Source organism: Ranitomeya variabilis, chromosome 2, assembly GCF_051348905.1.
Source record: "Ranitomeya variabilis isolate aRanVar5 chromosome 2, aRanVar5.hap1, whole genome shotgun sequence".
In the NCBI taxonomy this organism is placed as follows: Eukaryota; Metazoa; Chordata; class Amphibia; order Anura; family Dendrobatidae; genus Ranitomeya; species Ranitomeya variabilis.
The window spans coordinates 249557772-249701950 of record NC_135233.1 but is presented as its reverse complement, the minus strand read 5'-3'; the positions used below and the strand labels follow the sequence as shown (position 1 = coordinate 249701950).

At 45.8% G+C, this 144179-nt stretch overlaps 3 protein-coding genes across 6 annotated transcripts; 1 reads left to right on the top strand and 2 right to left on the bottom strand.

The window, feature by feature from the left end:
• Positions 1-40338: 40338 nt before the first annotated feature.
• Positions 40339-55140, bottom strand: LOC143809309 (uncharacterized). 3 transcript variants are annotated; one of them, XM_077292405.1, is made up of 10 exons: positions 55003-55140; positions 44530-44806; positions 44260-44433; positions 43358-43515; positions 42245-42443; positions 42077-42173; positions 41818-41989; positions 41242-41391; positions 40902-41020; positions 40339-40740 (listed from the first exon to the last, which is right to left on the bottom strand). In XM_077292405.1, exons 2-10 carry the CDS (start codon positions 44784-44786, stop codon positions 40684-40686), a joined length of 1383 nt encoding a protein of 460 aa, XP_077148520.1. In that variant the 5' UTR covers positions 44787-44806; positions 55003-55140; the 3' UTR covers positions 40339-40683. The 3 variants fall into 3 exon arrangements, with proteins under 3 accessions (XP_077148520.1, XP_077148519.1, XP_077148518.1); XM_077292404.1 differs by lacking the exon at positions 55003-55140 and adding an exon at positions 46953-47086; XM_077292403.1 differs by lacking the exon at positions 55003-55140 and adding an exon at positions 46362-46500.
• Positions 55141-58010: 2870 nt separating this feature from the next.
• Positions 58011-124980, bottom strand: ITIH6 (inter-alpha-trypsin inhibitor heavy chain family member 6). Of its 2 annotated transcripts, XM_077284543.1 has the most exons (14): positions 124691-124980; positions 116922-116957; positions 97186-97340; positions 90128-90238; positions 88939-89186; positions 88688-88857; positions 88485-88601; positions 85311-85482; positions 75758-77644; positions 73818-73892; positions 72864-72908; positions 72652-72765; positions 62848-63228; positions 58011-59900 (listed from the first exon to the last, which is right to left on the bottom strand). In XM_077284543.1, exons 1-14 carry the CDS (start codon positions 124832-124834, stop codon positions 59659-59661), a joined length of 3897 nt encoding a protein of 1298 aa, XP_077140658.1. In that variant the 5' UTR covers positions 124835-124980; the 3' UTR covers positions 58011-59658. The 2 variants fall into 2 exon arrangements, with proteins under 2 accessions (XP_077140658.1, XP_077140659.1); XM_077284544.1 differs by lacking the exon at positions 116922-116957.
• On the top strand, positions 108555-116578 carry LOC143808931 (uncharacterized). The gene is made up of 3 exons (XM_077292108.1): positions 108555-108682; positions 108799-109846; positions 116474-116578. The coding sequence occupies exons 1-3, from the start codon at positions 108555-108557 to the stop codon at positions 116576-116578; spliced, it is 1281 nt and encodes a 426-aa protein (XP_077148223.1).
• Positions 124981-144179: the final 19199 nt, after the last annotated feature.

Genomic DNA, 144179 nt, shown 5'->3' with positions numbered 1-144179 from the left:
CTCCGAAGGAGTCGATGAAGCGATTGAAATCGGAGGTGCATCATCATGAACCCCCTGACATCCCCAGCTTAGCACAGACATTGTTTTCCAGTCCAGGACAGGATTATGAGTTTGTAACCATGGCAGACCAAGCACTAGTACATCATGTAAATTATACAGTACAAGGAAGCGAATCACCTCCTGATGAACGGGAGTCATGCGCATGGTCACTTGTGTCCAATACTGCGGTTTATTCATAGCCAATGGTGTAGAATCAATTCCCTTCAGAGGAATAGGAACTTCCAGAGGCTCTAGACTAAAACCGCAGCGTTTAGCAAATGACCAATCCATAAGACTCAGGGCAGCGCCTGAATCCATATAGGCATCGACGGAAATGGAAGACAGTGAAAAAATCAGAGTCACAGACAAAATGAACTTAGACTGCAGAGTATCAATGGCAAAAGATTTATCAACCCTTTTTGTGCGTTTAGAGCATGCTGATATAACATGAGCTGAATCACCACAATAAAAACACAAACCATTTTTCCGCCTATAATTTTGCCGTTCACTTCTGGACTGAATTCTATCACATTGCATAGTCTCAGGTGCCTGTTCAGAAGACACCGCCAACTGGTGCACGGGTTTGCGCTCCCGTAAACGCCGATCAATCTGAATGGTCATAGCCATCGACTCATTCAGACCTGTAGGCGCAGGGAACCCCACCATAATATCCTTAATGGCCTCAGAAAGACCATTTCTGAAGTTTGCAGCCAGGGCGCACTCATTCCACTGAGTAAGCACCGACCATTTCCGAAATTTCTGACAATATATTTCCGCTTCATCATGCCCCTGAGAGAGGGCCAATAAAGCCTTTTCAGCCTGAATCTCTAGGTTAGGTTCCTCATAGAGCAATCCCAATGCCAGAAAAAACGCATCCACACTGAGCAACGCAGGATCCCCTGGTGCCAATGCAAATGCCCAATTCTGAGGGTCGCCCCGTAGGAACGATATAACAATCCTGACCTGTTGAGCAGGGTCTCCAGAGAGCGAGATTTCAAAGAGAGAAACAATTTACAATTGTTCCTGAAATTCAGGAAGGTAGATCTATCTCCAGAAAAAAACTCTGGAATAGGAATTCTAGGTTCAGACATGGGAGTGTGAACAACGAAATCCTGTATGTTTTGAACCTTTGCCGCGAGATTACTCAGGCTGGAAGCCAAACTCTGGACATCCATGATAAACAGCTAAGATCAGAGCCATTCAAGGGTTAAGAGGAGGTAAGAAGCAGCTAGACAGCAATTAAGGGCTAGGCAGCAAAACTCTGAAGGGAAAAAAAAAAAAATTTTCCTTGAACACTTCTTTTCCTCCTGCTTCAGCCCAAACAATTAACACTTTGTGGGCCGGCTATACTGTCATGAATCCCCAATGGCTAGGGATAGCACAGGACAAGCAAAGTATAACAAAATATCGGACGAGCTCTAGGGTGATGGAACCTGGGCTGACCGCTGCCCTACGCCTGACAAACGCAACTAGAGATAGCCAGGGAGCGTGCCTACGTTGGTTCTAGACGCCACGCACCAGCCTAAGAGCTAACTAGTACTGCAGAGAAAACAAGACCTCACTTGCCTCCAGAGGAATTAACCCCAAAGGTATAGTTGCCCCCCACATGTATTGACGGTGAAATGAGAGGAAGGCACACACATAGAGATGATGTATATAGCTTTAGCAAATAGAGGCCCGCTAAAAACTAGAAAGCAGAATGATACAAAAGGGGACTGAGCGGTCAGCAAAAAACCCTAATCAAAAAAACCATCCTGAGATTACAAGAACCCATGTGCCAACTCATGGCACATGGGGAGAACCTCAGTCCACTAGAGCAACCAGCTAGCATAGAGACATTCTAAGCAAGCTGGACCAAAAACCAAACAACTGAAAATCAGCACTTAGCTTATCCTGAAAGATCTGGGAGCAGGTAGGCAGGAACCAAACAGAGCACATCTGAACACATTGATAGCCGGCAAGGGAAATGACAGAAAGGCCAGGTAAAATAGGAAACACCCAGCCTCTGATGGACAGGTGGAAACCAAAGGCCGCAACCCACCAAAGTCACCCAGTACCAGCAGTAACCACCAGAGGGAGCCCACCAACAGAATCCACAACAGTGGACCCCGGGTTGCAAATGCACCAATATTATCTCCATATTTACTCGGTGCGTTCCACCAGCCCTAACACTTAGTGTCATGCTCGCGCCCAGACTGGTTGGCGCGGGCGTGCGGGGGAGTGGCCCCACTGGACCACAGACCAAACCTCCCTGGAAGGGGCGTAACTAAGTAGCTTCCTAGGTGTTCGCTGGAGCCTCTGATGGTGAGGTCAGACTTCTGCAATAGGAAGCTACCAGGTACCACTCCAGGGTGGAGTCTGGTTGTGGCTGCTGATCCCACCGGGGAACGGAACATAGACAAGCAAGCGGGCACGGCTGGCCCACAGGCAGGCAGACGGGTACAACAGGAACACTGTCAGGCAGGCGGGCACGGCTGGCTCTCAGGTAGGCAGGCGGGCATGGCTGGCTCTCTGGCACGACTGGTGGACAAGACTGGTACACTGGAAGAACCGGTAGGGACCGGTCTGCAGGCAGGTATGTAGAACGGGTAAGAACCTGTTCAGACACGAGGACCTAGGAATAAGTAGATAAAGACCGCAAGAGCGGATGCAGAGCGAAAGCACAGGAGCTAGAGCCAAGAACAGAAATGCAGGAGGCGGAGCCAAGAACAGAAATGCAGGAGGCGGAGCCAAGAACAGAAATGCAGGAGGCGGAGCCAATAACAGAAATGCAGGAGGCGGAGCCAAGAGCAGAAATGCAGGAGGTGGAGCCAAGAGCTGGAGGTGGAGCCAAGAGCTGGAGGCGGAGCCAAGAGCTGGAGAAGTAGAACCGCAAAGAGTGGAGCCAGGTAGAACCGCAAGGAGCGGAGCCAGGTAGAACCGCAAGGAGCGGAGCCAGGTAGAACCGCAAGGAGCGGAGCCAGGTAGAACCGCAAGGAGCGGAGCCAGGTAGAACCGCAAGGAGCGGAGCCAGGTAGAACCGCAAGGAGCGGAGCCAGGTAGAACCGCAAGGAGCGGAGCCAGGTAGAACCGCAAGGAGCGGAGAGGAGCTGCGGGAGGGGTCTCTGCAGCAAAGCTGAGCAGAGCCACAAAGAATGTGGAGAGAAGCTGCAGCAAGGGATAACTGCAACAGCAGAAGATAAGCTGAGTAGAAAGGAGCAGAAACGCAGAAGTGAGGAGCAGAGGTAAAGAAACAAAGGTTCAGAGCAGGCAGAGCTGCAAGAGTGCGGAGTGAAAGCAGACTGAGAATACAAGGAAAGACAACAGGGAAGGAAGCCAAAGACTAGGAGACAGAGATAAGACTAAGTACAGACAAGGCAATGGAACAAGACACAAGGACAAAGACACTGGGACCAGGATATACTGCCTCCTGGTGGGCAGACAACAAGACCAAGGAAATAACACAGAGAATCCTCCGGAGAGGGAGTAACTCAGAGAAAGGCCAGGCAAACTCAGAAGCAAGACACTAACTGAGCTAACACATTGCACAGGCCCAGACCACTGGGTGGAGCTGAACTAAATACTGGAGGTCTCCTGGCAATTGGTCAGGAACAGATTGGACAGATGCACCTGATTCCTATAAGAACCAGAGAGTTCAGGCGCCGCCCCTCTATACACAGAACTATGAAGCATGCAGAGAGCAGAGACACAGAACACGGAGCTGGCAAGAAACAGAAACCACATCATGGCCTGGAGCAGTGGGTAAGATAGTGTGAGAAATGCGAGGCCATGCCGTGATGCCAGCAGAGTTGTTACAGTACCCCCCCCTTTACAGCCCCTCTTCTTCAAGCCAGCCAGAATAACTTGTAGAAGAAGGATGGGAGCACACATAGTCCAGGCCAACATGACATCTTCAGGGTAGAAGGCGGCAGGAGGGTCACCAGGTATCTCAGAAAACAAAGTCTTTTGGTACTCAACAGGGTTAGCTTCCACAATGAGCAGGACCACCTCCTCCAGGTACATAGGTAACAGGGACTTGAATGCTGCCGTCTTAATATCTTCACCAGCCAGACACTTGGAAACTGGAAACCGTCTCATAGGATTCAAATTTTGCCCAACAGGTAGTAGAGAAGCTCCCGGATACTGAACACAGGAAAAGTCACTAGAGATGAGTGTGGAGAGCATCAGCTCCACCGGGCCAGAGAAAAATTGAGGTGAACAAACTTCTGTCTTGAAATCTTCACCAGCCGGCCACAAGGACGCAGAAGGTACAAACATAGGAACCATCTTCTGCCCGTTATCCAGAAGAAATCGTCCAAGCGGCGGGGATGTTCCTAGGAACGGAACACAGGCAAAGTCGCTGGAGACGTGTGGAGAGATAGTCACCGCTTCCCCATCTTCGGTGACATTAGCACATCTTGACTCGACGACTAAGTGTTTACTGGTATAGTCGCTGGAGATGTGTGGAGACATAGTCACCGTTTCCCCATCTTCGGTGACGTCAGCACAGCTTGACTCGACGACTAGCAGACCAGCAGAAGAAGATGTCACTGCTGAGTGTCTTTGACGCATGGGAACCAGACACTTCTCAAGACTGGGTAAGTTCAAACGAAGCACCTTACTGCAACTCTTGACCAAAGCAGGTGGTAGAGTCTTTGGCTTAGAATGACCCATGGGCATAACAGACAGCATACGGAAAACAAACTTCTTCGTGTATAAGGCTCCAACTTGGAGCTGTAGTTGTCCTTGCAGGACTAGACTGCTCTTTAGCAGGGTTCGACCATTATCAGGCAACGCCCACACTGGGTTCTGGAGCTGAAGAACGGAGACCATACACCGACTCCGTATGACAGGCGGCTTAGACACACCAAAGCTCCCAGAAGGCAGAGAAACAGTCATTAACTTAGATGGAGAGGAAGTACTCTCGCCAGGGGCAGCCTCTCCAACTGGCCCGAGGTTTTGGAGCTTAAGATCCCCTGGACAGAGGCCATCCAGGTGTTCCTCACAACAGCAGCGACATTGTATGCCCTTCTTATGGCTGATTTCAGGCTGCTGCTTTGCCAGCCCACTCTCATCAACCTTCTTAGGCTTCACACAGGTTGCTGCTTTAACGGGTAGAGGAACAGGAGGGTCACAGACGGTCATGGCTTGACGTGGGGGTTTCTTCACGGGTTTCACCCGTCTGGAGCGCCTCTCGGATCTAGATGGGGAAGACTTAACAGGAGCAGCAGGACAAGGCTTGTCAAAGACTTTACGGAAGGCCACCAGGAAGGCCCCTAGGTTCATGACGATAGGATCCCCTGCTTCCCAGAGGGGAGTTATCCATATTAGAGCATCTTCGGCCAGGTAGGACATGATGTAACCCACCTTGACCCAGTCAGAGGGGAAACAAGCTGCATTCTGCAGGATGTAGCGTAAGCACTGCTTCAGGAACCCCTGACATTCTTCAGGATTCCCATAGAACCTAGGTGGGTCAGCTGGGTAGTGCTCCTCCTCATAGGCCTGAAGTTGCTTGAAGAGAGCATTAGAGACTATAATTGGGTCAGAGGTCTCTTCAATCTGAACCACCCTTGGTGGAACAAATTTATCAGGTTGCTCATACGGGCAGAGAGAAAGTTCATCATGCTCTGCGAGCGGTAGGACATGGGATACAGCGGAGGCCATGGTCTGTGCAAACTGTCATGCTCGCGCCCAGACTGGTTGGCGCGGGCGTGCGGGGGAGTGGCCCCACTGGACCACAGACCAAACCTCCCTGGAAGGGGCGTAACTAAGTAGCTTCCTAGGTGTTCGCTGGAGCCTCTGATGGTGAGGTCAGACTTCTGCAATAGGAAGCTACCCGGTACCACTCCAGGGTGGAGTCTGGTTGTGGCTGCTGATCCCACCGGGGAACGGAACATAGACAAGCAAGCGGGCACGGCTGGCACATAGGCAGGCAGACGGGTACAACAGGAACACTGTCAGGCAGGCGGGCACGGCTGGCTCTCAGGTAGGCAGGCGGGCACGGCTGGCTCTCTGGCACGACTGGTGGACAAGACTGGTACACTGGAAGAACCGGTAGGGACCGGTCTGCAGGCAGGTATGTAGAACGGGTAAGAACCTGTTCAGACACGAGGACCTAGGAATAAGTAGATAAAGACCGCAAGAGCGGATGCAGAGCGAAAGCACAGGAACTAGAGCCAAGAACAGAAATGCAGGAGGCGGAGCCAAGAACAGAAATGCAGGAGGCGGAGCCAAGAGCTGGAGGCGGAGCCAAGTGCAACACCGCAGGAGGCGGAGCCAAGAGCTGGAGGCGGAGCCAAGTGCAGGAGAAGTAGAACCGCAAAGAGCGGAGCCAGGTAGAACCGCAAGGAGCGGAGCCAGGTAGAACCGCAAGGAGCGGAGCCAGGTAGAACCGCAAGGAGCGGAGCCAGGTAGAACCGCAAGGAGCGGAGCCAGGTAGAACCGCCAGGAGCGGAGCCAGGTAGAACCGCAAGGAGCGGAGCCAGGTAGAACCGCAAGGAGCGGAGCCAGGTAGAACCGCAAGGAGCGGAGAGGAGCTGCGGGAGGGGTCTCTGCAGCAAAGCTGAGCAGAGCCACAAAGAATGTGGAGAGAAGCTGCAGCAAGGGATAACTGCAACAGCAGAAGATAAGCTGAGTAGAAAGGAGCAGAAACGCAGAAGTGAGGAGCAGAGGTAAAGAAACAAAGGTTCAGAGCAGGCAGCGCTGCAAGAGTGCGGAGTGAAAGCAGACTGAGAATACAAGGAAAGACAACAGGGAAGGAAGCCAAAGACTAGGAGACAGAGATAAGACTAAGTACAGACAAGGCAATGGAACAAGACACAAGGACAAAGACACAGGGACCAGGATATTCTGCCTCCTGGAGGGCGGACAACAAGACCAAGGAAATAACACAGAGAATCCTCCAGAGAGGGAGTAACTCAGAGAAAGGCCAGGCAAACTCAGCAGCTAGACACTAACTGAGCTAACACATTGCACAGGCCCAGACCACTGGGTGGAGCTGAACTAAATACTGGAGATCTCCTGACAATTGGTCAGGAACAGATTGGACAGATGCACCTGATTCCTATAAGAACCAGAGAGTTCAGGCGCCGCCCCTCTATACACAGAACTATGAAGCATGCAGAGAGCAGAGACACAGAACATGGAGCTGGCAAGAAACAGAAACCACATCATGGCCTGGAGCAGTGGGTAAGATAGTGTGAGAAATGCGAGGCCATGCCGTGATGCCAGCAGAGTTGTTACACTTAGTATATGGGCATCCCATGTATAGGTGAAGCGCTCCTTTGTAATGTGAAAAAAAAAATTATGAGACCCTCCTCCACGCTTCTACCAAGGGGGATTGTGATGCATGCAAATTACAGCCAGGCCTTGCATTCACTTCATGGACAAAATTTATGGTCCTGTGGTCGGCGCTCATAGCAATGCAGCAATTCTACTACATAGGAGTGATCTGAGCTTCGCTCCTATGTAGCAGAGCCGATCAGGCTATGCCAGCTTCTAGCTTCCCGTGGAGGCTATTGAAGCATAGCAAAAGTAAAAAAAAATGTTTTAAAAAATATGAAAAAAAAAATGTAAAAGTTTAAATCACCCCCCTTTCGCGCCATTCAAAATAAAACAATAAAAAAAATCAAAAACACACATATTTGGTATTGCCACGTTGAAAATCGCCCAATCAATTAACAAAAAGGATTAACCTGATTGCTAAACGGCACAGAGAGAAAAAATTTGAAACGCCAGAATTATGTTTTTTTGGTCGCTGCGACTGTGAAGAAACCAGATTGTATCTTAATTTCCCAGACAACCATGTTTTGCAGAAACAAAAGAACTGGCTTTTTTATCTGTATATTGGCTTGTGCATTTAAGTGTTTATGTCTGGTGGTTCAAGAAGACAGACTTGCAAACTGATACCATTTAACATACAGTGTAAAGGTACCGTCACATTAAGCGACGCTGCAGCGATATCGACAACGATGCCGATTGATGCAGCGTCGCTGTGTGGTCGCTGGAGAGCGCTGATGTGACGAATTCGTCCTCTGCGGCTGTTTCTGCCTTTCAGGAGCTTAAACGCTGATTTACTTCTGCCCCTGTGTTGCGTCAGCCGGATGTTTCTCTTCCTTTTCAGGTTGAGGTTGACGCTTCTGAGATTGGGGCAGGGGCCGTTTTGTCTCAGAGAAATTCTGATGGTTCCTTGATGAAACCGTGTGCCTTCTTTTCTCGAAAGTTTTCGCCTGCGGAGCGCAATTATGATATCGGCAATCGTGAGTTGTTGGCTATGAAGTGGGCATTTGAGGAGTGGCGACATTGGCTTGAGGGGGCCAAGCACCGTATTGTGGTCTTGACCGATCATAAGAATCTGATTTATCTCGAGTCTGCCAAACGGCTGAATCCTAGACAGGCCCGATGGTCCCTGTTTTTCTCCCGTTTTGATTTTGTGGTCTCGTATCTTCCGGGTTCTAAGAATGTTAAGGCGGATGCCCTCTCTAGGAGCTTTTTGCCTGATTCTCCTGGGGTCCTTGAACCGGTCGGTATTCTGAAGGAAGGGGTGATTCTTTCTGCCATCTCCCCTGATTTACGACGGGTCCTTCAGAAATTTCAGGCTGATAAACCTGACCGCTGTCCAGTGGGGAAATTGTTTGTTCCTGACAGATGGACTAGTAAAGTGATTTCGGAGGTTAGTCAAAGAAAGCTATATGTAATATTTGCGCTAAGGACACCTATATGGAGCCATAAATAGTTAAAATGCTAGGACATGTCATAAGCAAGGTTCTTCGTTAAAGACTAGGATTAACAAGATGTGTTTACCTTAATATCAAGGAAAAGGAAAACTGTATCCAGTGCTGGCATGCGGAAAGGTCCTTCACTCATGCACTTAAAGGTTGGTATCTGAAGCCTTCTCTGAATCTCTGTTCCAAAAATATCCAATATGTTGCAGGATTAGTTGGTCCTGTGTGCTATTCGTAGCTCCTTAGCTCCGCAGCTCTGTAGCTGGTCACGTGTACACATCACGTGACTGTGACGTCACACAAGGTCTTGCACCTTGTCGGCTTTAGCTATACACACGCGGCCGCCACTGCCTGTTCACGGCAGTCACCAAGCTCTGGGGGAGTACGCTAGTCACCGGCCGGGACAGCGTCTCCTATACCACCATTTGCGCTGCAACATATTGGATATTTTTGGAACAGATTCAGAGAAGGCTTCAGATACCAACCTTTAAGTGCATGAGTGAAGGACCTTTCCGCATGCCAGCACTGGATACAGTTTTCCTTTTCCTTGATATTAAGGTAAACACATCTTGTTAATCCTAGTCTTTAACGAAGAACCTTGCTTATGACATGTCCTAGCATTTTAACTATTTATGGCTCCATATAGGTGTCCTTAGCGCAAATATTACATATAGCTTTCTTTGACTAACCACTTCTGGGACGATTGGGAGTGATCTCGTCCATATATTTGCTGCTTATTCACCTGGAGCAAATAAGCAGCGCCGTATGGTTCATTTTTAGACTGATTTTGGAGGTTCATTGTTCTGTGTTAGCCGGTCATCCTGGGATCTTTGGTACCAGAGATTTGGTTGGTAGGTCCTTTTGGTGGCCTTCTTTGTCACGGGATGTGCGTTCTTTTGTGCAGTCCTGTGGGACTTGTGCGCGGGCCAAGCCTTGCTGTTCCCTCGCTAGTGGGTTGCTTTTGCCTTTGCCTTTGGATTTTATTTCGGATCTTCCGGTTTCCCAGAGGATATCAGTTATCTGGTTGGTTTGTGACCGGTTTTCTAAGATGGTTCATTTGGTACCTTTGCCTAAGTTGCCTTCCTCTTCTGATTTGTTTCCGTTGTTTTTTCAGCATGTGGTTCGTTTGCACGGCATTCCGGAGAACATTGTGTCCGATAGAGGTTCCCAGTTTGTTTCTAGGTTTTGGCGGGCCTTTTGTGCTAGGCTGGAGATTGATTTGTCTTTTTCTTCCGCATTTCATCCTCAGACAAATGGCCAAACCGAGCGAACTAATCAGACTTTGGAAACTTATTTGTTATTTGTTACTTATTGATTATTTATTATCAATCCAGTGTCTTTTCGTTTGGCCCTTCCAGCCTCTTTTTCCATCCATGTTTTTCATAGATCTTTGTTGCGGAAATATGTGGTGCCCGTTGTTCCCTCTGTTGATCCTCCTGCCCCGGTGTTGATTGATGGGGAGTTGGAGTATGTGGTTGAGAAGTTTTTGGATTCTCATTTTTCGAGGCGGAGGCTTCAGTATCTTGTCAAATGGAAGGGTTATGGCCAGGAGGATAATTCTTGGGTTGTTGCCTCCGATGTTCATGCTGATGATTTGGTTCGTGCCTTTCATTTGGCTCATCCGGATCGGCCTGGGGGCTCTGGTGAGGGTTCGGTGACCCCTCCTCAAGGGGGGGGTACTGTTGTTAATTCTGCTCTTGGGCTCCCTCCGGTGGTTGTAAGTGGTAGCGCTGCTGTCTCTGAATCGCAGCATTTATCAGGTGTGTTCACTTCTTGCAATTCTGACTAGGCTATTTAGTCTTGCTTCACCCTTTAGTCAGTGCCAGTTGTCCATTGTTCCTGGAGGATTCACATCCCTGCCTGGTCTCTTCTGCTTTGCAGTTCATTTCAACAAAAGATAAGTTCTGGCCTTGATTTTGCTGTCCACATGCTGTGGTCTTATTGTTCAGTTCTTTTCTATGTTTTGTCTTGTCCAGCTTGGTCTGTATAAGGATTTTTTTAGCCAAGCTGGTATCTCTGGAGATGCAGATATACCCTCCATATCTTTAGTTAGCTGTGGAGATTTTGTATTTTCTGTGGTGGATATTTTCTAGTGTTTTAATACTGACCGCATAGTACTCTGTCCTATCCTTTCTATTTAGCTAGAAGTGGCCTACTTTGCTAAATTCTCATTTCAGTCTGTGTATGTATAGGGGGCTGCCTATCCTTTGGGGATTTTCTCTGAGGCAAGATAGAAAAGGGAAAACTATCTCTAGGGATAATTAGTCCTCCGGCTGTGTCGAGATGTCTAGGGAGCGCTAGGTACATTCAACGGCTACTTCTAGTTGCGGTGTTAGGTTCAGGGTCTGCGGTCAGTACAGGTACCACCTTCTCCAGAGTACATCTCATGCTGCTCTTAGGCCACCAGATCATAACAACTGTGTGAGCGCCGGCAGTACAGAGCACAGCGGTGACATCACCGCTGTGCTTTGCTTTCCGGCCGGCACTGACACACTCAGTGCAGGAAGCTCTGAGCAGCAGCGCGGACGCCGGGGGACGTGACAGACATCAGAGGGTGAGTATGTACTGTTTTTTTTTTACTTTTACAATGGTAACCAGGGTACATATCGGGTTACTAAGCGCGGCCCTGCGCTTAGTAACCCGATATTTACCCTGGTTACCATTGTAAAACATCGCTGGCATCGTTGCTTTTGCTGTCAAACACAACGATACACGCTGATCTGACGACCAAATAAAGTTCTGAACTTTCAGCAACGACCAGCGATATCACAGCAGGATCCTGATCGCTGCTGCGTGTCAAACACAACGATATCACTATCCAGGACGCTGCAACGTCACGGATCGCTATCGTTATCGTTGTAAAGTCGCTTAATGTGAAGGTACCTTAAGTCTGTAATAGTGACTTGTACATAGTGTGTGTTTATCTTTGTTTATTGATGTGTGCTGATATGCTAATTGTGCATTGAATTCCAGAACTAGCTTGGTGACTTCTAAAGCAGAGAAGGAAAGACTGTGCAAATAGGTTGAATGGTCAAGTAGTACTACGTAATCTCATCTCCATTGTTTGCCATATCTTGATGTTGAACCAAAGGACACTGGGTAATTCTAAAAATAGCTTACATGCCTTGAGTATAAATAGACTCAGAGATCACATCCTGGGAGTCTGAAGTAAGGGTACCGTCACATTTAGCGACGCTGCAGCGATCCAGACAACGATCCCGATCGCTGCAGCGTCGCTGTTTGGTCGCTGGAGAGCTGTCACACAGACAGCTCTCCAGCGACCAACGATGCCGAGGTCCCCGGGTAACCAGGGTAAACATCGGGTTACTAAGCGCAGGGCCGCGCTTAGTAACCCGATGTTTACCCTGGTTACCAGCGTAAAAGTAAAAAAAAACACTACATACTTACCTTCCGCTGTCTGTCCCCCGGCGTCCTGTTTCTCTGCACTGTGTAAGCACAGCGGCCAGAAAGCAGAGCGGTGACGTCACCGCTGTGCCCTGCTTTCCGGCTGGCACTTACACAGTGCAGAGAAGCACAGCACCGGGGGACAGACAGCGGAATGTAAGTATGTAGTGTTTTTTTTATTAACTTTTACGCTGGTAACCAAGGTAAATATCGGGTTACTAAGCGCGGCCCTGAGCTTAGTAACCCGATGTTTACCCTGGTTACCAGTGAAGACATCGCTGGATCGGTGTCACACACACCGATCCAGCGATGTCTGCGGGAGATCCAGCGACGAAATAAGGTGCTGGCCTCCTAGCTCCGACCAACGACATCACAGCAGGATCCAGATCGCTGCTGCATGTCAAACACAACGATATCGCTATCCAGGACGCTGCAACGTCACGGATCGCTAGCGATATCGTTGTTCAGTGTGAAGGTACCTTAAGACAGAGCTACCAGCGAGACATTCTGAAAACCACCCAACAGACAAGAGAAAGGACTGCAGCCAATTCATCATGGCACCATCATGAGGGACACTGATCTAGGATTCTATAGGATACAACCTAGGGGTTTTCGGCTCCGGTTGGAAGGACACAGATCTGATCCTGTGACCATCTCTGCACCATGGATATGTTTGGAGAAAGCCAGGGTTGGGACCCGCTGGTCGCATGGTTCCATGGAGATGGTCAGATAAGCCAGGTGGTGACTCTCGTGTCAACTGGCTTTGGACCTTGTATGGACTCTATGGACAGTTCTTGGTCATCTCCCTATGCTTGTCGTTACGCCTTCTCTGTGCATTCATCCACAGATGGAGTAGCAACCCTGGAAGCTCTGACATCATGTCAAGTGGTTTTGGACCTTGTATGGACTCTATGGACAGTTCTTGGTCATCTCCCTATGCTTGTCGTTACCCCTTCTCTGTGCGTTCATCCACAGATGGAGTAGCGACCCTGGGAGCTCTGACATCATGTCATACTGGAAATACATGGAGACGCAGTGATATTTTATATGCGCCCATGTGACCCTGGGAGCTCTGACATCATGTCATACTGGAAATATGTGGAGACGCAGTGATATTTTATATGTGCCCATGTAACCAAACAATTCCAGTCATGGTGGGATTGTTCTGTTTGCTATTGTGTGTTGTGGTTCAATAAAGTATTGCCACACTGTTTTACCTTAACCCTGTGTTGTCTGTGTAGTGTATTGCCCACGGGGAGATAGTGCGGGCGTTCAGTGGTATGAGCCGTGGTCCATGCAGTCTTGCTAAAGACAGCCGGGCCAGCGGACGAGAGCACCCACTGACCCCGCTTCTCCGTAACAGCGACATTGCATTAAAATGCAATAACGGGTGATCAAAAGAACGTATCTGCCCTAAAATGGTATCAATAAAAACGTCAGTTTGGAGCGCAAAAAATAAGCCCTCACTCAACCTGAGATCAAGAAAAATGGAGACGCTACGGGTATCAGAAAATTGTGCAATTTTTTTTTTTTTTACGACTTGGATAATAAATAACCTAGACATGTTTGGTGTCTATGAGCTTTAGCATCTAGTGAACCTAGCAAAAAAGCCAAACAAAAAACCAATGTGGGATTGCACTTTTTTTGCAATTTCACCGCACTTGGAATTTTTTTCCCGTTTCCTAGTACATGACATGCTAAAACCTATGATGTCGTTCAAAAGTACAACTTGTCCCGCAAAAAATAAGCCCTCACATGGCCATATTGACAGAAAAGCAAAAAAAGTTATGGCTCTGGGAAGGAGGGGAGTGAAAAACGAAAACGAAAATACCTCGGGTTATGAAGGGGTTAACATTTCCCAGGAAAATCCATTTTTGTTTTTCGTTTTTGTATGTTTTTTGGTGTGCCGGTTAAAATGGCGTGAAACTCTGACAACATTGTTTACAGCTGTGACCTAGGAGTCAGAAATGCTTTCAGTGACATTTGCCATGATGTTCCCATGTCATTTGAGCAGGGTTTCCATCATTTTCAGACCTTAAAAAGGACCCCCAGGGGGGGAATCACGGTAAAAATGTTTGGTTCTCCAACAGACTTACATTGGGCTTGTTGTTGTGTCCGAGTACCTGAGTATTACAAAATTGTTCGACCCGAGCAACCGAGCATTTTAGTGCTCGCTCATCACTACTCTCCAGATCTCCGTGTAACCAATAGACGACCAAGTGTTGGGCAAAGCTGAAAATTAGACTCAGAGAACATTACCTTACTCCAGTCCTATATGGTCCAATCCTTATGGTCTTTGACAAACTTCAGCCTGGCTTTCATTTTCTTCTCATTGATGAAAGGCTTCTTTCTAGCTTTACATGACTCGAGTCCTGCCTCTAGGAGCCTGTTATGAACTGTTCTTGACATGCACTTCACCCCAGCTGCTATTTGCCATTCCTTTTGTAGGTCACTTGATGTCATCCTGCGGTTGCTTAGTGACATTCGAATAAGATGACGGTCATCCCGGTCAGTGGAGAGTCGTTTCCGCCCTCTGCCGGTCTGTAGCTTCGTTGTCCCCAATGTCTGCCGTTTGACCTTGTTGTAATGGACTGCTGTTGTGAAATTGGATTTTGGGCTCCCCCGGTGGCCACTGGTAGAATTGAACTTGTGTGCATCATCCCCTCTGTTCACCTGTTCCCATCAGGATGTGGGAGTCGCTATTTAACCTTGCTCCTCTGTCACTTCCATGCTGGTCAACATTGTAATCAGAAGCCTTTCTGTGCATGTTCCTGCTACCAGACAACTTCCAGCTAAGTCGGACTTTTGTCCTTGTTTGTTTTTTGCATTTTGTTCCAGTTCACAGCTGCAGTTTCGTTTCTGTGTCTGGAAAGCTCTTGTGATCTGAAATTGCCACTCTGATGTTATGAGTTAATACTAGAGTCTTAAAGTAATTTCAGGATGGTGTATTGATAGGGTTTTCAGCTGACTATGAAAGTACCCTTTCTGTCTTCCTGCTATCTAGTAAGCGGACCTCGATTTTGCTAAACCTATTTTCATACTACGTTTGTCATTTTCATCTTAAATCACCGCCAATATATGTGGGGGCCTCTGTCTGCCTTTCGGGGAAATTTCTCTAGAGGTGAGCCAGGACTATATTTTCCTCTGCCAGGATTAGTTAGTCCTCCGGCCGGCGCTGGGCGTCTAGGGATAAAACGCAGGCTACGCTACCCGGCTACTGTTAGTTGTGCGGCAGGTTTAGTTCATGGTCAGTTTAAGTTTCCATCCTTCCAAGAGCTAGTTCCTATGTATGCTGGGCTATGTTCTCTTGCCATTGAGAACCATAACAGTTTGACCGGCCAACAAAGGGTTAAATTAATTGGCAGAGAAAGGAGAGAAAAAAGAAGTCTGCTGAAAAATTTTTTTTTTTTTTTTCCTTCAGTTCTGAGTGTGCTTTCAATTGAATCACTTGCAAGTCTGCCTATATTGCAGCCTTCCTCTCTCTCTCTCCTTCTAATCCTGGAATGGCTCTCTGTTCACCTGTTTAAAATGGATATTCAGAGTTTAGCTGCAGGTTTGAATAATCTCACCACGAAAGTTCAAAATTTACAAGATTTTGTTGTTCATGTTCCTATATCTGAACCTAGAATTCCTTTGCCTGAATTTTTCTCGGGGAATAGATCTTGCTTTCAAAATTTCAAAAATAATTGCAAGTTGTTTTTGTCCCTGAAATCTCGCTCTGCTGGAGATCCTGCTCAGCAGGTCAGGATTGTGATTTCCTTGCTCCGGGGCGACCCTCAAGATTGGGCTTTTGCATTGGCTCCAGGGGATCCTGCGTTGCTCAATGTGGATGCGTTTTTTCTGGCCTTGGGGTTGCTTTATGAGGAACCTCATTTAGAGCTTCAGGCGGAAAAAGCCTTGATGTCCCTATCTCAGGGGCAAGATGAAGTTGAAATATACTGCCAAAAATTCCGTAAATGGTCTGTGCTTACTCAGTGGAATGAGTGCGCCCTGGCGGCGAATTTCAGAGAGGGTCTCTCTGATGCCGTTAAGGATGTTATGGTGGGGTTCCCTGTGCCTGCGGGTCTGAATGAGTCCATGACAATGGCTATCCAGATCGATAGACGTCTGCGGGAGCGCAAACCTGTGCACCATTTGGCGGTGTCTACTGAGAAGACGCCAGAGAATATGCAATGTGATAGAATTCTGTCCAGAAGCGAACGGCAGAATTTTAGACGAAAAAATGGGTTGTGCTTTTATTGTGGTGATTCAACTCATGTTATATCAGCATGCTCTAAGCGTACTAAGAAGCTTGATAAGTCAGTTTCAATTGGCACTTTTCAGTCTAAGTTTATTCTATCTGTGACCCTGATTTGTTCTTTATCATCTATTACCGCGGATGCCTATGTCGACTCTGGCGCCGCTTTGAGTCTTATGGATTGGTCCTTTGCCAAACGCTGTGGGTATGATTTAGAGCCTCTTGAAACTCCTATACCTCTGAAGGGGATTGACTCCACCCCATTGGCTAGTAATAAACCACAATACTGGACACAAATAACTATGCGAATTAATCCGGATCATCAGGAGATTATTCGCTTTCTTGTGCTGTATAATCTACATGATGTGTTGGTGCTTGGATTGCCATGGCTGCAATCTCATAACCCAGTCCTCGACTGGAACGCTATGTCTGTGTTAAGCTGGGGATGTAAGGGGATGCATGGGGACGTACCTTTGGTTTCCATTTCGTCATCTATTCCCTCTGAGATTCCTGAATTCTTGTCTGACTATCGTGACGTTTTTGAAGAACCTAAGTTTGGTTCATTACCTCCGCACCGGGAGTGCGATTGTGCCATAGATTTGATTCCGGGTAGTAAATACCCTAAGGGTCGTTTATTTAATCTGTCTGTGCCTGAACATGCTGCTATGCGAGAATATATAAAGGAGTCCTTGGAAAAGGGACATATTCGTCCTTCGTCATCTCCCTTAGGAGCCGGTTTTTTCTTTGTGTCTAAGAAAGATGGCTCTTTGAGGCCGTGTATTGATTATCGGCTTTTGAATAAAATCACGGTTAAATATCAATATCCGTTGCCACTGCTGACTGATTTGTTTGCTCGCATAAAGGGGGCCAAGTGGTTCTCTAAGATAGATCTCCGTGGGGCGTATAATTTGGTGCGAATTAAGCAGGGGGATGAGTGGAAAACCGCATTTAATACGCCCGAGGGCCACTTTGAGTATTTGGTGATGCCTTTTGGCCTTTCAAATGCCCCTTCAGTCTTTCAGTCCTTTATGCATGACATTTTCCGTGATTATTTGGATAAATTTATGATCGTGTATCTGGATGATATTCTGATTTTTTCGGATGACTGGGACTCTCATGTCCAGCAGGTCAGGAGGGTTTTTCAGGTTTTGCGGTCTAATTCCTTGTGTGTGAAGGGTTCTAAGTGCGTTTTTGGGGTTCAAAAGATTTCCTTCTTGGGATACATTTTTTCCCCCTCTTCCATCGAGATGGATCCTGTCAAGGTTCGGGCTATTTGTGATTGGACGCAACCCTCTTCTCTTAAGAGTCTTCAGAAATTTTTGGGCTTTGCTAACTTTTATCGTCGATTTATTGCTGGTTTTTCTGATGTTGTTAAACCATTGACTGATTTGACTAAGAAGGGTGCTGATGTTGCTGATTGGTCCCCTGCTGCTGTGGAGGCCTTTCGGGAGCTTAAGCGCCGCTTTTCTTCCGCCCCTGTGTTGCGTCAGCCTGATGTTGCTCTTCCTTTTCAGGTTGAGGTCGACGCTTCTGAAATCGGAGCTGGGGCGGTTTTGTCGCAAAGAAGTTCCGACTGCTCCGTGATGAAACCTTGTGCTTTTTTTTCTCGTAAATTTTCGCCCGCCGAGCGGAATTATGATATTGGGAATCGGGAGCTTTTGGCCATGAAGTGGGCTTTTGAGGAGTGGCGTCATTGGCTTGAGGGGGCTAGACATCAGGTGGTGGTATTGACCGACCACAAAAATTTAATTTATCTTGAGTCCGCCAGACGCCTGAATCCTAGACAGGCGCGCTGGTCGTTGTTTTTCTCTCGGTTTAATTTTGTGGTGTCATACCTACCGGGTTCTAAGAATGTTAAGGCGGATGCCCTTTCTAGGAGTTTTGAGCCTGACTCCCCTGGTAATTCTGAACCTACAGGTATCCTTAAGGATGGAGTGATATTGTCTGCCGTTTCTCCAGACCTGCGGCGGGCCTTGCAGGATTTTCAGGCGGATAGACCTGATCGTTGCCCACCTGGTAGACTGTTTGTTCCTGATGATTGGACCAGTAAAGTCATTTCTGAGGTTCATTCTTCTGCGTTGGCAGGTCATCCTGGAATCTTTGGTACCAGGGATTTGGTGGCAAGGTCCTTCTGGTGGCCTTCCCTGTCACGAGATGTACGAGGCTTTGTGCAGTCTTGTGACGTTTGGGCTCGGGCCAAGCCTTGTTGTTCTCGGGCTAGTGGATTGTTGTTGCCCTTGCCTATCCCGAAGAGGCCTTGGACGCACATCTCGATGGATTTTATTTCGGATCTTCCTGTTTCTCAGAAGATGTCTGTCATCTGGGTGGTGTGTGACCGTTTCTCTAAGATGGTCCATTTGGTTCCCCTGCCTAAGTTGCCTTCTTCTTCCGAGTTGGTTCCTCTGTTTTTTCAAAATGTGGTTCGTTTGCATGGTATTCCGGAGAATATCGTTTCTGACAGAGGAACCCAATTCGTGTCTAGATTTTGGCGGGCATTCTGTGCTAGGATGGGCATAGATTTGTCTTTCTCGTCTGCTTTCCATCCTCAGACTAATGGCCAGACCGAGCGGACGAATCAGACTTTGGAGACATATTTGAGGTGTTTTGTGTCTGCAGATCAGGATGATTGGGTTGCTTTTTTGCCTTTAGCGGAGTTTGCCCTCAATAATCGGGCCAGCTCTGCCACCTTGGTGTCTCCTTTTTTCTGTAATTCGGGGTTTCATCCTCGATTTTCCTCCGGTCAGGTGGAATCTTCGGATTGTCCTGGAGTGGATGCTGTGGTGGAGAGGTTGCATCAGATTTGGGGGCAGGTGGTGGACAATTTGAAGTTGTCCCAGGAGAAGACTCAGCTTTTTGCCAACCGCCGGCGTCGGGTTGGTCCTCGGCTTTGTGTCGGGGACTTGGTGTGGTTGTCTTCTCGTTTTGTCCCTATGAGGGTTTCTTCTCCTAAGTTTAAGCCTCGGTTCATCGGCCCGTACAAGATATTGGAGATTCTTAACCCTGTGTCCTTCCGTTTGGACCTCCCTGCATCTTTTTCTATTCATAATGTTTTTCATCGGTCATTGTTGCGCAGGTATGAGGTACCGGTTGTGCCTTCCGTTGAGCCTCCTGCTCCGGTGTTGGTTGAGGGCGAGTTGGAGTACGTTGTGGAAAAAATCTTGGACTCCCGTGTTTCCAGACGGAAACTCCAGTATCTGGTCAAATGGAAGGGATACGGTCAGGAAGATAATTCTTGGGTGACTGCCTCTGATGTTCATGCCTCCGATCTGGTCCGTGCCTTTCATAGGGCTCATCCTGATCGCCCTGGTGGTTCTGGTGAGGGTTCGGTGCCCCCTCCTTGAGGGGGGGGTACTGTTGTGAAATTGGATTTTGGGCTCCCCCGGTGGCCACTGGTGGAATTGAACTTGTGTGCATCATCCCCTCTGTTCACCTGTTCCCATCAGGATGTGGGAGTCGCTATTTAACCTTGCTCCTCTGTCACTTCCATGCCGGTCAACATTGTAATCAGAAGCCTTTCTGTGCATGTTCCTGCTACCAGACAACTTCCAGCTAAGTCGGACTTTTGTCCTTGTTTGTTTTTTGCATTTTGTTCCAGTTCACAGCTGCAGTTTCGTTTCTGTGTCTGGAAAGCTCTTGTGATCTGAAATTGCCACTCTGATGTTATGAGTTAATACTAGAGTCTTAAAGTAATTTCAGGATGGTGTATTGATAGGGTTTTCAGCTGACTATGAAAGTACCCTTTCTGTCTTCCTGCTATCTAGTAAGCGGACCTCGATTTTGCTAAACCTATTTTCATACTACGTTTGTCATTTTCATCTTAAATCACCGCCAATATATGTGGGGGCCTCTGTCTGCCTTTCGGGGAAATTTCTCTAGAGGTGAGCCAGGACTATATTTTCCTCTGCCAGGATTAGTTAGTCCTCCGGCCGGCGCTGGGCGTCTAGGGATAAAACGCAGGCTACGCTACCCGGCTACTGTTAGTTGTGCGGCAGGTTTAGTTCATGGTCAGTTTAAGTTTCCATCCTTCCAAGAGCTAGTTCCTATGTATGCTGGGCTATGTTCTCTTGCCATTGAGAACCATAACAGACTGCCGTCTTATAAATTTTAAGGATCTAAGCAACATGATGCTCACTGTGTCCCTCTGCTAGTAAAGCGAGAATTGAGCCCTTCTCTTACGCACTCAAGACTTTTGTTTTCAATTCCTTTGGCATGGTTAAAGGTTATTTTTTAATTCCTATTACTTTTGGGCTATTACTAGCACTTGTTTTGCTATCCAGCTTGTCCTATTGCAAGAGGATTGTGAACACCACACCAGTGTTTTTTTGTACTTCTCTTCGTTAATAAGATTTGTACGGGTGATCACCTAATCAGAAGAACATTAAGTAGAATGAGGTGTACTCTGGTTGGAATTCAATTGACACTGGAATGGAAGTCAAGACATGTAGAGAAGCTGATTTTTATAAAACTGTGCAGTGGCCTCTTAATTCTTGCCAGAGATGGAATATACACACATATGTTGGATTTATTTTTTTATTTTTTTCACCATTTAACCCCTTTACCCCCAAGGGTTGTTTGCACGTTAATAACCGGGCCAATTTTTACAATTCTGACCACTATCCCTTTATGAGGTTATAACTCTGGAACACTTCAACGGATCCCGGTGATTCTGACATTGTTTTCTCGTGACATATTGTACTTCAAGATAGTGGTAAAATTTCTTTGATTCTACCTGCGTTTGTGAAAAAATCGGAAATTTGGCAAAAATGTTGAAAATTTCGCAATTTTCCAACTTTGAATTTTTATGCAATTAAATTACAGAGATATAAGGGTTAAAAGTTGACCAGCAATTTCTCATTTTTACAACGCCATTTTTTTTTTTAAGGGACCTCATCTCATTTGAAGTCATTTTTAGGGGTCTATATGATAGAAAATAACCAAGTGTGACACCATTCTAAAAACCGCACCCCTCAAGGTGCTCAAAACCACATTCAGGTGTTTCACAGGAATTTTTGGAATGATTAAATAAAAATTAACATTTAACTTTTTTTCACAAAAAATTTACTTCAGCTCCAATTTGTTTTATTTTACCAAGGGTAACAGGAGAATATGGACCCCAAAAGTTGTTGTACAATTTGTCCTGAGTATGCCCATACTCCATATGCGGTGGTAAATCACTGTTTGGGCGCATGGCAGAGCTCAGAAGCGAAGGAGCGCCATTTGACTTTTCAATGGAAAATTGACTGGAATTGAGATGGGACTCCATGTTGCGTTTGGAGAGCCCCTGATGTGCCTAAACATTGAAACCCACCACAAGGGACACCATTTTGGAAAGAAGACCCCCTAAGGAACTTATCTAGATGTGTTGTGAGAGCTTTGAACCCCCAAGTGTTTCACTACAGTCTATAACACAGAGCCGTGAAAATAAAAAATCCTTTTTTTTTTTCCACAAAAATTTTTTAGCCCCCAGTTTTGTATTTTTCCAAGGGTAACGGTTGAAATTGAACCCCAAAAGTTGTTGTCCAATTTGTCCTAAGTACACCGATACCCAATATGTGGGGGGGAACCATCGTTTGGGGGCATGGAAGAACTCGGAAGGGAAGGAGCGCCATTTGGAATGCAGACTTAGATGGATTGGTCTGCAGGAGTCACGTTGCATTTGCAGAGCCCCTCATGTAACTAAACAGTAGATACCCCCCACCAAGTGACCCCATATTGAAAACTAGACCCCCCAAGGAACTTATGTAGATGTGTTGTGAGAACTTTGAACCCCCAAGTGTTTCACTACAGTTTATAACGCAGAGCCGTGAAAATAAAAAATCCTTTTTTTCCACAAAAATTTTTTTTTAGCCCCCAGTTTTGTATTTTCCCAAGGGTAACAGGAGAAAGACGGGGGGCGTTTATACCGTTCCGCGTTAGGTAAAATGGATAAGCCGGATTACTCACCGGTAATGCTCTTTTAGTGAGTCCACGACAGCACCCCACTGGAGAGAGGGATCCGCCCCGCAGGAACAGGAAACCTATTGAGAAATAAAAGGGGGCGGTCCGCCTCTCCTCCTCAGTTTTGATTTCAGAGTACCCGGAGGACCGCCAGTATTAGGCAAATATCATTTATTTCATTTTTCAAACTTATTTGCTTATGATTAAAAGAATTTTACTCAATAGTATGTACTATATTAATCTAGGGAGGGATGTAAGAGGGTGCTGTTGTGGACTCACTAAAAGAGCATTACCGGTGAGTAATCCGGCTTTTTACTCTTCGCCACGACAGCACCCCACTGGAGATCTTTCAGAGACCATCACCTAGGGAGGGGACCACCGTGCTGAGGACAGTCCTGCCAAAGTCTAGGTCAGAAGTTGACGATAGGTCTAGCCTATAGTGGTTATAGAATGTAGAAGGATTTGACCAAGTTGCCGCCTTACATATAGTTTCAATTGGGACGTCTCCCCTCTCTGCCCAGGAGGATGCCATCGCTCTGGTACAGTGTGCTGTTATGCCTTCCGGAGGGTTTTCTTTCCTCGCGGAATAGGCCAGTCTGATAGACTCTCTGATCCACCGGGATAAGGTGCTTTTTGTTACTCCATGACCCTTCTTGTGACCCTGGAAGGAAATAAACAGAGCCCTACACTGTCGCCAGTTGCTGGTCCTTTCAATGTATTTTAACACTACTCTTTTAACGTCTAGAGTGTGATATTTCTGTTCTTCAGGAGTGGAGGGATTACTGAAGAAAGTGGGCAAGATTATTTCTTGTGACCTATGGAATTTCTTTGCTACTTTGGGAAGGTAGGAAGGGTCTGGTTTAAGAATTAATTTATCCTGAAAGGTTAACAAAAAAGGTGGATCTATAGAGAGTGCTTGGATGTCACTGATTCTCCTAGCTGAAGTCAGTGCTACTAAGAGGGCCGTTTTTAGTGATAGACATTTAATGGGTATCGAGTCTATTGGTTCGAATGGAGAGTCTGTTAGGGCTTGTAAAACTAAATTTAAATCCCAGGGTGGAATCCTAGGTATGTTAACTGGATTTATTCTTTCGCAGGCTGTGATAAATCTGCAAACCCATCTATCTCCCGCAATGTTATGGCCATAGAGGGCTCCTAGTGCTGAAACATGAACTTTTAAGGTGTTTACAGTTAAACCTAGTTCTCTCCCTTTTTGAAGAAATTCCAGGATAGATTGTATCGGAATTTCTGATGTGTTAGTAGATGTATGGAATTGTAAGAATTTCTTCCATATTCTCGTATAAATTTTTGTGGTGGAAGTGCAGCGCCCCAGAGTCCTGGTCGTTGCAGTACTGATGCTCCGCTGCTAAGGGGGGCTATGGTACGTCTGATGGCACTGAAGGAGTTCACCTGACCAGGTATCACAGACACCAATACACTTCACAGTCTGGCCTCCAGGGGGAGCTAAGGGCGCTATGTATTAGGTCACTCCTCACAATCTGGTAAAACTGGGGGTTAGAGAGGAAGTTAGTCAGAAGCTGACTGGGAATCAAACAGGCAACATCCTGTGGCAGAGGGTGTTGCGGGGAGAGACTCAGGGGGGCCACTGTCAGGGGTGGGATCCTGACAGAGGCCTAGCGAACAGAGAGAACGTTACGGGACCGCGCCTGCACGAGATAGCGGCGGTGCCCTAAGAAAGGACAAGAAGCGAGGTTTATTGTGCTGAGTGAGAAACGAGATCAACGCAACAAGGAGAAACACCAGTAGGAGTCGTGCTGCAAGACGAGGCAACATCCTACTGAGGCGCGCAGCCGGTGGCCGGAACGCCGAGGAAGTATAGAGCTCCAGGCCTAACTTCAAACCTACGGCAGGACAGTCAGTTATAGGCGGGCTGTCTCACTCAAATCACCTAAGAAGACATAGGGGGCAACAACAGGAGAGGGGCGACACTAGGGTCCAGGAAGAGCTCCGAGCCTACCCGTCATACGGGTGCGTCCTAGCCATATCATCTGGGGGACGAAGAAGAACATCATAAACGAGTTGTGAGGGAACTTCAGAAACAGACACAACAGTTGTGGGGACTATCCCGTAAGCACAGCAGGGGAGGACCACAACACACAAGCGCTAGAAGGTAGGCACAGATTTCCACCTGCAAAGGGAACTCTGGAGGTGCCATCGGACCGGCCGGACTTGCGCAGCCTGGTTAACCGTATTCCGGGATGAGGATCCTGAAGCCTTCAGTAAAGAGGTAAAGAGACTGCAACCTGGTGTCCTCGTTATTTACTGCGGCCTGCACCACATCATAACATCGTCACCATACCTCCACCTTCATTGTACGCCCCTCAGCAGGGTCACGGACCGGGTCTAGCCACCGTGACAACCCCAGAACAGAGACTCAGAGGCCCGGTACCGGGTACCCCTCGGCCCTGCGGCAGTGGGGGCGCTACAACTTGTTGTCACGAACAGGATCTACTTAAGCCTGAAGGATCAGGTCATGTGTGCCTTGGAACTGTGATTTATTATACTTGGACTGTGACTTATTGCAAAGACTGTGTATTGCCACTTGCCCCCAAAAGTTCCCGCCAAAACCGCCGCCATTACAGCGCTAAGGAGAGCGCAGGAGAAGAAGAAGGGCGTGGAAGTGGGCGTAAACAAGCTGAAGAGCGCGAAAGACAATGGCCGCCCAGTCTAAGTATTTCTGTCCCTTGAGGACGTGTCCGTCAGCAGCCGAGATCCGCCTCCTAATCCTTAATGGGGGCGGAGACAACGAAAGCGAAACCGCCCACGAAGGAGAGAGCGGGAAAAGGACGAGGAAGAAGAAGTGAGCGACATGGAGGACGCCATGGCGAGCCACCCGGAGCCGGAGCGTGGGGTAGGAGCAGAAGACTCCCCCAGCTACCCGGAGGGGCACCGCAACCAGGCCTCCACCGCTGATATTGACTTCCTGCAGGCCGGAGTGGATGAGCTCGGTGACCAACTCCGGCGGACGCAGCTGAGCGCTGAGGCCGGGTGGAAGAAGACCTTCATCGGGAGCCTCATCAGACGTCTGTTGGCAGCCTCGTCTGGTCCGGAGCAAGAAAGAAGTTCCAGCGCTCCGAAGCCAGAAAGCAAGGCCCTGCCGGAAAGCGAGGTGCTGCAAACGGAGATGACAACGCCGCAGCACAAGGCCCTGCAACTAGCGTTCCAGACCCCAGCGGAGACGGAGCAGATCGGCACCGGAGGGACCGCATCTGAAGCAGGTATGAAGAACGACCCTGCCTCGCCAGCAGAGGACTTGCTGATAGGCCCCGTCGCGGTACCCCCTCTCCCCGGGACCTATAGATTCCGGCGCCTTACACCCTGGGATCGGGCCACGGGTATGGAGCACTTCTTAAAGGCCCCGATCTCGCCAATCACCTTGCCGAGCGAGGTCTATGTGGAGCTACGGCCGCCAGAGTGAGAGTAAACCTCGATGCCATGGATATGTATATAGTTCATTTAATTGTTTGTCTTCTTGCTTGTTCCTGCTGCTACAACCCGACTTGGGTTAACTCTTAAAGGGATCCCTTAGTTTCCCCGGGATCCCTATTTTTGCCTTTTGCTTTTGTTTCTCGTTCATCATTGTTGAAAAGAACTGCTGGATCATAAACACTGCATGATTACAAAATCATTGTAAATAGTTTGCACCTTCTTAAAGGTGCCCTCTACTGGTTTTACAAAAGAAAAGGACTCTTTGCGAAGAAACTGTTCCTGGAAACAGCATCGGAGTCCTTACTGCATACGGACTTGCAGCTTGAGAAGTTGCACTACCTCATAGAGACTTGGTCCCTTCTTAAAGGGGACGTTCATCTATAGCACTTAGAGAATGCTGATACTTTAACAGAAGAAGTAATAATGCTGACATGTAGCAGTTATATGTAGTTAGCTAGTTAATTGTAAGGAATGTTTAATAATGTGTTAGAGAATGAGGACAGGAAGTGAACCCGTACGGGGTTAGTCGGTGAGTCCTCCTAGGAGCCATACAGAGATGGCTCGGTGATCCTGAATTGAGAGATGGATGATACGTTCTATACTCTGTATAGTAGTAGAAAGGCAGTAGGCCCGGGCGGAAAGGGGCGGTCCTGCAACAGAACGAGAGGCAGTAGGCCTGGGGCAGATATACAGGCGGTCCTGCAGATGTAAAGATGGAAAATGAAGAAAAGTTGATTAGCCTTATAGTGTTTTATAAGAAGGTCTTTAGTGGATTCAGTGTGTACGTCCTTAAAGGCAACGTTAAATTATTGTTCAAAAATTTGCACTTAGTAGAATACCCGGTTGGGTAGGAAAAGTTATTTATAGTACGTTATTTAAAGTATTTAACCATGTTTGTGTAGCGCCCCCACTGCCGCAGGGCCGAGGGGTACCTGGTACCAGGCCTCTGAGTCTCTGCTCTGGGATTGTCACGGTGGCTAGACCCGGTCCGTGACCCTGCTGAGGGGCGTACAATGAAGGTGTTGGTGGGGGTGATGTTATGGTGCGGTGCAGGTCGCAGTAAATAACGAGGACACCAGGTTGCAGTCTCTTTATCTCTTTACTGAAGGCTTCAGGATCCTCAGTGCGGAATACGGTTAACCGGGCTGCGCAAGTCCGGCCGGTCCGATGGCACCTCCAGAGTTCCCTTTGCAGGTGGAAATCTGTGCCTACCTTCTAGCGCTTGTGTGTTGTGGTCCTCCCCTGCTGTGCTTACGGGATAGTCCCCACAACTGTTGTGTCTGTTTCTGAAGTTCCCTCACAACTCGATTCTGATGTTCTTCTTCGTCCCCCAGAAGCTAGGGATAGGACGCACCCGTATGACGGGTAGGCTCGGAGCTCTTCCGGGACTCTAGTGTCGCCCCTCTCCAGTTGTTGCCCCCTATGTCTTCTTAGGTGAATTGAGTGAGACAGCCCGCCTATAACTGACTGTCCTGCCGTAGGTTTGAAGTATTGCTTGGAGCCTACTACTTCCTCGGCGTTCCGGCCACCGGCTGCGCGCCTCAGTAGGATGTTGCCTCGTCTTACAGCACGACTCCTACTGGTGATTCTCCTTGTTGCGTTGATCTCGTTTCTCACTCAGCACAATAAACCTCGCTTCTTATCCTTTCTTGGGGTACCGCCGCTATCAAGTGCAGGCGCGGTCCCGTAACGTTCTCTCTGTTCGCTAGGCCTCTGTCAGGATCCCACCCCTGACAGTGACCCCCCTGAGTCTCTCCCCGCAACACCCTCTGCCACAGGATGTTGCCTGTTCGATTCCTAGTCAGCTTCTGACTAACTTCCTCTCTAACCCCCAGTTTTACCAGATTGTGAGGAGTGGCCTAATACATAGCACCCTTAGCTCCCCCTGGAGGCCAGACTGTGAAGTGTATTGGTGACTGTGATACCTGGTCAGAAGAACTCCTTCAGTGCCATCAGACGTACCATAGCTCCCCATAGCGGCGGAGCGTCAGTACTGCAGCAACCAGGACTCTGGGGCGCTGCACTCCCCCCCGGTTAAACTCAGTACTCCTGGACTGGGAAGAAAACAACAATACATGTCAGCAAAAAGACATACAATTTTTGAAATGCAAAAACAAGTAAATTTTGAACAGAGCTTCCCTTTATGGGAGGTGAGAACACTTGAACGTTACAAACATAGTTAAATATTTTAAGTAACAGGCTATAAATAACTTCTCTTACCCAACCGGGTATTCTACTTAGTGCAATTTCTGAACAATAATTTAACATTGCCTTTAAGGACGTACACACTGAATCCACTAAAGACCTTCTTATAAAACACTATAAGGCTAATCAACTTTTTCTTCATTTTCCATTTGTACATCTGCAGGACCGCCTGTCTACTTGCCCAGGCCTACCGCCTCTCGTTCTATTACTGCCCGGGCCTACTGCCTTTCTACTACTATACACAGTATAGAACTTATCATCCATCTCTCATTTTAGGACCGCGGAGCCATCTCTGTATGGCTTCTAGGAGGACTCAGTGACTAACCCCGTACGGGTTTACTTCCTGTCCTCATTCTCTCATCACATTATCAAACATTTCTCACAATCAGTCAAGTAACTACTCATAACTTTTCCGGGAAAGCATTATTACTATTTCTTCTCTTTAAGGCATCATTATACTTTAAGTACTATAGGTGAACATTCCCTTTAAGAGGGGACCAAGTCTCTATGAGGTAGTGCAACTTCTCAAGCTGCAAGTCCGTATGCAGCAAGGACTCCTGTACTGTTTCCAGGAACAGTTTCTTCGCAAAGAGTCCTTTTCTAAAGGACCTTTTTTACATAAAGTAAAACCAGTAGAGAACACCTTTAAGAAGGTGTAAACTATTTACAATAAGTTTGGTATCATGCAGCGTTCATGATCCAGGAGTTCTTTTCAACATGAATAGACAAAAACAAAAGACAAAAATAGGGATCCCGGGTAAACTAAGGGATCCCTTTAAGAGTTAACCCTAATCGGGTTGCAGCAGCAATAAAGCAGGAAGACAAACAGTTAAATAACTATATACAGTTTCAGGTTTCCGAGGTTTACTCCTGCTCTGGCGGCCGTAGCTCCGCATAGACCTCGCCCGGCAGGGTGATCGGCGAGATCAGGGCCTTTAAGAAGTGCTCCATACCCGGGGCCTGATCCCCGGGTGTAAGGCGCTGGAGTCTATAGGTCCCAGGGAGAGGGGTGCCACAACGGGGCCTATCAGCAGGTCCTCTGCTGGCGAGGCAGGGTCGTTCTTCATACCTGCTTCAGATGCGGTCCCTCCGGTGCCGATCTGCTCCGTCTCCGCTGGGATCTGGAACGCTGGTTGCAGGGCCTTGCGCTGCGGCGTTGTCATCTCCGTTTGCAGCATCTCGCTTTTTGGCAGGGCATTGCTTTCTGACTTTGGAGCACTGGAACTTCTTTCTTGCTCCGGACCAGATGAGGCTGCCGACAGATGTCTGGTGAGGCTCCCGATGATGGTCTTCTTCCACCCGGCCTCAGTGCTCAGCTGCATCTGCAGGAGTTGGTGGATCAGCTCGTCCGCTCTGGTCTGCAGGAGGTCAGCGTCAACTGTGGAGGTCTGGCTGCGGTGCTTCTCCGGGTAGCTGGGGGAGTCCTCGGCTCCGACCCTACGCTCCGGCTCCGGGCGGCTGGCCATGGCGTCCTCCACGTGGTTCGCTTCTTCTTCCTCGTCCTTTTCCCGCTCTCTCCTTCGTGGGCGGTTTCGCTTTCTTTGCCTCCGCCCTCCATTAAGGATTATGAGGCGGATCTCGGCTGCTGACGGACACGTCCTCAAGGGACAGAAATACTTAGACTGGGCGGCCATTGTCTTTCGCGCTCTTCAGCTTGTTTACGCCCACTTCCACGCCCCTCTTCTTCTCCTGCGCTCTCCATAGCGCTGTAATGGCGGCTGTTCTTGGCGGGAACTTTTGGCGGCAAGTGGCAATGCACAGTCTTTGCAATAAGTCACAGTCCAAGTATAATAAATCACAGTTCCAAGGCACACATGACCTGATTCTTCAGGCTTAAGTAGATCCTGTTCGTGACGCCAAGTTGTAGCGCCCCCACTGCCGCAGGGCCGAGGGGTACCCGGTACCGGGCCTCTGAGTCTCTGCTCTGGGATTGTCACGGTGGCTAGACCCGGTCCGTGACCCTGCTGAGGGGCGTACAATGAAGGTGTTGGTGGGGGTGATGTTATGGTGCGGTGCAGGTCGCAGTAAATAACGAGGACACCAGGTTGCAGTCTCTTTACCTCTTTACTGAAGGCTTCAGGATCCTCAGTCCGAAATACGGTTAACCGGGCTGCGCAAGTCCGGCCGGTCCGATGGCACCTCCAGAGTTCCCTTTGCAGGTGGAAATCTGTGCCTACCTTCTAGCGCTTGTGTGTTGTGGTCCTCCCCTGCTGTGCTTACGGGATAGTCCCCACAACTGTTGTGTCTGTTTCTGAAGTTCCCTCACAACTCGATTCTGATGTTCTTCTTCGTCCCCCAGATGCTATGGATAGGACGCACCCGTATGATGGGTAGGCTCGGAGCTCTTCCGGGACTCTAGTGTCGCCCCTCTCCAGTTGTTGCCCCCTATGTCTTCTTAGGTGAATTGAGTGAGACAGCCCGCCTATAACTGACTGTCCTGCCGTAGGTTTGAAGTATTGCTTGGAGCCTAGTACTTCCTCGGCGTTCCGGCCACCGGCTGCGCGCCTCAGTAGGATGTTGCCTCGTCTTACAGCACGACTCCTACTGGTGTTTCTCCTTGTTGTGTTGATCTCGTTTCTCACTCAGCACAATAAACCTCGCTTCTTATCCTTTCTTGGGGTACCGCCGCGATCAAGTGCAGGCGCGGTCCCGTAACGTTCTCTCTGTTCGCTAGGCCTCTGTCAGGATCCCACCCCTGACAGTGACCCCCCTGAGTCTCTCCCCGCAACACCCTCTGCCACAGGATGTTGCCTGTTCGATTCCCAGTCAGCTTCTGACTAACTTCCTCTCTAACCCCCAGTTTTACCAGATTGTGAGGAGTGGCCTAATACATAGCACCCTTAGCTCCCCCTGGAGGCCAGACTGTGAAGTGTATTGGTAACTGTGATACCTGGTCAGAAGAACTCCTTCAGTGCCATCAGACGTACCATAGCTCCCCATAGCGGCGGAGCGTCAGTACTGCAGCAACCAGGACTCTGGGGCGCTGCATTTGCAACGTTCAAGTGTCCTCACCTCCCATAAAGGGAAGCTCTGTTCAAATTTGCTTATTGTTATTGCATTTCTAAATTGTATGTCTTTTTGCTGACATGTATTGTTGTTTTCTTCCCAGTCCAGGAGTACTGGATTTAACCGGGGGGGAGTGCAGCGCCCCAGAGTCCTGGTCGTTGCAGTACTGATGCTCCGCCGCTAAGGGGGGCTATGGTACGTCTGATGGCACTGAAGGAGTTCACCTGACCAGGTATCACAGACACCAATACACTTCACAGTCTGGCCTCCAGGGGGAGCTAAGGGTGCTATGTATTAGGCCACTCCTCACAATCTGGTAAAACTGGGGGTTAGAGAGGAAGTTAGTCAGAAGCTGACTGGGAATCAAACAGGCAACATCCTGTGGCAGAGGGTGTTGCGGGGAGAGACTCAGGGGGGCCACTGTCAGGGGTGGGATCCTGACAGAGGCCTAGCGAACAGAGAGAACGTTACGGGACCGCGCCTGCACGAGATAGCGGCGGTGCCCTAAGAAAGGACAAGAAGCGAGGTTTATTGTGCTGAGTGAGAAACGAGATCAACGCAACAAGGAGAAACACCAGTAGGAGTCGTGCTGCAAGACGAGGCAACATCCTACTGAGGCGCGCAGCCGGTGGCCGGAACGCCGAGGAAGTATAGCGCTCCAGGCCTAACTTCAAACCTACGGCAGGACAGTCAGTTATAGGCGGGCTGTCTCACTCAAATCACCTAAGAAGACATAGGGGGCAACAACAGGAGAGGGGCGACACTAGGGTCCAGGAAGAGCTCCGAGCCTACACGTCATACGGGTGCGTCCTAGCCATATCATCTGGGGGATGAAGAAGAACATCATAAACGAGTTGTGAGGGAACTTCAGAAACAGACACAACAGTTGTGGGGACTATCCCGTAAGCACAGCAGGGGAGGACCACAACACACAAGCGCTAGAAGGTAGGCACAGATTTCCACCTGCAAAGGGAACTCTGGAGGTGCCATCGAACCGGCCGGACTTGCGCAGCCTGGTTAACCGTATTCCGGGCTGAGGATCCTGAAGCCTTCAGTAAAGAGGTAAAGAGACTGCAACCTGGTGTCCTCCTTATTTACTGCGGCCTGCACCACATTATAACATCGTCACCATACCTCCACCTTCATTGTACGCCCCTCAGCAGGGTCACGGACCGGGTCTAGCCACCGTGACAACCCCAGAACAGAGACTCAGAGGCCCGGTACCGGGTACCCCTCCGCCCTGCGGCAGTGGGGGCGCTACAGAAGGTTTTCTGCTCTGGAGAAGTGTGTAAATCAAACCCCCCGAGAATCCTCTCGATCTTAGCATTTGCCTCTCAAATTCCAGGCCGTCAGGTGGAGATTGTCCACCTGAGGGTGGAAAAACGGACCCTGGAAGAGAAGGTTGGGTTTTGAAGGGAGGACCCAAGGATCTAAGACCGACATGGTCTGTAGCCACGAGAACCATGGTCTCTTGGGCCAGAATGGAGCTATCAGTATCACTTTTGCTCCTTCTTCTCTGATTTTGCATATGACTTGGGGTAGTAATATGATCGGAGGAAAAGCGTACGCCAGACTGAACTGCCAAGGGGCTTGGAGAGCGTCCAGAATGTCCGGATGATCCGTTGGAGATAAGGAGGCAAATCTCCGGACTTTTTTGTTTGTTCTTGTGGCGAAGAGATCTATTTGAGGACGGCCCCATAGGGATATTATGTCCAGAAAGATCTGCTGGTTTAGGCACCACTCTCCTTGTCTCAAGGTGTGTCGACTTAAAAAGTCTGCCTGCTGATTGTTTTCTCCTCTTATGTGCAGTGCAGTAAGGGATGTTAGGTGACTTTCTGCTAGATTTAAGATTTCTGTAGCAGAAGACATCAGAGTCTCTGATCGCGTACCTCCTTGCCTGTTTAGATACGCCACTGTGGTGGTGTTGTCGGAGAGGATTCTGACGTCTTTCCCCCGAAGCTGTGGGAGGAAATGGTATAAGGCGTATTTTACTGCATTTAGTTCTTTAACGTTAGAGGAGTTGTAGCTTTCCTCCATGTTCCATGACCCTTGGCAATAATCATTCCCCATATGAGCGCCCCATCCATGAGGACTGGCGTCAGTGGTTATGGTATGAGATGGCGTTATTACCCATGGAACACCACTCATCAAATGGTTTGAGTCTAGCCACCACGCTAAGGAAGATAAAACCTCCTGAGAGGTTATTTTTGCATTTAGGTGACCAAATAACCGTCTATCCTCTTGTAAAATTTGATGTTGTAGTGTTCGAGTATGGTATTGAGCCCATCTTACTGCAGGTATACAAGAGATAAGAGACCCTAGCAACGACATAGCTTGTCTTAGGGATATACGTGGATTATTTATCGCGGCTAGGACTTTGTGTCTGATCAGTAGTATCTTTACCTGAGGCAGAAGACACTTTTGAGATATGGAGTCTAAATGGAACCCCAAGAACGCCTGATGGGAAAGCGGAGTGAGTCTGGATTTGTCGGTATTGATTATCCAGCCCAGGTCCTGTAGAGAGGAAATTGCGTGAGCTAAACGATCAGTACATTGAGTAACTGAATTTCCTATTACCAAAAAGTCATCCAGATAGGGCACAATCAAAGTCTCCTTCTGGCGAAGGTAGGCCATCACCTCTAGCATTATCTTGGTGAAGATCCTCGGCGCTGTTGAGAGGCCGAAGGGCAAGGCCGCATACTGGAAATGACGAATCTCATTGTTGATTATTACCGCCACCCTGAGGAATTTTTGGTATCTGTTATGAATAGAGAGATGATAGTAAGCATCTTTTAGATCAATGCCCCCCATCATACAGTTTGGGAAGAGGAGTTTTATGGTGGACCTAATGGATTCCATCTTAAATGTATAGTTTTCAATAAATGAATTGAGTTTTTTAAGGTTTATGATTGTCCTGAAAGAACCGTCGGGCTTGGACTTAGGAATAAGGGAGAGTAGAATCCCCTACCCTCCTGTCCCACCGGAACGTGGACTAAGACCCGTTTTGATAATAGGGTTTGAATTTCAAGCTCTAGCGCCTGTTGTTGTATAGGCGAGCTGAGGGATGTTATAATATAAGACTCGTGGGGAACACGAGAGAATTTTAGTTTAATTCCATCTCGGATGATATTTAAAACCCACGAGCTGGATGTTATTTTTTCCCATTGAGTGGTGAACAGTCTGCCCCCAACTGGTATATTCTCAGTACTTGTTGTCTTTTGGGGGGTTGGGTCTTCTAAACATGGTACCTCTCTGTTTGTCGTCTTTAGCAGTCCATGTTGTAGACCTATACGTTTGCCTCCTTTTGCCAAACGGTCTCCTTTTAAAGGCTCTCCTGTAAAAGGGAATAGAGGAATCAGGAAAAGCTTTCTTCCTGTCCTTTGCTTTTTTGAGTATCTCGCAGGGCCGGACTGGGACTAAAATTCAGCCCTGGCATTTGAAGTCACACAGGCCCACTTGTCACATGGTGACTGTATAATATCTTTGTACACTTGTAGGCTACAAGAAGTGAGGGGAGTGTAACACGACTATATAACATATAATTACAGCTGTATCCAGCATTACAGCTCAGCCCCCATAGACTGTAATACAGCACAGCCCCCATAGAATGTAATACAGCACAGCCCCCATAGAATGTAATACAGCACAGCCCCCATAGAATGTAATGCAGCACAGCCCCCATAGAATGTAATGCAGCCAGCCCCATAGAATTGAATGCAGCACAGCCCCATAGAATGTAATACAGCACTGCCCCATAGAATATAATGCAGCACAGCCCCATAGAATATAATGCAGCACAGCCACCATACAATGTAATGCAGCCAGCCCCATGGAATGGAATGCAGCCAGCCCCCATGGAATGGAATGCAGCCAGCCCCCATGGAATGGAATGCAGCCAGCCCCCATGGAATGGAATGCAGCCAGCCCCCATAGAATGTAATGCAGGCAGGCAGCCCCCACAGAATGTAATGCAGGCAGGCAGCCCCCATAGAATGTAATGCAGGCAGGCAGCCCCCACAGAATGTAATGCAGGCAGGCAGCCCCCACAGAATGTAATGCAGGCAGGCAGCCCCCACAGAATGTAATGCAGGCAGGCAGCCCCCATAGAATGTAATGCAGGCAGGCAGCCCCCACAGAATGTAATGCAGGCAGGCAGCCCCCACAGAATGTAATGCATGCAGGCAGGCAGGCACCCCCCCCCCCCAGCTCCACAATCCAGTCATCAATCATTGATAAAAAACAAACAAACACACTACTCACCTCTCTCCTCGTGCCCCGCGCTGCTCCGGTCTCAGCAGATGCAGTCTGCCCGCCCGGTCACACTGCAGGTGCGCGATGATATGACGTCATCGCGCACCCGCAGTGTCAGCGGCAGGCAGAGCGGGGAATGATGGGAGAGGGGGCGTCAGCGGACGCTCTCTCCTCCATCATTGCATTCAACTGTACCGGTGTCTATGACGCCGGTATAGTTGAATGCGGGGCCGGGAGTGTGCCGCGACAGCGTGGGGAGTGTGCCGACAGCGGCACACTCAAGCGGCCCACTACTGCCATCGGCCCTTCTGGCATTTGCCAGAACTGCCCGATGGCCAGTCCGGCCCTGGTATCTCGTCTAAGGTTTTACCAAAGAGGTACTCACCCTCACATGTGATTGCGCATATTTTAGATTTAGATTGCGCGTCCCCTTTCCAGCTTTTCATCCATAGCGCTCATTTTGCGTTATTCACGAGGCCTGCAGATCTTGCTGCCAAACGGAGTGAGTCGGCGGAAGCGTCTGCCATAAAGGCCGCTGCTCCTCGTATTAAGGGGATGGCCGCCCGTAGCTTTTCTCTTGAACTTTTATTTTCAATTTGCTGGTCTAACTGATCAATCCAGATGATCATTGACCGGGCAGCGCAAGTGCTGGCTACTGCAGGTTTAAATATTCCTGTAGCCGCTTCCCAAGAACGTTTAAGGGATGATTCAGCCTTACGATCCAAAGGATCGACCAGTAGTCCTGCATCCTCCACAGGTAGAGTGGATTGCTTAGAGGTAGAGGCTACAGCTGCGTCGACCTTAGGGACTTTGGTCCACGTGAGAAGCTCCTCGTCACTAAACGGATATTTTCATTTTGACGCTGAGGGTAGAAAGCTTCTCTGATCCTGCTTCTCCCACTCTCTTTTAATTAATGCTTTCCCTGCTGGTATAACTGGAAAACATCTCCTCTTTCTCTCTGCCAAACCCGCGAACATTATGTCCTGCGTGGTTTGCGCACCCTTAGTTTCCTCACACCCCATGGTATTTCGAATTGACTTTACCAAGTTGTCCACACTGTCTAAGGGAAAACATGAGCGTCCCTCGATCTCTGATGAGGATGATGATGATGAACATGATGATAGGGAGGCGTCTGACAGTACAGGCTGGTCACTATCAGAGTCTGATACAGGTGTCGGTGTTTTGGACTTAGTACTACGTGGTTTGTCCTGGGCCATATTTTTTAGTTCCTCCCTAATAATGGCCCGTAAGTCCGTAATGGACACTGCTGCTCCCTGTGTTGTTTCCTTAAAACAGTCCTTGCAAAGTTTTTTGGGGTATGAGTCTGGAAGGGGCTGGCTACACAAGACACATTCCTTATGCTTCATTTTTTGTCGCTTTTTGCCCTAAGCGTAATAAGTAGAGAGGGAAAGAGAAAAGAGAGAAGTAGGGAGACAGCGTCAGCTTAATAGGCAGAGTTCACAACTCACCCAGTGAAGCAAATAATACCGAATCAGAAGGCCGAGATCCTGTTCTGGAACCGTCGCTTTTACGAGCGGTCTCCGAGGATCCTCTGGCGTTATCTTTGGCGGGGGGTACTGGATCTCCAGCTGTGGGGTCCATGGCACCTGGGGATGACATCTCTGCATCGCCGTATTACCGTTTATGTGCGGTTTAAATAGCGCGCCCATTTTTTTAACAGTGCGCATGCGCAGATCGGCGCTGGCTCCCCCGCCCTAGATCCGGCCTAGGCGCCCCGGAAGTCCACCATCTATTTCCGGGGTAGCGTGTATTGCGGCGGTCGGCGCATGTGCGGTCCGGGATTTCCGCATCGGACCGCAATAGGAGTGCAGCTGCTCTCTTACCTCCAGCCGTACCGCCACCGCAGATGATGCCAGGCGGCCTTCCCCGGACCCGGCCGTCTGCGTGCTCCTTCAGACGAGGAGGGAGCCGTCTAACGGAACTCCCCCGACACTGCTTCTGAGCCGCAGCCCCTGCCGTTCTCATGGATACCGCACAGGCGGCATGCTAGCCCAGGTATGCCGTGTAGTCCTGTCGTTCCTGTACGTTCCCGCAGGAACAGGAAACCTAAACTGAGGAGGAGAGGCGGACCGCCCCCTTTTATTTCTCAATAGGTTTCCTGTTCCTGCGGGGCGGATCCCTCTCTCCAGTGGGGTGCTGTCGTGGCGAAGAGTAAAAAAGCAGTTTTATTCTTTGGGTCAGTACGATTACAGCGATACCTCATTTATATCTTTTTTTATGTTTTGGCGCTTTTATACGATAAAAACTTTTATAGAAAAAATAATTATTTTTGCATCGTTTTATTCTGAGTACTATAACTTTTTTATTTTTTCGATGATGCTGCTGTATGGCGGCTCATTTTTTGCAGGATGTTTTCAGCGGTACCATGGTTATTTATATCCGTCTTTCTGATCGCGTGTTATTCCATTTTTTGTTCGGCGCTATGCTAATAAAGTGTTTTTTGGCTTTTTTTTTTGCGGTGTTCACTGAAGGGCTTAACTAGTGGGACAGTTTTATAGGTCGGGTCGTTACGGACACAGCAATACTGAATATGTGTACTTTTATTCTTTTTTTTTTTTATTTAGATAAAGGAATGTATTTATTGGAACAATATTTTTTTATTTTTATTATTTATTTAGGGTTTTTTTGTTTTGTTTTTTTTTTAATTTTTTACTTTGCCCCAGGGGGGGGGGACATCACAGTAAAGTAACAGATCGCAAGTTTTGAATGCATTTGAAACATATTTTGTGTATTATAGGAGTTTAAAGAAGGCAATGGGGGCTGACATCTTGCTTTCACAGTAGCAGCATGACACTTTCAGTGTCATCGTACGGCACCCCATGGTCATAGGAGATAACAGATGGATGAACACCAACCCTATCTATTGTCATAGAACTGTCACTTCTGTGAACTGGGCACACCTCTGTGGGCTGCACAATTCACAGTAGTGGGAGTGTTCTGCTGCCATATTCATGGAGCCCTCGGATCTGCTAACATAAGCAGAACTGCTTCCACCAGAACAGATCCTAGATTGATGGCTGACAGGAGTAAAATGCAGGAGAAAAGCAGAATAACAGGGTCATCAAGGAGGAACAGTGTACATTAGCATTATCAGAGCAGGCGCTGTCAGATGCTCAGCAGGAGTTCAATTCAATTCAAATGAGCTTTATTGGCAGGACTAAGTACATGTTAGCACGTTAGCATTGCCAAAGCATATGGTAAAAATACAGGGGTGGGGGAGGGAGGCATATAGAGGTCCAGGATATATCAGACTCCTTTTAGAGGATAGGGGATGTTTCCAGGGTGGGGTATAGGAGTCCATGACATACCAGGCTCTTTAGTCGGGGGATAGGGATATGTCCAGTGTTGGGGTACAGGAGTCCATGACATATCAGGCTCCTCTTAGTCTGTGGCAGGCACTGACATATTCCGCTACTACAGCCACTGCACTTTCCTCTTCCCCCAGTATTATCAGCAGTTTCTCTTCCTCCTCCATGGAGGTGAAGTCTGGGAGGAGATCAGACAGTCTCTTGAAATGAGTGTCCCTTAAGGTACCGTCACACTGAACAACTTTCCAACAAGAACGACAGCGATCCGTGACGTTGCAGCGTCCTGGATAGCGATCTCGTTGTGTTTGACACGCAGCAGCGATCAGGATCCTGCTGTGACATCGCTGGTCGGAGCTCGAAGTCCAGAACTTTATTTCATCGCTGGATCACCCGCTGTCATCGCTGATGTTTCACTTGTAACCAGGGTAAACATCGGGTTACTAAGCGCAGGGCCGCGCTTAGTAACCCGATGTTTACCCTGGTTACCATTGTAAATGTAAAAAAAAAAAAAAAAAAAAAAAAACACTACATACTCACCATCTGATGTCTGTCACGTCCCTCGCCGTCAGCTTCCCGCACTGACTGTGAGCGCCGGCCGTAAAGTAAAAGCAGAGCACAGCGGTGACGTCACCGCTGTGCTCTGCTTTACGGCCGGCGCTCACAGTCAGTGCGGGAAGCTGACGGCGAAGGTTGTGACAGACACCGGAATGTAAGTATGTACTGGTTTTTTTTTTTTACATTTACAGTGGTAACCAGGGTAAACATCGGGTTACTAAGCGCTTAGTAACCCGATGTTTACCCTGGTTACCCGGGGACTTCGGCATCGTTGGTTGCTGGAGAGCTGTCTGTGTGACAGCACTCCAGCGACCACACAACGACTTACCAACGATCACGGCCAGGTCCTATCGCTGGTCGTGATCGTTGGTAAATCGTTTAGTTTAACGGTACCTTTACTGCGGAGTATTTGGGGCACCTCAGCAGAAGTGGGCCTCATCCTCCACGGCCTCATGGGGGCACTGCTGGCAGAGTCTGTTGTGATTTATCCCTTCCTAATATAAGATAAGGAGCTGCAGTTTTGCAGGGAATGGCCAGACATTGTGGAGAGGGGGTGAGAGATACAAGTAATCTGGATGGGAGAGACAGCAACTGCTGGTGATAGCAGATCACAGGGCAGTCACCACAAAAATGGCGCTGCCCTGTGATGCTACTCTTTATTCTGCCCCAGGGATGCTAGACCACCCAAAAGGAGAGGAAAATGGTGATGCCAGCAGTTACTGCCCCAATTTTCCAGCTAACAGTAAAGTTGGTAAGTCTTAGGCCTCTTTCACACTTGCGTCGTTTGCCATCCATCGCAATCCGCTGTTTTGGAAAAAAAAAAAAAAATGGATCCTGCAAATGTGCTCGCAGGATGCGTTTTTTTTCCCATAGACTTGTATTAGCGACGGATCGCCAAATGTCACGTCCGTCGTGCAACGGATCCGTCGTGTTTTGGCAGACCGTTGGCACGAAAAAACGTTCAAGTGAACTTTTTTTGTCCGTCGCGTCCGCCATTTGACCGCTCATGCGCGTCCAAAACTCCGCCCCCTCCTCCCCGGACTTCAGAATGGGCAGCGGATGCGTTGAAAAACTGTATCCACTGCCCACGTTGTGCACAAATTTCACAACGTGCGTGGGCCTGACGCATAGCGACGGACCCGTACCGACGCAAGTGTGACAGTAGCCTTACTATAGCTGCTCGAGGTCTAAAATGGAAGATGCTCCCCCTAGTGAGATATAGATAGATAGATATATTTTATTTTATTTATTTTTTTAAAGAAAATATATAATATTTTTCAAAAAGAAATGTTTGCAAACATTGCATTAATGCATTTTAATTACCATTTTAAGCTTAATTTCACAAAAAAAAAAAAAAAAAACACTACAAGAAAACTGGCACCTTCCCTTTTAACATTTAAAAGCAAAATTGAGTAAGGTGAGAATCTAGAAGACATTTATTTAATATAAAAGTTAAAATCATCATCTTTAGACGACAGTCTCATTCACCGGGTGCAGAATACATTGAAAAGACTTTAGGGCAAGAATCAGACAGGTAATACTGCACAAGAGCGGTGGTCCTCCTCTTTTATGATGTCATTGAATGGTTGATTGAAGCCCCGCTGCGCAGATTATAACGTGGAATCTAAGGAAAAGGAACCACAGTAAGAACTCACATGGGGCCACAGACCACATAAGAGTAAGCGCCACCTAGTGGTGGCTGCCAGCAGAGCACACATTCAACTCATTTGCAAGCCTCCCGTCTGAACCCAACCAATCAGACATACTTTCCATGGAAGCCCTTACTGGTGGCTGGGTGACGGGGATATGGTAGACAACTGGCTCCGTGGATCTAGAGCTCCTCCTCCGACTGCAAGTGCGTGATCGAGAGCACGATCGCCTTTTTGGCGTACTTGTAATTTGTGCTGTGGAAGAGAGAACAGTTTATCCTAGGTGTACCAGAACAATGTGCAAAACCAGTACATTTAATACATACTGTTTATAGTCTAAGGTTACACATAGGTCTGCATAGGAGCTGTATACTCAATACGGTCAAACACACTTCTAAACAAACTTTGTAAAAAGTGGATATACCCTTTCAATTTTCATTCATTGGGGCAGGAAAATATTAAGAGTTACTCCTCACCGAGTTGCTCGCTGCACATAGACTCCCTCATGCTGTCGCTCACTGGAATATCCTGAATGAATGATGGATCAGGAATCCCAGAATCTCCAAATATCAAATCTTCCTTCAGAAAAACTCTCTCTGAACATTGCGGCTTGTTGAGCAGTTTTTCTACAGGAGGAAGGATAATTAGTAGGATTAACTGCAAAGGTAAAGGAATTTTCTAATTTTCACAACTAGAATTTAAGCCGCAGATTTGTAGGTTTCAAAAAATTGGGCAAATGTTTCTGGCATCCAGCTGAAGTTCCATATGGGAGGAGCACAGAATTCTGTCCCAGCCAATCAGCATTACAGGAAGTCTTCTGAACAATGCTTATTGGCTACAAGCAGCTGAGGCTCTTCCTCTAGAATTTGCCCCTCCCAATGTCCATTTCAGTCAGATGCTAGGGAAGGAATACAAGGTCTGCAGAGAAGGCTTTTCACTAAATAAAGAATATTGAGTATGCCCTGGAGATTTGAGATATTTGCCCAGTTAGTACATAAGCTAATATGTCATGCAATTTTTGATCAGTGGGGGTTGAGGTAACAACACACTACCTGCTTCCCGTATAATGCTCTGTAGCTCGGCTTTAGTCTCGTGAAGTCCATGCAGCACCTCCAAGCTCTCCTTCTGGACATCCCGATATTTAACAGAGACATAAAGGAGAACCAGTAATCCAAGGCAAACCGAGATCTTTCTTGACATTCCAATCCAGAAGGTGACACTTTCCTGGGTGCAGATCAGGAGATGACAGATCAGAAGCAAAAAATAAAAGATTAGAAGTTTTTGATTTAATCCTGCAAAAATTTCCCTCACCGCCTGGTCATAGCTGGGTGGGGAGCCTCCTAATATAAACGAGCAGATCATCCTCTCCATATAGACATTCATCGCTACCAGACCGAAGAGAACCAGCCTGTGGGAAAAGATCAGATTCACCATGCTGCAACATAGGCGGTGCCAGTGTAATGGGGAGGTCCGGATTACCTGGCACCAGCGGTGCGCTGGGTCGATGTCACTAAGAAAACCGCTCCGCAGCTCATTAGGTTGTACAGGAAGGAGTAGAGGGTGTGCGACTCTCCCACCACAAATTGGTGGAGGTAGGTGATCCGGTTAAAGATTTCAGAGAAGAGGAGGCGCTGCTCGCTGGCCGACTGCTGCATTTCTTCAAAGGCTTGTCTGACACCTAGAAAAGAAGGACAAGCGTAAACCCAATGTGCCTGAATGTTGTATCATTTTATCTAAGTGATGAGCGGCATTGGCGAGGTAAAAAAATAATATCTTAAGACAATCATTATCCTTGTGCAACAGGTGTAATGACAATGATGCCAACAAGGGGTGTAACGAGCGACCACAACCATGGTGTGGGGTAGGGGGCCCGCCGAAGCCATTTTCACATGGATGTGCATGCAAGGATGCACATCCAGGTGAAATGTATTGCAACACAGAGACCTTTAGGCTTCATGCACTGCAATTCACCCCAGCGGCAGTGGCTTGCCAGTGACGTGCAGCACGTGACAGCAACATCATGCGCCATCTACGTCAGAACACTGAAGTCAGATGCCAGCTCCTGGCTGAATGATGGCTGAAAGATGGCTGAAGTTCTGGCTTTACTGCTCCATTGTTCCTGAAACAATACTCCAATCTGCTGGTGGCGGCTGCAGGAAGCCAGGACTTATGGGGCAGTGTGGTGGTCTGGGGCCCAAAAAAGTTATTAAGTGTCCATTTCCCCCACTGTTTTCATTTGTGACAGCTTTAAAGGGAACCTGTCACCTGAATTTGGCGGGACCGGTTTTGGGTCATATGGGTGGGGTTTTCGGGTGCTTGATTCACCCTTTCCTTACCCGCTGGCTGCATGCTGGCCGCAATAATGGATTGAAGTTCATTCTCTGTCCTCCATAGTACACGCCTGCATAAGGCAATATTGCCTTGCGCTGGTTTGTACTCCGGAGGACAGAGCATGAACTTCAATCCAATATTGCGGCCAGCATGCAGCCAGCGGGTAAGGAAAGGGTGAATCAAACACCCGAAAACCCCGCCCATATGACCCAAAACCGGTCCCGCCAAATTCAGTTGACAGGTTCCCTTTAAGCTACAAACCCATGGTGGACTCCTGAAGGGTTTTCTTCAGCAGGTGGCCGTTGCGCAGGATCTGCTCCTGTGACTTCAGGGTGGCGTTCTGAGCGTGCATCATTTCTTCCGCCATCAGGTTGGTGGCTTCCAGTTGTTTGGCCACACTGTCTGAATTCACCGTCAACCTGCAGGAAATACAAGACTTCAGAGGCAGCGAATGGAAGTGGGGAGGACACATATTCAGGAGGCAGCAGAATGCAACGAAACATGCACTAGTAGATTTTAAGAAAAGCAATTAACTAAAATGACAGACAGCAGTTATCCGATGAGCAGATGACGGCTTTTAAAAATGCAGAAAAAAAAAAAAGCCACCACAAACACATTGTCAGCAATTTTATATGAGCAAGATAAATAATAATAGCACAGCATTCTCTCATCAGTTTTCCAGACCAAAATTTTCGACAAGATATCACATACACAAGCAAAGCAGATGTCATGCAAAACCAAAATGGACCACAAGATGGCACTGAAGAGCGGATTCTCTTTTCCTAAATTATTCAGCCCATCACTGCTACGTTCCAAATTCATATTTCCAAACTATCACATTATGAGTTTATAATAATAATCTTTATTTTTATATAGCGCTAACATATTCCACAGCACTTTACAGACATTATCAGTTTATGTGATCATTAATACCCCCAAAATTAGCTTATTTTGCTGCATGTCACGGGACAGACCTAAAGAGATCCTGTCTGCCATAAGACCGTCTCCATATGCAACAGCCTGCTGAGAGATCCCTTTCATTTGAATTATGCCCCATCCAGTGCATTCCTGTATGGCCCATACATACAGTACAGGAGGATGTCCAGACAGTAGTGCTGCCATTTGGTAAATAACAGTGGTACGAGGGTGCCAGCGTCACATACCTGAGGATGATGTCCTGGGTCCTCTCCTGCCACAGCTCATTCTGCAGGTAGTAGCAGATGCTGTGTGTGTGGGTGAAGAACTCCGTGTACGCATTAAATGCCGCAGTATCCATATTGTGTGTGCATTCCTGCACCGTGCTCCACTCTGTACAGATGGGGAACGCTCGCCCCGACCTGTAGAGGACACATGCCACACCTTTACATATTATCCCCAATTATATGTGGCATAAGATTAACTTATACCAGCAGGTAAAAGAAACTAAAACTAACCTCTCCAAGTGACAGTGGGTGAAGGCCAGAGCTATTCTGCTCTGCTCCTCCTCATTGAGCTCCTTGCATCCCACATCCACTTTCTGCAGAGCTCGTCGCCAGCAATCTCCATAGCGGGGATGTTGAGCGAAGTTCTGCAGCATTTGTAGCTGTGTCCTCCCCTTCTCTATTGTACTGGGGTCTGGATCAGATCTGGTGCTCCACAGAGTGAGGGCGGATAATAGCAGTAGGGAAGTGGGAACACTGCAGCCAGCCATGGACTCTCAGATGTCGGAAGCTTGTGAGATGATATAAAGGGGAGAGGTGATTATAAGCTGCAACCACAGAGGTGAAGCATTGGGAGAAGCAGCACCAAAAGGTCTGGTTAATGCAGCTGGATTATAGGCCATGGTATTCCCCTGTATTATTGCTTCATGATTTACACAACAATATGCAAGTGTGAACTGATCCATGCAGCAGGTGGTTTCCATACGTGATGGTATGGTTGGTCATTCGGCAGGTACAGTGGAAGACCTAGGGCCTTTCACATGTGTTGGATTTAACATGGATGAATTATCACCAGGAAAAGAAAAAACACTCCCCGCACAGTAGTACCGCCACCCAGAGTCTCCTTTCCCCTTGCACAGTATTACTGCCACCCCGACTCTCCTCTCTCCCCCCCACTCACAGTAGTACCACCACCCCGAGTCTCCTCTCTCCCCCTCACAGTAGTACCGCCACCAGTCTCCTCTCCTCCCCCGCACAGTAGTATTATCCCGAGTCTCCTCTCTTCCCCGCACAGTACTGCCACCTCAAGTCTCCTCTCTCACACAGTAGTTCCACCACCCCGATTCTCCCCCACACAGTAATATAGCCACCTCGAGTCTCCTCTCCCCCCTCACACAGTAGTACCGCCACCTCAAATCTCCTCTCCCCCTCCGCACAGTAGTACCACCACCCCGAATCTCATCTCCACCTCCACACAGTAGTACCACCACCACAAATCTCATCTCCCCCTCCGCACAGTAGTACCACCACCACAAATCTCATCTCCCCCTCCGCACAGTAGTAACGCCACCCGGAGTCTCCTCTCCCCCCCCCCCGCACAGTACCGCCACCCTGAATCTCCTCACCCCCCCCCGCACAGTAGTACTGCGACGACTTCCTTCCTGCCCCCTCACACAATGGGGCAACAACACTGATTATGTTTACGATGGTGGAGCACAGTAATTGCCTTTGTTAGTGGCCTACTCAGTGTGTGCCCCCCTTCTTGTGCTAAACGCTTTGCTATCTCACCAGCTCCATCTGTTTTTATCAGGTCCCCCTCCCCACCACCCATTTTAATAACAGCTACTCTAATGGTTTTGCTGTTCGAAAAAAAAAAAAAATTTGGAAAAAAAAATTGCTCAGAAAAATAAAGATAAAAACACCTGGTGTTTTGAATAAAAAAAAAAAAAAGACACACAACTTTTCCAAAACTGCTCAAGAAAAGAAAAAGTCCAAAAATCAGTGAACATTTCCTAGAGCAGTTTGCACTTGGGAGAACTCTTGAGTTTTGTTTAAGCATAAAAAAGAAAAACTGAACATCATCTTACCAAAGCAAGGTGTTGCCATTTTGGGGGGGGGGGATTCTCCCAGACATTGCATGATAGTGGCAAGCTGCTTGTAAGGTGGAAGGGCCGGGGGCGCCCTAATAAACTGGTCACCGTGCAACTCCCCAGGATGCTTATATACCCGGCCCATTCTGACCATACATTTAATTTTTAACAAAAGGAGAGATAAAAACAAAATCTAAGAAATCAAACTTCAATACATTTGCAAAACGTGAGTCCAGTCCCCAAACATTGCATTACCTCCTCTGTACGGATCCACACAGGAGCATTGATCCCGGCACCTGCTTCCATCCCATCAATTAATGCACTTCCAGCCCCACCCAGCTCAGAAACCTCATTGCTTCATCTAGAAAAGGTTTTTGCATCTTGGAAAGGAAATAGTTAAACACATTTGAGATTAGAAAAAAAGGGTCTGCAAAATGTATACAGAAACAGCGCCACTCTCCTCCATGGACTGATCTGGTATTGCAGCTTAGCCTCATTTATTTCAATGGTCTTGAACTGTAATACCAGACCGAGCCTGTGAACAGGAGTGGCGCTGTTTAATTTATTGGAGAGATTGGAGCACAAATCTCCCTTCCCTGCTGGATGCACTGATGTCCATTTGCCTTGTCTTCCAATGTCGCCCCTTCTGCTTTTACTAATCCTCCTGTGACTTTGTGTCATTAGTTACTGCAGGTCTGGATTATATTCATGTACCAGGAAGCTCAGCATGAACAAACAAGTCTTAATCCCCCCCCCCCCCCCAACACAAAAAATAAAAGGCTGCTAGTAAAAAAAAATAGTTCCTTTTGTTTTAGGATTATGGGGTCAATCAGAATCACTGAGGACCCGACACTCGCACGGTCGTCAATGATTTCTCTGTTCTTGGAAAAGGAAGAAAAATAAAATGGCGCTCAGTGTTTATGCTGCGAATGTCTGCTGCGCTCCCGGAGATCCTCAGGTTACAATGCAGGAAGCCGAGGTGTAAAGGTATGTGTCCACGTTCAGGATTGCATCAGGATTTGGTCAGGATTTTCCATCAGTATTTGTAAGCCAAAACCAGGAGTGGAACAATTAGAGGAAAAGTATAATAGAAACATGCACCACTTCTGCATTTATCACCCACTCCTGGTTTTGGCTTACAAATACTGATGAAAAATCCTGACCAAATCCTGATGCAATCCTGAACGTGGACACATGCCCTAAGGATCATGCGGAGTGGGGGGCGTAGGGGCCGCATCACATTCACACAAGGAAAAGTTAAAGGGGTCATCCACTTTTATATGAGGGGGCGAGTGGAAAGTGACCACAAAGAGCGTCTCCCACTCTGGAGGACCCAACAGGTCCACTTGTTACAAGGACCATTGAGTCCAATGTGCACTGTGTAATGCTTTATTTCTCCTGCGGGGGAGCTGTAGGGACATTGAATACTTGTATTCTGGGCTAAAAGGACCTTTTGCAATTAGGTTTTATTAAACATTTCACACCGTGTGGCTTATACAGGCTATTTGTTTCACTGCACATTGGTGGCTGCAGAATGATTTAACTGAGACTCTGTCAGTGAGCTGGTTCTTCTTTATCTTCCTATCTGTCTTTTATTGATCTCTACTGATTTAGGAGCACAAACCACATTAAACAAAAGCTGAATTTTCATGTGCTCATAAAGTAGCTGAGAAACACCTTGTCAGAACGAGCTCGCTGACAGATTCTCAGTAAACTCATTCTGCAGCTATTAATGAGAAAACATAAATCAAGTCTTAAAAGCCAAAACATACAATTTTTTTTAATGAAACCTGATTACACAAAATATTTTAGCCCAAAATACATGAATTTTCTGTAAATAAAAAAATATTTTCAAAAGGTGTTTGTATCTTTTAAAACATATATTGTAAAGCCTTAAAGGGACATTCCCATATTGGGAATATATAGTAAATCAACATCTATTCTTGGATTTCCATCGAGAACGGAGTCCTGTCTTAGAACTACAAGAAATAAAAAATGAATGGACATGTTTGACTATCCATTTACTTTTATGGTAGCTTTTAAAAATTATTGTGCAGGGGAAGCAACGGAGCGGGGACACAAGACACCGCCTGTGCAGGGGAATCTCTATTCATTTGGATTCAATACATCACATACTTCTGCCTTCCTGCAGTTACCACTAGGGGGAGCTCATTGCATATGAACATATACAGATAGTATTAGATTGGGATCTGTACGAGTTTGAATGCAGTGAGCTCCCTCTGGTGGTACATGTAGGTATCTGCGCTGTCACAACCATCAGTAGAAGTACGTTACCGTATAGTTACATCTTTAAGTTTATTTCAACCCTGCCGTAAAAATAAATAAATAAAAAAAGTATAGGTTACTATTTAGGTCTCAGCTGTAATTTTTTCAATTCTGCAAAGTGAAGCATGAAGTGCTCTAAAATGTTCTGGTAGATGGCAGCGCTGATTGTGGAAACTTCACACTAGACCTCCAGCAGCTTGGATTGTGGCCTCCACTCTTCCTCCAGACTCTGGGACCTTGATTTCCAAGATCTTGTGAGAAGTTCCCACAATCAGTGATGGTTTGCGGAGCCATGTCATCTGCTGGTGTCGGACCACTGTGTTTTATCAAGACCAAAATCAGCGCAGCCGTCTACCAGGAAATTTTAAAGCACTTCTTGCTTCCCTCTGTCGACAAGCTTTTTGGAGATGGAAATTGTATTCTCCAGCAGGACTTGGCACCTGTCCACACTGCCAAAAGTACCAATACCTGGTTTACAAACAATAGTATAACTGTGCTTGACTGGCAGCAAACTCACCTGACCTTAACCCCATAGAGAATCTATAGGATATTGTCAAGAGGAAGATGAGACACCAGACCCAACAATGCAGATGAGCTGAAGGCTGCTATCAAAGCAACCTGGGCTTCCATAACCCCTCAGCAGTGCCACAGGCTGATCGCCTCCTTGCCACGCCGCATTGATGCAGTAATTGATGCAAAAGGAGCCCCGACCCAAGTATTGAGTGCATTTACTGAACATACATTTCAGTAGGCCAACATTTCTGATGTTAAAATCATTTTTTCAAGCTGGTGTTATAAAGTATTCTAATTTCCTGAGATAATGACTTTTGGGTTTTTATTGGCTGTAAGCCATAATCATCAACATTAAGGCCGGCGTCACACTCAGCGTATGTAAATACGGTCCGTTTATTAAGGCCGTAATACGCAGAAAAGTCACCAAAATAGTGATCCGTATGTCATCCGTAGTCAGGGTGTGTCAGCGTATTTTGCGCATGGCATCCTCCGTATGTAATCCGTATGGCATCCGTACTGCGAGATTTTCTCGCAGGCTTGCAAAACCGACATCTAATGGATTTACTGTATGTGCTCAAATGTTCGTTAAAACATATATACAGTATACAGGTCCTTCTCAAAAAATTAGCATATAGTGTTAAATTTCATTATTTACCATAATGTAATGATTATAATTAAACTTTCATATACTATAGATTCATTATCCACCAACTGAAATTTGTCAGGTCTTTTATTGTTTTAATACTGATGATTTTGGCATACAACTCCTGATAACCCAAAAAACCTGTCTCAATAAATTAGCATATTTCACCCGACCAATCAAATAAAAGTGTTTTTTAATACCAAACAAAAAACCATCAAATAATAATGTTCAGTTATGCACTCAATACTTGGTCGGGAATCCTTTGGCAGAAATGACTGCTTCAATGCGGCGTGGCATGGAGGCAATCAGCCTGTGACACTGCTGAGATGTTATGGAGGCCCAGGATGCTTCAATAGCGGCCTTAAGCTCATCCAGAGTGTTGGGTCTTGCGTCTCTCAACTTTCTCTTCACAATATCCCACAGATTCTCTATGGGGTTCAGGTCAGGAGAGTTGGCAGGCCAATTGAGCACAGTAATACCATGGTCAGTAAACCATTTACCAGTGGTTTTGGCACTGTGAGCAGGTGCCAGGTCGTGCTGAAAAATGAAATCTTCATCTCCATAAAGCATTTCAGCCGATGGAAGCATGAAGTGCTCCAAAATCTCCTGATAGCTAGCTGCATTGACCCTGCCCTTGATGAAACACAGTGGACCAACACCAGCAGCTGACATGGCACCCCACACCATCACTGACTGTGGGTACTTGACACTGGACTTCAGGCATTTTGGCATTTCCTTCTCCCCAGTCTTCCTCCAGACTCTGGCACCTTGATTTCCGAATGTCATGCAAAATTTGCTTTCATCAGAAAAAAGTACTTGGGACCACTTAGCAACAGTCCAGTGCTGCTTCTCTGTAGCCCAGGTCAGGAGCTTCTGCCGCTGTTTATGGTTCAAAAGTGGCTTTACCTGGGGAATGCGGCACCTGTAGCCCATTTCCTGCACACGCCTGTGCACGGTGGCTCTGGATGTTTCCACACCAGACTCAGTCCACTGCTTCCTCAGGTTCCGGTCACCTCTTCTCGTTGTACAGCGTTTTCTGCCACATTGTTTCCTTCCAACAGACTTACCATTGAGGTGCCTTGATACAGCACTCTGGGAACAGCCTATTTGTTGAGAAATTTCTTTCTGGGTCTTAAGGTACCTTCACACGAAGCGACGCTGCAGCGATAGCGACAACGATGTCGATCGCTGCAGCGTCGCTGTTTGGTCGCTGGAGAGCTGTCACACAGACCGCTCTCCAGCGATCAACTATGCCGAGGTCCCCTGGTAACCAGGGTAAACATCGGGTAACTAAGCGCAGGGCCGCGCTTAGTAACCCGATGTTTACCCTGGTTACCAGCGTAAAATCTAAAAAAAACAAACAGCACATACTTACATTCACGTCCCCCTGCGTCCACTTCCTGACTGACTGAGCGCCGTACAGTGAGAGCAGAGCGGTGACGTCACCGCTGTGCTGCTTTCACTTTCACTTTGCGGCGCTGAGTCAGAGGAGGAAGCAGACTGCAGGGGACGCAATGTGAGTATGTGCTGTTTGTTTTTTTTACATTTTACGCTAGTAACCAGGGTAAACATCGGGTAACTAAGCGCGGCCCTGCGCTTAGTAACCCGATGTTTACCCTGGTTACCAGTGTAAAATATCGCTGGTATCGTTGCTTTTGCTTTCAAACACAACGATACACAGCGATCGGACGACCAAATAAAGTTCTGGACTTTATTCAGCGACCAGCGACATCACAGCAGGATCCTGATCGCTGCTGCGTGTCAAACGAAACGATATCGCTAGCGAGGACGCTGCAACGTCACGGATTGCTAGCGATATCGTTATAATGTCGTTTCGTGTGAAGGTACCTTTACCCTCTTGCTTGAGGGTGTCAATGATGGCCTTCTTGACATCTGTCAGGTCGCTAGTCTTACCCATGATGGGGGTTTTGAGTAATGAACCAGGCAGGGAGTTTTTAAAAGCCTCAGGTATCTTTTGCATGTGTTTAGAGTTAATTAGTTGATTCAGAAGATTAGGGTAATAGGTCATTTAGAGAACCTTTTCTTGATATGCTAATTTATTGAGACAGGTTTTTTGGGTTATCAGGAGTTGTATGCCAAAATCATCAGTATTAAAACAATAAAAGACCTGACAAATTTCAGTTGGTGGATAATGAATCTATAGTATATGAAAGTTTAATTGTAATCATTACATTATGGTAAATAATGAAATTTAACACTATATGCTAATTTTTTGAGAAGGACCTGTATATATATATATATATATATATATATATATATATATATATATATATATATATATATATATATGTCATTGAGACACATATATATATATATATATACACTCACCGGCCACTTTATTAGGTACACCATGCTAGTAACGGGTTGGACCCCTTTTGCCTTCAGAACTGCCTCAATTCTTCGTGGCATAGATTCAACAAGGTGCTGGAAGCATTCCTCAGAGATTTTGGTCCATATTGACATGATGGCATCACACAGTTGCCGCAGATTTGTCGGCTGCACATCCCAAAGATGCTCCATACAAGGCAGGATGGATCCATACTTTCATGTTGTTTACGCCAAATTCTGACCCTACCATCCGAATGTCGCAGCAGAAATTGAGACTCATCAGACCAAGCAACGTTTTTCCAATCTTCTACTGTCCAATTTCGATGAGCTTGTGCAAATTGTAGCCTCAGTTTCCTGTTCTTAGCTGAAAGGAGTGGTACCCGGTGTGGTCTTCTGCTGCTGTAGCCCATCTGCCTCAAACTTCGACGCACTGTGCGTTCAGAGATGCTCTTAGGCCTACCTTGGTTGTAACGGGTGGCGATTTGAGTCACTGTTGCCTTTCTATCAGCTCGAACCAGTCTGCCCATTCTCCTCTGACCTCTGGCATCAACAAGGCATTTCCGCCCACAGAACTGCCGCTCACTGGATTTTTTTTCTTTTTCGGACCATTCTCTGTAAACCCTAGAGATGGTTGTGTGTGAAAATCCCAGTAGATCAGCAGTTTCTGAAATACTCAGACCAGCCCTTCTGGCACCAACAACCATGCCACGTTCAAAGGCACTCAAATCACCTTTCTTCCCCATACTGATGCTCGGTTTGAACTGCAGGAGATTGTCTTGACCATGTCTACATGCCTAAATGCACTGAGTTGCCGCCATGTGATTGGCTGATTAGAAATTAAGTGTTAACAAGAAGTTGGACAGGTGTACCTAATAAAGTGGCCAGTGAGTGTATATTCTGTATTTATATTTAATTCAGCGCGATATATGTGAAAAGCCGGTAATTCAATTGCCGGCTTTTCATTTCTCCTTCCCAAACCCGACATGATATGAGACATGGTTTACATACAGTAAACCATCTCATATCCCTTTTTTTTTTTGCATATTCCACACTACTGTTAGTAGTGTGTATGTGCAAAATTTGGGCACTGTAGCTTGTAAAATAAAGGGTTAAATCGCGGAAAAAATTGGCGTGGGCTCCCGCGCAATTTTCTCCGCCAGAGTGGTAAAGCCAGTGACTGAGGGCAGATATTAATAGCCTAGAGAGGGTCCATGGTTATTGGCCCCCCCGTCTACAAACATCTGCACCCAGCCACCCCAGAAAAGGCACATCTGGAAGATGCGCCTATTCTGGCACTTGGCCACTCTCTTCCCACTCCCGTGTAGCGGTGGGATATGGGGTAATGAAGGGTTAATGTCACCTTGCAATTGTAAGGTGACATTAAGCCAGATTAATAATGGAGAGGCGTCAATTATGACACCTATCCATTATTAATCCAATAGTACGAAATGGTTAATAAAACACACACACATTATTTACAAGTATTTTAATGAAATAAAGACACGTGTTGTTGTAATATTTTATTAGACTCTTAATCCACCTGAAGACCATCGTCCTGAAACAAAGTTAAAAAAACAAACAACAATATTCCATACCTTCCGTCGTTATGTCCCACGATGTAAATCCATCTGAAGGGGTTAAATCATTTTACAGCCAAGAGCTGTGCTAAAGCACTCGCTCCTGCCTGTAAAACCCCGGGTACTGAATGGAAAGCGGGGTGACCTGTAGTTACCTTGAGTCACGGTGAGGCGCCCTCTGCTGGATGTCCTCATGTGAACTCGAGCGTGGGAACTTTTCCAAGGCTCCAGTTCATGAGGACATCCAGCAGAGGGTGCCTCACCGCAACTCAAGGTAACTACAGATCACCCTGCTTTCCATTCAGTACCCAGGGCTTTACAGGCAGGAGCGAGTGCTTTAGCACAGCTCCTGGCTGTAAAATGATTTAACCCCTTCAGATGGATTTACTTCGTGGGACGTGACTGTTCATCGGAAGGTATGAGATATTGTTGATTTGTTATTTTTACTTTTTCACAGAACGAGGGTCTTCAGCTGGATTAAGAGAATAATAAAATATTACAACAACCTGTGTCTTTATTTCATTAAAGGACTTTGTAATAATGTGTGTGTGTTTTATTAACCATTTCGTACTATTGGATTAATAATGGATAGGTGTCATAATTGACGCCTCTCCATTATTAATCTGGCTTAATGTCACCTTACAATAGCAAGGTGACATTAACCCTTCATTACCCCATATCCCACCGCTACACGGGAGTGGGAAGAGAGTGGCCAAGTGCCAGAATAGGCGCATCTTCCAGATGTGCCTTTTCTGGGGTGGCTGGGGGCAGATGTTTGTAGCCAGGGGGGGCCAATAACCATGGACCCTCTCTAGGCTATTAATATCTGCCCTCAGTCACTGGCTTTACCACTCTGGCGGAGAAAATTGCGCGGGAGCCCACGCCAAAGTTTTCCGCGATTTAACCCTTTATTTTAGCAGCTACAGCGCCAAAATTTTGCACATACACACTACTAACATTAGTAGTGTGGAATATGCAAAAAAAAAAAGGGATATGAGATGGTTTACTGTATGTAAACCATGTCTCATATCCTGTCGGGTTTGGGAAGGAGAAATGAAAAGCCGGCAATTGAATTACCGGCTTTTCTCTCTAACACCGGTGCGTATTTCTCGCAGGTCACACTGCTGGTCCATGTGTAATCCGTATTTTTCTCGCCCCCATAGACTTTCATTGGCGATTTTTTTTGCGCAATACGGTGACAAACGCAGCATGCTGCGATTCTGTACAGCCGTAGAAGACCGTATAATACGGATCAGTAAAATACGGCAGGTAGGAGCTGGGACATAGGGAATCATTGGGCCGTGTGTTATGCGTATTTTACTAGTGTATCTTCTGTGCTCATACGTCCGTAAAACTCGCCAGTGTGAGGCCGGCCTAAAGGGAACCTGTCCCCCCCCCCCCCCAAGGGGGGTGGGACTAAAAGAGCCAGCTTGTGCAGCACTAATGCTGCATTCTGACAAGGTGGCTCTTTTAGTTATGCTCCCTGCACATGCTGAAATAAACGCTTATAAAATGTGCCCCCTCATACCCTGAAATTGCCAGGGAGGCGGGTCTTTCCTTCCTAATCAGACGCAGGACAGCCGTCACTCCGGGTCTGTGCGCGCCGGGCGCCGCCTCCTCTTGCTTCATCAGCGTCCCTGGCGCCTGCGCTGTAAGTTTGAAGGCCAGCGCAACTGCGCATGCCCGGAAAAAAATACTTACAGCGCAGGTGACGGGAACACTATTGAAGCAAGAGGAGGCGGCGCCCGGCGCACACAGACCTGGAGTGACGGCTGTCCTGCGTCTGATTAGGAAGGAAAGTCCCGCCCCCGGGACGATTTAACAGTATGAAGGGGCACATTTTATAAGCGTTTATTTCAGCATGTGCAGGGAGCATAACTAAAACAGCCACCTTGACAGAATGCAGCATTAGTGCTGCACAAAGTGGCTCTTTTAGCTAAAATGCCTGACGGGGGTGACAGGTTCCCTTTAACAGAAATAAACACTTGAAATAGATGACTCTATTTGCAATAAGTGATGAGCGAATATACTCGTTACTCGAGATTTCCCGAGCATGCTCGGGTGACCTCCGGGTATTTTTTTTAGTGCTCGGAGATTTAGTTTTCATCGCCGTAGCTGAATGATTTACATCTGTTAGCCAGCATAAGTACATGTGGGGGTTGCCTGGTTGCTAGGGAATCCCCACATGTAATCAAGCTGGCTAACAGATGTAAATCATTCAGCTACAGCGATGAAAACTAAATCTCCGAGCACTAAAAAAATACCCGGAGGTCACCCGAGCGTGCTCGGGAAATCTCGAGTAACGAGTATATTCGCTCATCACTATTTGTAATGACTCTATCTAATATATGAGTGACCAGCAGGGGTCACTGTTGCTATTACTATCTCAGTATATAGGAAGAATCGCTTGCTGTTCATGAAAGACATCACAATAATGTGGGACTCGCTTTATTAAGATATGGAACACATTTTTGGGTAAATTATAGTCTATATCAGGGGTGGCAACCTGCGGCACTCCACCTGATGTGCAACTACAACTTCTTATATAACAGACATGCTGGGACGTGTAGTTCCCCAACAACTGGGAGTGGCGCAGATTGTGCCCCCTGGTCTATACAATAAAAATATATTTTTTTAATGAAGGGTTCACTTACTTACTTGTTGGTCTAGTTATGATGCATTTTCCCATCCACACCCTCCCCCCAAAAATGGTCTCATTCCTTTATGGAAGCGTGTCTCCAAATCTGTGGATCAGGTCATGCTCGGAGTTGTAGTTCTGCAGGCTTCCGAGGTTGGAGACGACTGCCGTACTGTATAGGACTTCATTCTCATTATACTTTTGCTTTACATTTTATACATATTAACACTTCTCTCATATACATAGACATTTTCGTGTTATGAGGACAGTTATCTATATCCTGCGGCTTTGCGGATCCGCCTGCCAATACAGTGGGGCAAAAAAGTATTTAGTCATTCAGCAATAGTGCAAGTTCCACCACTTAAAAAGATGAGAGGCGTCTGTAATTTACATCATAGGTAGACCTCAACTATGGGAGACAAACTGAGAAATAAAAATCCAGAAAATCACATTGTCTGGTTTTTTTTATCATTTTATTTGCATATTATGGTGGAAAATAAGTATTTGGTCAGAAACAAAATTTCATCTCAATACTTTGTAATATATCCTTTGTTGGCAATGACAGAGGTCAAACGTTTTCTGTAAGTCTTCACAAGGTTGCCACACACTGTTGTTGGTATGTTGGCCCATTCCTCCATGCAGATCTCCTCTAGCAAGTGATGTTTTTGGCTTTTCGCTTGGCAACACGGACTTTCAACTCCCTCCAAAGGTTTTCTAGAGGGTTGAGATCTGGAGACTGGCTAGGCCACTCCAGGACCTTGAAATGCTTCTTACGAAGCCACTCCTTCGTTGCCCTGGCGGTGTGCTTTGGATCATTGTCATGTTGAAAGACCCAGCCACGTTTCATCTTCAATGCCCTTGCTGATGGAAGGAGGTTTGCACTCAAAATCTCACGATACATGGCCCCATTCATTCTTTCATGTACCCGGATCAGTCGTCCTGGCCCCTTTGCAGAGAAACAGCCCCAAAGCATGATGTTTCCACCACCATGTTTTACAGTAGGTATGGTGTTTGATGGATGCAACTCAGTATTCTTTTTCCTCCAAACACGACAAGTTGTGTTTCTACCAAACAGTTCCAGTTTGGTTTCATCAGACCATAGGACATTCTCCCAAAACTCCTCTGGATCATCCAAATGCTCTCTAGCAAACTTCAGACGGGCCCGGACATGTACTGGCTTAAGCAGTGGGACACGTCTGGCACTGCAGGATCTGAGTCCATGGTGGCGTAGTGTGTTACTTATGGTAGGCCTTGTTACATTGGTCCCAGCTCTCTGCAGTTCATTCACTAGGTCCCCCCGCGTGGTTCTGGGATTTTTGCTCACCGTTCTTGTGATCATTCTGACCCCACGGGGTGGGATTTTGCGTGGAGCCCCAGATCGAGGGAGATTATCAGTGGTCTTGAATGTCTTCCATTTTCTAATTATTGCTCCCACTGTTGATTTCTTCACTCCAAGCTGGTTGGCTATTGCAGATTCAGTCTTCCCAGCCTGGTGCAGGGCTACAATTTTGATTCTGGTGTCCTTTGACAGCTCTTTGGTCTTCACCATAGTGGAGTTTGGAGTCAGACTGTTTGAGGGTGTGCACAGGTGTCTTTTTATACTGATAACAAGTTTAAACAGGTGCCATTACTACAGGTAATGAGTGGAGGAAAGAGGAGACTCTTAAAGAAGAAGTTACAGGTCTGTGAGAGACAGAAATCTTGATTGTTTGTTTCTGACCAAATACTTATTTTCCACCATAATATGCAAATAAAATGATAAAAAAACAGACAATGTGATTTTCTGGATTTTTATTTCTCAGTTTGTCTCCCATAGTTGAGGTCTACCTATGATGTAAATTACAGACGCCTCTCATCTTTTTAAGTGGTGGAACTTGCACTATTGCTGAATGACTAAATACTTTTTTGCCCCACTGTACGTCGTCAGACGCCAGTCCTTTAGACACAGTTCTGTCCTTGAAACAATTGCCAGATTATCAGACTCTCTGGATTATAGGACGCTGTGTGTACTGATTGAGCAGAGCTGAGTTTGTCGATGTAGCAGAGTTGCTTATCACATCAGCAATCTTAGGGTATGTGTCCATGGTCAGGATGGCCGGTGGTATTGCCGCAGCGGCGAAGCCGCTCGGCGCTAAGCCCCGCCCCCTTTCTGGGACGCGATGATGCCGGATGTGTTAACTGTACACATCCGGGATCATCGCTCTCTCCCATAGCGCCCTGTGATATGCCTTGCGGGGACGCTGCGTCCCCGCAAGGTGTACGGACATGCTGCGATCTGAAAAGACGCGCAGCATGTCCGGAGTCGCAGGGAAGACGGATGCGGGTTTCCACGCATAGTGGACACGGGATTTCCAAAAATCCCCTCCACTATGCTGGAACATCTGGACGCTGCGTGTTTGACGCTGCAGCTCTGCGCAGCGTCAAATACGCAGCGTTTACTGACCGTGGAAACTCACCCTTAGGTTCAGCTCCCATGTTGCGTGGTACGGCATTCTCCCCCAGCGTAATCGTACCTGTTACATGTGGATTTTGCAACAAATTTCATAGGGTGAAATCTGCGTTGATTCTGCACCAAGGAATCCAGTGCTGATTTTAAAAAAGCAACAAAAAATGCTTTTGTGCCGATTTCACACAAAAAAGGGACATTTGGAAGAGAAACACAGCACCAGCTAAGCAGAAAATACAAGTGTGGAAATTAACCCGCGGTGTGGATTTAAAAATCTGCAGAATGTCAGTTTTTTTTGTGTGGAATCAGCACCAATTTTGCATTTTACAATTGAAAATGGGGAAATCCGCATCAAATCTGCAACAAAATCCAAAGCAAAATCAGCACGGATTTTGTCTATAGAAAAATCAGCCCCAAAACTCAACTTGTGATTTAGCTCTATGGCTCGGTTCACATGTTGTTTATTTGGTGCAGATTTGCTGCGCTTAACATAAAATCAGCAGCGTCAGCAAAAGTAGTTGAGTTTTAATTCTATATCATCTGCACGATTTGGGTTTTTTTTTTGTGCGGAATCCCCTTGGAAATAGTTTTTTTTTTATTTGTTGCTGTATTTTTGGATCAGAATTAGCAAGGATTTCAACCTTTGTAATGAAAAGAGTGAAATCTGCGCCAAATCCGCAGCAACATCTGCGCATGTCACCCGCAGATTCTGCTGCACATTAACTGCACATACACTGTGAATAACCTACAGTAAATCGCCTGAATGCACATAACGCCATCGGCTGTATATCCCCTCAACACCCCCCCCCCCCCCCGTCTGAATGCTCGGTTTAGTCGAGCGTGCATATGTTTTCAATAGGGAGAGGGATGTAAATTGCCGTCAGACACCTATGATGGCAGATGGGCAAGATGAAATTCAATATTTCCGATCCTTCTTTTCCCACAATTATCATCTATCAGGTGAGAATCAGGAGAAGGCCCACATACACATAAATCTTCAGGTTCAACCGACTTTGATCCAATGGATATAGGGGGCCTTATTCGTGACAAAATATAAAGATGAGTATCAGGTTCAGTTCCACTACATCCAGCAGGAGGTTTCACATCTCTTGGAAATCAGATGCCACATAGGAGAGGTAGTTTCCCTCTAGAATCTTCTCGATGTCCGTGTGTTTCACCAGCCAACATTTGGACATGTGTGTGTGTGCCGTCGAATCCTTCAAGGACCTCACAACGAGAGTCGCTGGGGCAGTGTGATTGCCTCTTCTGAGTTTTCCGGTAAAAGTCACTTCATTGCCCGGCTTCTTCTCAGTGACGTCAATGTGGGCGTTTTGGAATTGTCCTGAAAAACAACAACATTGTCATTTTCTGTTTTCTCCAGAGTAAGGGTAAGTTCACACAGGACTTTTTTGCTGCGTATTTTTGCTGCGTTTTTTTATGCTAATTTTCAGCTGCTTTTTACAGTACCAGCAAAGCCTATGAGATTTCTGAAATCTCATGCACACACATTGGTTTTTTGTGTGATCAGTATTTTGTGCTTTGCTGCGTTTTTTTGACATAGAGCATGTCACTTCTTTCAGCGTTTTTGCTGCATTTTTTCACCCATTGACTTGAATGGGTGTTGAAAAAAACGCAGCAAAAACGCAGCAAAAACACAGGTATCATTATTTGCTGCGTTTTTGCTGCTGAAAATCCAAGGACATTAGCCTGGAAAAAGAGAAAAAAAAACGCACCAAAAAAACGCACCAAATACGCAACAAAAACGCACCAAAAAATGCACCTATAAGCAGCTGAAAATTAGCATAAAAAAACACAGCAAAAATACGCAGCAAAAAAGTCCTGTGTGAACTTACCCTAAGTGGGGCAGGTCTTTTCTATCCAGTGTAAGTGGGGGTGGGTCTTTTTCTCTCCACAGTAAGTGGGGGTGGATCTTTTCTATCCACAGTAAGTGGGGGGTGGGTCTTTTTCTCTCCACAGTAAGTGGGGGTGGATCTTTTTATCTCCACAGTAAGTGGGGGTGGATCTTTTCTATCCACAGTAAGTGGGGGGTGGGTCTTTTTCTCTCCACAGTAAGTGGGGGTGGATCTTTTTCTCTCCACAGTAAGTGGGGGTTGATGTTTTCTATCCACAGTAAGTGGGGGTGGGTCTTTTTCTCCCCACAGTAAGTGGGGGTGGATATTTTTCTCTCCACAGTAAGTGAGGGTTGATGTTTTCTATCCACAGTAAGTGGAGGTGGGTCTTTTTCTCCCCACAGGAAGTGGGGGTGGATCTTTTCTATCTACAGTAAGTGGAGGTGGGTCTTCTTCTCTCCACCTTAAGTGGGGGTGGATCTTTTCTATCCACAGTAAGTGGGGGTGGGTCTTTTTCTCTCCACAGAAAGTGGGGGTGGATCTTTCTATCCATAGTAAGTGGGGGTGAGTCTTTTTCTCTCCACAGAAAGTGGGGGTGGATCTTTTCTATCCACAGTAAGTGGGGGTGGGTCTTTTTCTCTCCACAGAAAGTGGGGGTGGATCTTTTCTATCCACAGTAAGTGGGGGTGGGTCTTTTTCTCTCCACAGTAAGTGGGGGTGGATCTTTTCTATCCACAGTAAGTGGGGGTGGGTCTTTTTTTCTCTCCACAGAAAGTGGGGATGGGTGTTTTTCTCTCCACAGTAAGTGGGGGTTGATGTTTTCTATCCACAGTAAGTGGGGGTGGGTCTTTTTCTCCACAGAGAGTGTGGGTGTGTCTTTTTCTCTCCACAGAAAGTGGGGGCTGGTCTTTTCTATCCACAGTAAGTGTAGGTGGGTCTTTTACTCCCCACAGTAAGTGGGGCTGTTCTTTTCTATCCACAGAAAATGGGGGTGGGTCTTTTTCTCTCCACAGCAAGTGGAGCTGGTATTTTCTATCCACAGTAAGTGAGAGTGGGTCTTTTTCTCTCCACAGCAAGTGGAGCTGGTATTTTCTATCCACAGTAAGTGAGAGTGGGTCTTTTTCTCTCCACAGTAAGTGGGGATGGGTCTTTTCTATGCACAGTAAGTGGGGGTGGGTCTTTTCTATGCACAGTAACTGGCGGTGGTATTTTCTATCCACAGTAAGTAGGGGCTGGTCTTTTCTATCCACAATAAGTGGAGGCAGGTCTTTTATTTCCAAAGTAAGTGGGGGCAGATCTTTTCTATCTACAGTAAGTGGGAGCTGGTCTTTTTTATCCACAGTAAGTGGGAGCCGTGTTTTTCTCTCCTCAGTAAGTGGGGGCTGGTCTTTTCTCATCATAGTAAGTGAGGGCTGGTCTTTTTCTCTCCAAAGTAAATGGAGGCAAGTCTTTTTGTCTCTACCATAAGTGGGGGTGGGTCTTTTTCACTCAGAAGTGGGGCCACTTTTTTTCTTTCTAGCATAAGTGAGGGTGGGTCTTTTCTTTCCACAGTAGGTGGGTCTTTTTCTCTAAAACGTGGGGCTTTTTTTCTCTCTAGCATAAGTGGGGGAAGGTTTTTTTTATAGTTAGTGGGGGTGAATAATTTCTCTCTGTGGGTCTTTTTCTCTGCATATTAAGTTGGAGTGGGTCTTTTTCTCTCAAAAGAGGGATTTTTTATTCTGCCTAGCATAAGTTGTAATAGGTCTTTTTCTCTATAAAGTAAGTGGTGGCGGGTCTCTTTCTCGTTATAAAAAGGAAGTGGGGGGTATCTTTTTCTCAATATAGGAAGTGGGGATGGGTCTTTTTCTCAATTCAGGAAGTGAGGGTGGGTCTTTTTATCAATACAGGAAGTGAGGGTGGGTCTTTTTCTTTCTAAGGGAAGTGAGAGCGGGTCTTTTTCCTCTGATGATGCTTTCTTACCTATCAACGGAATAAAGTAAACTTTCAGCTCATGGCAACCTGGGAAGTAAAGCAAGGGAACTTACAGCACCTGTAATGCTGGCAAAATACTTATAAAGAGGAAGCACCTGCATGAAAGGAGTGGATGGCAAGTTACAGCTCATGAGACTGCTGGACAGTTCCTGGAGATATTAGCTAGGCATGTGCAGCTGGTAGTGTTTATCAAGGAGTGCCTTACCAGACACATGTGATTTGGTGTCCACACTGATTCAGCATTGTCACATCAGAGCTGCGTGGTATAATGTAACAATGGACACAGTGTCAATAAGGTCTAACCCTATCTGTGTCCATTAGGTTGTGTTTGTAGAAGAAAATATGGGGCAAACATGGGACAAACCTTCTCAACCATGGCCAGATTTACTCTGGAGGTGAAGCCAAAATGCAGGGAAAATAATATTACTAATGTGACTGGCAAATATACGCAATCTTGCGTGTTCTTACCTAGCAGACCTCCGGAGGTGGAGGACAACCCATCTCCTCTCACAATGTAAAAGCCCAGGTGGTTCATCTGCAGGTAAGTGGGATGCTGGTAGCGGTGGAACAGTATCAGCAGCTCAACCTTACGACCGATCCAAACGCTGATGTTGGAGGATGGAGAGATTTTGATGGTCAATTTGGGCTTTCTGATTAGAGCCGGTCGGGTTACGGGGAGAACCATCACTTTTTCTCCCTTGAGCATCAAACTGTCCAAAGAGATATTGACTAAGTAGTTGATCCGTGGCTGGTTAATGGTGATGGTGATGACATCTAGGTAGGTCCGTAGTCGGTTTTCATGGCCAATTCTCAGAGGAGCCTTCATCAGATGTCCATTTACTGTGATACCTAAATAATAGACATACTGGTAATTGCAGAAGGATATTTGGATTATAGTTGGAAGTTGCATTCACAATTCTGCAGGCTATGGAGCTGAAATCTCCCAGCATTCCTTGCTAGTTTAATGTCAGCACAGAACTTGCTCCGGCAGTTGGTAAGGGGGGATAAACATTATTCTCCTCCCTAGAGGGTACCTAGCATTTTCATAAATTTTTTATAAGCCAATTGGTGGGGATCCAGGTCATGGACCCCCAACTATCAAGTGTAATAGAGCCACCCAGTGTGTACTGCAACCGTAGGCAGATTATAATGAGGGCAATCTGCGCTACTGCCTGGTCTATTGAGGGCCAATTTGGTTGTGGGAGCTAAAAGATTACCCAGTGCTTGGGCCTTTCTAAAGACAAATTTGGGGTGAGATGGTAAATGTTCCCCGATCAGTTTATCCCTTTGTAGGATAACCCAGTGCCTGCGGATTATACCCTGAAATTGCCTGTAGCCCGCATGAAATTGTGTTATAATCGGTAAATGGTTAATTTGTTACAGGATATTTGGGGTCTTATGGACATTCGCTTTTGTCCTATGTACTAGGGTACTTCTTCACACCCCCTTACTTCACTTTTGGCTTGCTCTAGCATTCGTTGTGCATATCCTTTTTTGAGAATTTGCTGTGTTAAATACTCAGATTCATTCTCAAAATCATTCATGTTAGTACAATTGCGTCGGATTCTAGTGAATTGGCCTTTCGGAATATTGGTGAGCCACATAGGTAAATGGCAACTTGTTATATAAATATAACTGTTGGAGTCCACCTCTTTGTGATAGCATTTTGTGTGTAACTGGCCGTAGGCTATCCTACAAAAGGATAAACTGATCGGGGAACATTTACCATCTCACCCCAAATTTGTGTTTAGAAAGGCCCAAACACTGGGTAATCTTTTAGCTCCCAAAACCAAATTGGCCCTCAATAGACCAAAATCCACCCCCAGAACATCTTCCTGTTCAAATATGGGATTCACACCATGTGGGGGATGCTTCTGTTGTGTAAATACATCATTCAAGAAAACTCGCCAATTAAGGTTTAAAAACTCTAGTGACACGAAGGAAATCACCATTAGGGACAATATCTCCTGCTTTTCTACGGGAGTTATTTACCTTATCTAATGCCCATGCAAGAAAATATACGTTTGTCGGACTAAGAGGAGACTTATGGTACAGGTCAAAGAACATTTAACCAACATTCAAAAAGGATATATGGGACATCCTCTATCGCGCCATTTTAAGGGGAAGCATGATAGAACAACGAAAGGCGTATTTTTCGGTGGCATTCAGAATGTGCAACCAAATCCAAGGGGGGGGGGGACTTCCTAAAACAAATGTCCAAAATTAAATCACAGCGGATATTCCTTTTCGACTATCTTAAACCATGAACTAGAATTATATGCTTTTTAATCCAATATGATGAATCCACTACATATATATTTGTAGTATATGACCACAGAATTGTTTTAAAAGAATTCTTTTTAAAAGAATGAATTTAAAAAATTAGTTTTATAATTACAAAAAAATCCTTTGTCATTTTTTTCATATATTTTGTTTTTATCTACTTCTCTTGTTACATTTTAGGACCCAAAGGTTTTTATGAAGGGCCCATTGTATATAAGAGTTTTAGATATCCCTCTCAGGGAGTCTTTGGTTTAATTTTATTTAGCATTCTTACACATGGGACTATTCCGATGACAGTATATGCCCATTTTTTTAAAGCACACACATATACATTTTTTAACTATGTAATATTTAATAAAGTTTGGTTTTTAACACATAAATTGCCTTCCGACATGCAGCAAATATGCATATATGTATTTTTTCTTAAAACTATTAATTGCAAACATTTGTCCTTGGAACGGGAATCATATATCCATTTAACCCGGCATATCCAAGGGCCGACAGTAGCTGCACCTAAACATACAAACATATATAGAATTAAGGCTAGGGCAGAACAGAGCGATTTAGGAACGGGGATATAAGCGCTGCCACAAAGTACATAGAGGAGACCAGACTGTGGGTATTAATCCTGATGAAGAAGGTCGTTCACCTTCGAAACGCATTGGTTACCCCTTTTTGGTCCTAACGCCGCTTTGTAGCTTTGTAACGTCACACCCGAGCACACGCGAGCAGGTACTGGCAGCCATTTTTTCAGTTGTATCCAGGGACGCCTTCAGCCGGGGCTCCTTTGGTAGTGCACAGCTGATGCACTCCCCACTTCTTATCGCTAGTAAGAAGCAACCTACATTCAACCCCCCGCATATCCATTACCGCATAGCCGAACGAAGCTCCGTGGATCGTGGGACACGGACAGACATTCACCGCACTTAGGTTAAGCGCTAAACACCGCATATACCTGTGTTATTTACAGAATAATTAAGGGGTGGCTTCTATCATTGTGTTTTTTCCCTGCACATCAGTTATTAGTTCTTTCTTTTACATGAGTAATATCTAGCGTAATGATTGAAGCAGGGAATTAATCAGTTCCATTGGTTCATTCTCAATGTAGACTCCTTGAACAGTTTACCCCCAAGCGTGGCATCATATACTGTAGTATTGAATCTTTATTCATTTACAGGATTGGCACATATTCTGTTTAGATTCCAGCAGCTGGGGGCTGTCTCTGTTCTACTAACCCCTTCCCTGGGGTAGTCAGTATACCTAGTGGTGAGCGCCAGTGTGACTCAGTATTTGTCATGTGTGAAAAAGACTTGCATGTACTAATAGATCACAGACTGCACATGAGTCAACAGTGTGATGCAGCAGCAAAAAAGGCAAACACAGTTCTAGGATGTATTAAGAGAAGTATAGAATTTAGATCACGTGAAGGAATTATCCCTCTCTACTCCTCCTTGGTCAGGCCTCATCTGGAATACTGGGTTCAGTTCTGGGCACCACATTTTTAAAAAAGATATTGAAAAACTGGAGCAAGTTCAGATAAGAATTTAAGGAAATCCCTGATGAACCCCCGAATAACCAAAAGAGGGGGAAACGCGTTGGAAGAAGATGCCATTAAGCTAAGTACACAACTGTTCAGACCATATAGGGTCTATGTATACACAGTGGAGAAAAGTATTTGATGCACTGCCGATTTGGCAAGTTTTCCCACCTTCAAAGAATGGAAAGGTCTGTAATTTTTATCATAGGTACACTTCAACTGTGAGAGACAGAATCTAAACATAAAATCCAGAAAATCACATTGGATGATTTTTACATCATTAAATTGCATTTTACTGCCTGAAATAAGTATTTGATACAATTGAAAAACAGAACTTAATATTTGTACAGAAACCTTTGTTTGCAATTACAGAGGTCAGACGTTTCCTGTAGTTCTTGACCAACTTTGCACACACTGCAGCAGGAATGTTGGCCCACTCCTCCATACAGATCTTCTCCACATCTTTCAGGTTTCAGGGCTGTCACTGGGCAACATTGAAGTTCAGCTCCCTCCAAAGGTTTTCTATTGGGTGCAGGTCTGGAGACTGGCTAGACTACTCCAGGACCTTGAAATGCTTCTTACAGAGCCACTCGATAGTTGCGCTGGCTGTGTGTTTCGTGTCATTGTCATGTTGGAAGACCCAGCCACGATTCATCTTCAATGCTCTTACTGAGGGAAGGAGGTTGCTGGCCAAAATCTTGAGATACATGACCCCCTTTATCCTCTCTTCAATATGGCAGTCATCCTGTACCCTTTGCAGAAAAATACCCCCAGAGTATGATGTTTTCCCACCATGCTTCACGATTGGGATGATGTTCTTGGGGTTGTAATCATCCTTCTTCCTCTAAACACAGTGAGTGGAGTTGATAACAAAAAGTTCTATTTTAGTCTCATCTGACCACATGACCTTCTCACATGCCTCTTCTGGATCATCCAGATTAGCACTGGCGGACTTCAAAAGGGCCTGGACATGTGCTGGCGTGGGCAGGGGACATTGTGTGCCCTGCAGGATTTTAATCCATGATGGCGTAGTGTGTTACTAACAGTAATGTTTGAGACTGTGGTCCCAGCTCTCTTCAGATAATTGACCAGGTCCTATTGTGAAGTTCTGGGATGATTCTTGACCTTTCTCAGAATTATCCTTACATCACGAGGCGAGATCTTGCATGGAGCCCCATACCGAAGGAGATTGACAGTCATCTTGTGTTTCTTCCATTTTCTAATAATTGTGCCAACAGTTGTTGCCTTCTCATCAATCTGGTTGCCTATTGTCCTGTAGCCCACCCCAGCCTTGGGAAGGTCTTAGACAGCTGTTTGGTCTTGGCCATGGTGGACGGGTTGGAGTGTGATTGAGTGTGTGGACAGCTGTCTTTTATACAGGTAATGAGTGCAGAGTAGGAGGGCGTCTTAAATAAAAACTAACAGGTCTATGAGAGCCACAATTCCTGCTGGTTGGTAGGTGCAGGGCCGTATTTGCCACTAGGCACCCGAGGGCACGTGCTTAGGGCGGGGATGTTGCGGGGGGCGGCACCAGAGCAAGTTTTTTTTTGTTTGTTTTTTATAAAGTCCAGCGGGGTCACCTTAATTCCCCCGCCCGCCCGCGAGTCCTTGCCCCGACATCATACAGTATGAGTGAGTCATCATACATACTCACCTAGCTAGCTCCAGCGATGCCTGGTCTGGTCTCAGCGTCGGCCGACTGCAGCTCGTCCTGTGTGAGCGGTCAGGTGGTACCGCTCATTAAGGTCATGAATATGCGCATATTCATGACCTTAATGAGCGGTACCACCTGACCGCTCACACAGGACGAGGGTGCTGCGTCGGGACAGAGGTGGAGAGGATTCCGTTCCGCTTGGTGTGGTAAAGGACAGAGGTGAGTATGATGACAGCCAGGGTGGGAGGACGTCGGGGGAGGATGAAGGAGGATCGTGGACGGGGAGCAGCCGAGCCATACAAGATGGGAGCGCGGAGCAGCGGGGAGCCGATGAAGATGAGCCATGCATGGAGCCTGGGGGTGGCTGGCCAGGGGGGAGAGATGACGAGCCATGCAAGATGGGAGCCGGCGATGAGCCACGTGTACAGGGGGTTGGGAGATGAGCCAGAGCCACCCATGCATACAGGGAGGGGGAGATGAGCCAGGCATACAGGAGGGGGGGAGAGATGAACCATGCATGATGGGAGCGGGGAGCCGATGAACCATGCATACAGGGAGGAGGGGGAGATGAGCCATGCATACAGGGGGGAGAGATGAGCCATGCATGATGGGAGCGGGGAACCGATGAGCCATGCATGGGGGGGGGGGAGAAGAGCCATGCATTCAGGATGGGAGGGGGGTGGGCCATTATACAGTATGCGTGGAGCATCATATGTGACCATTATACAGTATGGAGCATCATGTGTGGCCATTATACAGTATGGAGCATCATATGTGGCCATTATACAGTATTGAGCATCATGTGTGGCTATTATACAGTATTGAGCATCATGTGTGGCTGTTATAGAGTATTGAGCATCATGTGTGGCCGCCCATTATACAGAATGGAGCATCATGTAAAGACATTATACAGTATGGAGCATCATGTGTGGCTATTATACAGTATGGAGCATCATATGTGGCCATTATACAGTATGGAGCATCATATGTGGCCATTATACAGTATAGAGCATCATGTGTGGCCAATGGCCATTATACAGTATTGAGCATCATGTGTGGCCATTATACAATATTGAGCATCATGTGTGGCCATTATACAGTATGGAGCATCATGTGTGGCCATTATACAGTATGGAGCATCATATGTGGCCATTATACAGTATGGAGCATCATGTGTGGCCAATGGCCATTATACAGTATTGAGCATCATGTGTGGCCATTATACAGTATTGAGCATCATGTGTGGCCATTATACAGTATTGAGCATCATGTGTGGCCATTATACATTATTGAGCATCATATTTGGCTATTATACAGTATTGAGCATCATGTGTGGCCATTATACAGTATTGAGCATCATGTTTGGCTATTAAACAGTATTGAGCATCATGTGTGGCCATTGTACAGTATGGAGCATCATGTGTGGCCATTATACAGTATGGAGCACTGTGTGGCCATATTTTTTTTGGTTATAATTATTGTATATGAAACAGTGTGATCAGTAGTGCTAAATGGGTGTGGTTGGGACTTGGATATGGGTGTGACTAGTTGTGAAATGGGTGTGGTTAGTGGCTTGTCCTAAAATCTGCCGCGGCGCACTACGTGCAAACTTTATACTGTACCTCCTTTTCTTCTTCAAAAGTTGGGAGGTATAATACCGCATTTGCCAGATTACAGCAAGTGCCGCAAATCCCATAGGGAATGAATGAAGCCAAACGCAGTGTTGCCGTAAGTGATCCGTTATGCGGCAGATGCAGAAAAACTGCCCAATCTGCTGCAAAAGGTGACTTTCACATCAGCGATTCTTGCCAGTCACTAAAGATAGTGTCATACTCACCAAAGGGGGAGGCAGCACTAAAAGTGCCTAGGGCAGCAGAAACTCTAAATACGGCCCTTGGTAGGTGATCAAATACTTATTGAATGCAATAAAATGCAATTTTATTATGTAAATATCATACAATGCAATTATCTTTTTTTTTTTTTTTTTTAGATTCTTTCTCTCACAGGTGAAGTGTACCTACAATAAAAATTACAGACCTTTCCATTCTTTGTAGGTGGGAAAACTTGCAAAATTGGCAGTGTATCAAATACTTACTTTACCCAATGTATATACACAGTTGATATCCATAGGAGCATGAATATGAGGTATATGGATGCTTTGTGGTGTTAATTGCACTGCCACTTAACTATCATTTATGATATGAAGGATTATTCTTTGTTGTACAAGGACATCATATGTTTCTTCTTGGACTTTGTTAGGGTTTTTTTCTGGTCAGACTGTTGAAACATATTGATGATATATATACACCCTTCAAACCACTAGTATCTATACTGTATATCCACCACAATGAAAGAAAAAAAAGTGATCCGCACCGCTAGAACCACAATAGCCTAGTTTGCCAGCTCGGAGTTTAAAGGGACTCTGTCACCTGAATTTGGAGGGAACAATTTTCAGCCATAGGGGCGGGGTTTTCGGGTGTTTGATTCACCCTTTCCTTACCCGCTGGCTGCATGCTGGCTGCAATATTGGATTGAAGTTCATTCTCTGTCCCTCTGTCCTCCGTAGTACATGGCTGCACAAGGCAATATTGCCTTACGCAGGTGTGTACTACGGAGGACAGAGAATGAACTTCAATCCAATATTGCAGCCAGCATGCAGCCAGCGGGTAAGGAAAGGGTGAATCAAACACCCGAAAACCCCGCCCCTATGGCTGAAAATTGTTCCCTCCAAATTCAGGTGACAGAGTCCCTTTAATACTGCTGCAGGCATATAACCTAAGCCGTCGGGTGCTGACCAAGAGAAAACACAGTACTGTAAGTCCAAGTATGTAGAAAGCAGAGGTGGCACTCACCAGTCTAGAAAATCCATGCTTTATTGAAGAAACACAAACGGTAAAAACATCTTCAACGGGAGAATGGGAGATGGCGTATGCGAGTCACTACATACTTGGATCTATATTGTATATATTTATATACAGTATGTCCATTACATCTTATCTGATCCCCTATAGAGGATGCCTGGTTAGTCAGGGGCAGTCGGCGAGGAGCGGGGGCGCCATACCGTTACACCTTAGGTACCTTCACACTGAACAACTTAACAACGATATCGCTAGCGATCCGTGACGTTGCAGCGTCCTGGATAGCGATATCGTTGTGTTTGACACGCAGCAGCGATCAGGATCCTGCTGTGATGTCGTTGGTCGGAGCTAGAAGGCCAGCACCTTATTTCGTCGCTGGATCTCCCGCTGACATCGCTGAATCGGTGTGTGTGACACCGATCCAGCGATGTCTTCACTGGTAACCAGGGTAAACATTGGGTTACTATGCGTAGGGCCGCGCTTAGTAACCCGATATTTACCCTGGTTACCAGCGTAAAAGTAAAAAAAAAACAAAACACTACATACTTACATTCCGGTGTCTGTCCCCCAGCATTCTGCTTCTCTGCACTGTGTAAGTGCCAGCCGGAAAGCAGGGCACAGCGGTGACGTCACCGCTCTGCTTTCCGGCCGCTGTGCTTACACAGTGCAGAGAAGCAGAATGCCGGGGGACAGACACCGGAATGTAAGTATGTAGTGTTTTTTTTTTTTTACTTTTACGCTGGTAACCAGGGTAAACATCGGGTTACTAAGCGCGGCCCTGCGCTTAGCAACCCGATGTTTACCCTGGTTACCCAGGGACTTCGGCATCGTTGGTCGCTGGAGAGCTGTCTGTGTGACAGCTCTCCAGCGACCACACAGCGACGCTGCAGCGATCGTGATCGTTGTCTGGATCGCTGCAGCGTCGCTAAATGTGACGGTACCTTTAGGGTTCCAACCTCCGCTGTCAGGAAGGGTAGTGTGAAAGTCTCCCCTCATTTCTCCTCTTTTCTTTATTCACAGTTTTTCTGTGCAGAATGTGTATTTATGTCTGTATGTATTGAGCTTTTAAACTAACTAAATAAAGACAATTTTGTATGTTTTGTTTTGTTATGATTTACATGTATAAGGGCTCCATAGGCTAATTGCTTTGGTTGTTGATTGTGGGGGCTCATACTGCATGTAGAGGGCTATGTGTGGGCTCATACTATATATAGGGGATGTTGGCATACTTAATTCTGCTCAATATTAAGTCATACAATTAATATAAAAAATATATAATTAATATGTTGATATTAATATTTAGCCAAATGGATTTCATCCTATTGGTTCGGCCTCCACAACAGTCACGGTCTGTCATGTGGCCCCTTGGGAAAATTAGTCTACCACCCCTACTCTATTATGTATAGCGCTATGTTATATATAGTGATATACATAAGGGAAAAAATGTGTGCGGCTCGCTACATGCGCTGATATCTCTGTCGTTTTCTACCAGAGCACCTGTGTGTTACTCACATGACCTATCACATGATCTATCAAAGGGGATACATTAGGTACCTGGGGGGGCCCACTCCTTCTAAACTGCCCGGGGCCCCGGCTACTCATAATCCGCCCCTGACTGCAATCGCTAGTCTGCACCTTCTATGTGAATTACCACCAAGAGTTTTGGTATCACGGAAGTGTGAAGAAAGCGAAGTTTTCTATTTAATAAATTAGGTCCCCCGAGCGCGGGAAAACTAAGTGACCCCTTCAGTTATTAGCTAGTAGGAGAGCGTGTGAGCAGCTTGTTACAAGTTCCGATCTTTTTCGGTTCTTCACCTTTTTCCAGGTCTCAGTGGCACAATTTGGCTTCATTAAACTTTGTGGCTTATGGGGGAACCTGATCCAGCCACAGAGGGAACAGTGGATTTCATCGAAAGTAGGTAAAGGTACGAGAACGATACCTGTGACCGGATCAGAGAGGAGCTTCAGAATGTCCCCCGGTCGGCCATCGAGAGTGAAGCACAACTTCTCTCGGATTGGAAGCAAGTTCACCACAAAGTGAGGATCGCCATCAACTGCGACAACAGAGTCATAGAAGATCATGAATATCTATTATTATTTCTCAATTTTTTTTATAAGTTTTAAAATTTAATACGTAATTAGAATTAGTCACCAGATGACATGAAGGTCTGAAGTCCGGGCACTCCGCGGGAAACACCTGAAAATATAAAAAGCAACATTCAGAACATAATGAATCTCAGTGCAGATAGCTTAGCTGCAATACCACGCGTGGCCCATGCACAAGAGTGGCACTGTTCGTCCTAACCCTTAGTCAAACAACATTGTACTAAAAAGAAGACTTGCCCCAAGGCAGGGGGCTTCCATTATCCCAATATAACCATGGTGTAAATGTGCACCAGGGGGCCTGTTATGGTACTTTTTCATGGCTTTGTTATGTAGGCATCATACTAGGCACCAGAGATGTAACTTAAAGGGTTATTCCCCATCTTCATAAATGGTTAATATAAGCTGCTGCTTGTTACAAGCACTGTTGCAATTTACTACTTATTAAAATTTGCTGCCATTCTTGTGGTCAGTTTCCTAGGCAACGAACTGTAAACAAAAGAAACGTGTTAATATCTCAAGAACGGCTGCAAATTCTAACAAACAGTAAATTGCAAAAATGTTTGCTTTTACTATCACTATCCGACAATATAAATAACTGAAAATGGGAATAACCTTTTGAAGATTGTGGGTCCCAATTTCAAATCTGTACCAGGGCCCCCACATACTAAGTGCCACATTTAATCCTCTTAGTATTCGTTAGGTGCCACAGCTACGTCTGCACCCCCACAGTATAAGAATAGCCCTCATGGAGCTACTATTTGGCACCGTATGGCAGCATTATTTTGGTACTATTCTGGTATACAGGTAGCATTATGATAGTATTACTCTCTATCTCCCATGTTACAAAAGGCAGCCCCAACATGTTTATCCAAGGACCTCCATAACTATTCAGGTGGTCTTGCCCCCAGCTCCTATTTTCTCCATGTTTCCTATGTCTCAATACTAAACTGATACAATTGCATTGATCTACATAGAACTGATAGACCGTCACAGCACTCACTGACATAGTCCATATCCTGTTCCACTATTAGGTCTTCCATGTCATAGTACCCGTCTGCTTCTTCATAAATAGGATCTGCAAATTGAAGACATCATATTTTTTGCAAGCTAAAAAAAAAATATTCTGCAATACCAGAAACAGCCTAAGGACAAGGGGGGCGCTGATTGTAAAATAAAACAGCACGTCCTTTGTAGTCTCAGACTGGTCAGATTTTGGGTTGAGGTAACATGTTTACAGGTTCGGCTACTTCTTTTCACACCTGCCTGCTGACTTGCAGAAGTGGCCGCAGAACACATCGGCGGAGCGGAGAGTTTGCACTGCATACAAAATGTGTTGAGTTGGCAATAGGTGCGATCTGCAAACACAGAACCATTCTGGGCCTTGCAAATAAGCGATTATAGAGGTCATTTAATATTCGCTACCTCCGTACTTTGACAACTTTGACAGTTGTTTGTCATTTTAGCAGATGTTCGCAGTGTGTGCCAACAATATGCCAGCGTTTGCCAATGATGTTCACTGTTTGACAAGGCTTAGGAGGAGGGTCCTCCGGTGGGCACCAGTGCTTACGGACACTTTTGGAACCACTGGACGTGGAATGGACGGCACAGCAGAGGGGCCTCCGCAGGACCATTAATTATTCTGTACCTCCATACATTTACAGGGGGTCTCTACATGAGCCTGATGTCCGTTTTAGTAAATATTTGCATTCAGCACGAAATAACAATTCTAGAACACCTGTTTTTCAGAGCTCTGCATTGCGCCATTCCTCTATTATTCCTCCTGGAAATGTATAAATAAATGGACAGATGGATGTTACCAGTTGGGGTGTGTGTCCGAAAACAGTAAGCGCTGATGGGACAGTGTCAGGAGTACAGGAACACACCCCTAACTGCTAACACCCAGTTTTCTGTATATTCATACATTCCCAGGAGGACTAACACAGGTACTGCACAATGCAGAGTTATGAGACATGATCATTCATGAAGAATACAAGTATTTAATAAAATAGACAAGCCCGGAGCATTCACAGCTCCTATTTAAAATGGATTATTACATGGATTTTCCCTCAAATTGCAAGGGGATAAATTGCTGATAGATGCATAACCCCAACGGTCCAAGAAAGGGGCTCTGGAATCTTGAGAACATTGCTCTGCATTTCATCATGAATGTAGCAGAGGTGTACATCATGGACCTCTCTACTCCATTTATTATCTATGGAACTGCTGGAAAAAGTTGAGTGAAGGGCTTCGCTATTTCCAGTTGTCCCATTGACATTGAATGAAGCAGAGGATGGGCATGCGCATCTCTGATCAATTCAAGATGCCTCTTATTGGGTTCTGGGATGCCATTCTTGGGATTGTTAACCGTCCCAAATGGTAGGACCTTCAGTAATTAGCAAGTTATCCAATAAATAGGGCCTAACATGCATTTTTTTTATAGTCAATCCTAAAAAAAGATAGTATTAGAAGAGAATTCCTTGGGTCCACCAGAGGAAATGACTCTGGTGAATCTTCCTCCATCTATACAGAACATGTGTATGCTCCCAATTAATTGCATTGTCATGTACCCCTGGGCTCAGCGGAGGATCCTCCAATGGGCTAGTCTGACTCTTTCTCATAATACATTATAATATTTGGCATGAAAACCTGAGGTTGACACAAAGGCAAAGTGAGCCCCTATATAAGAACAGAATATGAGCCCTTTTCTCTTTAATATTTCCTCGAGCACCACTTTATGTATCAGGCATCAAATTCATGAACTCAGTCCCTTCCATGCAATCTAATAGACAGTCAGAAGAGACTATGAAGGTGGCAGTGGACCCCCTGACCTGACAGGCTCCTGCACTGGTCACACATATGGTATTTCTTCCCCTGCTGACACCCTCCTTTTATATAAGAACATGTGTACAAATTCATATGTTCCACTTGCACACAAAGTACCTGCAATCTCCTCAAAAAAGCTGTAAACCGGAGGAGGATTTAGGGATTCCACAAATGATGAATATGAGAAAGTCCCAGGCAGAAGTTCAGTGTCATCAGGAAGAAGAAGCAGCCTCAGGGAAGTGGGGTTCACGGGAACAGATGTCGGAAAAATTGTGTGGAACGCCTCTTCCTCCTCATCCCCATCCCATTGATCCTGCGTAACAGGACTGACCGAAGAGGCAGAAAGATTACCAGTCACTGGTTCTGGTGCCACTTCTGTGGTTGAGATGTTGGGAAAACTGCTGGGAATCATTGAGATGGTTGGAGATGCAGACGTCACGGTTAAAGTAGAACTGTCTGGACGTGGTGTGGTGGTTGGGGACAGAAGCTTTGGTGTGGTGGTTGCGGACAGAAGATTTGGCGTGGTGTTAGGGGAGAGAGGTTTTGGTGTGGTGTTAGGGGAGAGAGGCTTTGGTGTGGTGTTAGGGGAGAGAGGCATTGGTGTGTTGTTAGGGGAGAGAGGCTTTGGTGTGGTGTTAGGGGAGAGAGGCTTTGGTGTGGTGTTAGGGGAGAGAGGCTTTGGTGTGGTGTTAGGGGAGTAAGGCTTTGGTGTGCCATGAGGGGAGAGAAGCATTGGTGTGGTGTTAGGAGAGAGAGGCTTTGGGGTGGTGTTAGGAGAGAGAGGCTTTGGTGTGGTGTTAGGGGAAACAGGTTTTGGGGTGGTGTTAGGGGGCACAGGCTTTGGGGTGGTGTTAGGGGGCACAAGGGAATTGTGGTGGAAATTTGATTGAGTAGTTGGGAGTGATCTAGAGGTAGAGGCCATAGTTGTTATCTTTCCTAAGACACCAGCCGTGGTTGTTCCAGTAGATACAATTGCTTGACCTCTGGTTTCTGCAACTTGAGAAATTGTTGATTGGCTTGATGTGGTTGGCCTGGTTGTGCTTAGTTTGGCCGGTGTTCTGGATGTTTTATCGGCTTGCTTTGTGAGTTTGGTGACAGTAGTGGCCTTGGCTTTTACTGGAGGAATACTCGGAGGAGACACTGTAGTATGGGAGGGCATTGCATTCAGCTGAGTTGCAGTACTAGGCATTGAAGTAGTAGAAGTAGTGGTTGCTGGAGTTGTTTTTGGCTCATCTGGGTCGTCAGGCTTTACAATAATCAGGGAAGTGACTGGTGTCACAAAGTTATACTTAAGGGACAAGTTGGTGGCTTTTTCAGTGAGTATCTTCCGAGCGATAGTATCGTTGGCCTTGAACCTTGCCTGCAGTAAGTCCTGAATGGTGAAATAGGCCCAAAGCCTTTGGACAAACCACTGAATTTCATCCACATTGCTTGAACATCCAAAACTGGATTGTGTGGCATTGTCCTCCAAATTGATGTCATTTTCCAAGCTGATCTTCTCTTTCTGGTCATGGGCAGTCATCCTAACCTGAAGGTTCTTGGAGCCAGATTTTAATTTCCCAGTGACGACCAACTCAGAGCCATCAAAATAGTTGGGGAAAAGGGTCTGAGTTACATTTTGAGCTGTTTCTCCAATGTAAGCTAACTCGATATCAAAGAGGAGAGGACTCGCAATCTCATCGTAAAACCCTTTGAGCTGCAGGGTGGCATCAGAATACTCATAAATGCGGCGCGCTATACCGCGGTTCTCCAGGGACAGTCTACGCATGAGGCTGTAGTCCGCATCCTCACCAAATGCCAGACAAAACAGTGAGATGGTTCCCTTGAGAGCCTTTTGAGCATTTTGAAGTATTCGGGTGGATGCAGTAACTCCAGAGGTGGCCTCTCCATCCGTCAGGAAGATGATGAGAGGTATCTTCTGCTTTCTTCCACCTCTCTCCAGTTTAGGCAATGTCTGGTTGAAAATGGAAGCAGCGGCCAAGATTGCAGCATTAATATCAGTCCCTGAGAAGACACAATATTAGTTTTGGTCAGTGCTTCCATAATTTTGTCTCTGCAAATTCATCATTATCTTATTTGCCACTATCTTATCCAGGAAAGTCCTTAGAAAAGCTATGTAATGCTATCACTGACAACAAGTATACTGCATATTCCATATATTTAAAGGGACTGTTAAAGAAACTGTGTTATACTGTCTGACTGTCTTATAGTGCCTGACTCAAAAATAAGTTCTGGTCTGCACCCACCAACATCCCAACATCTCATTAGGCAAAACATAGTGAATCAATTTTAACTGGAGTACGCCTATACAATGCTTTTCCAAATGATGACCCCTCTTTCTAATACTTCATTAGGGTTTCCGGATAAAAGGGATTGTCCCCTTTTATTTTATTTTTTTGAACAATAACTTTTTATTGAAAGTTTACATTTTGCAAATAAGGTGATAGCAAATCTCAATACAGAGCTGTATTTGAATAGGCATAAGAGAGCATGTAAACGGTTGACAAACAAACAGACAAACTAACAACAGGGTAGGAGGCAAGAGAGGGGAGGAGGGAAGCCCGAGGAGGGGGATATGTTGTGTCCAATTATCGTTAATGATTCAATCAGAGTCAGGGGGATCTGGGTTGGTTAGATGAAATACAGGTGTGGCAAATGGGGTGTGGTTAGCGTACTCCACCCAGGGAAGCCATATTTTCTCAAATTTACCGACTTTATCTGTAAGTATGGCAGATAATTTTTCGTTGATCATATACCAAGAAAGGCGTGTTTTAACAGCAGCTAAATCTAAATTTGTTTTTTTCCATGACAAAGCTATGGTTTGTTTGACTGCCAGGAATATGAATGCAATGAGGGTTTGAGTGTGTTTAGGGATGTTGGGGATGTGTTTGTATAGTAAGGCCTCCCAAGGTTTTTTTTTAAGGTTTATATTTGTTATAGAGTAAACCAAATGGTAGATTCTGATCCAAAATCTACATACAATCGGGCATAGCCACCATGTATGGAACATATCTCCTGCGGAATTGCACCCTCCAAAGCAATTTGGAGAGTAGTTGGCGACTGCCTTAGCCACTCTGGCTGCGGTCAGGTACCATCGGGTTAACACCTTATAGCTAGTTTCCAGCATAAGGGTATTTAATATTCCTCCAGTAGAGGAGGACCAAATTTGGGACCACTCCGAATCTGTCAAGGTGGAACCAATGTCGGACTCCCAGCGATGAGTCATAGTAATGAGTTGACAAAGTTTTTAAGTTGTAGATAGCGAAATACCTTTCCAGGGGGGAAATTATATTTTTCACTCAGGACCGAGAATGGAATAATCCCGTTGACGTTAAAAAGATGGTGGACTCTGGTGGTTATCCCTGCAGCGACCCATAAACGAAAGTTCTTAAGGGATTCCATGCCTGGGGGAAACTGGAGATTGCCCCAAAGGGGGGCGAGGGGTAAAAATGGTGAGATTAGCTGCGAGGAATATTTCAACGAGTCCCAAATCCTAAGAGAGTGCGTTATAATAGGATTCGAGATGTGTTTTCGCTGGGCTGGGAGAATCCATAGTAGTGTGTCGAGGGTACCTTAGTGAAATTCAGGGGCCTCTAGAGATAGCCACAGTGGGGGTTTGGAGTAGGCGTGATATAGGGTCAGTTGTGCCAATTGGGCTGCATGGTAATATTTAGAAAGATTGGGAACTACCCAGATGAGCAAGGAGAGATGTAGCTTCTCCCATGACTGAAGTAGTAGACGGAGTTTGCGGAGCATGTGAGGATAATTGGCTGCATAAAGGGAGTCTAGTCAGTTTCACCCCTAGGTAATCCAGATCGTTAGTGGCCCATTGAAATGGAAAGTCGTGTTGGAGCTGTGAAACAATAGGTGAAGGGAGGGATATACTCATGTCATAAGATTTTGAAGGATTAACCTGTAGACCGGAGATAGATTCAAAATTACTAAAGGTACCGTCACATTAAGCGACGCTGCAGCGATATAGACAACGATGCCGATCGCTCGATCGCTGCAACGTCGCTGTTTCGTCGTTGTGTGGTCGCTGGAGAGCTGTCACACAGACAGCTCTCCAGCGACCAACGATGCCGAAGTCCCCGGGTAACCAGGGTAAACATCGGGTTACTAAGCGCAGGGCCGCGCTTAGTAACCCGATGTTTACCCTGGTTACCAGTATAAATGTAAAAAAACAAACACTACATACTTACATTCCGGTGTCTGTCGCGTCCCCCGGCGTCCGCTTCCCTGCACTGTGTAAGCGCCGGCCGTAAAGCAGAGCGGTGACGTCACCGCTGTGCTCTGCTTTACGGCCGGCCGGCGCTGACACAGTGCAGGGAAGCGGACGCCGGGGGACGCGACAGACACCGGAATGTAAGTATGTAGTGTTTGGGGTTTTTTACATTTACAATGGTAACCAGGGTAAATATCGGGTTACTAAGCACGGCCCTGCGCTTAGTAACCCGATGTTTACCCTGGTTACCAGTGAAGACATCGCTGAATCGGCGTCACACACGCCGACTCAGCGATGTCAGCGGGTGATCCAGCGATGAAATAAGGTGCTGGCCTTCTAGCTCCGACCAACGATGTCACAGCAGGATCCAGATCGCTGCTGCGTGTCAAACACAATGATATCGCTATCCAGGACGCTGCAACGTCACGGATCGCTATCGTTATCGTTGTTAAGTTGTTCAGTGTGAAGGTACCTTAAGCGTTTGAAGTAGGGCCGGCAAGGATGTCTGAGGGGTTGATAGAAGAAGTAGCATATCATCGGCGAACAAAAAGAGCTTGTGAGAAACTGACGCTATTTTTACACCCTGTATATTAGAGTTGAGGCGAAGATGAATAGCCAATGGTTTGAATGCCAAGAGGGATAATAAGGGCGAAAGAGGGCATCCTTGCTGAGTGCCTCTACTAATGGGAAAAGCACAGAGGAAAAGCCATTGTAGCGTACGCAAGCGGATGGGGAGCTGTAAAGAGCGTGAATCCAAGAAAGAAAGTGGTCAGGGAACTTCCACCTCCGCAAGACCGCAAACAGATAAGGCCAAGAAATGGAGTCAAAGGCTTTTTTAATATCCAGTGACAGTAACATGCTTGATATGTTGCGCTGTTTGCAGAGGTGCAGCAGGTGGGAGACCCTCCATATGTTGTCTGAGGCTTGTCTACAAGGAACAAAGCCTACTTGATCTCTATGTATTAGAGTTCCCAAACCTGAGTTCAAACGCTGAGAGAGAATTTTAGCTAGTATTTTAAGGTCTACATTAATAAGGGATATTGGTCTATAATTAGACCAGAGTAAGTGGTCTGAGTTGGGTTTTGGTATCATGGATATAGCGGCCATTAAAGAGGCTCCTCCTGGTTTGTTACCGTCCCGAAAGAGTTAAAATAGTTAGTGAGGTGGGGAATTAGTACCGATGCGTATTTTTTATAATAGAGGGCCGTAAATCCGTCGGGACTTGGTTTTTTATTAATTTTCAGGTGCTGAATAGTTAGTTCTATTTCACTAGGAGAAATGGCTTGATTTAGGAGTTCGATCATGTTAGAGCTAAGGGCTGGGAGGGGGGTAGAATCTAAAAAAGCATCTAACGTTTCTGAGTTTATAGTGGTAGAGACGTTATATAACTGCCTAAGTTGTTGATGGAACATATGAGTAATCTGTTGTGGGTTGGATGTAATGCCCGAAGGTGTACTTAAACGTATGGGGGGACGGGGTAGGGGTAGGCATTTTAAGCGGCGACAAAGTTAGAATTATTCTCATTATTAAGGGTGTAGAAATGTTGTTGCGACCAGCGTATGGCCCGGTCTGCGTTCTCAGAAAGACAGAGGTCAAGTTCTGTACGAGCGTGGGAAAGGTCTTTGTACGTAGCAGGTGAGGGTGTGTTCTTCATCCGGGACTCTAAAACTGATACCTTGCTCTCTAATTCAGCTACCCTTGCACATCTGTCTTTTTTCTTGCGAGAGGCCTCTTGAATGCAGAAGCCTCTTAGCACTGCTTTATGTGCTTCCCATAGGGAGATTGGCGAGGAAACTGAATGTTGATTCAAGGAGAAGTAATCATCAAGGTGATTTTTCAGTTTTTGAGCAATATCAGGGTAAGAGAGCAATGAATCGTTCAGAGTCCAGTTGAATGATCGGGGCCGTGGGTTAAGTGTAGAGCATGTGAATTGAATTGGAGAGTGATCTGACCATGGAGTAGATTGAATAGAAATATTTGACACATTTGGAATAAAGGGTGGATGAACAAAGATATGGTCAATTCTAGTGTACACTAAGTGACGTGAGGAGAAATAAGTATAGTCTTTATCTGAGGGATGCAAGTCTCTCCATAAGTCCACCCAAATGATGTTGGGAGAGGAGCTTGTTAAGGGCAGCTGAGTCTGCAGAAGGATTGTCCCCTTTTTCACATATTTGGTATTTGCACAGAATATGTCATGAATTTATAATACAATTGGGCCACATAATTATCTCGAAAACGAGGCACCTTCACACTCTATCCAGGAATTTATTGGTAGCCATTAGTGATGAGCGAATATACTCGTTACTCGAAATTTCTCGAGCATGCTCGAGGGTCCTCCGAGTATTTTTTAGTGCTCGGAGATTTCGTTATTCTTGTCGTAGCTGAATGATTTACATCTGTTAGCCAACATAAGTTCATGTGGGGGTTGCCTGGTTGCTAGGGAATCCCCACATGTACTTATGCTGGCTAACAGATGTAAATCATTCAGCTGCGGCAAGAAAAACTAAATCTCCGAGCACTAAAAAAAATACTCGTAGGACCCCCGAGCATGCTCGAGAAATCTCGAGTAATGAGTATATTCGCTCATCACTAGTGGCCATGTATGTGTAGGGGGTCACAGAGACTTCCCTGTATCCCAAACATGTATCGGTTAAGTGATTACTTTATTGATCTGTAAATATTGTCATGTATACCTCATATGTCTTGATATGTTCATGTTGCCCTGTATGCTGCTATATGTATATAGAATGTTAGGGAAAGCGTAGTACCTAAGTTGGTCCATTGGGGCACGTTAGGATTAGCTAGTTTAACCCTGTAAATAGTTAACATAGGAGGAGCTAACTGCGGGTACGTCGGCGAGCCTTCGGCATTAGGGCAGTAGGGCCTTAGAGCCCGGACAGGGCAGTCAGCTCCGCAACTGTCACGCTGCAGCACTGCAGGTAAATGCAAACTCCACTAGATGGCAGCAGAGTGGAGAGAGGGCTGAAATCCTGCTCAGAGCAGACCAGCAGAACTGCAGAGAGGCGACCACCAGGTGGCAGCAGAATAGTCAGACAAGCCGGGTCAATATCAGAGAGTAGCGTAGTACCAAGGGGAATCTCCCAAACACAGAGTCAGAGGAGCGCCAAAAGGTCAGTACCAGTCTGTAGCACAAGTACCAGAAGGAAGAGACAGAATCAGGTCAGAGCCAAAGCAGAGTCAAGTATCGGGGAATCCAAACACACAGGGACTCACAGAGTCAGGGCGGGCAGAGAGGAATGAACAGAAACGGGCAAAGACAGCTACATGCAGCAGGACAAATCAGGATCTCACCAGAGCCAGCTACACACGCCGTAGGCAGGAAATATAACTGGCACTGCCTGTAGGATGCAGTTCAGAGAAATAGTAGACCCGACACCGGAACGAGGCAGAGAAAGTTTACCCCTGACATGACCAGACTGGGAAAGGAGAGACAAGACCCGAAACCCTGTCTGGATCATGACAGCAACATTTTATGCTAGAAGCCCAGTCGTCCATGGCCAGCAGGCCCGAAATTGCAGCAGCTCAGGAACGCAGGTGGCTCTATTATGTGGCCACTTACTTTGTGGGCAGATGCCCTTATGTCTGGTGCGAAATGGACAAAGGGACAAAGGAACTCCTAAAAGTAGTGAAGCTGGACAGGGAGGATGCTGCGATCCTGGACAAGACATCACGACCCGGGAACATGCTGAAGGACGTGAGGGAGAGCACAGGGAAAGTGAAGGATATTAGCTGTATGGGACCCTAGGTCGATACTATAATTGATTTGGATGTGCTGAGGAAGGAAACCAGTAAAGTTAATCGTTTAAAGTTGGAACTGGATTCTGTCTCTATTTGTGTGCAATCGTCGGGAGTGAGCCTGCAACAGACCAGAGGTGGCCTCGATGGCTTGGAGAATAGAGAGACAGGTATGCTGACAAAGGGACACTGTATTCATGTGGTGGGAGACCAGGGCGCCTATAAACAAATACTCTCAGCCACGACTATGGCCCTGGCACCCCTTATATATGTGTGGCTCTTCCCATACTCTGCTGGGACCTACATCTACTGTATCTCAAGAACCAAGCCCCATCATACTCCATCCGGGAATAGAGAGGTGGACATATATGTGTGGCTTTCCTCATTCTCTGCCAGGACTCACATCTATCTTAAGATCGAGGTACAGTACATGCCAGTGGGAATTCAGATGTGCCAATGTATGCGCAGGTCTCCCCCTTCTCAGCTGGGACCCAATCTATCTAAAGAATGAGGCTGTGTCACACACCATCTGGGAATGGGGAGGTGGCCATATATGTGCGGCTTTCTTCATTCTCCGCAAGGACACACATCTATCTCAAGAATGAGGCACAGTCACACACCCACGCGAATTTAGAGGTGGCCATGTAATGTGTTCTCATTTCACTCTCCGCTGGGACCTATAGCTATCTCAAGAACGAGGCCCAGTCACACGTCGTCCAGAAATGGAGAGATGGCCATAAATCCATGGCTCTCCTCATTCTTCACTGGGACCCACAATTATTAAAAATAAGGTCCAGTCACTCGTAGTAAAGGAATATAGAGGTGGCCATGCATGTAACGCTATCGACATTCTTCCCCGAAACCTACTACCATAAGAAAGGAGCCCCATCACATGCCGTCTAGAAATGGAGAGGTGGCTATGTATGCGTGACTCTTCTTATTAATTTTAATGAGAGTTCTGGAGAGAGCAAAAATGCAGTACGCAACAGGGCCCCATCTCTAGATAGATTGCCAGTCCCTCCTATCTTGAGACAGGATATGCATGTGCATGGGCCATGAATGTATGAAATGGGAATACCCCTTTAATAGAAGAAAGCACCTAATTTGGGACTCCATCACTTTATAGGAAGTGACTGTAAAGAGTCTCTGGAGGACCCAGCATATTAGTGGATTATATGAGCACCATGTAATACTTCATTTATCTTGTGATGGTGCTGCAGTGGAATTGATCACTTGGTTCCTGGTAGATATAGCTGATCGCTGGAGGTCCAGCTCATTTTGGAAATATTGGAAAAGAAAATGGACACTTTTCTGGCTTAGTTTTCTGGGACTTAGGCCAGCATTATGTGTCTGTTTTTAAAGTACATTACTAAGTGACAACTCCCTGCAGCTGGCGTAGGACTACTGGGTAGAAGCAAGTAAACTTTTACTACTTCTTCCACCTACACTGGAGAGTTCCTCCATAAAGGCGAGTTTACCAGTGAAGCTACTTGGCCCTTACTCTGCAAACATGAAAGCTGAGATTTCCAGGAACACATGGTGTTTGCGTTCCTCGCTCACAGAATAAATACTCCGATATCCTCCAGTATTCATTTTCCAGACATTTTTTTTTTACTAATGAGTCATGACCTTTTCTTAAGACTTAACCTGAACGTCTCCTCAGATTGGTGAAGTGCTCTTACTTACATCCGTCGGCTTCAATCTTATTCACGTACTCCTTGGCGCTCTTGATGTTCTGATGTGTCGCCTGGATGGATGTGTCGGGTTTCCAAACTTTTACCACATCTGAGAAGGTGATAATATTGAAGGAGTCATCTCGGTGCAGGTCGCTTAAGATCACATGCATCGCACTTTTAGTCTGAGAGAGAAAAAATTTTAAAAAAATAGGAAAGGTATGGCAGTGTACATGGTGTTATACAGAGAGGTTGCATACACTTTAATCAGAGAATGACCAATTGTGTAAATTAATATTTGAGTTACAGGTATTTTTTAAAATACATTTGTAATATTGCAATTTCCACTAGAAATTAGACTAATTCCTACTGTCCTTTCGGGAAGCCTTTTCATCAAGCTCAAAAATATCTCCAGAATCCGTTCTTTCCTCAACCCTCAATCTACTAAAAAGCTTGTGCATGCCCTAATCATCTCCCGCCTCGACTACTGCAACATCCTTCTCTGTGGCCTCCCTGCTAACAGTTTTACACCTCTCCAGTCTGTCATTTACTCCGCATTTAATCCACATCTCTCCTCGCTACTCCACTGCTTCTCCCCTCTGCAAATATCTTCCTCAGCGCATCCAGTTCAAATTACTAATACTGACCTACAAAGCCGTCCATAACCTGTCTCCTCCATAGGCTATGTGCACATGCTGCGGATTCCATTGCGGATTTTACTGCATTTTACCTGCAGATTTCACCGCGGATTTTCAGCGGTTTTTGTGCAGATTTCACCTGCATTTTTACACCTGCGGATTCCTATTAAGGAATAGGTGTAAAACGCTGCGGAATCCGCCCAAAGAATTGACATGCTGCAGAAAATAAACATGGTACTGTACAAAGCATGGAAATCCGCTGCGGCTCTGCAGCCAAATCCGCAACGTGTGTGAGTCGCCCACCAGGGCAATGGGGATACTCGGGTACCGGGTCCGGTCGCTCTTAAAGGGGATGTCACTTTGGCTGCAACCTGGTCCGTGGCCCTGGGCGCTCACATAAAAGGGGGAGTAAGTCTTTAAAGTGAATTTGGTAATAAAGTTTATTCGTGACGCCACCCGTGGTTCTCGGTCAGTGGGACCGACGCTGCTTAAAAGGGTCCTCTGGGGCGATGTTGTTGCAGCAAGATGGTGACGCTTCCCACAGGTGAAGTGGGGTCCTCAGAGCTCCCAAAGTATATGGCAAAGATGGTGTATGCCGGAAAATAAGTGGAGGACACAGAGTTGTTAAGTCTTTACCTGTTTTACTGGTAGGAGCAGTCCTCAGTCCAGGATACCAGGCACGGGTGGTGATGTGGTCCGGCTGGCTGGGCAAAGGTGATCCCTCTCCCAGGTGAGGTCCGTAAGCCTTCCTACTGCGCTAATATGCGAGGTCCCTGCTGTCTGTAGCTTGCTGGCAAAGTTCTCTCACTCCTGTCCTAGAACAGGTACCCTTATGATGGGCAACTTGAGACGTTTTACAGGGTCTCTATCACGACCCGGGCTCTTAAGGTGCTGCTTCACCTCCAGGTGTAGTGTGGGCAAATAACATACAGTTCTAAGCCCTCCAGTTCTGCTAATTGTCCTAGAGTCCCACTAAAGCCTCGGGCTCCTGGTGCCCGATCTGTGCGCTTCGGCTCTGAGGGTGCCCGGTCACAGTTCCCCTCTGAGCGTTTTTCCAATCCTGTGCTTCTTTCCTCAATTGCTCCACTGCATACAACAACCCATCGGGTTCTAGTCCTTTCCTGGAGCTGCAGCTCAGTCCTGGCTGCACGATTCCGTAGTCTGCACTCTGTTCCAGACTTCCTTTCTCCTCGGTGTCTCTCTCCAACTAACCTAACTCCTCCTCCAGACCAGAATACTTAAAGCTGAGGGGAGCCCCCTGAATCCGGGTCCTGAGCTCCCCCTTCTGGCCTGGATTCAGAATGTGTTGTGTGTAGGTGCTTAGTGCTTACCTGATAAAGAGAATCCTCCTTGCCTCCAAGCATGATATCGCCCTTCCCGAAAGGAAGGCAACATCACTGTAACAACCTGTTACCTGGGGTGTTACATGTGCACATACCCATATATCTCTGACCTAATCTCCCGATATCTTCCCTCACGTAATCTCCTTCTCTCCTCCACACTTATTCGCTCCTCACCTAATCACCTCCTAGACTTCTCCCGAATATCCTCCATCCTCTGGAATTCTGTGCCCCAACATGTCCAATTATCCACCACATTTAGATCCTTCAGACAGAACCTGAAAACCCACCTCTTTTAGAAAGTTGCCAGCCTGTATTGACCCTGCTGCCTCCTCACCACCACCAGAGCTGCCACATCCCCCCCAACCTATTGTCTCCTTCCCCACCATCCTGTAGAATGTAAGCCCTCAAGGGCAGGGTCCTCTCTCCTGTGTATCAGTCTGTCATTGTTAGTCTGTTTACTGTAATTTGTATGTAACCCCTTCTCATGTACAGCACAATGGAATCAAAGGTGCTATATAAATAATAATAATAATAATAATTATTATTATTATTATTATCAGCAGAGCCAGAGTTAAGCCTCTACACACAACTTAGCCAATCACAACGGGCGATGTCACAGTTTCTCTTCCCTTCACAAAGACCTGTGTCTGTTCATTGCTACAAATCTACAAGTGCATTGAAATGAGAGGACATTAAAAAAAAATGGAGACCAGTGTGAAAACTGCAACATTTATACTTTTTTGCCGGAAAAAAAAATCAAACCTTCGGTGATTTTCTGATGATAGCTTCCCTTTAAGGTCCTACATTGTACTCATAGAAAACACCACACAGAGCTTAATTATATGCACCATGCAGAATAATGCCCAATGACCGTGCCATAGATTTGCCAATGAACACCTCATACAATGGCAGAAACAATGTTGCCATACAGTGCTATGCTACACGGCGTAACTACCACCATAATACTAACATACAATGGCCAAATATTAGTTCCATTAATAAGTGTACAGCATTTTTGTGTTACTTTAACATTGAGACAGCAAATTCCAAAATGTGGCTCCAAGGGCGATCGTCCGAGATCTCTGATAGCATAATCATATCACTAGTATCAGATGGATGCAGCTTGGTGGCAGAAATTAAGGGCATCAAATTGCCAAATTCTTACAAATTTAATTTTAAAAAAATTGTTTACACCCACAAATTCACCTGTTTCATCTTGGTGCCAAACATTGACCCGCTGATATCTATAACAAAAATAACGTTCTTCTGGATTGCTGGAAGTCCCCGAGGAGCGAAGTAGTGAACGAAATATCGATTGTAGATCTGGATGACAAGCATGAAATTTGGACAACGTTTTCACTTTATGTCACGTACTAGAAGTGTAGGAGTCGACATATCACATTACTTACCTGGACATCACCTGCAAGGTCTTTCAAGGTCACATCATACTGAATGACAAAATCGGCAGCAATCCCGGAGTTGGATTGGGAAGCCTGTTCCTCGGGGGTGGGCTGGAATGTGATTCGTGCACAGTGTGGACTTTTTTCGATCTCAGTAGATGGAGGTGTGGCGGCCTCACCTGTAGGAACCATAGATATGTTTATCCAAAATCAATTGTTTTGGGGTAATTTTAGGTCTCTGTTTGGTTATTGGTTCTCACCTCGTACAGCGTTTGTAAGTAAACGACTAGACCTTAGAGGTAGTACCCGAACGTAGTCTATCCCTGTCCTTTCAGAGATGGTCACCTGCACGGTGAGGTTCTGGACTATCTGACCAGGCTTTACACTAATAGAGTGCTCATATTTGCCCAGTTGTCTTCTCAGCAGCTCTTCGTAGGTCAACGTGAAGGTAATTTCTCCACCAGCCTCAACACTCATAGAAACGCGGAACTTCTCCGTCTCTCGATCTCTATAGGAATTAAAGGCCAGTTACATAGCTGAACAAAGGAAGACCCATTCACACCCCACACTCTAGTGATCATCTTTCCTTCTCTTTGGTTTAATGTGGAAGTTGAAGCCTTTACCGAATTACAAAACGGACCAGAAAGAAATTAATTGATCAACTGCACCACTGCAAGTCCATATTCTTTTACTCCCCAGAGGTCAGATATGCTTGGTAGGAAATCTTTTGTGCATTTGCCCCTGGTCCTCCGGCACCCAGCATACACAGACCGGCATCCTTGGTGCCTCTGGAGCTTACTAGGCTCTATGACATGATGTCATCATGATGTCAATAGGCCTCATGCAACATCATGATGTCCATTTCGACACAATTTCGTCACATGGCCTAGTAAGCGTCAGAGATGCCCAGGATGCCAGGCCAAGGATGATCAGAGCAGGTTTGAAAACCGACTGCCATGAATAAACAAATTGGACGACCAAACATCCCTTGTTTCCATGTAATACGTGTTGGCGTTGTGCCCACCAGAGTAGAACCTCCATCTATGATGTCCTAATTGGGCATGTGGAAAGGACAGATTATTTTATCACTGGAGGATCTCTTGAATTGAAAGGGTTACAGGTGGGCATTGATGAAGACTGTAGGAGACTTTTTAGCCTCACGGCTGGAGTGCTTTTTTAAGAATTTGGAAAAATGTAGGTTCAATGATATCACTCGTGCATTTTACTAAATATTGGAGAAAGAGAACATTTCCACTCTATCAGTCAGGTTCGTAGACATAAGTAAAGATGAGTCTGTAATGTACAAGGTGCCTGTGATGTACATGGTGCCCATGATGTATGTGGTGCCCGTGATATACATGGTGCCTATGATGTACGTGGTGCCTGTGATGTACATGGTGCCAGTGATGTACGTGGTGCCCTTGGTTACTTCACTCTTTATATTCTTACCTGGTCCCAACATGAGCTGTAGTCTTTCCCTGACGTCTGGCTTCATCATACATCTTCTTGGCCTGGTGTTTTTCTTTGACCTCGGCTACATGGGTCTTACCATTAACTGTGCTGTAAGTATAGACATCTATGAGTTTTTTTTTCATATTAGATTATCTGGTTTACAAAACCGACTCTGAAATATTAAGACAATTTGAAGAGGGTTCCCCTCATCCTAATCAGGATCCTCCACTATTTGCCAAAATGGTCAGTGGCTAAAAAGGCTGCAGAATCTTTCTCACTCTGGAGAATTCTTTGCTTCCTTTTGCTGCAGTGATGATTTCACTTACATCCGTGCAACTGCTGCAGCCAATCACTGGCCTCACAGTTTTGTTACATACATGCAAGAACCGCCAGTAATTGGCGGCAGCGGTCATGTGCATATATGGAGTGTCATCACTGCAGTAATGAAAACAAAGACTGGCACAGTCCACCAAATCATCATCAGCAACTTATGTGAACCCTGACAATGGCTAGTGTGAAGTGGCTTCATCGCTAGAAAAGGGTTGTTCCAGCCTTTTTATCCGCTTCACTTGGCTTTACTTGGAGGCCATGCAATGTTACAAAATGGCCTAATTCGGACCCCTTCTTAGCCAAAGCGGAGAGCAGCTACAAAATTTCCCTCCTGCTAATTATATGGTCACCATCTCACTTTCAAGAAGAGGTAGTCCAATTGAGACAACCCCTTTAAATCACAACATTTTGTTCTTTTTGTTCTACTACCACAGAAAATGGGAAATTTTTCAGGGGCTGCACATGCCTCTTAAAAACTCCTACGTGCAGCCAGAAGTTATTTTTTCACACAAAGTTGGGATGCTCCGTCATGAGACAGAGCCCTGCAATCAATCGAATTTTCAGGGGTGGGAAATGGGGCATAGAGAGGTCTGGAGTGGAGGTATAGCTACGAGGAAGAAAAATCATCTGCCCCACAGACGGCCGTCACTAAAAGTTGGCAAATAGGGGACAATCCTTATAAAGTGGATCAGTCATAAATTAGGCTATTTAACCCATTATCTACCAATGTCCATTTTTTGGGAATCCCAATCTTTAGCTTCTAGCAACTAAGATTTTATTATTTTTATAATTAGGTCCAATTTTTTGTGTTGTGTTTGTAAAATGAATGTTTTTCAAAATAGGAAATCTTGTCATTTTTAATTGAATATTGGGATGCCCTTTTCTGAAAAATCCATACTTGTAAAAATTTTAATTTGGCAAGTAATGGGTTAATAGATCTCTTAGACCTAATGGGGCTGGTATACTTTACTTTCCTTGAATATTCATATCAGAAAGGCTGTGTAAAAGTGTAAAAGATGGCATAGCCATAGAGCCCATCTGAAGACCCTTGTTGTTTTATTGTGTGTAAATTGTATTTTATTCTGTGTTTTACTCTCATGTAGGCTGCAGTTTCCTATTAGTCAGGGATGACAGGGTTAACTGTAGGGCTGGCCCAGAGTAATGGGCACTAGTGTTTTAGTTCCTGGTTTTTGGGAGTTGGAGAGAAAGAAAGGACATCCTCAGAGAGTTCAGACTGTGAAGGGAGTAAGTTATTCGGCAAGCAATCTACAGTGGTGGCAGGTTTCCTCATAGCAGGCATGTTGGGGCACCTTAGAGGAAGAGTGAAAGAAAGTCTCAGTATTTGCCAGATCTGGAGATCAGCCTGAAAGACTATGGAGTCAGCCAGTCTGGGGGTGAGAGCTCCCTTACATAGTTCACAAAGTGCAGTTAGGGTGCAGTGGGCACAGCGTAACACACTGACCCGTGTGGCCCTGTACTGGGAAGACGGAGATTCCCAGTGTAACCTGTTATGTATATTTAATACTCTTCACAAGTAATGTGCCGGCGTCCATAACCACTACGAATGTGCCTCTGTATTGTGCAGTAGAGAAAATCATGCATTGTTTCTGCTACCCCAGTATATGTGTTTCAACCTCAGAAAACAAGACTTTATTTTGGCAAAACAGTCTGTTTTCTTCATGGTAAAGTTTAAGGGGTCCGGTGCCACACAAATTGTACCAGAACATATCCTGAAGCCCGCAGGGGCGTAACGACCGCGGTCGCAGCGGTCGCCATTGCGACCGGGCCCCGCAGGTCAGGGGCCCCGGGCCGGCAGGGCAGGGCAGGGCCGGGCTGGACATCGGGCACTTCTGGCAAATGCCAGAAGAGCCGATGCCAGTAGTGGGCCGCTGCACTGTTCCTCCCCCCCCCCGCCGCCGCCGCATTTAACTATACCGGCGTCTATGACACCGGTATAGTTCAATGCAATGATGGAGGAGAGCGTCACCTGACGCTCCCTCTCCCATCATTCCCCGCTCTGCCTCTGACAGTACACTGCGGGTGCGCGATGACGTCATATCATCGCGCACCTGCAGTGTCCTGGGCAGACTTCAGCCGCCAGGAGCAGCGCGGGCAAAAGGAAAGGTGAGGAGAGTTTTTTTTTTTCTTTTTCACCGGACTGTGGGGCCATTATCGGGGGGGGGGGGGGGGGAGATGAGATGCGGGCTGTGCTCTATATACCCCTGTGCTGGCTGTGCTCTATATACCCCTGTGCTGGCTGTGCTGCATATACCCCTGTGCGGGCTCTGCTGTATATATCCCTGTGCGGGCTGTGCTGTATATATCCCTGTGCGGGCTGTGCTCTATATACCCCTGTGCTGGCTGTGCTCTATATACCCCTGTGCTGGCTGTGCTCTATATACCCCTGTGCTGGCTGTGCTCTATATACCCCTGTGCTGGCTGTGCTGCATATACCCCTGTGCGGGCTCTGCTGTATATATCCCTGTGCGGGCTGTGCTGTATATATCCCTGTGCGGGCTGTGCTGTATATATCCCTGTGCTGGCTGTGCTGTATATACCCCTGTGCTGGCTGTGCTCTATATACCCCTGTGCGGGCTGTGCTGGATATATCCCTGTGCGGGCTCTGCTGTATATACCCCTGTGCGGGCTGTGCTGGATATACCCCTGTGCGGGCTGTGCTGGATATACCCCTGTGCGGGCTGTGCTGGATATACCCCTGTGCGGGCTGTGCTGGATATACCCCTGTGCGGGCTGTGCTGTATATACCCCTGTGCGGGCTGTGCTGTATATACCCCTGTGCGGGCTGTGCTGTATATACCCCTGTGCGGGCTGTGCTGTATATACCACTGTGCGGGCTCTGCTGTATATATCTCTGTGCGGGCTCTGCTGTATATACCCCTGTGCGGGCTGTGCTGTATTTACCCCTGTGCGGGCTGTGCTGTATATACCACTGTGCGGGCTGTGCTGTATATACCACTGTGCGGGCTGTGCTGTACATACCACTGTGCGGGCTGTGCTGTATATACCACTGTGCGGGCTGTGCTGGATATACCACTGTGCGGGCTGTGCTGGATATACCACTGTGCGGGCTGTGCTGGATATACCACTGTGCGGGCTGTGCTGGATATACCACTGTGCGGGCTGTGCTGGATATACCACTGTGCGGGCTGTGCTGGATATACCACTGTGCGGGCTGTGCTGGATATACCACTGTGCGGGCTGTGCTGGCACCCAACACCATGTTGCAGTGCAGGAGATTCCTGCAACAGTCCGAGGCGTATCTAGGGGAAGGGGGTGGGGGGGCGTCACGGAGGTGGGGGGGGGGGCCCCATTTGGAAGTTCGCACCGGGGCCCATAACTTTGTAGTTACGCCACTGCCTGAAGGTATCCGTAACAGAATGGCAACAGCATGCACACACCCAGGGACCCCTATGCAAGGTGTTTAGGAGCAGAAATAGATGTCGGCGGATTCCACGCACCACCTTACACCTGTATAATCCTCAAATTAAAATGAACATTTTGTGAGTCCAGCCCTCATAAAATGCTTATTGTAGTATCAGACAGGAAAACGTTAAGAAATGATTAAACAGCTATTCTGATATGGAATTTTTTTAACCATAAGTATACCAGCCTCATCAGGTGTAAAATACCTATTTAATAATGTATGCAGATTTTATTATGAAATCTGATGCCAAAACTGCTTTAAAGGGGTTTTTCCCATCTTCACAAATGGGTATTGTCCAATAGCTCTTGTAATACAAGCAATCTTGCAATTTACTGCTTGTTAAAATGTTCACCCGTTCTTGAGATGTTAACCCCTTCATGACATATGACGTATAGTTACGTCATATGTCTTGTCCCTGACATCTTTCCCTGGACATGATAGCTGATTTAATTAACCATCATGTGCCTTTAGCAGCAGAGGGTGGATCAAAGCTCATTCCGGCAGCCCATCGGTGTCCCTGTCACATGATCATGGGACATCGATGGCTTGTCATGACAGCCGAGGGTCTGCAGAAGACCCCATGCCTGTCATTACGATACACCTGTGAGCGGAGATCGTCATGTCAGTATTTCAGTATGCATAGCAGGGCTCAAGCACTGATCTTTACAGCACAAGCGATCAGATGATCGCAGCTTCAAGTCTCATAGGGAGACTATTAAATTCAGTAAAGTGAAATAAGTTTTTAAAAATATGAAAAAAAAAGAAAAAAAAAGTTGAAATCATCTCCTTTTTGACACATTTAAAATAACAATTTAAAAAAAACACATATTTGGTATTGTTGCATTCAGAAATGACCAATCTATCAAAATATAAAGTAAATTAATCCAATCGGTAAACAACGTAATGAGAAAGGAATTTGAAAACGCCAGAACTACGGTTTTTATGGCCACTACAACATTGCAATAAAATGCAATCAATCAGAGTCGATCAGAACATTGTATCTATCCAAAATGGTATCAATAAAAACTTCAGCTCAGGGTGCAAAAAATAAGCCCTCACCCAGCCCCAGATCCCAAAAATTGGAAACGCTATGGGTCTCGAAAAATGGCGACAAACTAAAAACATTTTTTCAGACAAATTTCTTAACTTTTTTTTACCACATAAAGAAAAAATAAACTATGGTAGACATGTTTGGTATCTGCGTACTCGTACTGACCTGGGGAATCATATTGCCAGGTCAGTTCTACCATATAGTGAACATGGTAAATTAAAAAAAAAAAAATTGTGGAATTGCACTTTTTTAAGCCATTTCTCCGCACTTGTAATTGTTTTCCATTTTCTAGTACACTATATGGTAAAACCAATTGTGTCATTCAGAAGTACAATCCTTAAAAAAAAAACCTCAAAAAACAAGCCCTCACATGGCCATATTGACGGAAACATAAAAAAGTTATGGCTTTTGGAAGAAGGGAAGGAAAAAACGAAAAATGACCATAGCGTGAAGGGGTTAACACTTTTCCTTTGTTTACAGCTCGTTGCCTTGGAGACCGACCACGGTTGCTAGACAGCAGACCACGCACTTTGCTTAAAAGTGCTTTTCCATTGAGCTTGTAAGCGCTGCTTTGAAGCTGGGTCGCGCTGTTACAACCTAATCTCCGCCAGCTTCAGTGCAGTGATTATAACTTAGATAGCAGTGGTGGTCGGTCTCCGAGGCAACAAGTTGTAAAAGTGTTAATATCTCAAGAATGGCTGCATATTTTAATAAGCAGTAAATTGCAAAAGTGCTGGTATTTGCATGCACTATCCAACAAAATTAATCTACGAAGGCAGGATTAACCATTTAGGCACTCTTCAAGCTGAAGTACACGGATTCTTGAGGACTAGAAATCTCTTAAGACAACAGGCCACCCATATTTCAAGCAAAATTAGTCCATGTACGCCAGTATTTTTGTTGTTGAGAAAGCCACATTTGATTGAAAAGGAACAATGTTTGTTCCCGGCGGTGATTTACGATCCGGAACACTGTGTCCTGAATTTCGCCGATCTCTGGAGTCGCTAGAATTCATTAATGATGGACGTTTGGGACACAAACATCTCGGATCGGTCATCGCTGTCCCTGACATTGCAGGCCATGTTGATTCCTTCTTGATCCGGCATCTGAATACAAGCGGCTCCTCTGTCTCCGCGTCTCCAGGCAAGATGAAGTCTTAGAGAGACACGCATAGACGGACGGCCAGCGTAAACGCCAGGGCAGAGGCCGGCCAAGATTAACTTGGCCGCAGTGACAAAACCTTCTCTTGTGACAGCGAGCTGTGTGCGGGGATGACTTGCACCATTTCTTTCCTCTTTTCTGTTTATTCTTGGTGCTTTTCCAGGCCTGACTTCAAAGCTCAAGGTTATTCCTGAATTATTATTTTGCGGCCAACATCAGCAAAGTGGGTAGAAAACGGCAGCAACTTTCTCCATATTAGATTTATATAGCGATAGGACTACTTACTATGGCTACTCATGAGTGAAATCCTCAGGGAACACAGAGAAAAATCAATTGTGCTCATTAATGTAACCTTGTTAGAGCAGCAGCTTGTGCTGCAGAGCTGCTCTTCCTACTGTAACTAAAGAAGTGGTGATCACGGTCAGACCTTTTTTTAATGGAGCAGAATCTCTTCATAGGTATATATGAAGTTGTGGATTTCAGGTGAAGAGACTCTGGGCCGGACTGCGAGAACAAGGTTTTAAAGTCAACTGTTTGAGTGGAGCGGTACTGAGCATGTGCGACCACCCATCCTATCGCCGATGCATGGATTACTGGTCGCACATGCTCATTACAGCTCCATTCAAGCAATGGACTTTGGACTCCCCTTCCATTAATCATTGATTTACCATTGGTCGGATATGCAAGGACAGTCCAGTCATGTCAATAGGAGGTATATATTTTGTGGGATGAACCCTTTAATGCCTAGTTTTAAATGGATTCCCATATTTCCAGGAGAAATAAGAGAGGAACAGAACAGTGCAGAATTATAAGAAAAGGTGCCGCACCCTTGATATATGCAAGATAAGAGTATTTATAATGACACACGTCAGCAGAACTTTCTTGTCCTGTTTTGAGCAAATAGAAAGGCTTGTCTTCACTGATATCAGTTTGCCCACATGCAAATGAAAACTCATCTTCTTATAGTTTTCAATCATTCTAATAAAGGCCTGGGAAAAATAATGAAATGTATATATATTTCAGTATGTAAATAACAGCGATATGTGGTAGGAAAACCTATCTACTTACAGTGTGAAGTTAGAGATGAAGGCCGAGCTGGGCAACTCCAGGTCAAAGATTGCCTCCTTAGATTCAGCGTGAGGGTTGACCATAAGAGTCTGCACCTTGGTAAAGGCATAGCGGGAGACTATGGTAGACTGGATGCAGAGGCTGCTGATCGTCAGCTAGGAGACAATAAGACACACATCAAAAACATCGTCCACTGTTCAATTCAGCAGTTTGTTCTTCAGAGCTGTACTTCCAGTTATAACTTGAAGAAAAGTTGCAACCATTGAAAACTAATTTTGAAACGATTAAGTGGAGTCAACCAAATGCGAGATTGGTCCACATCACCTTTCACAATATCTGGTCCTGACCATGTGGATACTGTTAAAAACTGCATCAGATCAGATCAGAAAGCTATCGGCAACCTTCTCTGCCACTCACCCTCAAGTAAGCAGCAGGGATGTCAGGCGACACAATGACAGCACTTCATTGTGCAATGTGAATCGTGCTGCATGGAGGAGTAAGAGGCCACCACTCATTGTGGGAGTGGGGTGTGGTGCGATTACAATTGTATGGGGGCACTACTACTAAATGGAGGCAGTATTACTATATAGGAGGCATAGAGGGGGTGATATTACTATGGTGAGGCTCTAAGGGGGCACTAATACTATATGGAGTTGCAAAGAGGCCATCATTACTTTATGGAGGCCGAGTATGGGAACCATTACTATATGGAGGCACAGAGGGGCACCATTACTATATGGAGGCCGAGTATGGGAACCATTACTATATGGAGGCACAGAGGGGCACTATTACTCTATGGAAGCACAGTATGGGAACCATTACTATATGGAGGCAGAGGGGCACTATTACTCTATGGAGGCACAGTATGGGAACCAATACTATATGGAGGCACAGAGGGGCACTATTGGCACAGTATGGGAACCAATACTATATGGAGGCACAGAGGGGTACTATTACTATATGGATGCACAGTATGGGAACTATTACTATATGAGGGCACAGAGGGGCACTATTACTATATGGAGGCACAGTATTGGGATCCATTACTAAATGGAGGCACAGAGGGGCACTATTACTATATGGAGGCACAGTATGGGAACCAATACTATATGGAGACACAGAGGGGTACTATTACTATATGGAGGCACAGTATGGGAACTATTACTATATGAGGGCACAGAGGGGCACTATTACTATATGGAGGCACAGTATGGGAACCATTACTAAATGGAGGCACAGAGGGGCACTATTACTATATGGAGGCACAGTATGGGAACCATTACTATATGGAGACACAGAGGGGCATTATTACTATATGGAGGCACAGTATGGGAACAATTACTAAATAGAGGCACAGAGGGGCACTATTACTATATGGAGGCACAGTATGGGAACCATTACTATATGGAGACACAGAGGGGCACTATTACTATATGAAGGATTAATGGGGGGCACTATTACTATACAGTTAGGTCCATATATATTTGGACAGAGACAACATTTTTCTAATTTTGATTATAGATATTACCACAATGAATTTTAGACAAAACAATTCAGATGCAGTTGAAGTTCAGACTTTCAGCTTTCATTTGAGGGTATCCACATTAAAATTGGATGAAGGGTTTAGGAGTTTCAGCTCCTTAACATGTGCCACCCTGTTTTTAAAGGGACCAAAAGTAATTGGACAGATTAAATAATTTTAAATAAAATGCTCATTTTTAGTACTTGGTTGAAAACCCTTTGTTGGCAATGACTGCCTGAAGTCTTGAACTCATGGACATCACCAGACGCTGTGTTTCCTCCTTTTTGATGCTCTGCCAGGCCTTCACTGCAGTGGTTTTCAGTTGCTGTTGGTTTGTGGGCCTTTCTGTCTGAAGTTTAGTCTTTAACAAGTGAAATGCATGCTCAATTGGGTTGAGATCAGGTAACTGACTTGGCCATTCAAGAATATTCCACTTCTTTGCTTTAATAAACTCCTGGGTTGCTTTGGCTTTATGTTTTGGGTCATTGTCCATCTGTAGTATGAAACGACGACCAATCAGTTTGGCTGCATTTGGCTGGATCTGAGCACACAGTCTGGCTCTGAATACCTCAGAATTCATTCGGCTGCTTCTGTCCTGTGTCACATCATCAATAAACACTAGTGACCCAGTGCCACTGGCAGCCATGCATGCCCAAGCCATCACACTGCCTCCGCCGTGTTTTACAGATGATGTGGTATGCTTTGGATCATGAGCTGTACCACGCCTTTGCCATACTTTTCTCTTTCCATCATTCTGGTAGAGGTTGATCTTGGTTTCATCTGTCCAAAGAATGTTCTTCCAGAACTGTGCTGGCTTTTTTAGATGTTTTTTAGCAAAGTCCAGTCTAGCCTTTTTATTCTTGATGCTTATGAGTGGCTTGCACCGTGCAGTGAACCCTCTGTATTTACTGTCATGCAGTCTTCTCTTTATGGTAGATTTGGATATTGATACACCTACCTCCTGGAGAGTGTTGTTCACTTGGTTGGCTGTTGTGAAGGGGTTTCTCTTCATGGAGATTATTCTGCGATCATCCACCACTGTTGTCTTCCGTGGGCGCCCAGGTCTTTTTGCATTGATGAGTTACCAGTGCTTTCTTTCTTTCTCAGGATGTACCAAACTGTAGATTTTGCCACTCCTAATATTGTAGCAATTTCTTGGATGGTTTTTTTTCTGTTTTCACAGCTTAAGGATAGCTTGTTTCACTTGCATGGAGAGCTCCTTAGACCGTATGTTTACTTCACAGCAAAACCTTCCAAATGCAAGCACCACACCTCAAATCAACTCCAGGCCTTTTATCTGCTTAATTGAGAATGACATGACGAAGGGATTGCCCACACCTGTCCATGAAATAGCCTTGGAGTCAATTGTCCAATTACTTTTGGTCCCTTTAAAAACAGGGTGGCACATGTTAAGGAGCTGAAACTCCTAAACCCTTCATCCAATTTTAATGTGGATGCCCTCAACTGAAAGCTGAAAGTCTGAACTTCAACTGCATCTGAATTGTTTTGTTTAAAATTCATTGTGGTAATGTCTATAACCAAAATTGGAAAAATGTTGTCTCTGTCCAAATATATATGGTCCTAACTGTATCTAGGCATAGTGGGGGCACCATTACTACAGTTTTGTGGAAAACTGTTTGCCCCCTTCCTGATTTCCCATTCTTTTGCATGTTTGTTACACTTAAATGTTTCAGATCACCAAAGAAATGTAAATATTACAGGGCCCTGAGGGAATTTGAACTCATTTTCCCAAAGATGTGATAAACCACAGTTACAGTAATTTATGTTTGAAGGGGAAAGGGGGGCAATCACTTTTTCACACAGGGCCCTGTAGATTTGGATTTATTTTTCCCTTAATAATAAAGACCTACATTTAAAAACTGCAGTTTGTGATTACTTGTGTTATCTTTGTGTAATATTTACATTTGCTTGAAGGCACAGTGTGGGAAACACTACTATATGGAGGCCCAGATGGGCATTTACTATATGGAGACCCACAGGGACACTATTACTATATGGAGGCCCAGAGGTGCACTATTACTATATAGAGGCCCAGAGGGGCACTTACTATATGGAAGCCCAAAGGGGCACTATTACTATATGGAGGCTCACAGGGGCACTATTACTATATGGAGGCCCAGAGGTGCACTATTACTATATGGAGGCCCACAGGGGCACTATTACTATATGGAGGCCCAGAGGGACACTGTTACTTTGTGGAGGCCCACAGGGGCACTATTACTATATGGAGGCCCACAGGGGCACTATTACTATATAAAGGCCCAGAGGGGCAGTATTAGTATATAGAGGACTAATGGGGGTTAATAATACTATAATGAGGCACAGAGGGGCACTATTACTATACGGAGGTACATAGAGGGCACTATTACTCTTTGTAAGCACAGAAGGACACTATTACTATATAGAGGACTAATGGGGACACTATTACTATATGGAGACGCAGAGAGGGCATCATTACTATGGTGATGCTCTAAGGGGGCACTAATACTATATGGAGTTGAAAAGAGACCATTATTACTATATGGAGGCACAAAGGAGAGCTATTACTATATGGAGGACTAATGGGGGCACTAGTCCTATATGGAGGCACAGAGGGGGGCACCATTACTATATGGAGGCACAGAGGAGGCACTATTACTAGTTGTGGGCACTGTTACTATATGGACATACAGAGGTGGGACTATTATTATATGGATGCACAGAGGGGAGGCACTATTACTATTTCGAGGCACTGAAGGGGCATTATTACAATACAGAGGGGCACTAGTTCTATGGAAAGGCACCATCAGAAGACTTTTATTCAGTGCCCATATGTTTAAGCTGTCAGACAGCTGTCTAAGTAGACAAACATGAGAGTCCTGCGGCCTCCACTCCCCGGCGTCAGAGGAAGCATTAAAACACCTGCTTCCTTTACTGTGACTTCATTACACATAGCCGCTGGAAAATCATCTGCTTGCCCAACATCTTAAACACTCAGGATTATGACTCGCAGTTCCCTCAGGTTCTCTAGGGTATTACGGGTATATATACTTCATTTACTGACTCCTAATGCTCTGCCTGTGTAAGTGCCAGTCTTTACTGACACGCAGCTATTATATCCATGGGGCAGGAGTATCAGGATATAAGCCCTGCTTAGACTTAGTGGATGACCTGGCACCTAAAATTTGGGACTCCTCACCCCAATATTATGTTAGGGAATAAGCATTGCTACTAACGCTTGTTCCCCGATCAGCCCTTCAAAATTGGCCTTAAATGGGGTTGTCTCAACGTCTATAATTGTCTACATTTCTTTTAAAAACAAGCAGCTGTACAGTTTTAATATTATTAAAAATCATCTCTATTCACAAGATCAGAGGCATTTTTCTTTATTAAAGACCTTATTAAAGAATAAAGCCTCCTATAAAACGTAAAGAAAAACATCGACCAGTTATATCCTTGTTGAGACAACTAGCAAGTGACATATCTAAAGGAAGTGGATCGCCTCCCAAGGGCCGTGGGGTACTCAAGACCGAGTCCGAGGTTCACAGGGGGATGTCACGGTGGCTGACCCGGTCCGTGGCCCTGGGATGTCCGTATAAAAGGGAAAGGTCCTTAAAGGGATAAAGTTTATGTTCGTGACGCCACCTGTGGTATTCGTTCAGGGTGACCGACGCTGCTTTAAGGGGTCCACTGGGGTGATGTTATGGCAGCTAGATGGTATACCTTTCCACAGGTGAAGTTTGTCCCCAGGGCTTCCCGGTGTGTAGATGGTGGTATGGTGAGAGGCGCAGAGAATAACGAGGGCACAAGGTTGCAGTCTCTTTACCTTTACTGAAGACTTCGGCATCCACAGTCCAGGGCACCAGATCACAGGGCAGGCGGAGTCCGACCGGTTTGGAGGCAAGTCCAGAGTTCCCTTGTCCAGGTGGAAATCAGTAGCCTTCCCTTGCGCTGCACTGCAGTGGTGTAGTCCCTTACTGCCTATGGCTTCACATAAGTGTCTCACAGATGTGCTTTCTCTGTCCCCCATTTAGGATAGGACAAAACCTGTATGACTGGTGACTTGAGCCTGTTTATAGGGTCTCTTAGATAACCCAGCTCTGTAGGTGTCACCGTGCCTCCTGGGTGTAGGTGCGGACAGGTAACCTGAAATTAGCTGTCCTGCCGGTCTCTGAAATAAGGCGTAGAGGTCCTTACTCCCTCGGTGGTCCGGCTACCGGGATTCTGCGCCTCAGAAGGAGACAGCTTGAGCAGGGCTGGTCCCCTTCTGGTATCCTCTCCTTTGCTTCGACTTCCTTCTCGCTGCAATATAATTCTGTCTTTCAATGTCTCTTTCTGGGAGCTCCAGCCCTGAGGGCATGCACAGCTCTGTTATCTTTCTGTCCTCCTCAGACTCCGGTCTGGAACTAACTGAGCTGAGCTCAGCCAGCAACCAACTTCTGTCTGGAACTCACTAACTTTCCCTACAGACTACCAGTTATATATATATGTGGGGAGTGACCTAATAAATAGGAGCAGAAGCTCCCCCTGGTGGCCTGGAGTGTGAATGTGTTGCATGTTTGTGATACCTGGATGCAGTTATTCTTTCTTGCCTCCAAACGTAGCATCACTCTCCCTGAGAGGAAAACAATACCACTACGACGACCAGGACCCTGGGGCGCCGCAGAAGTATGTATAAAAAAAAATAATTTAAAAGTACAAATGACAGAATGAGATTGGCAATTAGAAAATACCAACATAATAAATCAGAAGAAAGCAAAAAAACAAACAGTGGTAATACAATACATCTAGAATAAATCATCAATCTCAATGTAAGAGCGTGAAGAAAAGGGAAAAGAAGGGAGTAATGAGGAAGGAAGCACAAAAAAAAAAAAATGCTCCATGCCTGCTACTAAGTGCTACTTTAATCTGACCTTAAGGGTATTTTATTTATTCAACCATCTACTGAAGAGTGAGCCATCTTTAAAGGGGTTGTCCATTACTAGGACAACCCCTTCTCGATCTGAATGTTTGGCGGTGACAATACTTTTACTCACCTCCGATGCCGGCGCTGTTCCAGCTGTGTCGGCCCTCAATTTCCCAGGGCTCTCGTGCACCTTTGGATGTATTGAACATCAACAGGAAGCCAGGGCTGCAGCTGATCTCTGACGTCGATTTGTCCGAAGGCGGGGACAGTGACGCCAGCGCTGATTGGGTGATGGGTTCACATGTCATATCGCACGAGAGCCCCAGGACCGTGACTGCTGGAATTGTGTCGGCACCGGAAGTGAGTATAAGTGTTTTTAACTTATCGACACCAAACATTCAGATGGAGAAGGGGACGTCCTAGTAGTGGACAACCCTTTTAAATAAAACTAAACAATTCTCATCAAATAAGTTGGATCGCCCCCAGGCGCAGGGCAATGGGGTACTCGGCACCGGGTCCCTCGGTCTCGGTTCTGAGGAATGTCACGGTGGCTCGACCCGGTCCGTGGCCCTGCTGAGGGGCGCCCAATTAAAGGTGTAAGTTTGTACTGTGTTCGTGACGCCACCTGTGGTATTCGGTCAGGGTGACTGACGCTGCTGGGGTCCGCTGGGGTGATGGAATGGCAGCTAGATGGTATACCTTCCCACAGGTGAAGTATGTCCCCAGGGCTTCCCAAAGTGTGTGGAGGATGATGGTGGTCGTTGTAAGGCGCGATGAATAACGAGGACACAAAGGTTGCAGTCTCTTTACCTTTTACTGAAGACTTCAGCGTCCACAGTCCAGAGTACCGCTCACAGGGCTGGCTGAGTCCGGCCGGTCCGAAGGCACATCCAGAGTTCCCTTAGCCAGGAGGAAATCAGTAGCCTTCCTACTAGCGCCTGTGTGTTGTAATACCTCCCTGCTGAGCACAACGGGAAAGTCCTCACAACCTTCGTAGATATTTCTGATGTTCTCTCTCTCTGTCCCCCAGATGACATGGATAGGACAACCCGTATGACGGGGTAGGCCTGGAGTTCATTTATAGGGACCCTAGAGACGCCCCTCTCCCACAATTGCCTCCGTGTCTTCTTAGGTATTTAGGTTGGGCAGCCAACTTGGAACTGACTGTCCTGCCGTTGTTTGGAGTAATGCGTAGAGTCAGTACTCCCTCGGTGTTCCGGCCACCGGCTACGTGCCTCGGAAGGAGGCTGCCTACCTCAGGGCAGGACTACTCCCGGTGTTATCTCCTTGTGCTGTGACTTTGGCTCTCACTCTCCACAATATACTTTGCTTCGTGTCCTTTCTTAGGATGCTGCCGCAATGAAGTGCAGGCGCAGCTCCGTAACGTTCTATCTCTTGCTAGACCTCTGTCAGGATCCCACCCCTGACAGGACCTCTCTGGGTCAAACCCAGGCTGCTTCGCCCTCGATGTTGTCTCGTCGAAGCCCAGTCTGCTTCTTTCTGACTCACTTCCTATCCAACCCACCAGTTTTACCCGTGTGTGAGGAGTGCCCTAGTAGATAGAAGCTTTGCTCCCCCTGGTGGACTGGAGTGTAAAGTGTAGTGTGTGACTGTGATACCTGGCAAGGTGAACTCCTTTAGTACCATCAGACGTAACATCACTCCCCCTTGTGGAAGAGCGACATTACTGCAACAACCAGGACTCTGGGGCACTGCACAAGCTCTACATGATCCCCTGCTATTAACGTGTTAATCTGGTAAAGGTGTTCAATTCAACCACTCCCTCCATAAAGGAGAGTGGAACAGTGGTTTTCCAATGACACAGGGTGAAGGTGCGTGCAGCAGTCAGAGAATGCCTTAAAAAGTCCTTCTTAATGGGATGGTATTTTTTATTCTATTGTTTAATGCACGCTGACTTTAGTGCCCCTGAAGTCTTCTGACGCTACATCAGAGATTGCGTAGTTTGGAGCATTGGGGCAACCATGCCGCCAGTCCGAACTGTCAACCTTCAATGGTGCAGCACCCCATGGCATTCAGAAAGAGGAATAGCGGTGCACTACTCAAGATGGAACTGTAAAACAATCTTTAAGGGATAATTGCCTCTGGGAGGCTCCAGGGAAATAAAAAGGAGAGATTTCTCAGACTCCTTGAAGAGTGTGCTAATAAACGAGACCCTGCCTATTACAGTTTTCAGCAGAATCATTCAGAATGAACTGTTTCAGCTGGGACATGCAGCAACCATTTATCATCACAACATGGGGAAATCGGATACATGAAGAAAGCTGTGACACAGGCACAAAGCAAAGCGATAAAACAGTATGGTAGAAAGAGGAACTGCTGTCCACTTATGATTGTCCCCTACTATCAGCTGTTGTATCCGCAACTATGCCAAAGAATGTCCAGTAATAAGTGATTTGAGAGACTTTGAGTCCTAGAGGATGAAGACCAAGATGTGGAGAAGGTGGGGAATGGCAAAAGAATAGGAAATTGGGAAGGGGCAAACACCTTTTCACACAACTATATGCACATACACACGTGTATGTAGTCAAAACTAGCCAGATTCACCTGGCTAGCTTTGACTAAGAACCAGGAGATGAGCTGACATTGTGTCAGTCTGCTGAATATTGAGCAGAGTGGGGTGTGTTGAAGCTGGTGCGTGACCAGACAAAATATGAGTTGTAGCTGGAAGAGAATCCAGCCAGAATTTCTCTCTGAATGGAGACTGCACCGGTCAGCTGGGTAAGCTGAGCAGTCTGTGTGTTGGAGCTGCAGAGTAACCTGTGGAAGCTGCAGCCTGTTCAGTGTGAACTGTGCATAGAGTTGAACACTTCTGTTTGGAGCTGGAAGCTGCTGGAGCTCAGGCTGAAGGTGATACCGAGACTAGTAGGACTGTATTTGCTGAATGAACTGTTTATTGGCTCTTATACATTGCCTGTGTGAACGCTACCTAATGCCTACCTGGGAGAGTGAATCCCTACAATATGTGAGTCATGTAGCAGCTATCTGTGGCCACGTTCTTGATCCTTCTTCGTAAGCGCTGTGTGTTTCTCCAACTACACTAGGAAATTCCTAATGCATCACACGAGTATATTACTGGGATATATAAAAAGAAAGAGCCTTTTATAAAAGTGTGGAGTCCGCGCAGGAAAGAGGCTCCATACAACCCAAATCTCCTGGAGTTATGGAAGAAAGTGCTGTAGTAATTACTTTATTATTAGGAAACAGTCTTGTTGGGAACAGTAAGACAAGAGCTACACATTTTACTACTCGAACACCGACATTTCTTTTGATCCAAAACTTGGACAACCCCAAGTATTTCAGGAATACTCGTCAATGACCTGGCTACAGGATAAGCATGACGGATGGGTGCCTGACACTAAAGAACACAGTAATCAGCAGAACAAAGCGTCTCCACAACACCGTTGGCCATACACATTAGATGTGACTGTGCCCGGCACTGCAAGGTGACTGGGATAGGCTAACAAAGTGGAGATCCCCTTGAAGGAGGGGTCATACATTTTAATAAGTGGAGGTAGTCCGTAGTTCATTTTAAGTGATAGTTATTGAGCCAGGGTCTGGACTCATGTGATCTGTAAGGCTCGTTTCACATTTGGGGTTGTGTCCGCAGCGTTTGTACCGCATATATCTGCATGCGTTTTGTATTCCTATATTTAACATTAGGGACGCATGCATTTTTGCTTTTTCGCGTTTGCCGCGTTTGACGACGCATGCGTCGTTTCGTCGTTTGCGGCTTGGCGCGGAAATGTAACATATAGTAATTTTTAGAGGCGTCAATTTGCTGCCTGGAAACGCATGCGGCCGATTGCGCAAGGATTGCGACAAAAAAACGCATTGCTGTCTATATAAACGCATGCGTTTACAAGCACATGCGTTTGGTTGCGTTCATGAACGCATGCGTTCCACAAGAGAAAAACATGTCTAGACACTGATAAGCCACCCCCCACATACAAGGTGATAAAGGGAGGGTGTGGACAGTTGCAGGTCACTTCTCAGCAGACAGCCAAGCAGAGCAGACAGACCACAGCACCTTGGAGAAAACAAGCCTCTGAACAATGTGAGTATATCCTAGCCAATGCCTTTATTTTCTATTTTCTTTCTCTACATGTCCTAATTTCTGCCATTTCTTTCTTTCTACATGCATCAGAATGTCTTCTTCGGATTCTTTCCATGAGGAGTTTCTTCCTGGGCCGTCTGAAGTCAAGCATGTCAGTGAGGTGAGTACTTGCCTCGTCAGATTGGTAAGTATTCACTGTCACATCTACACATGTGACAATTTGAATTTTTCTTTTTTTTAGAGCTCTTCTTCTACTACGGCAGAGACAGAGCAGGAGCAGCGGAGTCAAGGTCCGGTGGAAAGATGGCAGCGGGTACATATACAAGGCTGACTGTTATCTTGAATCTTCCTTTCTTTCCATTCGTAGTTCTTAACTTTTTTCTTCTGGAATCCTTTTGTATGTTGACTTTCCTATTCATGCCATTTCTCAGCATCTTTTTTCTTTCTTTTCCTTATGTTAATTGAGCAAACTTTAATGACTTTATTTAATTTTTAGGTTTCACAACGGGAGGATGATCTTATTGAGAATGACCTCCTCATCTCGCTGGTCCAGGAACGAGTCCCGTTGCTGGGATCCACTGCACTCAAACAACGTCACGATCCGGCGCTTATGGAATGAGGTGGCCAAAGAGATGTGGGATGGCTGGGACAACGCCCCGACACGGGTCCGAAATGCATTTGGTAAGTATTGCACTGCAGTGTGAAGCAGCAGAGACCTTGGCCGTGCTCACTCGACTGTGTGTGATGAAAGAAACTCTCAGGAGTTTCTGTCATCACACACAGTTGTGTGAGCACGGCCCAAAAGTGCTTTTTCTGACCACAATTTTTTTTTAACAATGGCCAAAGTCAAAACATGTTGGCGTTCGATGAAGGACCGCTTCAACAAGGACCTGCGTCAAGAGAGCCGTGTTCCCAGTGGTTCAGGAGCAAGGATCAGAAGATACAAATACCATCGAGTTCTGGCATTTTTAAGACTGGTCCTTGCCCAGAGAACGTAAGTATCACGTGCATTAGGTTGTATTATATTGCCATAATCTGTATTTTTATATTCCACAGGATTTTGCATCTGGTTAATATTTGGTATTAATTTTCTTTTTCCTTTTTTCACAGCACATACAGCACTACTGTTGGCCCAGGTTCTGGAGCGGTCCTTCATCCGACAGCCACGGACCCGTCCCAGCCATCCAGCAGCGCAGCAGCAAGTGGGCCTTCCACACTAACTGGAGACCAGGGAGCTGGTCCATCAGGTCTTCCCCTTTCGCAGTCCTCTTCCACTGCCCCTTTTTTTGGGGGCTCCTCCCGGCAGCGGCAGAGGGCTTCGGACAGGTCACTCATGCCCGAGTTTTTGCACTTGAGCTCGGTTTTACATGAAGCAATCAAGGCTTTGGGTGACCGAATGGATGTTTCACATAGCCTCTTGAATGCACGTATCCAGGAGGTCAGCAAAAGCCTTGACCAAGTGAAAGCCGACCTCCAGAGGCCAGCACATCATTTTTTTAACCAAATTGAGCAGGGCATGTCGGAACACCTTACTCCTGATCTCCAGCTGAGTGTCATGCAGGCTTGCAATGCTGCTTACGTGCAGGCTATGCAGCAGAGTCGGTATTTCCAGCAGACAGTGGCGGCATATCCACCTGTGCCTTCGCTGTCACGATTGACCTCAATGCCGACCTCTGCTGCATACCACTGCACGGCCACCTCAATTCCTTCCACAGCCGGACACCTTTACAGCACCACCACCATGCCGAGTGCAGTTGGACATCCCACCGCCACCACCATGACAACCGCTGCTCCTGCTTGGACCTCCTCCACTGACACCACGGTGCAGCAGAACCCTGGCATGGCCTTCCGTACTGCCACCACCACGATGCAGCAGGACCCTGGCATGGCCTTCCGTACCGCCACCACCACGATGCAGCAGGACCCTGGCATGGCCTTCCGTACCGCCACCACCACGATGCAGCAGGACCCTGGCATGGCCTTCCGCTCTACAAGCGCTATGGACTCTGGCATGGCCTTCCGCTCTACGAGCGCTATGGACTCTGGCATGGCTGCACACTCTACGAGCACTATGGACTCTGGCATGGCTGCATGCTCTACGAGCACTATGGACTCTGGCATGGCTGCGCACTCTACGAGCACAATGGACTCTTACACAGTGCAGCCGGACCCTGAAAGGTCACCCACCACCACGCCACGCCATATGAGCCCACCAAGACCTCCCACAACCAGGCAAACCAAAAAAAACACACACAAAAAAAAAACAGAGGACTCTTAGCATTCCTCCCCCTTCACCTCCCAATGTGTCTGTAATGTTAGGTTTGTCTCACCCTTCCAGTGCGTCTCAAGCCTCTCATCTGTCAAGCCCCATCCCCGAACTACCAGACCCCAGTAGTTTCATTGCCCCTTCTCCTGCCACCTCTGCGTCGTCCACGGTTAGCCAGGCCTCAGTGCTTCACACTCCACGTTTACATCACTCTACCCCAAGCCTGCGCAGTTAAATAAAGTTTTTTGGTTGTAAAAAAATAAATACAATTTGATTTGCCCAAATTAGGTTTGGTTTATTGTATCTATCGACGCCGGCAACACACACCGTGCGCCAACTAAGAAACTTCGCCACACACTTAACTTTTTGGGCCACATCATATCTCCAGTAGTTATAAAAAAAGACTGCAGCTTTGTGTGTCTTTAGTATACAGATATGAGGTGGGCCCAAAAATATTAGATGTATTATCTCCATAATCTCTTCTTTCTGCTTAGTCTGTGACTAGTGTGGCAGTCTGAAGAGAAAATGGCGGAAATACAGTGCAGACCTCTACTGAACAGGTCAGGTGTCAAAAAACCCATTAGTTGGAACACCTGACCTGGTGAGTATAGAACTGCCTTGTATAACCACCATTTTCTCTTCTTTGTACATAATCTATTACGGTACACACAAATTGAAGGGATGGTCACACACTGCATATCTATGCTCACCTGCACAGGTGTCAGAAGTAGTGAATTCATGAAGCTTATATGTGCATCATGAATTCATTATTTCTGACACCTGACTTGATGAGTATAGATCTCTTTAGTGTGACAGTCATTGTCTCTTCAGTCTGTGTCCAATGGATAAAGCAGAACAGAATCGGGACGCAATGACGTCAACAAGCTTACCAATAAAGCAACATGGCTGCCATAACACTAGCAGTATGTGGCCAGTGTTTTATATCAGTATTTGTAAGCCAAAACAAGGAGTGGAACAATTAGAAGTAAATTCTGATATTAATATAATAACGATCACCTCTGCCTCTATCACCCACTCCTGGTTTTGGATTACAAATACTGATATTAAATACAGACCAAATACTGCTAGTTTTAGGACAGCCTTGGTTTGTAGAGGAAATACATAGGAGACACGGTCAACACAACCAAAAATAAAGTTTATTAATGAGAAATATTATTATCATTGCAGAAAATTACTGGTACAGATCGATTTATGGCTGATGCAAGAATGCGCCATTTAGCGACCAGAATGCCAAAGGTACACTCTACTGTTCTTCGGGCCCTGGTCAGTCTGTAGTTAAAGATCCTTCTAGTGTGGTTCAAGTCCCGACTGGAACAGGGCTTCAGTAGGTTTTCACACATCTGAAAGGCCTCATCCCCAACCATAACAAATGGCATATGTGGTCCTGGAGTGTTGGGGAGAGGTTGTGGCGGTGGAAAATTGAAATTTTTGCCATACACACGGCGGCCCATATCCGAGTTCTTGAAAGTCTGGGAATCGTTGCCACGGCCAAAAGCTCCAATGTCCACGGCGATGAAGCGACAGTTCGCATCGGCTATTGCCATGAGCACAACAGAAAAATATTTTTTGTAGTTGAAATACTCCGATCCTGTTCTGGCAGGTTTGATAATGTGGATGTGCTTTCCATCCACCGCTCCTAAACAGTTGGGGAAATCACACACACTCCAGAATTTTTCCGCAATTTCAAGCCACATGTCCAAGGTGGGTAGGGGTATAAACTCATCCCGGAGAACATTCCACAAAGCCCGGCAGGTGTCCGCAACTATTCCGGACAGTCTGGATATTCCAAGCCGGTATTGGAAGTGGAGGGATGATAAACTCTCTCCGGTTGCCAGAAATCTGTAAGAAAAACAAACCCCCCAAAAATTACAATCTATTCTATTTATGGTGTGATTACGCTAAAGAAAGAAAGGAAAATACCAAAAACATACATGTCAGAAAACACAAAATTTGGACTGTCATTGGTTTTCATTTGGAATGTACCGTAATGTAACCAGCAGACGTTCCTCCGGTGGAATCGCTGTACGGAGCTGGGTGTCCTGTCTCCGTATGGCTCCTTGGACACGAGCACGCAAATCCCGGAACGAGTCTTGCGACATCCTTGTATATTCATGGAATTTCTCCGGGTTGGTATTAAGCTCGGCATACAGCGTGTGATAGGCTCCACGGCTCTCACGTAGTTCGATAATGGGGTGTCTCCAAAAACGCCTACGTTGTCTCCTTCTCCATCTTTCGCGATGTCTATCTTGCTCCCAAGCAAACGCACAGGCAAGAAACAGCTTGATGCTTAAATCCAGGTTGAGTAAAAGCTCTCCATGCAAAGATCCATTATGACACAGCATACAGGAGCAAATTCTGAACATTTCAGCTGTTCAAGGGTCTATATATAGAGATTCCATAATACACGCCCTCTGTAGTCCCATTGGCGGTGTCTGGTTGTCTAGATTTTTCTCTTGTGAAATTTCACATCATGCGCACCAAAAACGCAAACGCAGGAAAAAACGCATATAAACGCGTACAAATGCGGCTTTTCTTTAACCGCATGCGTCTAAAAAATGCTGCGTTTGTACGCGTTTATATGCATTTTTTCCACCACTTGCAGATGCGTTTTAAAAGCTGCGGATTTAAACGCAAATGTGAAACTAGCCTAAAGGTACCGTCACACTAAACGATATCGCTAGCGATCCGTGACGTTGCAGCGTCCTGGCTAGCGATATCGTTTAGTTTGACACGCAGCAGCGATCAGGATCCTGCTGTGATGTCGCTGGTCGCTGAATAAAGTTCAGAACTTTATTTGGTCGTCCGATCGCCGTGTATCGTTGTGTTTGACAGCAAAAGCAACGATACCAGCGATATTTTACACTGGTAACCAGGGTAAACATCGGGTTACTAAGCGCAGGGCCGCGCTTAGTAACCCGATGTTTACCCTGGTTACCAGCGTAAAATGTAAAAAAAAAAAAACAGTACATACTCACATGCGTCCCCCGGCGTCCGCTTCCCACACTGACTGAGCGCCGCAAAGTGAAAGTGAAACCACAGCACAGCGGTGACGTCACCGCTGTGCCCTGCTACTGCCGGCGCTCAGTCATTGCAGGAAGCGGACGCCGGGGGACGCATGTAAGTATGTACTGTTTGTTTTTTTTACATTTTACTCTGGTAACCAGGGTAAACATCGGGTTACTAAGCGCGGCCCTGCGCTTAGCAACCCGATGTTTACCCTGGTTACCCGGGGACTTCGGCATCGTTGGTCGCTGGAGAGCGGTCTGTGTGACAGCTCTCCAGCGATCAAACAGCGACGCTGCAGCGATCGGCATTGTTGTCGCTATCGCTGCAGCGTCGCTTAGTGTGACGGTACCTTAACTGGGAAAGTTTTGGGATTTGCCTAAATTGCATAAAATATGACTTCCTGTTGGTACAACATTTTGCAAGCACCCACATATGACCTGTCCATCAAAATCCGCTCTTCACATTAAATATGGCCCCTTCTGGCTCATCCTTTTCTTGTATATCATAAGTTTACATCACAGTTCTTTATTGAAACGTTAGGTGTGTACCATATACAAACAGTGCAAAACATGTTATTTGCATATTTATTGGGGTATCTTTGACTTTTCAAAGACACCCCAATAAAATATAAAAAGAGTTACCTACTTTTTTAGAAGGGACCTCAAATTATAAGTTTCCATCTACAGGGATTAGCTTTAATTTGTGGAGGGAACTGATCAGAAAGTATTACATTTTCCTGCAGTGCCTCCGCAGGGGAAATGAAGTACTACGCAACTGAATGCTGTCAATGCAATGTGCAGATTAGTTGGATCCTCCAGAGAGACGTCCACTTTTTTCACCCAGCTTACTAGACTTATGACAGGTTAGGAGACGCTAGTCCGTTCCCTAGGTTTGTGTGCAGGGGACGTTGACACAGTGGAAACTTAAATCATTGGGACTTTTATACCTTTTCCCAGCAGTGAGGACCACAAGGTAAACATCTTGTCCACCTCACATTCCTGAAATGATTCTCCTAGGTTGAGAAACTGCAAAAATCTTTGCAAGAGATATTATATTATCAGAATGCAAGTCCGTGTCGTATGTGCATACAAGATGGAAAGAATAAAAACAGCAGTGATGTGTACGCCATCAAGATTCATGCTGAGATGCTTACGAAAAAAAAATATTTCTGCACTGATGTCATCACTTTAATCAAAGCCGATCATAAATTCTTTCCTGGTTCGTGAGTTAGGCTGTATTCATCATAAACATACATATATAATAGGAGGAAAAGCAAAAGTCAGACCCCCAACATTGTGCTGAAATAAATTGTATACATCATACCTCCCCCCATCCTGTGAGAACCATGTGCCACGTTTCTCTAAGGGGTAGTGGGTTCCACCTCTCGTGCATGTCAACTCCGGGTTGAGGTCTTGTGTCTCAAAAACCCCCCAAAGCTATTGCAAGGGCTGATCCTGTAGTATAAATGCCCATGTAATTCTTTCCCAGACTTCAAAAACTCTTGAGAAAGACAGTTATGCCAAAATAAAAGACAGAGCCCTAGTTTAGGGAAGTTTGGTGAGCGCTGTTCTGACTATGGTCAGAAGTCCAGGAGGTTGGACCTAGTTGACAGGTCATAGGAGTAACCCGCAGTTTGCATTGGATGACCCCTTTAAACTCAACAAGTTGCAGGGATTTTAGCAGTGTAGACTACAAGCCATGAGTGTTTAGGTTGCCCAATAGCTAGTTGGTATACAACACACTGCCTCTCTGTGCTCCACAGGACTGATGTCCATCCCCCCTCTCAGGCTATGAGATGACTAGAAGGAAAAAGCATATGTATTAAAGATGCACAAAAGAAATGTGAAAGTACAAGAAATGCTGTTATGTTATATTTGTTTCTGAAGGCACGGCACCTTTAAATTATGTACCTGTGTTCATTGCATGAACGGCACCTTTAAGGCAGTACTATATTTGTAGTGCTGGGGACACAAGTCGGCTGGGTCAGAGGAGACACACGGAGACACTGCAGTATTGTGCGTTGTGGTGAGGCCATGATATATATGGAGGCAGCTTAGCGAGCTTTATGGGCGAACGGATAGATAGCAATACTGTCAGAGAAGGAGTACATTGTGCGGGAGGATCTGTGAATGTGGATCTTGCTGAGACACTCCCATGGCCCTGGGTACTGCAAGTAGTTGTAGATCACTCTCAGCTTAAAGTCAGTAACATGGCAGCTTCAAGCTTTAAAATTCTGTTCTAACCAGTGACGGAGGCAGTCTGCTAGACTATGTTATGAACTGTGCAAAGAAACTGTTGACGCATAAACACCAAACTCTGTGCCACATCTATAATGTGTATCTGTGAAACTGTGTGCCACATCAATAACTACTGACAGTCAACTCTAATATCTAACCACAAGCTTTGTGCCTCAACTGTTATATGTGACTATTCTGTAACCACCAAGCTGTGTGCCTCAACTCTGATGTTACTGCAAGCTTTGTGCCTCAACTCTTATGCATGTCTACTCTATAACCACTAAGCTGTGCGCCTCAACTCTAATGTAACCACAAGCTCTGTGCCTTAACTCTTATATGTGACAACTCTGTAACCACCAAGCTCTGTGCCTCAACTCTGATGTAACTGCAATCTTTGTGCCTCAACTCTGATGTAACCACAAGCTGTGTGCCTCAACTCTTGTGTGACTACTCTATAACCACCAAAATGTGTGCCTCAACTCTGATGCAACCACAAGCTTTGTGCCTCAACTCTTATATGTGACAACTCTGTAACCACCAAGCTCTGTGCCTCAACTCTGAGGTAACTGCAATCTTTGTGCCTCAACTCTGATGTAACTACAAGCTTTGTGCCTCAACTCTTATGTGTGACTCTATAACCACTAGGCTGTGTGCCTCAACTCTGATGTAACCACAAGCTTTGTGCCTCAACTCTTATGTGTGACTATTCTGTAACTAACAAGCTGTGTTCCTCAACTCTGATGTAACCACAAGTTTTGTGCCTCAACTCTGATGTAACCACAAGCTTTGTGTCTCAACTCTTTTGTGTGACTACTCTGTAACCACCAAGCTCGATGCCTCAAGACTGGGAATTTGACAAGGTTGCATCCTCTTATTTGCCTAAAATATATTTTGTAACTGTTAAGCAGTCTACTGCAACTCTGATTTGTAACCTCTAAGCTCTGTGCCACAACTCTTTATAAAAAACTTCCAAATTCTCTATCTCAACCCTGATGTGTAACTACCAAGCTCTGTACCAAAATTCAATTCTGATATGAAACTGACAAGTTGTGTGCCACAACTCAGATATGTACCTGAAAGCTTTGTGCCTTAAATTTATGTGCAACTATTGTGTAACTGCCAAACTCTGTGTCTCAATAAAGGGTCTATTAGTCAAGGATGTGTCCTCCTACTTGCCTCATCTCTAATTTGTAACTGTCAAGCTGTGTGCCACAACTATGATGTCTAGTTCTTTGCCTCAACTCTTATGTAAAAGATCTGTGCCTCAATACTTTATGCATTTGCCAAGATTGAGAGACTGAAACCTTTACTTAAGTTGACTCCAACTGGCTTAACATCTCTCCTACTTGAACATTGCTGAACTAAAGCGCCATTCCCAAAACAGGTAATAAATTTAGGGTCATAGGCCACGCAACCAAAACTCACTTTCTTACATGCTTAGGTGCATGGCTATAGGAACTTCAAAAACAGTAATCGTTGCCAAGGCCGTAGTGCATGAAAAGACCCCAAATCTCCTTTGCCACACAGGAAGACACCACTATGAGGTTGATAATAGTGTCCAAGAGCCTAAAACTACATCTATAGGGATGTGGTAAGGGACAGTAACAACAGCATATCCTTTTCTCATTGGAACTTACAAGATCATTGGTGTGAATTTATACATCTTTTGAAGCAGTTTTCTTTTTTTTTTTGTCCTTTCTTACCTCGGTCTTGGCTGCTCGGATCTGACGCTTGAATCTCTATTTGCACAAAAAAAAGCAAATTTGTGTAAAACTTCCTGTGAATAATACTACCTTTACATTAGCATTTCCAGGCTAATGACAATCCTTAATGCTGTTAATTCCGTGGGCACAGTGACAGTCGCTTTGTCTTATATTTGTCCTTACTTTTTGTCATAGTCCGTACCCATGCAAAACAATTATGAGCCAGAAACCCGTCTATTCCCGTAATTTATAACAAAGCCCCTTGGGGATGGCTCAGGAGTGGTCACCGGTAAACACAAGAAGGTTGCGATGCTTGGAAATGTGCCAGGAAATAATTTGCAATACTCAAGAGATAGAGAAGTAAGAATCTCTGGTTACAAACTCTTCCACTGATAAAGCCGCATAAATCATTGAGAAAAGCAGGAATTTTAAATTTACTGTTTACACATATTTTAACTAACCCAAAGTTTAAGACTTTTACTATGGCCTGAAGACGAATATTGTAAATTTAATTAGATTGTCTAACTATAACAACATAATTTATTTTAATTAAATGCATGTATTTGGGGCTAAAAATCATTTTTGCAATTGGGTTTCATTAAATATTTTGCATTGTTTGGCTTTTACAGTCGCTTTGTTTTCCTGCACTTTGAACTTCCATGTGATCATAAATCAGCTAAAATGAGCTTAAAAAAAGACAGACGAGAGCTAAAAACTCTTGCCAGATGTCAGAATGAACTCACTTTTGGATCATCAGTTAACTCATTATGTAGCCTGGACTAGACAGTGCAATACAGAGATTATAGAAGGCAAACAGTGCAACATTTTTCATGAAACCCACGTGCAAAAATGATTTTTAGCCCAAATTACATACATTTCAGTAAAAAAGAAAAAGTGTTCCCAGAAGTTGACAACCCCTAACTTTGTATAACAGCCCATTGTATAGCATAAGTATATACAGGGGCATGTAAAAGTTTTGGCACCCCTGGTCACAATTACTGCTATTGTGAACAGTTAGGCTATGTGCCCATGTTGAGTAAAATTTCTGCAACATTTCTGTAGCTCTTGGCGGCAAAAATGGAGCTGAAAAATAGCGCATTTTTGCCTGCGTTACTGTCCTGCGTTTTTGATGAATTTGAGTGCAGTCAATGGTTAAAACTGCACAGAGAATTGACATGCTGCAGATTATTTTCTGTATCAAATCTGCACGTCAAAAATAAGCGACGTGTGCATGACACTTCAGGTTTGCTAGCATCCGGATGGCTACAGGGTTATGTAGAAAATCTGCAAGGAAAAAAACACACCAATACTGCAAAGTGTGCAGACAGCCTTTAGCAAGATGAAGATGAGATGACCTCTAAAAGGCCTAAAGGTAAAGATTACACATTTCTTTTGTATTTTAGGCTATATATATATATATATATATATATATATATATATATATATATATATATATATATATATATATATATATATATACACTCACCGGCCACTTTATTAGGTACACCATGCTAGTAACGGGTTGGACCCCTTTTGCCTTCAGAACTGCCTCAATTCTTCGAGGCATAGATTCAACAAGGTGCTGGAAGCATTCCTCAGAGATTTTGGTCCATATTGACATGATGGCATCACACAGTTGCCGCAGATTTGTCGGCTGCACATCCCAAAGATGCTCCATACAAGGCAGGATGGATCCATGCTTTCATGTTGTTTACGCCAAATTCTGACCCTACCATCCGAATGTCGCAGCAGAAATCGAGACTCATCAGACCAAGCAACGTTTTTCCAATCTTCTACTGTCCAATTTCGATGAGCTTGTGCAAATTGTAGCCTCAGTTTCCTGTTCTTAGCTGAAAGGAGTGGTACCCGGTGTGGTCTTCTGCTGCTGTAGCCCATCTGCCTCAAAGTTCGACGCACTGTGCGTTCAGAGATGCTCTTAGGCCTACCTTGGTTGTAACGGGTGGCGATTTGAGTCACTGTTGCCTTTCTATCAGCTCGAACCAGTCTGCCCATTCTCCTCTGACCTCTGGCATCAACAAGGCATTTCCGCCCACAGAACTGCCGCTCACTGGATTTTTTTTCTTTTTCGGGCCATTCTCTGTAAACCCTAGAGATGGTTGTGCGTGAAAATCCCAGTAGATCAGCAGTTTCTGAAATACTCAGACCAGCCCTTCTGGCACCAACAACCATGCCACGTTCAAAGGCACTCAAATCACCTTTCTTCCCCATACTGATGCTCGGTTTGAACTGCAGGAGATTGTCTTGACCATGTCTACATGCCTAAATGCACTGAGTTGCCGCCATGTGATTGGCTGATTAGAAATTAAGTGTTAACAAGAAGTTGGACAGGTGTACCTAATAAAGTGGCCAGTGAGTGTATATATATATATATATATATATATATATATTCATCTTTTACGTTTTAAAAGTTACAAAAAGGAAAATTGGCCGTTGCAAAAGTTTGGGCACCTTGCATGGTTAATACCTTGTAGCACCCCGTTTTGAAAGTATTACAGCTTGTAAACACTTTTTGTAGCCAGACAAGAGTCTTTCAGTTCATGTTTGTGGGATTTTCATCCATTCTTCCTTGGAAAATTCTTCCAGTTCTGTGAGATTCCTGGGTCGTCTTGCATCCTCTGCTATTTTGAGGTTCAGCCAAAGATTTTCAATGATGTTCAGATCAGGGGACTGAGAGGACCATTGTAAAACCTTGAGGTTGCACCTTTTGAGGTCATCTATTGTGGATTTTGACTTGTGTTTAGGATCATTATCCATTTGTAGAAGCCATCCTCTTTATCTACTGCAGCTTTTTTTTTATAGATGGTATTATGTTTGCATCAAGAATTTGTTGAAATTTCATAGAATCCTTTTTTCCCCTGTACCCATGAAATGTTCCATGTGTCATTGGCTGCAACACAACCCCAAAGCATAATCGATCCACCTCCATGCTTAATGGTTGTCGAGATGTTCTTTTCCTGAAATCCTGTGCCCTATTTCCTCCACACATACCTTTGATCATTCTGGCCAAAAAGTTCTACTTTATCTTCATCGGTCCACAGGACTTGTTTCCAAATGCAGCAGGCTTGTTTAGATTTCTTTTGCATACTTTTAGCACTGAATTTTATGGTGAAGACGGTGAAGACGCAGGAGAGGTTTTCTTCTGATGACTCCTCCATGAAGGCCATATTTGTGCAGGTGTCTCTGAACAGTAAAACAATGTACCAGAACTCCAGAGTCTGATAAATCTTTCTAAAGCTCTTTTGCATTCAAGCGGGGGTTCTGATTTGCGTCTCTAGCAATCCTACAAGCAGCTCTCACTGAAATCTTGCTTGTTCTTCCAGACCTTATCTTGACCTCCACTGTTCCTGTTACCTTCCATTTCTTAATTACATTTCAATCTAAGGAAAGGGCAACTTGAAAACGCTTTGCTATCTTCTTATAGTCTTCTCTTGCTTTGTGGGCCTCCACCATTTTCATTTTCAGAGTGCTAGACAGCTGTTTTTTGGGCACAAAGTTAGAGGAGGCTGGGTTTTTATAAAGCTGGGAAAGTTGCATCACCTGGCCTAACAATGAGGGTGAACAAATCATAACCCTAACAGACTAACTAAGGGCTGAAACCTTGGTCAGTTATCTGAGCACACAAATCTCAAAGGGTGCCCAAACTTTTGCATTGGCCCATTTCCCATATGACAATATTTTTTTTGTTTGGATAAAATACATAGGAAATGTGTCATCTTTAACTTTAGGCCTTTTGAAGATAATTTAATGTTCAACTTGGTTAATTGTTCACGGTAGCAGAAATTTTGACCAGGGGTGCGCAAACTTTTACATGCCACTGTAAAGTAGCATTCAGTGATTTACTTTTGGATGATGGTTCTCTGTCCAATGGTGTAACCTACATATTGCAGGGGATCCTAACACCAGTGGTCTACTGGAAATTATTTAGGGCTTGGGGAACCCCTCTAATATAAATTATTACTTGCCTAGTAGGACAGCTATTAAAAATCTCATTGTTGTGTACAGTTAACCAGGATATATACAATATATTTTCTAAAATTTTTAAAATTCTGATTCCACTTTCTTATAACTCTGTATTTAGCTGTTCCTCTGTCACTCCTCCTGGAAGTAAACTGATAGGATGGGATGTTACCAGATGGGGAAATGTACTTACACAGCCCTACCAGTGTTAACATTGACAGACTGTCTAGGGACACGTCCCTTTGACAAGGGGAAATGGAGCCATCCAGATGTCAATGTATCCATACATTTCCAGGAGGAAAAACATAGTAATGGCACTGCACAACGTTCTGAAGGGATTATTATAAGTATTTGCTAAAAAAAAAAAATTGTCAGGAGAGCAGACGGCTACTCGGAAATGAACTGAATGCAGTGAGCGCCATCTGTTGGCGTCTATTGGGAGCCAGAATTTTATTTTTTCCCTTGAGCATGTCTGTGGCTGTTTCTTCAGAGTGACTAGGTGGTGGGCAAACAGGCCTCCTAAGGGTCCTCCTCTACTTCTCTGCCTTGATGGCAGCCCTATGCCTCAAACACTTGATAAACCTCCCTCTGTGGTTACGGCTCATTTCTCTCCTCCTGTGTTGCGGCTACTTCTCTCCACCTGCATTTTCTCTCTTCTTTCTTTTGCTAACCTGCTTCTTGCCTTCTTCTACAGAGCCCCATTTTCAGGATCAGTGTGGGGTGGTCCCAGCTGTCGGACCTCCACCTATCATTACGTTCTCCCCTATGCTATGGATAACTTCTAAAGATGGGAGTAACCCTTCAATATATTTATATCAGTTTTTATTAAGGAGCTTGGGCAGTGCACCCCATAAAGTCTCAATGGGTACTGGGGCTTCCCTTGAAGCTGTAGGGATTCTTAAAGGCCATGATCCTTGGCAAAAAAGGATGCTAACCAGATCTCATCCAGATAACAGAACAGTCACCCCCAAAACTGGGACCCCATCAATCCAGAGAACAGTATCTAGAGACTGCCAACGATCTGCCACCAAAGAATAGGTGACAACTTTTTATATCGGGAGTAACCCTACAATGTACCAATGAAAAGACCTATGCTGCATCATATAACGCCCATGCCTTCTAGTACTGACAAGTGTAGTGGTTATTTTATATCTTTGGGTTCTATTTAAACTTTATTAAAATGGTATTCCACAATGGAAAATGACATTGTTGATTGGCTGCAACTTTAACCCTTTCATGCCATGCCCATTTTCCCATTTTTTTCCTCCCCTTCTTCCAAGAGCCATAACTTTTTTAGATTTTGTTCAATATAGCGGTATGTTGTCTTGTTTTTTTTGCAGGACGAGTTGTACTTTGGAATGACACCATTCATTTTATATCATATAGTGTACTGGAAAACGGGAAAAAAAATTCCAAGTGCGATCAAACTGCAAAAAAAGTGTTTTTTTTTTTTTTATTCACCATTTTCACTATATGGTAAAATTGACCTGACAGTATGATTCCCCAGGTCACTACGAGTACACAGATACCAAACATGAATACTTTATTTTTATTTAAGTGGAAAAAAAATCAGATATTTGTATGAAAAAAAAAAAGGGTTTTTTTGCGTCTGTCGTATTGTTTTTATGTTTTGGGACCTGGGGCTGGGTGAGGGCTTATTTTTGTTTTGTCCTGAGCTGATGTTTTTATTGGTACCATTTCGGGGTAGGTATGATGTTTTCATCACCTCTTTCTGCAGTGCTGCAGCATTCAACAAATGTAATTCTGCCGTTTCAATTTTTTTCTCGTTACGACATTTACTGATCTGATTCATTTATTTTATGATTTCTTAGATCGGACATTTCTCAATGCAGTGATACTTGTGGGTGTTTTTTTTTTTAATTGTTATATTTTCAATGGGTAACAAGCCTGGCGATTTAAACTTGTGTTTGATTTTTTTCATATTTTTAAAAAACTTTTTTTCACTTTACTGAATTTAATAGTCTCCTCAGGAGACTTAAAGCTGTGATCGTCCGATTGCCTGTGCTCATCATAGCTGTGCTATGTATAGTAAAAATCACAATCTTTAGGCTAAGTGCACACGTTGCGGATTTTGCTGCGGATTCGCAGCAGTTTTCCATGCGTTGTACAGTACCATGTAAACCTATGGAAAACGAAATCTGCAGTGCACATGCTTCGGAAAATACCACGCGGAAACACAGCAGTTTATTTTCCGCAGCATGTCAATTCTTTGTGCAGATTCCGCAGCGGTTTACACCTGCTCCTCAATAGGAATCCACTGGCGTAAAACCGCAGGTGGAATCTGCACAAAAACCGCCAGAAATCCACGGTAAATCCACAATGCGTTTTACCTTTGGATTATGCAAAAACAGTGCGGGAAAATCCGCACACGAATCCGCAACGTGTGCACATAGCCTTATATGAACGACGGCCACGTGCCAGCGTTCACAGGAAGATCGTAGTTACAGAACCCATCAGCGCATCGGGATCAGGCATTCGGGATCAGGCATTTGGGTTAAGGACACTGGCCGCACAGGAACCAGAGGACTTCACAACTGCACTGGTTGAACACCACGCTACCTAATGATTAAACTCGTGGCTTGGCACCTCCCTAAGGGAGAAGGAGTCTTTTATACAGGATGACTCCCGGCAATTAGCTGAGAGCCATCCAGCAGGTAAACACATTATGCTAAATGCCTCTCAGCAACAGGCTGAGGGCATTTAGCAATATGCGCGCACTGCCCCTTTAAGAATAGGGGAGCGGGTGCACAGTGTGTGTGCCACTGGAAGCTGCAGCACGCACCACAGCAGGAAGCAGGAGCACGATGGAAGACCATGCCATGGCACCCCTGCATGGAGAGGTAAGGGAACACTATGCAGGGGTGCCAGCCATAGTGCTACACACTCTACTAGGAAAAGGGTCCTCAATAGGGTGGCCTCATAATTGGAAAAATATTTTTTTAAATAAGGCATCTGCTTCAAAGATGGCCAAAAATAATGGTCAGCTGGGACCCCCGTCTGTTATCAGAACGGGGAACATTTACTCATTAGAATAGAGTGCACATGCTTGAGCGCCACTCCATTAATTCTCTATGAGGACTGCTGCAAAAAGCCGAGGGCAGCGCCCAGCAGTCCCATAGAACATGAACGGACCGGTTATGGAGCAGCTGCACTACCGCCCCATTCTGTCTATGAGTGCGGGTCCCAGAGATCTTTTCACTGTACAGCCTCTTTAAGATATTACACAGAAAGTCTATTATTATTAAAGAGTAACTAATCTTTTAAAGATTTTATTTCTCATAGCCCCTATTTATAAATGCTACTTGGTGAGGGTACAGGTTCTCAGACCCCCCCCCCCCCCCTTCCTCCATTAATCTCTAAACCTATCGGCAGAAGTACTCTGCAAACGGCAACTACTGACCCCACACCCCTCGAGCTGAAGGATAATCTGAACAGTTCTGCTCATTTATTTGAGTAATCACTGGAGGTCTCAGGATCCAGATCCCACTTATCATTTTTTACTAGAGGCTGTAACATATCAAAAGTTTAGCTAACTTTTAACACACTTTAATGGGGATCAATATTTTGCAAATCAAATACGTCATGAATTTTTCATATAACTTCTGAAATGTATTTTTGAAGCATAAGCCAAAAAGTGAGAAACACATCCCCCATGTAAAATGCTATTCCGAAAGTCAGTCATAATGTATTTTTTTCCAGCCAGCAGAAGTTATCTCACATATCTTTGTGGAAGTCAACACACTATGCCAAGGAGTGCCACGTTGACTTACCTCCTGGTAGGGACCTGCGAGTCTCTTCTGATCAGTGAAGGTCACATCCAGTAGGAACAGAAGCATCATCAGTAGAAAGTAGGTTCTTGATAAGTTCCCCATCGCTGACACTATAAAGTTGCTGGTGACACATCTAAGGAGCATCACTAGGAAGATGCTGCTCTTTGAATTTACTCCGTACGGATGGACTTTCCTTTGCACTTTTAAACCTCGAGCATTTTTTCTTTTGGGTGTTAAGTTCTATAAAAGATGCATTCATTCCTTTACAAGCCATGATTGTCCAGATGAGTTAGGCTCGGGACGCTTAATTGGAGACAGGCCAAGTTCTTCCAAACCTTCCCCCCTGCACTAAATGAAACCAAAATATTTTGAAGTTCAGCCCAGTTACTGAAGTGTGTCAATAGCTCTTTAAATGAAGCCGAATGCAGCTCCGCACATCAAAGTGGCAGCAAGAAGGTAGGCAGCTAAACGATATATTTACTTATTTACTGCTGGGTCAAATTTGACAACTGCCCTAGCTACCATTCAGGAGATTAGTGGTTACAACGTCTTCACAAGGTGACCCATCCAAACCACCATCAATTATAAATATCGTCTTCTGAAGTTTGTAAAACCTTTTTTTTAGTATTTTTAGACACATTTGTTCCTGTGGAAAATAAAGAAGTGCTGTTTAAGCCATAATGAAAACTGTCGCTACGTTGCCCCACACAATAAATATTTATGGGCTTTGCCAAAGCCCTCTGGAGGCGAACCTTCAATCCACTGCCCATAGGCAAAGAAGTCAAGGCTATTAAAGCAAAGCTGTAATTTCAAACACTTTTTCAGAATAACCTGTGGTTACATGATGCTATTTCTGGTCATTATATGACTTGTATCTTGCATTTTTCACCAGTTTTCCCCTCTGCAGGCTCTCTCTCTCATTTTCAGCTGACTCTGAGCTAGTGGGTGGAAATTATCTGTAACCAATGCTTCCTATACACAGTACGCACAGCCATGAGGGATACCTGCACTCCTTTCTCAAAGGAGCTCACAAACAGAAGAAGTAGCAGAATGGAGGGCATTGTGCAGGCTGAGCAGTATAGCTGTCAATCCAGAACTGAGGTGAGATAAAACACTTAGTAGAAGGCAACAGTAACAGTCTTTGTGCCTGTGTCTCTCCCTGTCACTCTTCTTCTCCCTTACCATAGAATTTCGGTCATTATATGACCTTATATCTAATGTTCAGTTGTCTCTGAATTAGTGGGCAGAGATGAACTGCAACTATATGTCTACTATACACAGTCATGAGGGATTCATGCACTCCTGATGTAGCTCACAGGCAGAAGCAGCAGCATAACAGAGGACATTATACAGCTGTACTGAGCAGTGTAACTGTGTGTAATGATTATAAGGGATAACTCAGGAGACTCTTTGCATGGAACAAGACAACTACAGGACACAGTTTTATAAGTGGTAAAGTCCATATTATCACACGGTGATTCAAACAGGTGCAGAGAGAAACTCAAGTCCACAACACTTGGTGTAAATATAAACGCAGCTTAACAGTCTATAGGAAACTTCAGAGGAAAGTGCAATCACGCAGAAAGTCTATGAAGCACAATTATTCTTGAGGATACTTGACACGAATAAGTCCTTGGTAGTCCAAACACAGATAGATATGCTTATAAGGCAGTTCAAATAATATCTTAGCATAACCGGGGAGGCCTGGGTAAAAGTCTCAGGTTTAAGCAGAGCAGCAACAGCTTACATGTCCAGCAAATGCAGATGGAAACAAACACAAGCAGCCAGATGGAGGATTACTGGAAACCGATGTATGCAGCAGAAACTCAGAGCTGAGTAGCAGGATCTCCACACAGGTTCACAGGAGCAGGTGCAGGTGCAAAGCCAGGGAGTCGCCAGGGTGGAGCTAGATGCAAGGCAGAATACTCTAGCACAGACTAAAGGCTGTGGTGGAGTTATATAGCAGGAAGACACAGTGCACATGAGACCAAAGACGCCATCTTGGAAAAGGGCAGTAATGCACAAAAGGTAATCAAAATGTTCAGAGTCCTGACACTGTGAATCCATAACTGAGGTGAAATAAAACAGCTACTAGAAAACAGTAGCAGAAGTCTTTGTGTCTGTGACTCTCTCTGTCACTCTGCCCCTCCCTTCTCCATATACTTTTGGCAATTATTTTACCTTATTGCTAATATTCAGTTGTCTCTAAGGTAGTGGGTCATGACTAGATGCTATAAGATCTTCTATACATAACACACAGACAGAAGCAGCAGCAGAATGTTAGATTTTACACAGCAATACTGAGCAGTGTAGCTTGGAATCCAGAGCTGAGATGAGAAAAAAACAAACACTTAAATGTCCACTACTAGGACAACCCCTTCTCAAACAAAGTGTTTGCCCCCATTAAAATAAAAACACTTATACTCACCTCCCGTGCCAGCAATTTTCCAGTGGTGTCGGCACTCGATCACCAGGAGCTCAGGTGAAATGTTTACATCATGTATGCATCAGCGCTGGTTTCTCTCTCCCCGCCTTTGGAAACTTAAGTAATTGACAGGAAGTGAGCGGTAGTCGCAGCTCTAACTTCCTGTTGGTTACTTAACGGAGGCCAGATCTCAGGAATGGAGAGATCCAGGAGGAAAATAAAAACAGCATTCGATTCAGAACAGCGGCATTTACAGGGAATAAAAAAACATACATTTTTATGGAAAGTGATGGGTCCTCTTCATGAGCCAAACATTCTTTGCAACCAGGGAAGATGGCATGGCTCGGCCTTAGTACCATAATCTGGTACTGAAAAGATGGGAGGGTGGGTGCTTTGTTTTACTTCCCCTGAGCCCCTTAAATACCCCCCCATCGACCCACACCAAAATCTCATAAGCTGGCCTCCACAAATAAATATTGGCATTGGCTGATGATCCTTTATGTATGAGGGTCTTCTGACACCCCTTGACACTAGATCTCAGGAAAAAGAGGGATGTGGCATGTTGACTATTAATATCGGATCCTTTGTTCCTGCCAATGCCAGAGGAACCAGCAGTCTCCTTTTTCCCCATCCAAAGAAACATGTACCCTGTTGACCAAGTGGGCATGGCTATGGTAGAATTCGGACAATTATCTCAATATATGGATAACTTTAGCCCCTATCTTTTCCCATCTATTTTCCTGCCATTCATTCCTATTTTCTCTATCCACCAGGCAGACTGGACCTACGAGCCGGCCTTTTTACATTCAGCCCATCCAGCCCCAGCCTCAATAGTTTTCATCGGACCTATCAGGCCAGTTTAGGGTATGTGCACACGCTGCGGATTTTGCTGCGGATCCGCAGCGGTTTCCCATGCATTTACAGTACCATGTAAACCTATGGGAAATGAAATCCGTAGTGCACATGCTGCAGAAAAAAACACGCGGAAACGCAGCGGTTTATTTTCCGCAGAAGGTCAATTCTTTGTGCGGATTCCGCTGCGGGTTTACACCTGCTCCAATAGAAAACTGCAGGTGTAATCCCGCAGCGGAAACCGCAATAGAAACCGCGATAAATCCGCAGGAAAAACTGCAGCGGTTTTGCCCTGCGGATTTATCAAATCCGCTGCGGAAAAATCCGCAGCCCTCACAGATACGTGTGCACATACCCTTAGAGTTCCTTGTAAACATTGTGCAGTGCCCCAGAGTCCTGGTCGTTGCAGTAATGTCGCTCTTCCACCAGGGAGAGTGATATTACGTCTGATGGTACTAAAGGAGTTCATCTGACCAGGTATCACAAGTCACACAATACACTTCACGCTCCAGTCCACTAGGGGGAGCCTTGCTTCTATCTATTAGGGCACTCCTCACACAAGGGTAAAACTGGTGGGTTGGATAGGAAGTTAGTCAGAAGCTACCTGGGTTTGACCCAGAAAGGACCTGTCAGGCAGACAGGGGGGAAAAGGAGGAACATCAGAGCTGCAGACAAAGGGTCCCTGTCAGGGGTGGGATCCTGACAGAGGCCAAGCATGAGATAGAACGTTACGGAGCTGCGCCTGCCCCTACGTGCGGCAGCATCCTAAGAAAGGACATGAAGCGAAGTGTATTGTGGAGAGTGAGAAACGAAGTCACAGCACAAGGAGATAATACCGGGAGGAGTTCTGCCCCAAGATCGGCAGCCTCCTTCTGAGGCGCGTAGCCGGTGGCCGGAACACCGAGGGAGTAATTGACTCTACGTATTACTTCAGAGACCGGCAGGACAGTCAATTCCAAGTTGGTTGCCCGACCCTAATACCTAAGAATACATGGAGGCAAATTGTGGGAGAGGGGCGTCAATAGGGTCCCTATAAATAAGCTCCAGGCCTACCCCGTCATATGGGTTGTCCTATCCATACCATCTGGGGGACAGAGAGAGAGAAGATCAGAAACATCCACGAAAGTTGTGAGGACTATCCCGTGGTGCTCAGCAGGGAGGTACTACAACACACAGGCGCTAGTAGGAAGGCTACTGATTTCCACCTGGGTAAGGGAACTCTGGATGTGCCTTCGGACTGGCCGGATTCTGGCTGCCCTGTGAACGGTACTCTGGACTGTGGACCCTGAAGTCTTCAGTAAAAGGTAAAGTGACTGCAACCTTTGTGTCCTCGTTATTCATTGTGCCTCACAACGTCCACCATCACCACCTACACATCTGGGAAACCCTGGGGACATACTTCACCTGTGGGAAGGTATATCATCTAGCTGCCATTCCATCACCCCAGCGGACCTCTAAGCAGCGTCGGTCACCCTGACCGAGTACCACAGGTGGCGTCACGAACACCAGACAAACTACACCTTTAATTGGACGCCCCTCAGAAGGGCCACGGACCGGGTTGGGCCACCGTGACATCCCCAGAACCAAGAGAGACAGACCCGGTACCGAGTACCCCATTGCCCTACATGTGGGGGCGCTCCAATTGTCCTTTGTTTGTTTCCCAAATGTTTAATTAGTGATTCTCATCCTTCATGATGGCACACTAGTACTATCTATTGTAGAGGGGTGGATGAGTACGGTTCATTAATTCAGATGTTATCCTCGGCACTTCAGCTGTCATGCCAATGAATAGTTCTCATTACTTGCATCTCTAATTGAATTAGTGGGAATGTTGTCTCTTGGTGACGGGCACAAGAGGAAATGGTGCAGAATAATGTGATTGTAATTGCATTTGGATGAAAATCCTACACAAGTATATTTAGAAGGTGGTGATTATGGTGCACATGCAACATATTGTAGCGCATATGCAGAAAAATTACACCCTATGGTATTATGCAAATTGCCTCTTCAGAGAAAAAGAGGACTTAAAGGGAACCTGTCACCCCCCCCAGGCGTTTTTAACTAAAAGAGCCACCTTGTGCAGCAGTAATGCTGCATTCTGATAAGGTGGCTCTTTTAGTTCTGGGTGCTGTAACTGCCGAAATAATCAGTTTTGTAATTTCTCCTAAATACCTTGTCTTCAGTCAAGGAAGCAGGCGTTTCCCCCCTGCTTCAGACACCACACAGCCATCACTCAAATCTTCTTCCTGCGCTCTTTTCTCCTGTCTTGGGCAGGCGCAGTGAGTGCTGCCCATCTGTCCTCATATGCAGTCTAGCTGACTGCGCCTGTGCGGCCTCCCTGCCTGCGAATCCCAGCCCGCAGTGTCTTCTGATTTATTCACATTGCGGGGCTGGGATTTACAGGCAGGGCGACCGCACAGGCTCAGTCCGCTAGACTGCATATGAGTACAGAGGACGGGCAGCGCTCACTGCGCCTGCCCAAGGCAGGAGAAAAGAGCGCAGGCGCCGGCAGATTTCAAAATAGCGGTGAGGAGGCGGCGCCCGGCGCCAAGAAGACTCGAGTGACGGCTGTGTGGCGTCTGCAGAAGGGGGAAAGGCTTGCCTCCTTGACTGAAGACAAGGTATTTAGGACAAATTACAAAACTGATTATTTCGGCAGTTACAGCACCTAGAACTAACAGAGCCACCTTGTCAGAATGCAGCATTACTGCTGCACAAGGTGGCTCTTTTAGTTAAAAACGCCCGGGGTGTGTGTGACAGGTTCCCTTTAAACTCTATAGCGCCACCTGTTGGAAGTAGCGATCCTACAAGTCACAATAAACCCTTCAACGAGTCGTGCAATATGACTTAGGATAAAAGCCAAATCAGTATCTCAATTCGCAGACACGGTGGCAAATTGCATATTATATTTCCCAGAGGAGCATTGCATGGCGAATAAGCCTCCTTACCTTGACAAGCCAGCGCTGGTATGTCACTCTCCATAAGGGGAAACGTTGCCCCTTAGACCCTATGGTATTCTAATTAGCACCTCAACTAATAAAAGTTACACTGGGTATTCCGATGGTGCGGAAACCACGGTCAGCCATATTGGAGGCTATGGAGGACTAAACGTAGTCACTTGGTCACCCACATGCATACAATTATACAAAGACACTTTTCTTCTCACTAAGGCTACTTTCACACTAGCGTTAACTGCATTCCGTCACAATGCGTAGTTTTGCCGAAAAAACGCATCCTGCAAAAGTGTTTGCAGGATGCGTTTTTTCACTATTGATTAACATTAAGCGACGCATTGTGACGGATTGCCACACGTCACACCCGTCGTGCGACGGATGCGTCGTGCAGTGGCAGACCGTCGGGAGCAAAAAACGTTGCTTGCAACGTTTTTTGCTCCGTCGTAAACGTCTTTTCCGACCGCACATGCGCGGCCGGAACTCCGCCCCCACCTCCCCGCACCTCACAATGGGGCAGCGGATGCGCTGGAAAAATGCATCCGCTGCCCCCATTGTGCGGCGGAGACAACGCTAGCGTCGGGAACGTCGGCCCGACGCACAGCGACGGGTCGAGCCCGACGCTAGTGTGAAAGTAGCCTAAATTACTACCTTTTTTCTGTGCAAATTGTCTTTATATGCAATGTAAAAAAAAGTTATATTCTGATGTAGAAATATAATAACTTTTAGGAAATTTCTTCCAGGAGGCGACTTCATGTGTACACAAAGTGCAAATTGGACATTTTTCCCAGGCCCCCTTCTTGGAAAAATCACTTCAGAAGTGCTGCTTTCCTGGAGGTTTCGTGAGGATTCAACAATACCCAGGAGATTTCACAACTGTTTTGGGAGTCCGGGAGCTTTCGAGACATTTCAGAGAATTGTCAAATGTGACATATTCACATGATCTCAAGAAATGGAGTAAAGGGAGTAGAATAAATCCCTCAACACATATTAGCTGTTTGCCCAGCGATCATACACTAAGGGTATGTGCACACGTTGCGGATTTCTTGCAGAAAATTCCTGAAGAAAACCGGAAATTTTCTGCAAGAAATCCGCATTTTTTTTTTTGCGTTTTTTTTCCGTTTTTTTCGCGTTTTTTTAGCATTCTGCAAGCGTAATTAGCTTGCAGAATGCTAAAGTTTTCCCTGCGATCTGTAGCATCGCTTGGAAAACTGACTGACAGGTTGGTCACACTTGTCAAACATAGCGTTTGACAAGTGTGACCAACTTTTTACTATAGATGCAGCCTATGCAGCATCTATAGTAAAAGATAGAATGTTTAAAAATAATAAAAAAAATAAAAAAATGCTTATACTCACCCAGACATCTCACCGGCGTCCGTTCCGTATAGCTGGTCTGTGCGCACAGGACCTCCCGTGACGTCACGGTCACGTGAGCGGTCACATGACCGCTCACGACCAATCACAGGACAGTGACGTCATTCGGCGAGGTCCTTCAGCGCACACCAGGTACAGAAACCGAACGGCAGCGTGCGAGGAGGCGGCAAGACATCGAGGGTGAGTATAGGACTGTTTATTATTTTATTTCTTATTTTTTGACCACTTATATGGTGCCCAGTGCGTGGAGGAGAGTCTCCTCTCCTCCACCCTGGGTACCAACCGCATATAATCTGCTTACTTCCCGCATGGTGTGCACAGCCCCGTGCGGGAAGTAAGCAGATCAATGGACCCCTAGGTGTGCGGAATCCCTGCAATTCCGCATTTTTAATGAACATGTTGCTTTTTTTTCCGCTATGCGATTTTTTCGCGGAAAAAATCGCAACATTTGCACCAAAAATGCGGAATACCCTGTAAATAATAGGAGGCTTATGTAAGCGTTTTTTTTCGCGTTTTTATCACGTTTTTATAGCGAAAAAACGCGAAAAAAAACGCTAACAATCCTGAACGTGTGCACATGGCCTAAAATACACTCAACTCCTAGCTCATCTATGAGAGAGCTGCTGTCAGACTCCTCTGGCAGCAGCTTATCTCCTGAAAACAAAAGGCTGGCAGTTGTTGGAAATCCAAGGATCCAAATCCTTCTGTCCCCTTACATTATCTGTCAGGGGTGAGTCGTGAGGCCTCCATACACATAGACTGTTGGCCAGTCCCATCAATATTGGTGGTTCGGCTGACGTTAGTTTAATGTATATGACAGCCTCATCACTGCAGGATCAGAATTTATAGTGATTTTGTTTGCAGTGTAGACACATAGGTCTGCATGGGAGCTGTATACACAAAACATATTTTTTATTTAAACTATTTAGCAAAGTTGCTATAATGTGAGCCTGAAAGTAATTGCCTGGAAGCTCTAAAATGGCTACCATGGAGAGGCTTAGCAAAAGCCACTCCATTTACTAGATTCCAGCAGTTGTCCTGGCCTTCGCCGTGGACTTACACAGGGGCACCTGGGTTGAAGCCACAGAGTCAGCTACTGGCCGTTAGTGCAGGCGGGCAGGAGTGGTCAGGTAGCCAAATCAGAATGGCGAGGGCAGTCAAGGTCCAAAACCAGAAACCAGAATGCAACAGCTGTCCCATCCTTAATTTATCCTGTGGTGGCGCTGTAGGGTAGATGAATACTCTGATCGCAGAGGGTTCCAGCAGAAGGACACCCCACAATTAGCTTATGGCACAGGGACCCTTCTAATTAAAAGATTTTCCTATGCAGGCAACCCCTTTAATATCTATACCTAGAATCAGGTCCTAAAAACTAACCTTCATCTTACATTTCACAGTTAAATGAAGCCAGTAAATGATGTGTTCACTTTGTGACCCCCCTCTATGTAACATGGCCCCATCGTGCCCCTTTTACAGTCAGCTGGCCCTGATTGGAAGCGAGTTATAGATATTTCCCTAGTGATTCATCTTCCGCTGTGGGTCTGTCAGATAGAGGCCCTGCGAGGAAAATAATGATGTCATTTACCGATGAACTGTGAATGGAAGGCTTTTCAAAATAGTGAAATAGTCAGAAAATTAGGAAATAAGAATGATAGTAACAGCAACAATAGGCTGCTGCCAAAAACACATTAATAATAGTCGACTGCCCCTTGCCCTCTTATGTAATAAAGAAATATGACAAAACATACTGGAATAGCAGACATGAAACATGGACTTCAAATACAGGAAAACCAGGCTGTCAACGCTCACCGTTTTGTGTTTACAGCCCCTATGCAAGCCCATATGTCTCCATGCTGACAGGACTACAATCGCTCCAACCCGGCACTCAGGGGGGCCCACCCAGAAGTACTGCTACCCTTAGGCCGGGGTCACACTTGCAAGTGTGATGTGAGAAACTCACGCGAGTCTCTCGCATTAAGTCCTGACACTGCCGCCGACACATTTGGCAGGAGCATGCGGCTGCATAGAAATACATGCAGCCGCACACTCCGGTCCCGCGTGCCGGCGGCAGTGCCGGCGGCAGTGCCGGGTATTGATGAGACTTGCGGGAGTTTCTCGCATCACATTCGTAAGTGTGACCCCGACCTTTAGCTATATCACTGATATTCGCTGATATAGCTAAGCTGTGCGGTAGAACAGCGACATGATCTCCCTGCACTACCGCTCCCCATTCTGTAGACCGCAGGTTTCTTTATGACTGCGACCTACAGAATGGTGGGGGGATGCAGTGTCAGAAGTACCGGCGCAGGCACAGGAGTTCAGCATCCTGGCGCGGTAACATCATTGCGCCAGGATTCCTATGTCCACTGTGTGCGCCGGCGCTTTACAGTAGGGCTCGTCAGGACCCTGGATGAGGCGAGTACATGATGTTTTATATTTTAATTAAAATGTGTGGTACGACTGGGGCGGCATCATAAAGTATTACAGTGTACGGGCTAGTGTTATGGGCTCTCAGTCAGCCTGAGGACAACTATGGGGGGAGGGCTCTCAAAATGTGGGGGACATTATAAAGAATGGGGGCAATTATGCACATGGGTGCAAATATAGGGCCATTGTACAGCATAGCTGCAAATGTTAAGGCCATTATACGGCGGGTGTGCAAATGTGGGGGCCATTATACAACATGGGTGCAAATGTGAGGGTCATTATACAGCATGGGTGCAAACGTGGGGGCCATTATAAAGCATGGATGGAAATGTGAGGGGCCATTATACAGCATGGGAGCAAATGTGGGGGTCATTATACAGCGTGGGTGCAAATGTGGGGGCCATTATACAGCGTGGGTGCAAATGTGGGGGTCATTATAAAGCGTGGGTGCAAATGTGGGGGCCATTATACAGCATGGGTGCAAATGTGGGGGCCATTATACAGCGTGAGTGCAAATTTGGGGCCATTATACAATGTGGGTGAAAAAATGAGGGCCAGTATAAAGCATGGGTGCAAATGTGGGGCCATTATACAACATGGGTGCAAATGTGGGGACCATTATAAAACATGGGTGCAAATGTGGGGACCATTATAAAACATGGGTGCAAATGTGGGGGTCATTGTACAGCGTGAGTGGAAACGTGAGTGCCATTATACAACATATATGGAAATATGGAGGCCATCATACAGTTTGGGGCCATTATCTAGCGTGGGAGCTAAAGTGAGGGCCATTATACAGTGTCTTAAATGTTAAGTGGCGCTTAAGTATATATTGTTATAGGGGCACTCAGAGTACTGTGACTGTCAAAGGTGCACACAGGGCATTATTACTGTCTAGGGGCAAAATGCGGACACTGTTTTCTAGGGCACTTGCACAAGAAATTCATAATTTCTAGAGGGTATTTCACCATCTAGAGGGCACAAAGGAGGCATTTACCTTGTAAAGGGCACAGTGGTGGGCATTATGTGGGGCAGGAAAGAGAGCACAGTTTTTGTGACACACAGTAGGTGTAGTAATAAGGAAACATGGCAGCAGCGGCTCAGTATTGGGGTACCAATAGGAAGAAGCATTTGTGCAGGTTGGGAATAGATGGGGACGGTGCTGGAAATGTGAGAAGTAAAATGTGTCTTTGTTGTAATCTCTTCAGACGAGTCCTCGCTGGAGAAGTTGTCATGTCGGTCTGGGCCAGATGGAAAAAGTGAATGATTCCATCAGAAAGAATGTCAGCGGTAAGTCATTATCTGTAACTGTACTGTAATCAGTTATGTGTTCTATAGGAATGGTATTTACCACTGACCATATAGCGGTAACATCAGTGTTGGTCTCTATATAGAGATTTATTTTTAGTAATACCATGGTCATCTGCTGAGGTTCCCTTAAAGCCACAATTAGGGTGTGCCACCATAGTTATAATCAGGGTTACCTGGTAAGAGGCCCATTCGGGTGTTTTGTCCCCCCTGAGCTGAACCGGGACTGGTGGAAAAAGCCGCTCAACTATTTCCAGCAGTCCCATTTACAATGAATAAAGCAGAGGTCAAGTATGTGCATCCCTACTCTATAAAAAAATGGGAAATGTGCTTTTTTTCTCCATTTCTCCATTTACATCTCCCAAGGGACCAGATTATAGCTGCTTATTTAAATCTATTGAGAGGAGGGAAAAAGCAGAGTGAAAGAATGAGGCAGAAAGATTGTGTTGCTGCTTTCTAGTAAGCGATCATCTCACCCCAGAGCTGGATTCACATCTAAACCGCTCAGTACTACTGTATAATGTCCTCCATGCTGCTGCTGCTTCTGGACATATTCTAAAGAGACCAGAAAGCAGGATTCCTTAATATCTCCATCTGTTGTGTATGGGAGACATTATACACCTACTAGCTCAGAGACAACTGAAAAATCATTTTTGCAGTGTATGGTGGTGGGGGAAATATATAGCAGCATTATTTAGGCAACTGTATGGTAGTGTTATTTAGCAAATGTATGGAACTGTTTTTTCATTACCATATTTCTTTACTGCACGTATAATTAGGAATTGCATGTAAGCTGTATATGGGAGAGAGGCACCATAGGGCAAAATTCAACACAAGGCCAGTCCTGGTTCTGGCTAACTATACTTATGTTGTGATACAATTACTGTTATACAGAATTTGCCTCATCTGCTACATGTGGAGATATGTATTTCAGTTCTTTACATTCCCGCTCTGTTGTTTTCCAGTGTCCCCTGCCTTGATTATCATGGAAAAACTATGGAAAAAAGGTAGAAAACTTAATTTTATATAATTGGTCTCGGAGTGAGATCAGCCTCCCTGGAATGGTACATACTTCTAAATGAAGTCATTCACAGTGCAATTTGCAACTTCACCACACCCGCCATCGAGTTTCCTAAAAAGTCAGTTTTAATGGCAAACGCTTCTTTGCGTGAACATTTGAAGAACACCGCTGGATACTGCTTTGGTGGTTGCATCACTTGAAATTGTGTTGGCATTAATAAATGTATGGACTTTTTTGTAATGAAAACGTGACGTTACAATGCGTTTTAGGACCAAAAAAGATGAAGAAGTCTCAAAATAGTTATGGAAAGACGTATCACATTCATGGGTACACAACATCTAAACTAATATAGATACACTACTACACTCGGATATGACACTGAACTGGATTAAAGGAGTTCTCTTATTCAATTGGAATGATTGTGAAAACAAGATACTTTACAATACTTACACTTATTAAAAACCCTCCATTATAAAAAATGGAGATTATTTTTAAATATGTAGCTCAATGCTCAATGCCTAGGTTACCGGTCACCTGCATCAGAGGTGGTCATTTTCCTGTACACCCCTTTTAAAGGTTTCTACATGATATGAAATCAAGTTGCATTTATTTTGGTAATGGTGATAAAATAGCAATGGTGTAAATACCACAAGAGCAGTCTGTGCCCTTGGAGGGAGGTGGCTAAGCATCAGTCCCATCCATTTCACAACTCAGCAGTATGTGCAGGTCTTTCTTCCTGTTACTTGCCTCACCCGGCTCCAACTCCAGGCTTTGCTCCTTTTTCGTATGGCCAGATCCCTCTGTTCTAGCCCATGAGGTAACCTAGAAAGCATTTTTTACGTCATTACCCAATGCCTTTTAAGCTTGACTTAGGCAGCTATGTGCTGCCTGAGTATTCAGGAAGCAGACCATCCTGCTACCACGTGTATTTCTAGGTGTTTGCCTCATCTACCACATGATTCTACTCCACCAGGTGTCTAATTATCTGCCCAACTACTCCTGACTGCACTCCAGCAATCAGTTGCTATAATCAAGTTCAGTACAGTTACTTCCAGTGCTATTGCACACTCGGTTCTGCTGCATCAAGATACATGTTAACAAACTCATCTCTACTATTTGGGCACCAATAATTCCATTTTGCTCTTCCTACATGTAAACACACTTCTGCTAGCAAGTTCCCAGTTTGCTTATACATCTCTGCTACTTCTGTGTATATCCACATTTCTAGCAAGTTAGTAGTTTGGTTAGAAATTTCTGTTAGGCTGGTTTCACACATACTGATATTTCCGGTATGGGTAAACATGGTACTGGAGATATCCGTGTCCGTGTGATACATCAGTGTGGCACACGTGTGGCAACCGTGTGCCGCATCAGGACCACACGAACGTCTGTCGGGAAGCAGCGCTACAGTAAGCGCTGTTCCCCTGCTTGTGCTGCTGAAGCCGGCTGTCATCCCTTCTCCCCTGCCGGCGAGCAGGGGAGAATGAATGAAAGAAAAAAACAACGTTGGGACCCCTCTATATTTCACAACAAACCCGGCAAAACTCACAGGTGTGGGCTGCTATTGTCAGGCTGGTAAGGGCCCATGTATATGGCCACCCCCCCAAGCCTAAAAAAAAAGCAGCCGGCAGGTGTCCAGAAATTTTGGAGCTTTGCCCGGTTCTTCCCACTTGTCCACGCTGAAGAGCTCATTTTAATTCAGGCCGCCAGGGAGCGCAGCTTTGGTGACGTCACCGCTAGTAACAGAAGCTCCGCTTCCAGCGTTTCATTCATTCACTAATAGTTTACAGCCGGGAGCGGTCGCATTAGCAGCGCTCCCAGTTGTAAACTGTACATTCCCCTATATATGGATTACGGCGTGGGACTGACTGTATGCCGGACAGGTATAGTATATTGTTGGTTTACAATTTTGACTTTTTTTTTCCAGGAGATCAAAGGCTTCGCTTGGAATGGCAGAATAATAAAGATGGAAAAAATGTGTACATTGTTTTATTTCATGAAAATATTTTTTTCTTACTGTGCGATGTGTTTGATTAACCCTTTAAAAACTATAGGATTAGTAATGGATAGGTATCTTATTGACACCTCTCCATTACTAAGCCAGCTTAATGTCACCTTACAACAGGAAGTTGACATTAACCCCTCATTACCCCACTTGCCACCGCTACAGGGCAAGTGGGAAGAACCAGGCAAAGCTCCAGAATTGGCGCAACTAATAGATGCCCCTTTTCTGGGCAGCTGCGGGCTGCTTTTTTTAGGCTGGGGGTGCCCATATACATGACCTCTTACCAGCCTAAGATTAGCAGCCCGCACCTGTGAGTTTTGCCCGGTTGTTTGTAAAATATAGGGGGGACCCCACGTCGTTTTTTTCTTTCATTCATTGTCCCCTGCTCACGCTGCAGCCTGCAGAGCAGAGGACAATGGATGAAAGCCAGGTTCAGCACCACACGCAGGGGAACAGCTGCTTACTGTAGCGCTGCTTCCCCCACGGCCGTCTGTGCGCACGCAGGACAGTGTACACTGTTCTCCGTGTGCACGTGTGCAGGATGGTTGGCGGGCCATGTGTCCGGGTAAAAACGGACATGTCTGTGTGTTTTGCACACGGACACACGGTCCGGCAAAACACGCTGACATCTGCACAGACCCATTCATTTGAATGGGTCTACATGTGTCAGTGTCTCCGGTACGTGAGAAAACTGTCACTGCACATACTGGAGACACTGACGTGTGAAACCGTCCTTATTCCTGTGTGCAATCACACTTCTGCTGGCAAATGTGAGGCAGTGACTCCTGTTACAGCTAAGTGGCGCTGTTTGTGCTCCCCAAAATGCGCACAGAGGCGTATGAAGGCCATAGGTGTGCATGGCAGTCGCAGGTGTGGCTGTGATTTAAATGTGAGTGACACGTGTCACAGGTAGGGGTCGCTCAAGTTGTGCATGGAGACGGATGAAGTCCATAGGTGTGCATGGGAGTCACGGATTTCCGGTCCGGGTTTTCCATGTGCCTGAAGGCCATAGGTTTGTGTATTAAAAGCCCTGCAGTAAGAGGTATGGGTGTGTCAGGTGTCAGGTGCAACGTCAGTGTCAGTCTAGTGTGTGCTGGTGTGCAGAGCAGAGGCCTGCAGAGCGCTGGCTGAGTGGAGGCACAGGCCAGTGGAGCCAGGACCCAGGGCAGCTGAATAGCCTGGCACCCGCAGTGTATACAGCGATGCAAGTCGCCCATGGTACTGGTCTCGGATGTGGACAGCCCTGTGCCCGGAGGTGGATGTCCTGTGCCAGGAGTCGGATGTGGACAGTCCTGTGCCCGGAGGTGGATGTCCTGTGCCCGAAAGAGGACTGGCATAGGTAACGATTGCAAACAGGTGGATATGGTGCCCGGCTGCTATCCGAAAGATATCCTGAGCTGTGTACGGCTGTGTGAGTAAAGAAACTGAAACAGCGGTGCAGGACTCCCACGGGAACTAGTCAGAGGAGGACTGGCGTGTGTAGTGTCTGCAAAATATGAGGCTGTGTATGGAAACTGTAATATGGCGTGTGGTCACCCCACGGATACTGGACAAGGAGAGGTCTGGAATGTTTAGGGACTGCAATCTAAAAGCCATATAATATGCAGTGCTATGAACTGGTGTGAACTGAACACTGATAATGTATACTGAAGTTATATGCACTGAAATGATATACACTTGTGTGTGAATTGGACATTAATGCTGTGAGGAAACACATTAAAGAGATTTTGTGTTGGAACTTTGTGGGTCACTGCCTTTTTACTGCGTACGATGCTACCGCAGCATTACACAAGATACAAATTTGCTTATACATATCTGCTATTCCTGTATGTAATTCACTAAAAAAGACTAAAAATCAATAAATACATCACTGAAAAAGGAAAATCAGTCATACTTGCAATAAGTTGTGCAGACAGAAATGCGCAAAAAGGATGCAGCAGGTCCCCCATGATAACGTTGGAGGGCAGAACAGGTGTAAAATACTGAAAACTACCACTTACTAACCCACCAAACATCCGTGGGGTGGCTGCCTAATATTCTTATTGCACACAGGTCTGCATAGGGTGTCATGCCCACCATTACATGAGATGCACTTCTATCCGTACATCAGCCTACTACTGACGCCTCTACTATTACATCAGGTGGGCTGCCAAATACCATATGTGCACCCACAGGCCAGAAACCCCACATTACCCAGCCACCACATGGAGGACTTGCTGCATTCTCTTTGTGCATTTGTGTCTGCACATGCAAGGTACACAAGCACCGCACTGTTGATCGTGCGATTGATATGATTCCTGGGGCTAAATTGCCAAAAGCCTGATTGTTTAACCTTTCTGGTCCCGAGTGGGTCGCCATGAAGGAGTACATATCTGAGAGTCTCCGCAAGGGGAATATTCGCCCCTCCGTGTCTCCTGTTGCTGCAGGGTTTTTTTGTAAAAAACAAAAGACATGGTCTCCGCCCATGCTATGACTTTCGGGAACTAAATAAGATTACTGTAAAAAACACATATCCCTTCCCACTCCTTCCTGATTTGTGTAACCAATTGTCAGGGGCCAAATAGTTTTCAAAACTTGACTTACGGGGGGGCATATAACCTCATCTGGGTGCGGGAAGGGGATGAGTTGAAGACTGCGTTTCTCACCTCAGAGGGGCTGTTTGAAAATGTAGTTATGCCGTTTGGTTTGACCAATGCCCCTGCAGTTTTCCAAAACTTCATCAATCATGTGTTGGATGACATTCTAGTTTATTCACTTGACAAGAAGTCACATATTGATCACCTTCAGGCGGTTCTTCAGATACTAAGGGAGAACTAACTTTTCACTAAGCTAGAGAAATGCCTTTCTTGGGATTCATTATCTCTAGTGAGGGGTTTCGTATGGATCCCAAAAAGGTGCAGGCCATTGTAGATTGGGTTCAACCCTGGGACCTGAAGGGCCTTCAGCGCTTCTTGGGATTTGCCAATACTACTGGAGGTTTATTAAAGGGTTCTCTCAGGTGGTCAAGCCCCTGACTTGACACAGAAGAGGGCTGAAATTAAGAACTTGTCTGCCTCAGCGATAGCGGCGTTTCTCACTCTCAAAAGATGATTTATGACTGCCCCGGTTCTAGTTCAACCTGATCTATCTGAACCCTTTGTGGTGGAGGTTGATGCCTCGGAGGTGGGGGTGGGGGCGGTGTTGTCCCAGGGGCCCACCACTTTGACCAATTTGAGACTATGTGCCTTATTTTTCAGGAATTTCTCCCCGGCGGAGAGAAATTATGACGTGGGTAATCGGGATCTTCTTGCGGTTAAGTTGGCCTTTAAGAAATGTAGGCATTTTTTGGAGGGGGCGGTTCATTCCATTACTGTAATTATGGACCACAAGAATCTGGCATATATTGAGTCTGGTCGTGGCTGGGGTGGTCGTGGCTGATGTGTCTGCAGGTTTGGAACTGAAGATTCGGGAAGCCCTATCCCAGGTTTCCTGGACCAAGCCAGTGAGAAAATTGTTTGTTCCGATTCAACTTCGACTGAAAGTCCTCCAGGAGTTCCATGATTCGGCCCTGAGTGGACATCTGGGGATTTTGGCCACTCGTGGGGCCATCGCGAGTGGTTTTTGGTAGGCCTCGCTTACATCTGATGTGAGGAAGTTTGTGTCTGCCTGTGAAGTGTGTGCCCGAGCTAAGCGCTCTCATGGTCGGCCGGGGAATTGGTGCCTTTGCCAGTTCCCGATAGACCATGGACACATTTGTCCATGGACTTTATCACCAATCTTCCTCCTTCCAAGGGTAATACGGTCATCTGGGTGGCGGTGGACAGGTTTACGAAACAAGCACACTTTGTACCCTTAGTGGCTCTACCCTCTGCTGAGATCTTGTCTAGGTTGTTCTTTCAACATGTGGTTCGTTTGCATGGTGTGCCCTTGAATGTGGTGTCTGACCGTGGTGTGCCGTTTGTGTCCAGGTTCTGGAGGGCGGTTTGTAGAAGGTTGGGTATTAAGTTGTCCTTTTCATCTGCTTACCATCCGGAGACCAATGGTCAAACCAAACAGACCAATCAGTCATTGGAACAAATTTAGCGTTGCCTTGCCACTTCCAGTCAAGAGGACTGGTCCCACACCTTCCCTTTAGCAGAATTCACATTTAATAACCGTGTTAACCACTCTACAGGTACCTCCCCTTTCTTCTGTAATTATGGATTTAATCCACTTTGGGGATTTTTTTTTGCCTGGAATCCGGTTGCCCGGGGGCTGATATTGCTGTATAGCAGTTGGGGAATTTATGGTGGGAGGTCCAAAAGAACATTGGGGAGGCTCAGAGGAAGTTTAAGCTTTTTGATGACAGGAAACGGATTGTGGGACCCACCCTTCGGGTTGGGGATAAAGTGTGGCTATCTACCAGGAACATTAAACTTAGGCTTCCTTCAGCTAAGTTGGGACCTAAGTTTATTGGTCCTTATGAGATCACGGAGGTGGTTAGCCCAGTGGCATTTCGTTTGTGTCTTCCAGCATCTTTTAAGATTCCCAATGTCTTCCATAGGGCCCTGCTGAAACCATTGGGGGCTGTGGATGAAGTGTCATTGCGTCCCTCGCCGTCTGTGTTGGTAGATAATCAGGAGGAGTTCGAGGTGGAGTGCATTGTGGATTCCTGGTTGGTCTGCCATTCCCTCCAGTATCTTATGCACTGTAAGGGGTATGGTCCTGAGGACCGATCCTGAGTTCCTGCCCGATCGGTTCATGGCGATCGCCTAGTGCGCTCCTTTCATGCCCGGTTTCCTGGGAAACCTGGGGGTCCGATGCCCCCTGTTGAAAGGGGGGTACTGTCATGACTCTGGACAGGATGGTGCCGCCTCCATCCTGGTCAGGTCAGGGTTAATTTTAGTCCGCCTCTCTTTAGTTCTGGGGCGGCCATTTAATGTTGACAGTTTCTGGATTGTGTGTCGGTGATACTTCTGTATACTCGGCTTGTGATTGCTGACCCAGGATTACTCATTCGTAAACTTTGTGCCTCTGTGCTTGTGTGCCTTGCTGTGTATGACTCGGCTCTGTTCCCTGACTTCTGCCTTTGCATTCTGCGTTGTACTGTTCTGTCTCTCCCGGTAATCAGACCCCGTGGCTTGTCTCTGTTTACTCTTTGTCTTA

Excerpts from the sequence above, each read along its gene's own strand:
- ITIH6 (XM_077284543.1), bottom strand. The coding sequence starts at position 124,834 with ATGCTCCTTAGATGTGTCACCAGCAACTTTATAGTGTCAGCGATGGGG. Across the intron at positions 90,239-97,185 it reads TTCATCTCTAACTTCACACT|CACAGTTAATGGTAAGACCC; the intron begins GTAAGTAGATAG and ends CTATACTTACAG. Across the intron at positions 77,645-85,310 it reads TAAGATTGAAGCCGACGGAT|GGACTGATATTAATGCTGCA; the intron begins GTAAGTAAGAGC and ends GTGTCTTCTCAG.
- LOC143809309 (XM_077292405.1), bottom strand. The coding sequence starts at position 44,786 with ATGGCTGGCTGCAGTGTTCCCACTTCCCTACTGCTATTATCCGCCCTC. Across the intron at positions 41,990-42,076 it reads CACCCAGCTATGACCAGGCG|GAAAGTGTCACCTTCTGGAT; the intron begins GTGAGGGAAATT and ends ATCTGCACCCAG. Across the intron at positions 41,392-41,817 it reads GAGCATTATACGGGAAGCAG|AAAAACTGCTCAACAAGCCG; the intron begins GTAGTGTGTTGT and ends TTCCTCCTGTAG.
- LOC143808931 (XM_077292108.1), top strand. The coding sequence starts at position 108,555 with ATGAAGGACCGCTTCAACAAGGACCTGCGTCAAGAGAGCCGTGTTCCC. Across the intron at positions 108,683-108,798 it reads CTGGTCCTTGCCCAGAGAAC|CACATACAGCACTACTGTTG; the intron begins GTAAGTATCACG and ends CTTTTTTCACAG. Across the intron at positions 109,847-116,473 it reads GCACAATGGACTCTTACACA|ATCTGTGCCTCAATACTTTA; the intron begins GTGCAGCCGGAC and ends CTTATGTAAAAG.